Source organism: Stegostoma tigrinum, chromosome 14 (assembly GCF_030684315.1).
Source record: "Stegostoma tigrinum isolate sSteTig4 chromosome 14, sSteTig4.hap1, whole genome shotgun sequence".
Taxonomy (NCBI): domain Eukaryota; kingdom Metazoa; phylum Chordata; class Chondrichthyes; order Orectolobiformes; family Stegostomatidae; genus Stegostoma; species Stegostoma tigrinum.
Window position 1 is genome coordinate 21,179,846 of NC_081367.1, and position 144,179 is coordinate 21,324,024.

General features: G+C 40.3%; 1 protein-coding gene and 1 long non-coding RNA gene across 2 annotated transcripts; one reads left to right on the forward strand and one right to left on the reverse strand.

Moving 5' to 3' along the window:
- Positions 1–43,020: 43,020 nt before the first annotated feature.
- LOC125458031 (uncharacterized) lies at positions 43,021–107,115 on the reverse strand. Its single transcript, XR_007248726.2, has 3 exons — positions 106,771–107,115; positions 46,237–46,279; positions 43,021–43,416 (listed from the first exon to the last, which is right to left on the reverse strand). It is a non-coding gene; the product is annotated as an uncharacterized LOC125458031 (long non-coding RNA).
- Positions 107,116–107,870: 755 nt separating this feature from the next.
- Positions 107,871–109,650, forward strand: foxl2a (forkhead box L2a). The gene has a single exon (XM_048542306.1). The coding sequence runs from the start codon at positions 108,181–108,183 to the stop codon at positions 109,075–109,077; it is 897 nt and encodes a 298-aa protein (XP_048398263.1). The 5' UTR covers positions 107,871–108,180; the 3' UTR covers positions 109,078–109,650.
- Positions 109,651–144,179: the final 34,529 nt, after the last annotated feature.

Sequence of the window (144,179 nt, forward strand, 5' to 3'; positions counted from 1 at the left end):
TTTACTTCTGAGACGGGACAAAAAAACTGACATCTGCATAAACAATTGATTTTTAACAGTTTTATGTTTATTTATGGTATTTTATGTTTATTGATGAGAGTATAGATTAACAAACATACTCTCATTCCCAGAAAGCTATCTATTAGGTAGAACAGTGGACAACTAGACTTATGACTAAGGCCAGAACATGGGGAATTAAGGAGCAAGTAGCAAAATGGATAGCTATCAGAATATGAAACAGAAAATAGGGGGTAAAGGATAAAAATTATTTCCCAGATTGGCAAATGATGAGAAGTAGTGTCCCATAAGGATGGATGCAAGCACAATGCTGTTCAGCTTTTACATAAACGAATTGAACTCAGAAATTAAATGTACAACTTCAAAGTTTGCAGCTGGCAGTAATTTGGAGGGGTATATCATAGGCCAAATAAAGAAGAATATGACAAAGTATAGGAATACAGAACATTAATTAACTCACAAAATTGGCAATTAATTTGAAAATGAACTTCAATATAAACATGATAGAAAGAATACATAAGCCACATACTCCATGGAAAATAAATGTTTTCCATGACAGAGAGTGCCTTCACCTGTCATTTTCATGGGATTGGAATGGGGTAGAACGTGTGTCATGCATACGCATTTCAGAAGCAACCACCCATAGAACGCAGCACTGCCTCCACTTTTGTGAGATATTGGTGATATTGATGTTTGAACCATAAAATCTGCAGAGTAGACATGGCAGGAACAGGTCTGAATATTGTGGATCTACTTTGAAAACCAGGGTACACTTTTGGAAAGGTTAAGTATAGTCCCAGAACCCAGTGTCTAGATATCGTTGGGAAAGCACAGGGACTGTGCTGGGAAGCACTCATGTGCCCCTTGGGAGAGGCTAGGCATGCGTGAAAAGATATTAAATTCATAGAACTATGAAGGAAACTTGAATTGTTGAGGGCAACTGTCAAAAGTGTCAAGAGAAACTGTCAAAAAAACCTGTCAAATGAAGGAGTTAACCTGGCAAGACATTTAAAAGACCTGTTCCTTAAATCTTTTAAAAAAAGTTAGGGGTTCTCAAAAAAATATCATTTTGTGCTGCTTCACTCAGTTGACATAAACCTGTGGGTTTCCATTACTGGATTAGTGATTTATGACAGATTCTACATTTTTCCACTACAGTCAGAGTAGGGTGTCCAGCATTTCACAGTTTGACTTACAGCTAAAAGTGATAACGAAGAACGCAGCACGCCAGGCAGCATCTGGAAGAAAGGAGAAGTGAACATTTCGGGTATTACGCTTCTTTAGGACTGGATTTGGGGGTAGGGAGAGCTGCAGATAAAGGGGGTGGGGGGGAGGAGGGCAGCGGAATGTTGGTGATAGGGCCGGTAGCAGGTACGACCTGGTTAGTCGATAGGAAGGTTGAATCTGGTCGGTAGCAGGAAGGGAAGGTCAGTGGATGGAATGGAAGGGAGAAGGTGCAGCTGGAAAGGCAGCTGGGGGATGGATGGGAGGTTATCTTTATTAGAGAACTCAGTGTTGAGTCGTTCAAGCTGCAGGGTGCCCAGGCAGCAGGTAAGATGTTATTTCTCAAATCTTCATTCTGAATTACAGTGTCGCATTGAATCAGAACACAAGTTTGAGGAACAACACCTTATCTTGCACCTTGGCACCCACCTGCCAGGAGGACTTAACATTGAGTTCTCTAATAAAAATAACCTTCCCAACAACTCCCAGCTCCCTTTCCAGCTCCACCTCCTCCCTTCCATCTACCAACCGGATTCACCCCTCTTATCAATCAAACAGGTCTTACCCACGACTGACATTCACCTATCACCACCATTCCCTTATCCCCCTCCCCCTTTCTCTTTATCTGCAGCTCCCCCTACAGCACATCCAGTCCTGAAGAAGGGTAATACCTCAAATGTTCACTTCTGTTTCCCTCCAGATGCTCCCTGGCTTGCTGTATTCTTCCAGCCTCCTATTTGTTGATCTGGGATTCCAGCATCTGCAGTTTTTGTCTCTAAAAGTGATTGTACACTCTTTGATGTGGGACTGTGAATTCCCTAGTTTGTTGTTATCAGTGATCACTTGGTTGAAGAAATTTATGTCTGTAAAACGTTTATGTTCATCAGTTTTTATTTTTGTGTTGGGAAGTCTACAATAGGTACTTAAAACTAAGAGATGGCAATGAATTGGTTACTAAATAGTGGGAGCAAGGGATAAAGTGTGGCTAACATGTGATATATCAAGGACTCAGAGACCAGGTAAGAGATGAAAATAGTAATGTGCGAAATGAAGTTAGAGAATGGTAAGTGGCAGCAGAGAGTTAAATATTAGGAAAGCAATAATAAATAAGACAAGATGACTCAAAAAGGGCAAAACTAAATACCCTATATCTGACTGTGTCTAACATCATATCAAAGTTAACAAATTGATCGCACAAATGAAGTAAATAAGTATGGCTTGACAGCCATGACTTTAAAATGACAAGGATTATTTTGCAAATATTAAGGCGTATGTGACATTCAAGAAAAATGAAAAGCTAAGTAAATGAGGAGGGACAGCATTGTTAATTAAGGATGGCAAAATACAATAGTTAGAGATGAATTTGCTTCAAAAGATCAGAATGTGGAATTGGTTTGGGTGTAAATGAGGAATAGTAGGGGAAAGAAGTAACTGTGGGAGTGATCTACAGAACCCCTTACAATAATCACATTTGTGGGGCAAAGTATACAAGAAAAAATATTTGGTGATTTGGTAAGAGGATGGCAACTTTCATCAATAACTTAATTGAAGGCAGCAAAACATGGTGGATAATTCACAGCCGGCACCAAGATAAGTAGGAAAGTATATTAGGAAGAAGGTGTGAGAAAACTACAGGTGGGTACGATTAGGTTATGTAAGTGAGTTAAAATCCAGCAGATGGAGTATAATATGGGAAAATGTGAAATTGTTCACTTTGGCAGGAAAAATGAAAAGGCAGCGTGTTATTTATACAAAGACAATTGCAGAATTTCAAGATGCAGAGGGATAGAGGCGATCTGGTGCATGAGTCATAAAAACTTAGTATGCAATTGTAGCATGCGTTATTGCTAGGTTATTGAATATTTTTAAGATAGAGGTTGATAAATTCATACCAGACTCAAAACATTAAAACTCTCTCCACAGATGCTGCCAGACATGCTGAATTTCTCCAGCATTTTCTCTTTTAATTCAGATTGCCAGCCTCCACAGTATTTTACTTCATTACTAGTGGATATCAAGTGATGAAATCTTCAGGGATGGAAATTTGGTAATCCTAGTGCAAACTGACCTCAAACCACAATCATGAGGCCTGAGAATCCAGCCTTGTACTCGAGACAGTAATAGGAACTGGGGACTGAGTTTCTTTGAGCATGTTTTGTTATTTTAACAGATTACTTTGAACTTTGAAAGAACATGTAACGGCTAATGACTGGGAACACAAGTCCCAATGACAGAGATGGCATTGCCCAGCCCTGACCTGACAAAACATATAGCATTTAAAATTAACACATATTCTTTCTGTGCAGCTGGGTGGTTAGCTCATTTGGCTGACCAGGTGGGTCCAAAAAATGCCAACCGTAATAAAATTTCCTCCCTTTTCCAGCTGAGGCCATTTTGGGATTTAAGAGCAGAAGTCAATGGCAAACTTCCGCTCAGAAGAAAACTGCCAAGAAAATAGCTCAGGAGAAGTATCAACAGGAAGTGAGCTGACAGCCTGTCTTCAGGAAGAGCCCACATTCTATACATAATATAGGGAGAGAAAACATAAAGCATATGTGCAAATTTATTAAAATTAGATGTAGAATAAAGTTACTATAAGACTACTATAGGTGAGGATAATAGGATTCATTAATCTGGAGAATCTGGATAGTTAACAAATAAAAAAAAAACAACAAGAAAGCTTTAAATTGAATGAAATGAAATGATATGCTGCCTTTCTGGACTTTTCAAAGTAAAGCAACTTAATTTGGTTGGCATAGGGTATACACATAAAATAGGTTTGACCGTAAGTTAGTTTAAATGTTTGCACTGATCCAAGGTTGAAGACAGAAAAATAACGGACACTCCCTTATTCCAGATTAAATACACAACAAAATTATTTTTCTGTAGTCTGCCATTCCTCAAGGGCAAGTATGCTTTCTATTTAAACTAGATCTAGTTCTATGGTTTGATAATGTAATTATTTCTCTCAGAAGATGTGGCAGAGCAGGGTTACAGTAACATGAAAAATATAAAGGGGATCTTTGATGCTCAGCTAAACAATTGAAACATTCAAATTAGCAAGAAATTTAAACTTGTACAATCATACAGCATGCAGGGTTTGTAGAACAGAATCCAAATAGCATTGTTGGAAACTGAAGTCATTTGGATCGCTGTCTTTTGGAACTTGCACATTTGTTAACTGCCAAAAATAATTCTTCTGGCCAAGTCAGATCAAAATGAGAGATATAGGGTTGAATTTTGCATTTTTCCCTGGCAAAGTGTCCCTTCGCGTGAGATTCATGTCAGCCAGTCTACAATGGCCCATGTTGACCTTTGTCACACAATCCTCTGCTCCTCATCTCATTAATATTGCAACTAGCCTCATTGGCGCACATCCTATGTAATCATCAACAGGAAAGATAAAAATGCTCACTGCTACTGGAACTTTGCAATGTTCCTGCCACTCACACTATGTTTAAACCCTAAAAGTGTAATGAAAATCAGACACTGCAAGGCAGCCCCAGCATATGCCCTCACACTGTGATCCTGCACTGTAATTCCAAATCCCATTAAAGAAATAGGGCCCATCATTCACCTAAGAGGACCTAGAGGTGCTCATGGGCAGGGTTTTCAAAAAGGAGACAGTGCTTTCTCCTGCAGACCAGGAAAGAAGGTCATGCCACCTGACTCAGCTGGTCTGGAATTTGATAATGGCCCAGGTCAGCACAGCGTCCTGTCAATACAAGATGGTGGTTCTGTGTGCTGTTGAAAGATAAAAGCCACAATCCCTGTGCTAACTTACATTCATGGGGATACAACTCATTTTAACTCAGCTATTGCACACACATCTCATAGCTCATGGATTGCAATTCTCCATGTTGCATGCAGCAGTTCTATTCAATGGTTCTTACCCACATTGTCATCTCAAAATACTAATCCTTCCTACTATCTGTGCTTCCTCCTCATCACTGATGACGGGCCACCACATTGGACCTACCTGCAATCCCCAGACTGGTTGTCAGTACCTGCAGGACTGACTGTGGTCAACCCTCAAAAGGCCAAAAGACAAGCCCTTGACTGACAATGACAATGCCCTCTAGCTGACTGCAGGCCCCCTTGACCCCACTATGGTTTGGTCCCCTTTGATTTTTATGTACAGCATGTGCAATGTATTTGCTACGTAAGCCACTGACACATGTTGTAGGTCTGACATTATTGAGATAGCTTGGTATCGTACAATAACATGTCGAGCCTTCAGACGATCCAGCACTCCTCAACATGACAAACTGCCTACCCCTCTGTGCGTAAAAAGTAATCTGAGCCTTAGAGGCTTATAGCCTCCAAATAAGTGTAAAGTGAGTGAGCACTAAGAAATTAATCTAAGAGTCCTAAGATGTATCTTGTATAAACACATGAGATGTGTATGTGTTCATGCATGCAAAAGAATCTGGCAGAAACACCCAAGTCATCGGTGTCTCCAAATTCCAAAGTGAAGGACTGAAGTGGTGTAAATTTGAACCAAGGTCAGGAAAGATCATATGGTTGGCCGGTCATTTGCCGATGCCAAGCTGTGTGGATGCAAAGGATGGCGCCAATGGATCCTGCAGCATGTGATGAAGACTGAGTTGGATGAAAGCCCAGAGATGCAAAGGGCAAGCTTGGCTGTCAGGTATCACTCTGACATTCATTTTGGGAAATGGCAGCATTTAGGATCTCATGCACAGCAAGGAGAATTGGAAGTTACATATAAATAAGGTGGGCTAATGATGAAATGTAATTGCATGGCAGTAACAAATGTGACATAATGCATTTACTGCTTACAGTTCAAGGGGAGACTCCAATTTTTAATTCTTGTTTTTTTTTTCAAATTTCTTGCCATTGCACATGTCACTGCAATATTCTGCCCAATGTTAAGTAATTGGAATTTGGATCCAAGCAGGTCACCTTTACTTAAATTTACGCTTCATTCCTGAGAAATCGTACTGTGAAATAACTTTAATGTAACATTGGTTCCAGTGAGAGTCAATGATAAAGCATTGGGACATTTTCCTGCCTAGGGTGTCTTCCTTGCTGAAATAAGCTGCATAATAATATAAAGCACTCAATGCAGCAATTTTGTACTTGACAAAGTTTGCCTTGCTTTCTTAATAACAATAAGTTCAATACTACATAAAAACCAAAAGAACTGCGAATGCTGGAAATCAGAAACAAAAACAGAAATTGGTGGAAAAGGTTAGCAGACTTGGCAGAATTGGTGGAGAGAAATCAGAGCTAACATTTTGGTTCTAGTGACCCGTCCTCAGAAGCTCAGTACTATCTCTTGCTGGGCATTTTGTGGCTCATGTTTACTTTCTCTCTTTCTCCCTTTGAACTCAGTTTCTCTTTCTTTCTCCTTTTCATTTCTAGGTCTCTGTCTCCCTCTCTGCAATTCACTGTTGGGTTTCTCAGCAAATGGCAAATCAGCATCAGCATGATGATGTAGTAAATGTCATTCTATAATGGTATGATTATTTGATGATACATTACGTAACAATAGGACATAATCATGGAAATGGTGATGGATTGTGAGAAAGCAGGACATCAAAAAACACCGAAATAAAAGTTGTTCAGTTGAGAAAATGTTAAATAAGGTCTAATTGTAAGCAGAAAGTGGTAGAAAAGTATATCTACAAATATACCTTGATGGTGCACCAATGATGACAATGGGTTCAATGATGGTAATGCCATTAAATATCGATGGGTTAAGTTCTATCATGTTGGAGGTGGTCATTGCCTGGCTCTCGTGTGGTGCGACTGTTACTTGCCACTTATATCAAGCGTGAATGTTTCCAAGTCTGTGCATACAGCTTGCTTAGGCATCTGAGGAGTCAAGAATGGCACAGGGCACTGTGCAATCTTCAGTAAACATCCCCACTTCTGGCCATGTAGTGGAGGGCATGCAGGCCATTGGTGAAGCAGCTGAAAATATCAGTATATAGTAGCATAGTGATGTTGTTGGTGGACTAGTAATCCAGAGCCTCATAATAATGTTCCGGGGGCATGAGTTTAAATGTCACCATGCTAAATGGTGAAATTTGAATTCAATAAAATATGGAATTAAGAACTATAGTAACCTAACACCAACAGTAAAATCAATGTCATAAAAACCCATCTGATTAATGCCCTTTAGGGAAGGAAATCTGTTGCCCATATTTGATCTGACCAACATGTGATTCCAAACCCAGGGCATTGAGGTTGACTCTTAACTGCAAGCCACTCAGTAAGGGCTTCTAAGGATGATCAACTCAGCAGTGTTTAAATACTATACAAGAATGGAGAGACTGGAGAAGTTGAAACTGTTCTCCTTGTAGAAGAAAAGATGAAAAGATTTGATACAAGTATTCAAAGTCTTTTGGGGCCTGAACAAAATAGATGCAGAAAATCGTTTCCACCAGTGAATGGCTGAGAATTGGAGAGTACAGATTTTGAGTAATTGACAAAAGAAGTAGTAGAGGCACAATAAAAATTTTCACGCAAGTGTTTGAAGATCTAACATGTACAACCTGAGAGTGAAGGAGTTAGGATCAGTCAAGATGGAATTGGATTATTATCTGTAAAGGGAGACTGTGCAGTATAATAGGCATTAAGTGGGGAAATGGCATAAGGATGTTGCTCATTCAAAGAGCTGGTACAGACACGACAGGCCGAATGGTTTCATTTTGGGCTGCAACAATTCTGCAATTCCACCAGGAATACTGCATGAATGTCCGACAATTATGGTAACACAGTTTTGGCCACAGAGTTACTTCACTTTGGAGAATAGTGTTAAATGAATATCAGGAGACAAAATTAATTTATTTTGGGCCAATAACTCCAGACAGTCTCAAAGAGATTGAAAATATGCCAGACTTGATCACTTTTAGATCGAACAGCTTGATAGGTGGGATGCACTATTCCGAAATTAAAATACTTCTCTTGTTTTCCATTCTCAAATCTGATTTAGCTGAACCCAGGGTGCCAAGTTCATATCTTGTTCCAAGGAGCAATAAATCCATTAAATTCTTTGGCTGGCTTCTAAGTTGAATCACAACACAACTTTTTTTCTAGCTTGTCAGATTTTTCAGAAACCATCTTGACACAGTGCACCATAATTAGAAATAAATAGATAAAAATACCCAGGTCTTGTTGTGATAATTATTCATTACTTCCACTATATAATAAAATGTTCCTACTTACAGTTATCCATTATGGGTAGTTTATTATTTCAAAACACAGTTAACATGGGTACTAACTGAATCATTATGCATAGAGTGTTATTAGGCACAAAAGCTGCCTCTTTGGACTGTTGAATTTGGGCTACCTCTCTGCATAACAGTTCCCATTGCCCTGTAAATGTCCTTCATCTTCATCCAATCAAATTTCTTTTTGAAATAATTCACCTTCACTGTATCCCACAACACATAGACAGAGAGGTTTTGGTCAAAATCTCTCAAACATTTAAAAATGTTCTTCCTCACAGATACCACCTCCCCCACCCTGAACCCCTATCCTTTATCCAAAACCTTACATCTGTTCTCTTTGTACCATTTCTTTTGAACCTAATCCTGTCATAATCTTGTAAACATATCTTCATCCCTGGAATTATTTTGGTAATTTTCTTCTTTACTGTCTCAACTCACATTCTTCTTAAAGTGTAGTGACCATTTATGACCTAACTAGTATTTTATACAGGTATAACATTCTCTGCTTTTGTACTTAACACTTCTTTTTGTGAAGCCCAAGATCCCACATGCTTTGTTAACTGCTCTCTCAATATATCCTGCTACCTTCAAAGATGTCCAAATCTCGCTCTACCTGTATACTTTATAGAACCATATCTCTTAGACTATATTATTTCCCTCCTGTCAAAATGTGCCACCTCATACTTCCCTCTATTAAATTACACCCGTTCTTAGCTGCGCATTCTGCTAGCTTACCAGTGTCCTGCTGCAGTTAATTAGTATATCCTTATAGAACATTACAGCACAGTACAGGCCCTTCGGCCCTCAATGTTGTGCCGACCTGTCATACCGATCTCAAGCCCATTTAACCTACACTATCCCACGTATGCCCATATACTATTCCAATGACGCCTTAAATGTACCTAAAGTTGGCGAATCTACTACTGTTGCAGGCAGAGCGTTCCATTCCCTTACTACTCTCTGAGTAAAGATACTACCTCTAACATCTGTCCTATATCTTTCACCCCTCAATTTAAAGCTATGCCCCCTCATGCTCGCCGTCACCATCCTAGGAAAAAGGCTCTCCCTATCCACCCTATCTAACCCTCTGATTATTTTATATGTTTCAATTAAGTCACCTCTCAACCTTCTTCTCTCTAATGAAAACAGCCTCAAGTCCCTCAGCCTTTCCTCATAAGACCTTCCCTCCATACCAGGCAACATCCTACTAAATCTCCTCTACACCCTTTCCAAAGCTTCCACATCCTTCTTATAATGCAGTGACCAGAATTGTACACAATACTCCAAGTGCGGCCGCACCAGAGTTTTGTACAGCTTCACCACAACCTCTTGGTTCCGGAACTCGATCCCTCTATTATAAAAGCTAAAACACTGTATGCCTTCTTAACAGCCCTGTCAACCTGGGTGGCAACTTTCAAGGATCTGTGTACATGGACACCGAGATCTCTCTGCTCATCTACACTACTAAGAATCTTACCATTAGCCCTGTACTTTGCCTTCCGGTTACTCCTACCAAAGTGCATCACCTCACACTTGCCTGCATTAAACTCTATTTGCCACCTCTCAGCCCAGCTCCGCAGCTTATCTATGTCTCTCTGCAACCTGTAGCATCCTTCGTCACTATCCACAACTCCACTGACCTTAGCGTCGTCTGCAAATTTGCTAACCCATCCTTCTACGCCCTCATCCAGGTCATTTATAAAAATGACAAACAGCAGTGGACCCAACACCGACCCTTGCGTTGCACCACTAGTAACTGCTCTCCAGGATGAACATTTCCCATCAACTACCACCCTCTGTCTTCTTTCAGCAAGCCAATTTCCGATCCAAACTGCTATATCTCCCACAATTCCATTCCTCTGCATTTTGTACAATAGCCTACTGTGGGGAACCTTATCGAACGCCTTGCTGAAATCCATATACATCACATCAACTGGTTTACTCTCATCTACCTGTTTGGTCACCTTCTCAAAGAACTCATTAAGGTTTGTGAGGCACGACCTTCCCTTCACAAAACCGTGCTGACTATCCCTAATCAATTTATTCCTTTCTAGATGATTATAAATCCTATCCCTTTATAACCTTTTCCAACACTTTCCCAACAACTGAGGTAAGGCTCACAGGTCTATAATTACCAGGGTTGTCTCTACTCCCCTTCTTGAACAGGGGAACCACATTTGCTATCCTCCAGTCACCTGGCACTATTCCTGTAGACAATGACGAGTTAAAGATCAATGCCAAAGGCTCGGCAATCTCCTCCCTGGCTTCACAGAGGATCCGAGGATAAATCCCATCCGGCCCAGGGGACTTCTCTATCTTCACCCTCTGTAGGATTTCTAATACCTCTTCCTTGTGAACCTCAATCCCACCTAGTCTAGTAGCCTGTATCTCAGTATTCACCTCAACAACATTGTCGTTTTCTAGAGTGAATACTGTTGAAAAATATTCATTTAGCGCTTCCCCTATCTCATTTGACTCCACACACAACTTACCACTACAATCCTTGATTGGGCCTAATCTTACTTTCATCATTCTTTTATTCCTTATGATCTGGCACAGCTCCAAGTTTGATAGAATCAGCAAGTTTTGACATTTACTCTGTTTCATTATTGAAGTCATTTATATATTTGTCAAAAAGTTATGGTCTTAATGCAGAACCTTGAGCCTTGCGACCACTGTCTATTATCGACTGTGCAAAAAGCAACTATTTAACATGATGTGCTGCTTTCTGTCCTTAAGCCAATTTGTTATCCACCACTAGGCTCAGTTTTGTTAACCAGCCATTTGTGATACCAAGTTAAAAGCTTTCCGAAAATTCATATGGGCAACATCCATCCTTTTGCCTTCATCAATCTACTCTGTTACCCCATCAAAAATGTCCTCTAGGGAAGCTAGTCTGCTATCCTTACCTGGTCTGTGATTCCAGATCCATAGCAATGTGATTGACTTTTAACTGCCATACAGTCATAAATCTCAAATTCATTGGGTAATAGGGAAGGCAAATAAATGGTTAGCCTTTGTTTCAAAAGGAGTGAAGTATAAAAATAAAGACGCCTTGCTAAAATTATATAAGGCACTAATTAGGCTACACCTAGAATACTGTGAACAGTTTTGATCCCCTTATCTAAAGAAAGCTATCCTGGTGTATGATCCAGTCAAGAGAATGTTCACAACGTTGATCCCAGGTATGGAGGGATTTTCTTATCAGGAAAGTTTGAGTAGGTTGTGTTTGTACTCATTGCAGTTTTAGAAGAATGAAAGGAGATGTAATTGAAACATAGAAGAATTTTAGAAGACTTGCCAGGACAAGTGCTGAGAGGTTTTTTTCCCATTATGGGAGATTCAGGCCGTAGTCCTATCTCAGAATATGATTTGCCAAGCTAAATAGAGATGAGGAGAAATTTCTTCTCTCAGGGTAATGAATCTGTGGAATTCTTTACTGCAGAGAGCTGTGGCAGTTGGGTCATTAAACATATTCAATATTTAGATAGATTTTAATCAGTAACAGTGTTAATGGTTATGGGAAAAGGCCTGAAAGATGGAATCAAGGATAATCAGATTTGCCATGTGTTATTGAATGGGGGAACAGATTGAATGAGCCAAGTGGCCTACTTGTGCTGCTATGTCTTATAGCCTAAAAGTATTCAATGCATGTTCCAAAGCATTAATTCAGCCAACATTTGACATCTAGTCGTGATCTATTGAAGTCTGAAATGAAGTGACACAGGGTTCCAAGTGTATCAATTGCAAACTCAAAATTGAAAATTTCTTTGAAAACTCGAAGCAACATTCAGAAGAAGTCATTGAAAGCAAGTTACAAGAAAATAAACTGAAAGAGAAGATTGATCAACCTAGAACTGATCATGAGAAAGATAAATTTAGTCCAAGCTGGAACCTGTTATTATTCAACAAGAGATGAAAGATTGTAAACAAATCTTAGATATTTTTCTAAGTGTCAGTTGCAGATGTGTGATTATTTAACATCGTCAAAACATTACATTAATGATTTTAAGAGTATTAGAATGCTGTATTATTATAAATACTGTAGAACATAGAACATAGAACATAGAACAGTACAGCACAGAACAGGCCCTTCAGCCCACAATGTTGTGCCGACCATTGATCCTCATGGATGCACCCTCAAATTTCTGTGACCATATGCATGTCCAGCAGTCTCTTAAATGACCCCAATGACCTTGCTTCCACAACTGCTGCTGGCAACGCATTCCATGCTCTCACAACTCTCTGCGTAAAGAACCTGCCTCTGACATCCCCTCTATACTTTCCACCAACCAGCTTAAAACTATGACCCCTCGTGCTAGCCATTTCTGCCCTGGGAAATAGTCTCTGGCTATCGACTCTATCTATGCCTCTCATTATCTTGTATACCTCAATTAGGTCCCCTCTCCTCCTCCTTTTCTCCAATGAAAAGAGACCGAGCTCAGTCAACCTCTCTTCATAAGATAAGCCCTCCAGTCCAGGCAGCATCCTGGTAAACCTCCTCTGAACCCTCTCCAAAGCATCCACATCTTTCCTATAATAGGGCGCCCAGAACTGGACGCAGTATTCCAAGTGCGGTCTAACCAAAGTTTTATAGAGCTGCAACAAGATCTCACGACTCTTAAACTCAATCCCCCTGTTAATGAAAGCCAAAACACCATATGCTTTCTTAACAACCCTGTCCACTTGGGTGGCCATTTTAAGGGATCTATGTATCTGCACACTAAGATCCCTCTGTTCCTCCACGCTGCCAAGAATCCTATCCTTAATCCTGTACTCAGCTTTCAAATTCGACCTTCCAAAATGCATCACCTCGCATTTATCCAGGTTGAACTCCATCTGCCACCTCTCAGCCCATCTCTGCATCCTGTCAATGTCCCGCTGCAGCCTACAACAGCCCTCTACACTGTCAACGACACCTCCGACCTTTGTGTCGTCTGCAAACTTGCTGACCCATCCTTCAATTCCCTCGTCCAAGTCATTAATAAAAATTACAAACAGTAGAGGCCCAAGGACAGAGCCCTGTGGAACCCCACTCACCACTGACTTCCAGGCAGAATATTTTCCTTCTACTACCACTCGCTGTCTTCTGTTGGCCAGCCAATTCTGTATCCAAGCAGCTAAGTTCCCCTGTATCCCATTCCTCCTGACCTTCTGAATGAGCCTTCCATGGGGAACCTTATCAAATGCCTTACTGAAGTCCATATACACCACATCCACAGCTTGACCCTCATCAACCTTACTAGTCACATCCTCAAAAAACTCGATAAGGTTTGTAAGGCATGACCTACCCCTCACAAAGCCGTGTTGACTGTATTTGATCAAGCCATGCTCTTCCAGATGGTCATAAATCTTATCCCTCAGAATCCTTTCTAACACCTTGCAGACGACAGACGTGAGACTTACCAGTCTATAATTGCCGGGGATTTCCCTATTTCCTTTCTTGGAGAGGAATTACATTTGCCTCTCTCCAGTCCTCAGGTACGACTCCAGTGGAGAGCGAGGATGCAAAGATCTTCGCAAGTGGCGAAGCAATTGCATTTCTCGCTTCCCAAAGCAGCCGAGGACAAATCTGATCCGGGCCTGGCGACTTGTCAATCTTAATGTTTGACAAAATTCAGTACATCAGCTTCCTCTATCTCTATCCATTCCAGCATGCACACCTGCTCTTCAAAGGTTTCATTCACTACACAGGTCGTTTCTTTCGTAAAGACAGAAGCAAAAAACTCATTTAGGGCTTCCCCTACCTCCTCAGGCTCCACACACAAGTTCCCTATGCTATCCCTGATCGGCCCTACTCTTTCTTTGACCATTCTCTTATTCCTCACGTAAGTGTAAAATGCCTTTGTGTTTTCCCGGATTCCTTCTGCCAAGCCTTTCTCGTGCCCCCTCCTGGCTCTCCTCAGACCATTTTTGAGCTCCTTCCTTGCCTGCATGTAATCCTCTCTAGCTGAACTTGACCCTAGCTTCCTCCACCTTATGTAAGCTACCTTCTTCCTTTTCACTAGAAGCTCCACCGCTCTCGTCATCCAAGGTTCCTTATCTTACCCCGTCTTGCCTGTCTCAGAGGGACATATTTACTCATCACTCCCAACAACTGTTCCTTAAACCATCTCCACATGTCTATAGTTCCCTTACCATGGAACAACTGCTCCCAGTCCATGCTTCCTAACTCGTGTCTAATCGCATCATAGTTTCCTCTTCCCCAATTAAATATCCTCCCATTCTGCCTAATCCTCTCCTTCTCCATAGCTATGTAGAATGAGAGAGTGTTATGGTCACTATCACCAAAATGCTCTCCCACCACAAGATCTGATACCTGCCCCGGCTCGTTTCCGAGCACCAAGTCTAGAATGGCCTCTCCCCTCGTCGGCCTGTCAACGTACTGCGTTAGGAAACCCTCCTGAACACACCTTACAAAAACAGCTCCATTCAAATCTTCTGCTCGAAGGAGGTTCCAATCAATATTAGGAAAGTTAAAGTCACCCATTACAACAACCCTACTGCGTCCACACTTTTCCAAAATCTGTCGACCTATGCTTTCTACAATCTCCCTGCTGCTATTGGGGGGCCTGTAGTAAACCCCTAACGAGGTGACTACTCCCTTGCTGTTCCTAATTTCCACCCATACTGACTCAGGCAGATCTTCCTCGACAATGGAAGCTTCTGTAGCTGTGATACCCTCTCTGATTAGTAGTGCTACACCCCCTCCTCTTTTTCCCCCCTCCCTATTCTTTTTAAATGTTCTAAACCCTGGAATATCCAGCAACCATTCCAGCCCATGAGAAACCCATGTCTCTGTTATGGCCACAACATCATAGCACCAGGTACTGATCCATGCTCTAAGTTCATCACTTTTATTCCTGATACTCCTTGCATTAAAGCAAACACACTTTAACCGATCCCTTGGTTCCTTCCCAGGAAAATCCTTCCCACTAGCTGGTCTACCTCTTGCTACTGCCTCACCTGCATCAACGCTCACCTCTGGTATACAGCTCAGGTTCCCACCCCCCTGCCATACTAGTTTAAACCCTCTCGAACTACTCGAGCAAACCTTCCACCCAGGACATTGGTCCCCTTCCAGTTCAGATGCAACCCGTCCTTCTTGTACAGGTCCCACCTTCCCCAGAAGGCATCCCAATTATCAACATATCTGAAGCCCTCCCTCCTACACCAGCTGCGTAGTCACGTGTTCAGCTGCGCCCGCTCCTTGTTCCTCACCTCACTATCTCGTGGCACCGGTAGTAAACCAGAGAACACTACTCTGTTCGTCCTGCTCTGCAGCTTCCATCCTAACTCCCTGAAATCACTTTTTATATCCTCAAACCTATTTCTGGCTATATCATTTGTGCCAATATGTAACACGATTTCTGGCTGTTCACCCTCCCCTTTCAGAACTTTATACACCCGATCGGAGACGTCCCGGACCCTGGCACCAGGGAGGCAACATACCTTCCGGGAATCCCGATCTTGCCCACAAAATCTCCTGTCGATTCCCCTAACTATCGAGTCCCCTACCACGAGTACTTTTCTATTCTGCCCCCTTCCCTTCTTTGCCACAGTGTCAGGCTCAGTGCCAGAGAACTGACTACTATGGCTTTCCTCTGGTAGGTCAACCCCCCCAGCAGTATCCAAAACTGTATACTTATTGCTGAGGGGAATGCCCACAGGGGATCTCTGCACTGTCTGTCTGTCCCCTTTCCTCCCCCTAACTGTAACCCATCTATCCTCGTCCTGAGCCTTAGGAGTGACCAACTCCCGATAACTCCTCTCAATTACCCCCTCTGCCTCCCGAATGATCCGTAGTTCATCCAGCTCCAGCTCCATTTCCCTAACACGGTTTTCAAGGAACTGTATGATATTTTTATTATTACCTTATGTATTCTTCCTCATTCTACTCATCCCCCTCCCTCGTTATTCACCTTGCCCTGCTCCGCACTCCTTCCTGCCTCCCTCTTCTCCAGTCTTGCTTCTCTCTGTCTTGCTCCCTCTCTGATCTGCGTTCTCTCCCTTCCAATTTCCTCCACTTCCCCATCACCCCACTTCTATTTCAGATACTTCTCTTCCATCCTTTCCCTACCCTTGGGCATCCCACCATGCTCTTCACACACCACATGGGCTCTTTTCTACCCCCAACCCCACCTAACATTTTCTGCCTTTCTCCTGCCTACTGGCCTTCCCTACCACACCCCTCTGGCAAGTGGAATTCCAGCCAGAACTGGAATATTCTGGTTTAGACCAGCCTGAGACTTGGGTGCTGGTGTGGAATCACAGGCTCACTCTACTGATACACCTGGTCCTCCAACTCAGGGGGAGGGAAAGAGAGCGGTTGTAGCCCCAGGAAGAGACTGAGGAAAGTGCAGGAGAATGGTGTGGGCAGGTCAGACACACAGGCTTTTCTTTTAAGTCATTCAGAGGATGTGGATTTGATTGACTGGGCTAGAATTTTTCATTCCTTGATAACAGAGGGTTGCCTTTTTTGAACTATTGCAGTCCATTTGTAGTTAGTATACCTACAATGCCAGTAAGAAGGGAGTTCTAGGGTTTTGACCCAGTGACACTGAAGAAGTGCTGATACATTTCTCAGTCAGAATGGTGAGTGGCTTGGAAAGGATCTTGCAGATTCTAGTGTTCTCATGCATCTGTTGCACTCATCCATGGTTCTGGGTTTGGAAGGTGCTGTCTGAGGATCCATGGTGAATTTCTGCAATGCATCCTGTAGATAGTGCACACCATCACGACTGAGTGTCAGTAATGGAGGGAATGAATGTTTGTGGATGCAATACCAATCAAACAGGCTGCTTTGTCCTTGGTGGTATCAAGCTTGCTAAGTCCTTTTGGAGCGCTGTGAGTCCAGGCAAGTGGGGAGTATTCCATCACACTTCTGCCTTGTAGATGTGAACAGATTTTGGGAAGTCAAGAGGTGAATTACTCGCTGTGGGATCCCCAGCATCTGACTTGCTATTGTAGCCGCTCTATTTATGTGGCGAATCTAGTTGAGTTTCTGGTCAATGGTATGTCCAAGATCATATTAATGGTGGATTCAGCGATGGTAAGGTCATCAAAGGGCGAGGATTAGATTCTCCTTTACAAAGATGGTCATTCGCTGGTCCTTATATGTTGCCAATATTACTCATTATTGTCAGCTTGGATATTGTCCAGGTCTTGCTGCATTTGGACATAGTTTGCTTCTGTATCTGAGGAGTTATGAATGGTACTGAGCATTGTGCACTCATTGGCAAACATTCCCACTTCAGACCTTATAATGAATTGAAAGTCATTGATGAAGCAGCAAAACATTGGTAAGCCTATGACAGTCCCCTGAGAATTTGCAGGTCTTGTGGCACAGTGTTAGTGTCCTCAGCTCTGGACCAGAAGGCCTGCCTTCAAGTCCCATCAGCCCCAAGCATGTATTGTATGTGTCTGAATGGGTTGATTAAAAATATTGGCTTAATGAATTTCTACATCGATGTCCTGGAGCTGAAATGATTAACCTCCAAAAAACCTCCGAGTTTCTCTGGTTGGAGTCAAAACTCACACAACTGAAAGTTTTCCCTGGCAACTGTTGACTTTCGCATTGCTAGGGCTCCTTGAAGCCATACCAAATCAATGTAACCTTAAGGGCATTTGTTATCACCTCATTTCTGAAGTTGAACTGTTTTGCCTGTGTTTGAATGAAGGCAGTAAAAAACATTTCTGGATTGTAGTGACTAGTTTGAGAGCTGAGTGGTCTTAACCCACAACAGGGAAATGAAGATTGGTGAGAAATTGGAAAAGTGAAGCGAGCTACAAACTGAGCAGTAGAGATTTTGGAGATAGTAGGAACTGCAGATGCTGGAGAGTCTGAGATAACAAGATGTAAAGCTGGATGAACACAGCAGGCCAAGCAGCTTCAGAGGAGCGGGAAGGCTGACATTTTGGGCCTAGCCCTTCTTCAGAAATCAGTAGAGATTTTCTTCTTTTTGATTCACTGTAACTTTTTATCTTTTTTCTCAAATTGCTTCTTTATATACAAATCTTGATGGATTTCCACTTTCATTGTGCAGTCGCACAGCCTGGATGCTAGATCGGACCATGCCCTTGGCTGCAGTGATTCTTGCCAATAGCTTGAGTTTGTCGTTGCAAGTGACAGAGTGATGTATCTATCCGTTCATCCAGGATCATGTTGCTCCAACTTGTCAATCGTCTAGAGCAGTGGCCAATTTGATATTTGGAAGGGTAATCCAAGATTTGACAGTCATAGAGAATGAGCAACAATATAGTTCCAGAACAGGATGATGTGTCGCTTGGAGAGGAACTTGCAGTTCATGATGTTGCCATGCACCTGCTGCTGTATGCCATACTAGGCTGTAGAGTGGGTCATAATGTCAAGCATGCTTGGGTGCCTTTAAATTCCGTTTATTTGTTGGACAGTTGACTGTAGAAATTAAATGGAGGTTTCAATGCCAGATTAAATCGAGTGTCATCTTAAGTCAATCTTTTTAATTGCATTTGGTTTCTGTCAGTGAAGTTTTTCTTCAGATCAATGCCCTTGAACATATGTATTTTTAGATGTAATTAAGGTTGATTACCAATGTCAATTCTATTCTTTTAATTTCAATAATTGACTCTGATCATGAAGATTCAGTCATAATATAATGATTTCTCCAGCTGAATATATTGGGTTGAGTTAGTTTCTGGTTTTGTTCAACTGAAAACATTTGGATCATTATCTTGTAAGTACCAGCAATATTGTACATCTTTATCTCTGCTCCTAACATATGTATTATCCAACAACCTGCGTTATCATCTATATAAAAATGCATCCTCTATTCATTCCCTTTCGTAAAGCCCAATTCATACTTTCCTTGACTGAATGATTAATTTGGACCAGTTCAAAAATGTGTAATTAGCTGTAAAGTTATGAGTACAATTTTCTCCAGTCCCCGTATTTTCTTTTTGGTAATGATAAATGTTGTGCTATCAGCTTTGTAATTCAGTCTTCAGCTTGAAATGCATCCCATTCTTCTTTTGTACAGTGAGTGCAAAGTCACATCAAGATTCACCTGTCATCTATCAAAAATTACAATAATTCACAAAACCTTGCAATCCAAAACCTGACCTTATTTTAGTTTAGTGCCACATTTAAAGAGCAAAGGTGAACTAAAACATCCTGTTCAACACGGGTCTCCATTGCAAACTAGTCTGTCATTGAGATGTCTTTTTTGACTTCATACTCACAACCTGCATGGAAAACTTTCAGCACCCTCACAATGTTTTCTGGAATGTCATATATTGTAAAAATGCCTACCTTCACTGTCAAAGACTTCTGAAAATTAAAGAAGTTGATAAGATCTTTTGAAATTCCACTTGTTTTCAATGAGTGATATTAACGTAAATACCCTAGTTCAGCGTGAAAACCTTTTTTCTTCTCTCTGTTGCCAGCATTTTACTGAGCTTTGCACAAGTTTGGGAAAACAAATGCTTAAAATCTACAGGTGAAAAAGAATGGAATGCAGCAGAAAAAATTGGAAAATAAAATTCAGAAGTGAGGGACCAAAATTAGTCTCAGGCAGTGACACAAAATTGATTGCATACACAACATCAAATATTCAGTTCCATTGCGGTCAATGGAAAGAAGTGCCAGGTGCAATGGACAATGGGTTGCTTTTTTGCAAGATAAGTTTCTACCCTAGGTGCAAATGGAAAGAAAAGGATGAAATTCAATGAGAAGAAACATTTGAAAAAATACTCAAGAAAAAGATGATAAGAAAAGTGTAGTCAAAAAGTAAGTTTTGTTACTGCAGTAAGTTTTCCTTTAACATGGAAAACTTAAAACAAAATTAAAGGCGAGAAACAGTTTTAAACAAACTAGGGGACCACATTACACACTACCAAGTCACTCAAACGAACATGAGTATGAAGAGCGCCTTGGGACTTGGCACCAAGAGCCAGGTCTGCTATTCAGTGAGTTCATAATTGATCTGAGATAATGGGAACTGCGGATGCTGGAGGATCCAAGATAACAAAGTGTGGAGCTGGATGAACACGGCAGGCCAAGCAGCATCTTAAGGAGCACAAAAGCTGATGTTTCGGGCCTAGACCCTTCATCAGAAAAGGGGAATGGGGAGACGGTTCTGAAATAAATAGGGAGAGAGGGGGAGGCGGACCGAAGATGGATAGAGGAGAAGATAGGTGGAAAGGAGAGTATGGGTGGGGAGGTAGGGAGGGGATAGGTCAATCCAGGGAGGACGGACAGGTCAAGGGGGTGGGATGAGGTTAGTAGTTAGGAAATTGAGGTGCGGCTTGAGGTGGGAGGAGGGGATAGGTGAGATGAAGAACAGGTTAGGGAGGCGGGGACGAGCTAGGCTGGTTTTGGGATGCAGTGTGGGAAGAGGAAATTTTGAAGCTGATGAAATTCACATTGATGCCATTGGGCTGCAGGGTTCCCAAGCGGAATATGAGTTGCTGTTCCTGCAACCTACGGGTGGCATCATTATGGCACTGCAGGAGCCCAGGATGGACATGCCGTCTAAGAAATGGGAGCGGGAGTTGAAATGGTTTGCAACTGGAAGATGTAGTTGTTTATTGCGAACCGAGCCGAGGTGTTCTGCAAAGCGGTCCCCAAGCATCTGCTTGGTTTCCCCAATGTAGCGGAGGCCACACTGGGTACAGCAGATGCAGTATACCACATTGGCAGATGTACAGGTGAATGTCTGCTTGATGTGGAAAGTCGTCTCAGGGCCTGAGATGAAGGTGAAGGAGGAGGTGTGGGGGCAAGTGTTGCACTTCCTGCGGTTGCAGGAGAATGTGCTGGGTGTGGTGGGGTTGGAGGGGAGTGTGGAGCAGACAAGGGAGTCGCGGAGAGGTGGTCTCTCCGGAAGGCAGACAAGGGTGGGGTTAGAAAAATGTCTTTGGTGGTGGGGTCGAATTGTAGATGGCGAAAGTGTCGGAGGATGATGAGTTGTATCCAGAGGTTGATGGGGTGGTATGTGAGGACTACTGGGATTCTCTTTTGGCAGTTATTGTGGGGGCAGGGTGTGAGGGATGTGTTGCGGGAAATGTGGGACACATGGTCGAGGGCGTTCTCGACCACTGCGGTGTTGGGGGAGGCTGCGGTCCTTGAAGGACGAGGACATCTGCGCTTTATGGGAGTAGAATGGCTCATCCTGGGAGCAAATGGGGTGGAGGTGAAGGAATTGGGAATAGGGGATGGAATTTTTGCAGTAAGGTGGGTGGGAGGATTTCACCATCTGCAAACTCTCCCGTCCTCCCACTGCATCCAAAAACCAGCCCAGCTCGTCCCTGCCTCCCTAACCTGTTCTTCCTCTCACCTATCCTCTCCTCCAACCTCAAGCCGTACCTCCATTTCCCACCTACTAACCTCATCCCGCCTCCTTGACCTGTCCGTCCTCCCCGGACTGACCTATCCCCTCCCTACCTCCCCACCTATACTCTCCTCTGCACCTATCTTCTCCTCTATCCATCTTCAGTCCGCCTCCCCTTCTCTCCCTATTTTTTTCAGAACCGTCTCCCCATCCCCCTCTCTGATGAAGGGTCTGGACTCGAAACGTCAGCTTTTGTGCTCCTCAGATGCTGCTTGGCCTGCAGTGTTCATCCAGCCCCACACTTTGTTATCTCATAATTGATCTGATTGTGGCCTTGATTTCACTTTTCTGTCTGCTCACCATAATTCTAGCCTCCTTTTCTGATTAAAAGTCTCATTCAAAACTTGAATACATTCAATGGCCCAACTTTGACTGATTTGTGAGGAGGAAAATTCCACAGACTGATAACCCTGTGACTGAAAAGAACTCTGCACTAAAATGACACACTGGTTTTGTTCTTTTCCTGTTGAAGTTTACATCTTCCCACATCATACTGCATCTGCCCACTTTTTGAATCACTGACTTAACCTCTCAATATCCCTTTGCAGACTCCTTATGTCTTTTTCACAACTTATGTTCCAAACTATGACTGTATCATCAGCAAATTTAGCAACCATGAAGTCAATTCTTTTATCCAAGTATAAATTGCAAATATTTGAGGCCCCAGCACTGATGCCTATGGCACACCACTTCCCACATCCTGCCAACATGAAATGGCACCTTCTATTTCATACCAATCCTCCGTCAATGTTAACATTTTACCCCCTGCACCATGACTTCTAATTATATGTAATAACTTTTGATATGGCTCTTTGTCAAATGTCAATGAAAATGTAAATATACTGAATCTGCTAGCGCTCCTTTAATTACATCACTTGTTCCCTCCTCCTCATCCCACTTTTCTTTTATTTACAAGCTATATTCATAGCAAGAAATCCTTATGCTATATTCTAAACTCATTGCTATAAAGGCCAATAGTTAATATGCCATGTTAATTGCTTACTGTATCTTCAAGCTTAACATTCTGCAATCGTTGCATATACAAGTTTCTTTATGCATAGAAATTTCCAAGTTCCATACCTTCCCAAAAATATTCTGCTTTTCGAGTCTCATAACGAAGTGAATAATTTTCCACTTACTGAAATTATATTCCAACTGCCATCATCCTACCATTCCAACAAAAGGCTCTCCACAGCCACAACCACAACTTTAAATTCCTGGCAGAAGCCTCTCAGTTCTGATCATTCTGTGTTCCCATTCACCAGCCAGCTGGCATTTCTCACAGGTTTTGTGTGTGACAAAAGTCTGTTTCTCCTATAAAAAGGGGAAAAAACAACAATAATCTTGTTATTTACTCGAATATATTCATAGCCCACTTTTTTTATCATTTTAAAATAGTATCCTTCTCAATCTTCTACAGAATATTTGGCAATTGATGTTGTTAATTGTGTTTCCACAACATTCCACAAAATATCGCCAAGATGAGACTTCAGTAAAATTTTCACCCTCGCGTTTTTTCCAGCAGTTATCAGAGAATGGGGGTGTCAGCATTCATTATGAGCTCAACAAGTACAAGTACAGACATGAAAGTAGGGCCTCACAATCCTCTGTGTGGGTTCATCATTGCAGCTATTGTAGCACTTCAAAGTGTATCTCTTCTTGGGTTTGATTGGATTAATATAAATAGTAGGATTTTCTCTACTTGTTACATGCAAAGTTATGTTTGCAGATTTTAAAAATTGTCTTTCAATTTAGCGGAATGCGTATAACCTTTGAATGGATTGATGCAATCTTCCTATTGCCTCCTGCAAATACTATCTGGGGAGTTTTATAAACCTTGATCATATCACTCCCGACATAAGGGCTTTGCTAAAACATACAGACCTTCTTTTTGATGCTTATCTGGCTGAAGCTGAATTTGCACCCACTTTCCATGTCTTTTAGAAGCCTGCAATATCCCTCCTTACCATAGGCAACAAAAGCTCAAAATAAGACCCAGCCAACATATTTTACAAGGAAAGAGTAAATTTGTTTCTTTCTTAGTGAATTATTCCACCAACACAACCTCATGCCTTGTGTCCTGAGGACCAAGTGTGTGCATTCAGTGGGTGACAAAGACAACATTTTAATTCTGTACTGTGGTTATGCTGTCACTTTAAGAGGTTATTTTGTCCCTTTTTGTCTAAAAGAGAGGCTGCATGGCAGAGGTGACTGAAGGCCACTTGAGCAAACAGCCTGGAAGGCCCTGGGTCCCCCCAGTGTAGTCTGAATAGATGTGGCCAGTCCCCACAGACTGGACACCACGAGGGTCTCAACAAAGCTGCAAGCCACATGAATGTCTTCCCACTGTCATTCTCTCTGTACTTTCTCTTGGGAGGCACAGTGGCTCAGTAGTTAGCACTTCTGCTTCACAGCGTCAGGACCCCAGGTTCAATTCTAGCCTTGAGTGACTGTCTGTGTGGAGTTTGCACATTCTCGCTGTGTCCGCATGGATTTCCTTTCAGTGGTCTGGTCTCTTCACACAGTCTAAAGATGTGCAGATTAAGTGGATTGTCTATGGGAAATTACCCATAGTGTCCAGCAATGTGGATTAGCCGTGGAAAATGCAAGATTATAGGGATAGGTTGGATAGGGGAGTGAGCCTGGGCAGGATGCTCTTCAGAGTCGGTGTGGACTTGTTGGCTGAATAGCCTGTTTCCACACTGTAGGGATTCTATGGAGTTTTCATCCTTAATTTCAGCCAGACTATTATGTGATGAGGTTGGGAAAGGAGAGATGGTGACAAGATTAAAATGGTGAGAGGATTCGTGCTGTATTTCCAAAGCAATCTAGCTCTGTCCTATTCTACGCCGTCCATCAATTATCTCCTCTATGTTTATATTTCAAGGAAAGATCCCTGTAAATCAAGGTCCAGCTGGTCTATGTGGGCCTCAGCAGAAGTTGGCAGAGGGAAAAATAATTTTTATTTTTTTTTAATAGCGTAGTAGGGAGATGAAATCCGGCCCTAATGTGATGACGATGATGATGCTAAAAATCTGGGATAAAAATGACAAACAATATTTTGTTATAATCCCAATGAGATTGATAGCTTCTGAATCAAAATAAGAATTTATTAGGGATGGGCAGGTACTGAACAAATTAATATCAACATAGAGTGGTCATGATACAATATGCATGTAATGTGTTGAACTACAGAAGGAAAATGTACTTTGCATCGGTATTCACCAAGGAGAGGGACATGATGGATGTTGAGGTTAGGGATAGATGTTTGCTTACTCTAGGTCAAGTTGACATAAGGAAGGAGGAAGTCTTAGGTATCCTAAAAGACATTAAGATGGACAAGTCCCCAGGTCTGGATGGGATCTATCCCAGGTTACTGAGGGAAGCGAGAGAGGAAATAGCCGGGGCCTTAACAGATATCTTTGCAGTGTCCGTAGACACGGGTGAGGTCCCAGAGGACTGGAGACTTGCTAATGTTGTCCCCTTGTTTAAGAAGGGCAGCAAGGATAATCCAGGTAATTATCGACCGGTGAGCCTAACGTCAGTGTTAGGGAAGCTACTGGAGAAGATACTGAAGGATAGGATCTATTCCCATTTGGAAGAAAATGGGCTTATCAGTGATAGGCAACATGGTTTGTGCAGGGAAGGTCATGTCTTACCAACTTAATAGAATTCTTTGAGGACGTGTCAAAGTTGATTGATGAGGGAAAGTCTGTAGATGTCATATTCATGGACTTCAGTAAGGTGTTTGATAAGGTTCCCTGTGGCAGAGTGATGGAGAAAGTGAAGCCACATGGGGTCCAGGGTGTGCTAACTAGATGGATAAAAAACTGGCTAGGCAACTGGAGACAGAAAGTAGTAGTAAAAGGGAGTTTCTCAAATTGGAGACCTGTGACCAATGGTGTTCCGCAGGGATCTATGCTGGGACCACTGTTGTTTGTGATATATGTAAATGATCTGGAGGAAGGTGTAGGTGGGCTGATCAGCAAGTTTGCTGATGACACTAAGATTGGTGGAGTAGCAGATAGTGAAGGGGACTGTCAGAGATTACAGCAGAATATAGGTAGACTGGAGAGTTGGGCAGATAAATGGCAGATGGAGTTCAATCCGGGCAAATGCGAGGTGATGCATTTTGGAAGATCAAATTCAAGGGCGAACTATACAGTAAAGGGAAAAGTCCTAGGGAAAATTGATGAACAGAGAGGCCTGGGTGTTCAGGCCCATTGTTCCCTGAAGGTGACAACGCAGGTCAATAGGGTGGTCAAGAGGGCATATGGCATGCTTTCCTTCATCGGGCGGGGTAATGAGTACAAGAGTTGGCAGGTCATGTTGCAGTTGTATAGGACTTTGGTTCAGCCACATTTGGAGTACTGTGTGCAGCTCTGGTCACCACATTACCAAAGGATGTAGATGCTTTGGAGAGGGTGCAGAGGAGGTTCACGAGGATGTTGCCTGGTATGGAGGGTGCTAGCTATGAAGAGAGGTTGAGTAGATTAGGATTATTTTCATTAGAAAGACGGAGATTGAGGGGGGGACCTGATTGAGGTCTACAAAATCATGAGGGGTATAGGCAGGGTGGATAGCAAGAAGCTTTTTCCCAGAGTTGGGGACTCAGTTACTAGGGGTCATGAGTTCAAAGTGAGAGGAGGAAAGTTTCAGGGAGATATGCATGGTAAGTTCTTTACACAGAGGGTGGTGGGTGCCTGGAACGCGTTGCCAGCGGAGGTGGTAGACGCAGACACGTTAGCGTCTTTTAAAATATATTTGGACAGGTACATGGATGGGCAGGAAACAAATGGACACAGACCATTAGAAAATAGATGACAGGTTAGACAGAGGATCTTGATTGGCGCAGGCTTGGAGGGCCGAAGGGCTTTGTTCTTTGTTCTTTGTTCCTTGTTCTTTGAGAACCTTCTCCAATTGATAATTAACTCAAGTGAAAATCCTTCTTAACCTGTTTGTATGTCACACCGTACTCTTAGCAATTCTGTAGCCTTTTTGATGAAGTCCCAGCATTTCAGCAGACTCCTTTCTCCCTCCCTAGTATCCTTTGAAAGTCACTTCACTCTGCCTGCTGAGTATTCACAAACTGACTTCTTACAGCAAGGACCACACGTGCATCACATTAGTCCTTAGATTTCTTCAGAGAGAAGATCAGATTTACTTGCCATCATATCAAGTGACTAATAGCAAGTCAGCCTCAGTTTGGTCAGCCTCTCAAAGTCTCCTGTTCACTGAGTCCAATATGACCGGTTGACCCTCTTTTGTGTCAATGTATGACAATATGATTTTCACTCTGAAAGCCAAAACACATTGGCCTATCCCTGAGTAGAATCATGGAACGATATCATCAGCCCACATTCCAGCACCTTCTGTCTTACTTTAAGTGTGAAGAAACAGTGCAAACATAACCAGCCTAACAGGTCTCACATTGATTAAAAAAAAAGCCTGGAATATTTGAGATGATAGGAACTGCAGATGCTGGGCAATCTGAGATAACAAGATGTAGAGCTGGCTGATCAGGGATCTAGGCCCGAAACGTCAGCTTTTGTGCTCCTAAGATGCTGCTTGGCCTGCTGTGTTCATCCAGCTTCACACTTTGTTGTCTTAGATTCTCCAGCATCTGCAGTTCCCATTATCTCTGCGACATTTCCTAAACGCATGTGAGGATTTCTTAAAGTACAGACAGAATGACCACCTTATAACCTCTATTATTTGGGTTTAATGTGTGTCATCGTACCTGGAAATGGTAATATAGTCAGAGAAAATGGTGGCATCCATGGTTGTAATTATGTCATACGACCCGGAATTGCAGTTTCTTCATGAAACTATATCTAGCAGATCTCCCACTGTTAGGATGAAGAAGATTCACCTAAAAACTGGTGAGAAACAAGTGGAAGGTGAGAACTTTAAATTTCAACATTGTTCTGGCCCATTACCACCATGTCTTTTGAAAGAATTAAAGTGGTAGAAACATGAAAACCACATTGCTATATTATGAAAGCTTATTACTGCCCACTGCAAATACTTCTTCAGAGAAAACAAGGAGGGCTCTCCTTCTAAAAAGTATATAGTCGGCATCCACAGTAACATAGAAACTTTAAAGATAGGAGCAGGAGAAGGATATTCAATCCCTTGAATCTGCTCCACCATTCAATATGATCATGGCTGATCACTGAGCTCATTATTCTTATCCCACTCTCCTCCCAATATCCCTTGATCTCTTTACCCACAAAAGATATATCTACCTCCTTTTTGAAAACACATAATGTTTTGCCCTCAAACACTTTCTGTGGTGTTGAATTCCACAGGCTCTCCGCTCTCTGGATGCAGAAATTTCTCTTCATTTCAGCCCTAACAGGTTTACCCCTTATCTTTAAACTATCTCTCCTGGTTCTGGACTTCCCTCACCATCGGGAACATCTTGCCTGCATCTAACCTGTCTCACCCTGTTAGAACCTCATAAATTTCTTTGATACTCCCCCCACCTCATTCTTCTAAATGCCAGTGAATATAATCCTAATCAGCTCAATCTCTCCTTATATATAAGTTCCATCATCCCTGGAAGCAATTTGGTAAACTTTTGCTGATTCTCTCCACATCAAGAATGTCTTTCCTCAAACAAGGAGACTAAAACTGCACTCAATATTCCAGGTGTGGCCTTGCCAATGACCTTTACATTTGCAGTAAGACATTATTGTCCTTCTACTCAAATCCTATCACTGTGAAGACCAACATACAGTTTGCCTTCTTTGCTGATTGTTGGTCCTATGCACCCACTTTCATAGACTGTTACACAAGTACAGTTTCTTGCTGAATATTACCGCCTCTTAATTTGCAAGCATTCATAAATAATCTGCCTTCCTATTTTTGTTACCAAAGTGGATAACCTCCCATTTGTTCACATTATATTGCGTTTACCATGCATTTGCCCTCTCACTCAACCTGTCCAAATCACACTGAAGCATTTTTTGTGCCCTCCTCCCAGCTCACCTTTTCACCGAGCTCTGGGTCATCCACAAATTTTGAGATATTACATATAATTCCCTCATCTAAATCATTATCATATACTGTCAATACCTGGGGTCCTAGAGCAGAATCCTGTGTTACCCCACTCGTCACTGCCTGCCATTTAGAGAAAGATCTTTTGTTTCCTGTCTGCTGAACAATTTTCTATCCAATGCATGACTTCATGTTTATTATTTGATGCACATTTTAAAAATGAGAACTTGACATTATCAATATTATTGACCGACATTTAGTTTCAATTCATTTAATCCTTACACAGAATATAGAATTGTACAGCATAGGAACAGGCCCTTCTATCCCTAACATGAGCCTATTTTCCTGCATATGGTCCATTTTACTCTATTCTCTGCCTCTTCATGAGCCTGTCTAGATGTCTCTTAAACTTTGCCATCGTATTGGCTTTATTGTAATACCAGCTCCCCTAGCATCTTGTTCCAACCACCTACTTCTGTGTACATTACTTTCCACGCACATCTCCTTTAAACTTTCAGGTCGCCCACTTAGCCTCCAACACTCTAGTGAAAACAGTCCAAATTTGTCCTACCTTTCCTTATAGCTAATATACTCCAATCTCGGCAACATCCTGTTGAACCTCTTTTGAACCCTCTCCAAAGTTTCCTCATCCTCCCTAAAGTGTGGGGACCAGAACAGCACACAGTGCTCCAAATGTGGTTTAACTAAATGTTTTACACATCTGCAACATGACTTGCTGACCTTGATACTCAATGGCCTAACTGACAAAGGCAAGCATTCTGTACACGTTCCTTACCACTGTATCCACTTGTCTTGCCACTCTCAGGAAGCTATGGACTTGCACCCCTGGTCTCAATACTTCTCAGGGTCCTGCCATAAACTGTATACTTTCAGCTTACATTTGACCTCCGATAATGCATCATCTCGCACTTGCCCAGATTGAACTCCATCTGCTATTTCGCCACCCACCTTTCTAACTGATCCGAATCCTACTGTATCCTTTGATAAGTTTCCTCACTATCCACAACTCTGCCAATGTTTGTTAACAAAGTGTGAAGCTGGATCCACACAGCAGGCCAAGCAGCATCTCAGGAGCACAAAAGCTGATGTTTTGGGCCTAGACCCTTCATCAGTGCTCTCTGAAGAAGAGTCTAGGCCCGAAACATCAGCTTTTGTGCTCCTGAGATGCTGCTTGGCCTGCTGTGTTCATCCAGCTTCACACTTTGTTATCTTGGATTCTCCAGCGTCTGCAGTTCCCATTTTCTCTGCCAATGTTTGCGTTGTCTGCAAACTTACTAATCAGACCATCTGTATTTTCCACTTATAAGTCATTTATATTTATTAAAATCAACAGAGTTTCTGATCACAATACCAATCCTTGCAGAGCACCGTTATTCACAGACCTCCAATCAGAAAAACACCCTTCCACAAGTACCCATGTTTTCTACGGCCAAGCAAACTTTGTACCAAATTTACTAACTCACCATGGATCCCGTGCGAATTCATCTTCTGGACCAGTCTACTATGAGGGACCTCATGAGATGCTTAAATAAAATCCACGTTGACAACATGCACTGCTCTATGTTTATCAATCATCTTTGTCACTTCCTCAAAAAATTCAATCAAATTTGTATGACATGATCACCCCTGAATAAAGCCATCCTAATTATACCTAATAAGTCCATTCTTTTTCAAAAGTTAGTAATGTTTTCCTAAAGAGTATATGGAAAACACATAAGAAAGACACAAAAAACATGTTTGTAAATAATCTTTGCTACTGAAGGTGTGCATATCAGAGAGGCCTAAATATTGTTATGATAAAGCAGTTGCCAGCTTTGTGATCACTGTTTACCATGAAGATAAAAAAATTGCCTAAAGGAATTTTGGCATTTATAGAATACAAAGACTGTTGAAAGTTCAAGAAAAGAACGTTACAGTCACTGAGCAGCACCATTCTGTAGAAAGAGTTACTTTAAATATGCAAAGTCATTTAGCATGTGAAAACATAATGACATACTACGTCAGCAGGCAACTAATTTTAAGTTCTTAACCTGTAGTTCTGAATCAGATTCTCCTTGTTTCATACCTATAGCTTTTCAGTAATTAAGACTTTTTACAAGAATCTTTGCAACAGAAAAGGTGAGCCACTGATTTAATTCTCAAACTAACAAAATTATAATTTTGACTGGTCAGTGCAATCTTTCCAAAAGCTTTGAATAGTTAAAAGCAAGGTCTAACGAATGAATTTCATCTATGAAAAGGGAAGGCAATACTATTGCAATATGATTATCATTCAAATATCTTGAACATAAATGCACCGGTAATTTATTTTCTGTTGTGAATAGCATATGAACAATTGTACTGTTTGTAATAGTCTAATATTGCATTAATGAAGTTAAAATAATAACATAGAGACTATGAAAGTAACATCATCATTTTAACATATTTTAAACTTGTAGCAAAATAGGTGAAATGCTAATGTTTAATTTCTTTGAGTGAGAGTTGTATGCCAATACATTGTTATTACAATGGTAAACAAACATGCAAAAGCAAAACATTTCTTATATCATATGATGCCAGTGACTATGAAACTTTTCTTGAGGTGGTGAATTCCTAGGAATTGCTTCTACTTATTTGATTAGAAATTGGTTCATTCAGATAGTAACACCACAGAGGCCGACTTCCATGTTAGGAAAGTTAAAGGGGAGAAGAGGCACTTCTCACTATAAAGTTGCCTCACCGTCCCAGTATAGCATATGATAAGCATATTGGCTGGCAGTGCCCAGATTATGTTTGAGCCTTGAAGAATTGTATGGTTACACTGTGAACTGCTTTCATTCTCTCTCTCCTTTGAAGTTCCTGAGAAGGTTTTAGCAGTTCAATCTGACAATGGCACTTGAGGGTAAAGCAAAGAACTGAGGATGCCAGAGATTTGAAACAAACAAAAATAGAAAATGCTGGAGAAACTCAGCAGGTCTGGTAGAATCCATGGAGAGAAATACAGAGTTGAAGTTTTGACTTAAGATCTCATTTATAGTTTAGACCGTGATTTCCACATTAAAGAAAGGTGTTTCTCTTGAAATAGGCAAACACTTTGGAATCTCAATACACAATCTCTTTTGAAATGGCACCCATATCGATGATAGTGTAAGCCAAGTGGCAAGGTGACTGGCCCCCATTTTGAAAATATTAAGGAGGCAAGTTAATCAAGTGTGAATTGCATAAAATTGCCTTGAGTAATTTACATAGCTAAGAAAAAGGCCATTCAGCCCTGCCTGTCAATATTAATATTCCTACTTGTCGCAAGCTGCATCTCCTGTTTCATTTATCTCTTTCCCCAGGTCTTTCCACTCCTAGTCAATATTCATTCTTTAATCAACATCACTAGGACAAATTATTTGGTTATGTTCTCATTGCTGTTGGTGGGAGCTTCTATGTAACATGTGAAGCAGCTGTTAATTTTGTCTACATTACAATATTGATTGCGCTTCCAAGTACTCCATTATCTACTAAGTGTCTTGGAATGCCCAGATGATGTCAAAGGTGCAATAGGAATGCAAGGGGTTCTTTCTCATAATCAATCAAATTAACATCTGGGGAAAATGCTGTAGTTTGTTTATGATAGTTGTAATGAGCATAGATTACAAAAAGGTAATTATAAATTAAAATAAAGCAAAAAAAGTTATTTTTTTCTTCAAGCTGTTTTTTGAGTCTTTATCAATTTCCAGTAAAGAGCACAATGCACAGATAAATGTAAATATTTAAACTCAATGCATCCAAAAGTGTGTATATACATTTATAATTTCTCTTGATCAATAGAACTCTGTTACCATTCAGCATATCTCTCATCTTGACCACTCAAAATTGTTAGAGAAATGACCGATTGGAGAAATAAGACTCATCAAGAGCTATTGGTAATAAATAGATTCAATAGTCCACCATAAATGAGTTACATGTAGTCTGTAAGTGAGGAGATTTCCATTTCAATAGACAATAGACAATAGGTGCTGGAGTAGGCCATTCGGCCCTTCGAGCCAGCACCACCATTCATTATGAACATGGCTGATCATCCACAATCAGTATCCTGTTCCTGCCTTATCCCCATAACCCTTGATTCCACTATCTTTAAGATCTCTATCTATCTCATTCTTGAAAGTATCCAGAGAGTTGGCCTCCACTGCCTTCTGGGGCAGAGTATTCCATATATCCACCACTTTCTGGGTGAAGAAGTTTTTTCTCAACTCTGTTCTATATGACCTACCCCTTATTTTTAAACTGTGTCCTCTGGTTCTGGACTCACCCATCAGAGGAAACATGCTTCCTGCCTCCAGAGTGTCCAATCCCTTAATAATCTTATACGCCTCAATCAGATCCCCTCTCATCCTTCTAAGCTCAAGTGTATACAAGCCCAGTCGCTCCAATATTTCAACATATGATAGTCCTACCATTCTGGGAATTGACCTCCTATTTGAAATTGCAGGCATCCAGATAAATGGAAGCCATAGTCACTGTCCCAGGCACCAGCCTGATATTCACTAAACTCAGGGGAGTTAAGTCAAATGCTGATGAACTTTGTCTCACTTCTCTAGTCTGTGGAACAGTATTATTAGTGTTTCAAAGTTGCCAGTTTTCAAGCATCTTTGATTTAATTAGTTTCCAGGTCAAATCAGTGACACTAGCATCTAACTAAAATAATTTGCTAATTCTGAATGTGCCTAATCAGAAACATTTTGAACTTTTCATATAATCCATTGGCGCTAATATAAAGAAAATCAGAGAAAAGTTCATTGATCTGCAGGGTTTTTTTATTTAAAGTACTTGGCAGTACAACCATAAATAAAGAACCTCCTTTTGTATAGCATATATCTTACCTTAAAAATAACCAAATATTTTGCAGTCAGTTATGGATTTTGAAATGTAGTCACTCTTGTAAGTGAGGAAACAATTGTTAATATTCACACAACAAACTCCCACAGACAGCAATGATGTGATCTCCAGATAATGTGTCTTAACAATTTTGGTTGAGAGATAAACATCATGCAGAGTACAGAAAAGAATTCTCCAACTCTCCTCTAAAGTAATTTTTTTTTGTCCACCTGAGAACATTCAGGGTCTCAGGTTAACCACTTATCTTAGTGCTGCACTAGATTTTCTCTTCGAGTCTCTGGGTATCCCACAAAAAAGCAAGAGACAGACATGAAGCAAAGAGTTTCTACTGGTTATTCAGTCACAGTGAAGTTTTGCCTCGAAAATGTATTTGTTTAATATAGTTATGGATCCTTCCCACCCTCAGCGAAGTGGGGAGTTTTCCCAGTGACAGATGTAATGGTGAGAACTCTCCTTGTAGCAGTTTGCTGCATTGCTAATGGCCCACTCTGGTAAGTAAAAGAAAATGCAGAACCTCTCATTTAGCTGCTTTATTTGTGAATATGTAGCTGAAAACAACTTTTCTAGTTTTGAAATACCTTCTGAAAAGAGGAGGAATCCTGTCCCTAGCAAGGAATGCTGAAAATTCCAAGCCCTCCAATGCCAGCCTGCCAAGAAACCACCCACTTACCTATCTTCAGAAATTTTAGGACCATTATCACTCATTTTTTAAAGTAGATTAATGTGTTAGCAATTTGGTTTTTTTGACAAGTCTTATAGCAGTGGTATAACAATACGCAAATGGTATTTTTTTTAAGAAAATCAGGAACCTCGATATTTTGCATGTAAACCTAAACTTTCACTTCAAGTCAATTCTCCATAGACAATACAGAGTTCATATGCTTATGAATCATACCTTCATAATCTACATTCCAAACCACAACTGATTAAGTTTGTCTGAGGATAAGTGAAGGCCAAGAGCAAGAGGAGGAGCGAGGTATAACTGGTACCTTGGAATACCATCGCCAGTGTTCATAAGGCAAAATGCACCATCTTACTAAAGGTCACATGTAGTGCATCCCATAAAATGAAAAATCTTTTCATTTTAACAGAAGAAAAAAGAAGATCAGCTCCAGTGTTCAAGGATCCCATCTTGATACATAGGCTGTATCTTCAAAAAGCACAAGGCATGAACTGGAGAAACAGATGCACAGTGATATTGAATCTTCTGTAATACAATGTGAAGTTTTTAGTCTCAGTTGTTCAAGTAATTGACCCTCATCATTTTGAAGAATCTATCGTCTTGCCTCTTTACATTGGAATTTATAGACGTTATTTTGATTCCTCTGAAATGGAAACCGAACATTTTGAATCATAAGAAAGTCTCAAGTAGCTATGGCTGATTGTCTCTTTTCCTAAACTATCCCTTGTAGTGATGAATCTTCCACAAATATCATTCAGGTCATGTTTAAAAGTTTTCTGGCCACAACGATAAGAATAGAAGTTGTGAACCAATAGAAGATAAACCGATCATTGTTTTATATGCTCAAAGTCTTTTAAATGAAGAAGACAATTTTCTTCACTTCAAGTTCCTTTTGTATGATTGTGGTAAAGGATAAGCAAATTAACATTGTTTAAAAGTCCATGTTGACAGAATAATGGAATCATTGCTGTGAGGCAGACTATGTTGTGTGTTTCCTCTTTCAAGTGTATTCTGCAAGGTAGTTATACTTTATTTCTGCAATTCCTAGTTAATAAAATTAATTTTAGAAAAACAGTTAATTGATATTATACTCTATACAAACTTCTTTAATATTTTAAAAGTGCATTAAATACAAATGTATGAATAATTATACTTGTAGATATTGCATAAGTCAAATATTAAATTAGTTGGATAGATTTCAGTTTCCATTGATAATACATATACTTGCAGTTAACTACATAATAATTTGAATTAATTTATAGACATTGAGTATTAGTCAAATATTTTGATCAACTTTATGATTTCACCACAGTAAATGTAGGATTCATTCTTCCGGGTGTACCTTTGATACAAACAGAACACTTCACTCTGCTCACACAATTATTGACTCCCAACTTCACAGCTTTAATCAAAGTTTCTTCAGAGGTATCATACAAACTCAAAATGCTAACTCTTACTTTTGAATTACAGATGCTACCAGACCTGCTGAGATGCTTCTGGATTTTCTTATACTATTTCAAATTTCCCGTATTCACAGAATTTTGCTTTCGTCTTGCCGCCTTTAGGGCCAAGAAAATCTCAAAGATTTCTTAACCAGTTGGTCAAAATCATTGAAGGCCTCTATCATTCCCCTCATTCATTTACGTAGATTTAGAATAACAGTTTTCCTTTTCTGCATATATAGAATCCCCTACCCCATCTCACTTCCACACTCCATCCCCAATAGTGTTGAATACAAAACTCACTGCTGCTTTCTCCTAATGGCATATCCACATCTCACAGATAATTGTGCTCCCTCCCAATACAACTTGTCAATCAATCAAAAGCACCAAAACCCTTTTCGCACCAATTACATTCGAACTATGTCTTCAATGCAAGATGCTGACAGCAATAGGAGTGGCCCTTTAGACACCTACCACACATATCGACCTACTATGCACACCTCGCAATTATTTTAGCATAACTTTTTTGATTAATTTATTTATTGTCCTGTTTTTTGTTGCAAATATGGTTTAAAAGTGTCGTATAACATCACCACTCTCTGACGCCATCTTAAAACAGAAATAAGCCAAATATGGAGAAGAGAGTAAAAAAAAAGTTAAAGGTTCAACATTACAGTCTTTCTTAAGTCCTTAGCCCTGAGCCTGGATGTGGGTTCTTCAAACCAACACTGAGATCATTTACCACGATTAGTACTATTTTATGAAGATGTATGATCTAAAATGTACATTTATAATGTGATTGGCTAGATACTTGATCTACTAATTTATAATATCATTTGCTGATCATGTGTCTGCCTTGAGCTATTTGTACAGAACACTTTGGAAAGCAGAACACACTGACTATAGCAGAAAAATGCTGCAGACTGCTTAGATGAAGACACTGAGCATTCAAAGCTTTCAGAAAAAGCATATGTCATTCAATGTGAGTGTAATAAAAGTACAGATTTTGAACTAAATGGATGTACTAATAGTGACAATAGCCTTGTGTTGCTCTCTTCCTATGAAATCTAGTTTTTTCTTAAAACATCTCTCATCAATGCTGAGTACTATATGATCAGAGGGACCAACAGAAGTCTTGATTGTTACAAAGAAGAAAGAACAGGCATAGCACAGGAACAGGTCCTTTGGTCCTTTCAAGCACACAATGCTTCCAAAACTATAAAACCCTTACCTCTGCTTTTCTGATGAAGGGTCTAGTCTCGAAACATCGGCTTTTGTGCTCCTAAGTTGCTGCTTGGCCTGCTGTGTTCATCCAGCTCCACACTTTGTTATCTTGGATTCTCCAGCATCTGCAGTTCCCATTATCCCTTGCCTCTGTGCAGTCCATTTGCCTCAATTCCCTGCCTGGTCATGTATCTGCCAAGATGCCTCTGTAATATTCCTTGGTTCACTTTGAGGAAGTGATGGCCCAGTTCATCCATCAACTTGTTGGTCCATTTAATGAATTTTTTTTAGTTATGGAGTAAAAATGTGGTTGCACAGAACTAGGGTGCGCTATTTTTCGTATAACAGTTCAAAATTAACTGAGATCCCATGTCACAATCTTTCCCCTAACCCCCTAATCAATGAGTATGCCAGTGGGCACAGGAAAGGAAGCAACATTTGGAAAAAGTGAGCACAGCTTTTATTTTGTGTGTTACAGCCCTGCTGCTCCCTACATTTCTCCAATTGCCCATTGGTTATTGTTCAATCCTATTTTGCTTGGCATTCAGTTCAAATATTGGCACAGTCCATCTGGACTCAGGCCTCGCATGTTTATCTTTTAATTTGCAGTCAGGTACCTTTCATAACATCAGCCTTTTTTCTCTACTTGTCATTAAGATTTTCAATTATGTTTCTGTGCCAGCTATGAAAAAGTATCACCAATTTAATAAATAAATATTTCACCTGATATGGTGAATATAGGGTTGTCTGATCAAGAAAATTGCATGTAACATAAAGGTGTGTTGTGGACAATGAGGAACATTTCCAGAGGATGCCGCAGGACATAGGCTTGGGTAGAGAAATGGCAGATGGAATTTAATCTGGACACATGTGAAGTGATGCATTTTGGAAGGTCTAAAGTAGGAGGGAAGAATATAGTAAATAGCACAATCCTTAGAAGCATTAACATACGGATAGTCCCAGGTATACACGTCTACAGTTTCCTGAAAGTAGCAACATAAGTTGATAAGGTGGTCAATAAGGCACATAATTTTCTTGCCTTCATCATTTGGGACATACAGTATAGAAATTGGCAAGTAATACTGCAGTTGTATCGGGCTTTGATAAGGCCACATTTGGAAATTTCCATGCAGATCTAGTCACCACATGACTACATGTGGAGGCTTTCAAAATAGTGCAGAAAAGGTTTTTCTTATTCACTCATGGGACATGGGCATCATTATCTGACCAGCATTTATTGCCCTTCCTCATAGGTTGAGTTGGTACTCATCTATCTCCAGGTTATGCCATGCACTCTTCCTCCTCTTGAAGCCCAGAAAATTGAAATGTGTACAATGTTGATAGATTACATAGGCCTGCCTATTTCCTACAGGAAAAAAAAAGTCAATCTGATTTGCTTTAACTGACCTAGGTATCTCTTTTTTGCTAACTGTTTCTGTTTTATTTCTCTTGGAGTTTTTTTTTGCTGTTTCCAGTAATTTCTCAATCTGAGATGATTACATTTGACTTGGTTCTGCCTGATGCACTCCTTCAATGTCTTTCTTCAGTAGAATTGCTATCTCATGCAGATGTGAACTGATAATCCATAAAGATGAGCTGGATAATTAAAAAGTATGTCATAAGAAGTATCTCTCACATGTTTGGGGCAGCTCATGTATATCCAAGAATAGAAGTTCAGTCATGGGAGCAGGTAAGTCACGCACAGCCTGGCAAAAACATATTGCAAAATTTCCTGGCAAGCTAAGGGCACTCAGGAATTCAACAAAAGAATAGTTTAGCACCACTGCAGGCTTTTAAACTAAAATTCTACATGAAGAATGTCATTTATTAAAATATTTCTGCCACTGGTATTTGTGAGATTTTCTCAACACTAATTAATATCTATTTGCCGACCGTTTTTGTTTTTTTTTGTTAATAAAAGTAAATTAATCATTAATTGCATTTGTGCAAAGACAGACCAATGATCAGTACATTAACAGTGCCTCCTCCACCATCTGAGATAGCATAGAATCATAGTCACACAATATAGAAGATTCCCTTTGATCTATCAAGTTTGTACCAATAAAAAATCTATACTAGTCCCACTTTCTAGCACTTGGCTCAGAAGCTTGAATGAAGTGACACTGCAAGTTATCCAAGTACTTTTTAAAAGTTGTAAAGTTTCCCATATTATTTGTATCTTTGTAAATATGATGATGGATGTCATAAAAGGGCAAATTGTAGTTTATTTTTTAAAGGTCATAGTTCCAACCACTTAACATGCATTAAATTTTGACGTGGTGACCATGTTTTCACTCAGCTTGATTTCTCAGTTGGTCACAGAGCAATAGAACTTGCCACTGACTTCTGAAGAATGCTGCTGACAAATGCCTGACCTTTGTGATGGGTTCCCTTGATAATCCTGTGAGTTCTGTGCCTGCAGGTGCCATTGGTCATGTTGGTGTTGATAGCCCTCAATAGGGGCTCTTGTGATGCTGTGGTAGTGTCCGTACCTTTGTGCCAAGAGACCTGGCTTCAAGCCCCACCTGCTCCAGAGATGTGTAACAAAATCTCTGTACAGGTTGATTGGAAAATATCATGCTCTTAGTGGCCATTGGCCTCTGATTGTTCAACAACTCTTAGGGGTCATTATTTCTGCCCAGAGAAGGCCACCTAAGGAGTATTCAATTATGCCAGGCCTCACTACCCCCCTCATAGAATGATGGTGCCGCCACAAAAATTCACAAATAATGGATGTAACTCCTTACACTTGTATTTTTACAGCTCCTTTGCTGTAGGAAAATTTCACAGGAATGTAATCAGACAGAAATCAAAGTAGGCCAAAGGTGGAGATATTGGGATGGGTGGCCAAATCAATGGAAAATCTAGATCTATGAAAGCTGATGGTTTAAAGGAATGACAGGAAAGCAAATGGAGCAGTGTGGCTGTGAGGCAAGTTGGTGCAGCAGAACAAATCAAAGATACATGCAGTGGTAACTGATAGGACTGTGCTCATAAGGAAGGAATCTCAGGTATTTCATAGTCTTGTGACATTCCATAGCGAATTAATGAGAACTACTTGTACACAGAATATCCTACTGGACATAATGGTGAAAGCAGAATCAAAGTCACTTTTCAAAGATAAGCTGAAAAAAATTTGAAGTAGGACTTATCCTTTAAAAGTTTATTTGATTAATGATATTGTTATTGTTAGCATACGTAGTATAGGCCTATCATGAACGACGATGTTAATGCAGCAGTGCAATTGAAGGCAAATGCAATCAGCAGTGATTCCTTACCTCAGTCCACACGGTAAAATAGCCTTTTTATGCAATGATTCTTTTTATTTATATTTTCCTCTTTAACCCCTCAACTGTAATAAACTGGAGGTGAATCATAATGTTATATGTATCATTGATAGCATACGGACAGCATTTAGAAAATTAAACTATACCGCATTGATTTACTGTCATGCATTTTAATTCTTTGATAGTTTGAGGGATGCAGGTTAATAAGATGTCCATCAATTCACGTCTAAAGTATAAGTTTGGTGTTCTGGTGTGATTTTCTATTCACAGTGTAAATTTGAATATGTTACTGCATGCATGAAGATTAGTGACACCTTGTGTTTACAGGACCCTGTAAGAACAGCCATGCAGATTTTGTTTTTGTGGCTGTAGTCAACAACCCAACAAAGTAGAAAGGCTCACGGACAATGAAGATGATGCCACAACATTAATTACTATGGAATATGTAGTAAGGACACTTGAGCAATGACTGCATTGCTCGGTAAGGTAAGCAAAGTGTTGCTTTGTTGTTCTTCAAAAGTGTCCAAAGCTGTCTGTATCCATGACATACTGTACAATTTTGAAGAAATTGACAATGCAGCAGGATAAGAAGGAAGCCTATTGCTCCATACGTGAAAGATGAAGGAGAAGAGGACAGTAACAAGAATGGGAAAGATACCCCACCAGAGAACTGGAGTGAAACTTTTATGTGGACATTTACTTCTGGCAAGGGACAATTTCTGTCACTGATCAACTCTGAGTTTCCATGTGAACAGACTCAGGTTACAGGCCCAAAAGCATGATTTCCATTCCCTGAATGCAATCATTCCTGCCATCTCTCATTCCTTTATATGCGACTGATTCCATTTCCTTCGTGCTACCCAAAATTCTACCCATACAGAAGGGGAATAAAAAAGCCTCTGTTTATTGAGAGCTGTTTTTACCACTTCCCTTTATAACCCCTATCAGGCATCATCGTCTTATTGCTCAATCTAAGAACTCCATCAAAATGCTGCTCCATGTGGAAAGAGTAATTGGCTGGTTATGGCTTTAGACTTCTGAATGCAAGGTTGTGTAGTGTCTAGTGACAGATTGGCTGTTACCAGCTGCCAATCTCTAATGTATTCAATCCTTTGAGGATACCTTTAGAAAATTCTGCCTAATCAGACTCATCCGTTGCTATTTTCCTGGTATTGAATATCCTGGCAAATGGTCTGTGACTGTCATGAGAGCAACCTGTAGGATAATCCTCCTGTATACTAAATTGAGGGCAAATGATCTCCAGTAAATAGGTATTCTCAAAGACATCAATCGGAAAAGAAATACTGTATCCTTTATTAACTTGAAGCTTTTGGATTTCACCATAGATGTCCGTGAGTGTGCTTCCATCTCCAGGGTACATTGCAAACGTGTTAAACCTTTCCACTGCACTGTCATGCTGCCAGAGGTGTACTGTTACACTTGTGGTTCTTGTTCTTCATAATAGTTACGTATGATTCATCACAGGCTAAATTGTCATGACAACTCTGTAGCTCTGCTAGATTAAAGGAAAGTGCTTAGCTGCTGTAGGTAATTCAAGATCTATAAAACTATCTATTCTCATCTCTTCTACAAAAAAAATCTATTTACCTTTTTTTATTCATGTGATGAGGATGTTTCTGGCTAGGCAGCATTTATTGCCCAGAGGGCAGTTAAGAATCAACCAGATTGCTGTCGGTTTGGAGTCACATGTAGGCCAGACCAGGTAAGGATGGCATTAGTGAACTAGATGGGTTTTTACCAGCAATCAACAATGGATTCATGGTCATCATTAGATTGTTAATTCTAGATATTTACTGAATTCAAATTCCACCACCTGCCATTGCAGGCTTCAAACCTGGGTCCCCAGAACATTATCAGGGTCCCCTGATTAACGGTCCAACGATAATACCACTAGGCCATCTCCACCTCATGAAATGTGTGTGCTGGCAAGATGATGCTTTCAAAAAGATCATATGTCAAATTATGCATTCTGCACCTGCTAACCAACAGTGAAGAAGATCTAGAAAGTGATGGGAAGGGAAGAAGGGAAAAACATTTACTGGATGATCACACTATCAAATTAAACCTTACCAATATCTTTAAGAGCTTCTCAGCCCAAAATGAGAAAAGCTACCTCTTTATGTTGCTAAATAGGTAACATTCATCCTCTGTGTATCCTAGTTCTTTGAGGTTGTGTGGTACCCAGTCCTAAAATCAAAACTAGTTTAGGAAAATGAGAAGACTACTTGAAAACCCAAGCAGGATGTTGTGCCCGTATTCCTCTCCAGTGGCAGATAGACATCCAATAAGTAGGCAAAATAGTTTGCCTGTAGCATATTATGACTGTCTGGCAGGCTTCTTTATGGTACATTGACCTGCCATGATTTTCCATGCAGTAGGAAGGAGGCATGTAGTCCAGCTGCTGTAATTTTCAGTCCTGTGTGCTACAGTCAGGTGAGGAGGGTCAAATAGCTTCCTTTTTCAGTTTTCTTCACTTGACCTGAATATATTTCTTAGTTTAGGAAAGGACATACTTGCCAATTTAGTGATTTCTTAATTGTTTGTATGCTGTGAACATCAAAAAACCAGTTAAAAAGGCATTATTTTGCACTTAGCAATAAAAAGTCATTGGCTTTATTAAACTTAAAGTGATTTTCGTTAGTTCGTAAAATACACATGGACTTTTGTACGCACGTGCAAACACACTCACAAATCTTAGAACAACAACACAGATTACAGAGTTGAACAATATGTTGCTCAAACTGGAGTTCATAAAAATTAAAAGGAATATGCTGTCAGTATTTTAGTGATTTGGCTGGCTTCATCCTGAATTTGATGATCTAATGACTTGTCGATGATAACCCCGTTGTGTTCAATTTAAAGATGCAGGTGACTGCTTTGATTGTTCATCTGGAGACATTAAAGCTTGGTTGAATTTTTTGAAGAAAACAGGGGTGTCCCTGGATGGACACAATCAGCAGACAGTGTTTGAAACTTCAAAGGTGGTTTTGCAGAGAGAAGGATAAAGGAGGGATGTTGCTCAGTTTTCTCTCTCTTTGTCTCAGTTGCTTATGTACATCTCTGCAGGGAAAACAGAAAAAAAGAGTTGGTTCAACATGTATTTTTTTTCTTCCAACTGCCCAGGGCATCCAATAAGGCAATTTTCAGTGTATTGCAAGATAAATTTGATAAGATCGTATCTGAGAGGCTCACTTAATTAGGGTCTAAGTGAATACGTCAGATGATTGCCTTCATGCCTTGCTAATGGCTATTGGAGACGTGAGTCCTTCATATGTCTCTGAGGCCATTGTTTTTGATGGGTGTTGCAGGCATGCTGTTACTATTCCCATGGAGTGTATCATGATGTAAATGGGGTAGCCATCTTAGGCTATGAGCTTAAGTCATCTTTAGTTTCTGTGTTTTAAAAAGTCTCAGCTTTTAAATGTTAAATTCAGCTTCCCAACTGATGACTTAAAAATCATTACTTTGCATAAAACATATTTTCATGAAGCATGCTACAGCTACACAAAATTAGAACACAAGCTATTGCACTGTCAGTAGTTTTGGACACCACACCTTAGAAATTCGCTTAGGAATAAGTACAATAGTGTTATGGCTCACTGGAGTAGCAAGTTAGAAATTAAACACTGCTGTTACTGGAGCCATCACAATTGTTAAACGTTTTAAAAGGTACACAGATTTCCCCAATTTACCTGTTTTTTAGACCCAGGTTGAAAGAAAGCACAGACCAAGTTTCTGTACTGAACAAGAATGACTATTTGTCACTAACAAATAGACTCAAGATACAGGTAAACAGTTATGAATTATTGACAGGTATAAGCTTTACTAGTTCCAACTCCAACTGCCTTATAAACTCACCCCTACACACATACAAACAGGGAACATATGGATGTTACGTATGCGGGAAATGACTGGGAAGGTAATTCAATGGTTCATGTTCACGGTGTTCGCTGAGATGATCCTTTTGTTTAATCAGATTCTGTTAGATTAGATTCCCTACAGTGTGGAAACAGGCCCTTCGGCCCAACAAGTCCACACCGCCCCTTGAAGCATCCCACCCAGACCCAACCCCCTTTAACCCACACACCCCTGAACACTAGGGGCAATTTAGCATGGCCAATCCACCTAACCTGCACATCTTTGGACTGTGGGAGGAAACCGGAGCACCCAGACGAAACCCACCAGACACGGGGAGAATATGCAAACTCCACACAGTCACCCGAGGCGGGAATCAAACCCCAGCCCCTGGCGCTGTGAGGCTGCAGTGCTAACCACTGAGCCACTGTGCTGCCCACAAAGCCCTGTTCCTTCTTTATTGTCTCTCCCTAGTTATTTTCACTAGCTTGCGGAAGATACAGTGTTGCCAGTTCATACTTGGTTCACTGAAGTCTATGGCTTACAGCTTACAGCAACTGCTAAGGGAAAAATAGCCTGGCTTTCTTCAAGCTGCAGAAAAAAAAATGCAATTCCTGCCCTTGCAAAGATTTGATGGCTTCTCCTTCAAACATTCACCCACCCACTTTTAAAAAGTATAGCAACCCTTCAACAAGAGATAGCAAGAACTGCCGATGCTGGAGTCAGAGATAACCCAGCGTGGACCTGGAGGAGCACAGCAAGCCAGGCAGCATCAGAGGAGCAGGAAAGTTGACATTTCGGTCGGGACACTTCTTCAGTTTTTCCTAAACTTCTGATGCTGCCTGGCCTGCTGTGTTCACCCAGCTCTACACCTTGTTATATCAGGTATTTTGTTCAACCCCCCCTCTGAATCTGAGATCTGTAACTCCCTGTGAGGAGGGATTCTATTGAACATATTAAAAGGTAGGAATATAAGACAGCACCATATGTGCACCTGAGAGTTTATCATGTTATTCTGCTTCACTTTATTTTGCACCCTTTATTGACTGTTAGTATTCATATCATCTTCACACATGCACTATATGGGTTGACAACAAAATCACTGTAGTTATTAAATTCTGCTTGAAGTATTAATTTTGCAAGTTGTGGAAATTGCTTGGTAACAATTGGTGCTTAATTGGTCATTGAACACAAGGAAGGATCTGTTAAACTGACATTTTCCTAGCTGCCATCTGTTCTGAGGATGAAATATTAACTCTGATTTCACAGACACTGTCACACTTGCTGAGATTTTCCAGCAACTTCTGTTTTTGTTTCTGTTAACGATTACTTATTTGTCAAAGGACTGATAAATATCACACCTGGAGTTTTCGAAAAATCGCTCCTAAGCTAGTACCAAGCATTTTTTTTTGCAGATAGAACTCTCTATATTCTCCATATTCTAAGTCCACTACAATTTACTTGGCTGCTGCCACCACTTCTTTGGTTGATCTGCCTGATCCTCCTCCTCCTCCATTAGGACCTTTTCCCATCATGGTGTAGGAGACAGGACACATCAAATACCTATTGCGGGGTTCCCTATTTTTGAAGTCAGAAAACCAATCAGTTTTCTCATATAGGGATTGGAAGAGGTGGGATCAGATTTGTCCAATATTACTATCACCTGGAATCATAACACCATCGAGTTACACCTACCCAGAAAGTGCTGTACTGAAATGCTATTTGATTTCCATTCATGCTATGTTAAGGTACTTAAACTGTTTACTGTATATGCCCAGGAGGCAGCATGGATCCCTTTTCATTCCAACCTTCACCTGGAAGTGTTCTTTTAGTTACAGATTAGTTTGAAGCCATTCCATTGAAAACTTCACATGGAACATAATTGTTTGGTGTTTTCATCTATCATCACACTCATTAAGGAATGCACAGTGGGTTTTACTGTATGTCATGAGAACCAAAAGTACTTCTCGACAAGAATTCAGGCCTTAACAGCAGAGAGAGAGAGAATAGCAACAAATTACTGACCTGCAACCCTTTGCCTTCTGACTTCTGATGGAAAAGGGGAGATCTGCAAAACCAGGAAGGAGTTAGAACCAGAACAGTAGGAAGACAGGTTCAGTTGGCAAGTTCATTTGGCTTCTCTTCATTTTTATTTTAAAGTATCCACATTTACTGTTAGTAAACTCTGTACCATGTAGCCCCTTTGTCACTCATTGAGCTGAAAGCATATAAATGCTGTAACGTATTCTACCCTCATTACCCTTTTATTCGTTTGCTACTCAAGTATGGAGATGAAAAAGGAGATACTATGTATGCCTCTGCTATCAATTTATAGCAGTTACCATCACTCATTCTATTATTTTTAAGCACCAATACGGAAACATCCATCCTTGTACTATTGCAGCAAGATCTGAAGAACAGTGAATTGTGCATCAGGCCAATCATGAGCAAACTGTAGCATTTGATAGAATGTGCAGAGGAAGTGTTGACCATGAGGCTAAAGAATATCTTCTTTCGGCTAAAGGGTATGGGATTCAGTTTATATGATTCTACTTTAAAATGCTTTCTTCAAATTGCCATACATGTGGGCTTGTGCACTCATCATGTGTAGATCAAATCAAATCACACATCATTCAGCTAATTACTATAATCCTAAAGACTCTGCATGGATTTCTGAAGGATCACCAGATCAATCCACATTCATTGAGTTGTGAATTCACATGTCTCCAGAGTACTTCATGACACTGAGTGAATCAGATGGGTAATTGATAGAAGCATCCATCCATTTTTGACCTATTGAGTGAATCACATTAAGCCAGGAGCACGGTGTAGCTTCAGTTTTAGAATGATTTACAGATGTTATCTGCCGTGGCTTTAGAGAATAACTTTGATCTCCAAGGGGCCGTATAGAAACTTGACCTTCCGTCATAAACAGTGGTGACATGATGCGCTGTCCTGAGATGAAGGCATTGCCAAGAAATAGGCAAGTCTTTGAATGGTAGTGTGCCTTTGGTTGTGAAAATACAGCACATTCTTTTCTCCATTCCTGTTGACAAATGTAGGGCCATTGATGCAGGAACATTTTTGACCATATGTATTCAATTTGTGACTCCATAGAATTTGGGAAATCCTGTCCTATGAACAGCTGTTTGGTTTATACTAAAGAAGTCATCTGGAATGCACTGAACGAAAAAAAGGAATAGTTTTGATGTGAATTGGGCAGAAAGTCCATCGTTGCATGTGACACCTTTATATAACCACATTATTTTATAAACTGAAGATGCTCCAGATACTGCAGTTGTAAGGAGGCACACCTTCACCTGCTTTTCTAGACCCTCGATTGTCTTGGCAAAGATCTGTAGCTCGGGTTGTGGGTAAGGTTGCTGACTTGCTCGCCAAGCTGGCTCATTTTCATTCAGACATTTTATCACCATGCAAGGCGACATCATCAGCGGAGGCTCCACCTTTCTAGACCCTCACCCATCCTGCATCCATTTTCTTTTATTCTGTTTTGTTTGGTAGCTGGCCAAAGCTTTTGCCTACATTTGGATGCCACATATCTTTAGCGTGTCATCACCAGTTCTCCCTCAATTTGTTTTCCTTCCCTTCTTCCAATAAGTATAGAATAGGAAATGCCCAGTGACAATGGGATTGTGTCCAACCTGCAGAGGAGGAGCAAGGGTGAATGGCTGCCTCAGAGCTAACATGGCATAAGATAGTGACAATGATTCAAAATCCTGGAATGCCCTCTTCAACGGCTTTGTGGATGTATTTACATAAAAACGGACTGCAACAGTTCAATACCACTTTCTCAAGGACAACTCTGAATAGGCAATAAATGCAGCTGGTAATGCCCACATTCCATGAGTGAATATAAGAATTGTGGAAAAGCTTTAACAAAGTATTCTCTAACTTCCATTTTAAATTCTTGTATTATTAAAACCTCTATAAGTGTCGATCAATGAATTTTAAAATATCAATAGCAAGAAATACAAGCAGTTGGCACTGCTCTTTCTATTTTTTTCAACTCAACATTGAGCTGTTAACAAAAGAAATCCAAGAACAAAATCATCAGTTAGGTGAGCAGTGGTTTTAATAGACTGATGGATGCCTGTGTTCTCCAACCAAATACTACCCTAAATCTTTACCTTAGGTCAATCTTTAACAATGAAGAAAATTCTGCAAAAGTTGTAGTGAGATAGGAAATAGTTTAACTCTGTATAAGCTAAAAGCTGATAAAGAAGGAAGTATCAGAAAGGCTGACTGTACTTGATGCCTAAGGAATAAGGTTATATTTAATTGTGCAGGCACTGGCAATAATCTTGCAATCTTCTTTAAATATAGGAGTATTATAAGAAGTCTGATGAATTGCAAATATTATACCTTGGGGAAAAAAAGGTTCAATCCAGCATCTTAAGACCAATCAGTTTAAATTTCATGCTAGGAAAGCTTTTAGAAACAAAAATCAAGTTGTGTTTAATTAATTTGATGTTTTTCAATAGACTAACAGAGAGGGTGCCAAGGAATTGATGTATTGCCATACAACAGGCTTGTCAGAAAAAGGTGGAGCCAATGAAATAAAAGGAACAGTTATGGCATGGAATTTAACTTAACTAGGTGACAGGAAAAAGAATGTGGTGGTAAATGGTTGTTTTTTTTTCAGACTGAAGCAGGATATACGGTTGAGTTCATCTGGGATCAGTGCTAGGACTTTTCAAAATGTATATTTTAGTAACCGGATTTGGGTGCACAAGGCACAATTTCAGAACTTGCAAATGACACAAAACACGGGAGTATTGTGAATCATGAGGAACTTAGTAAAATCTTCAAGAGAACACAGACAGACTTGTAGAAATGGCAGGTATGAGATAGGTGAAATTTAATTCAGAGTTATGATAAATGTCAGCAAATGAAAATGAGAAGAAGCAATCTAAAGGATGTCCAAGAGAAGCAGACTAGGGGGTGTTTCTGCTTAAATTGTTGAAGATGACAAATCAGTTTAAGAAAATAGTCAAAAAGGCATACCACACCTGAGGTTTTATAACTAAGGTATAGATTTTAGCACAAATTTTAATAAAACTGATTCAGATTCACTTGGAGAATCATGTCATTTCTGTGCCCCATGCATTGAGAAGGATTCAAAAGCTTTAGGGAGAGTGCAAGAAAGATCTGCAAGAATGGTTTCAGGGATGAGAGACTCCAGTTATGCAGATAGATTGGCAGAGCTGGGAGTGTTCTCTCAAAAATGGAAACGTTGAGAGCAGATTTGTCAAAATGATCAAAATCATGTGTGATCTGGACAGAGTAGGCAGAGAAAACTGTTCCCATTTGTGGAAGAGTTGAGAACAAGAGGCTACCAATTTAAAGTTATTGGCAAAAGAACTCAAGATATGAAGATTTTTTATGTAGCTAGTAGTGAGCATCTGCAGTACATGATTAAGGAGTGTGATGGAGTAAGATTCAATTGTGGATTGCAAAAGGGAACTGGATAATTAGCCATAGACAAAAAGATTTGTGGAAAAGGTATGGAGGTTGGGCAAACTGACCAGTTCTTATCGAGAGCAATATGTACATGACAGGCTGAATTTCATCCTTCTGAGTTGCAACCATTCTAAAAGTCTCTGATGATTTAGAGTGAACGTAAATGTAAAAACAAAATGATCTGAAATGATAACCTCAGCTTTGCCACCTCACACAAAGATGGGCAGGGACTTTCACCAGTCAGTAAATATAACAGCAGAACACATGATGGAGACACATTGGGTGGGAATCATTGCTCCATGTTTCAATATGCCTACCTGACTCGTGCTGCAAAGTCAGGTGGAATGACTTTTAATTTTACTGGAAGTGCACAGCTTCTAATTCAGTTCCAAGAAATCAACTCTTGATGGTCTGCCTCTTGCTGGTATAAGTGCCCTTTTACTGGCAGCGCATAAGAATACCTTTGTCAAAGGACATGTAGCACTGAATTCTTGATCATTTGGCTACTGTGAACGTGTAGGTAGATTGAAAGTGGGCTATGTAAGCAATGTTTGAAGTGTGGATCAAAACAGCTAAACAAAATAACACCTTTGAACAAAAGTTACAATGGTTAAAAATCTGGAAAGAATTGGCAACTAAAGTTCTGAGATTGGTCTGGAGCAGTGAGTGACGATGTAAGAAGACAGTTCAAAGTTAAAGACAACTAACAAGAGGGATGGCAATAATTTAGGCCCACCTGGAAGTCTGACTGCAAGCTTGTGAAAAAAAAAGCGCCATCACATTCAGAAATCAAAACCAGGAAGACTCAGCCATACCAAAATAAATAGGAAATAGTAAAATTCTGAAGGGCAGACAGGAAAGGGTATGACAGAAACAGAATGGTGAGATAACGGAAGGAAATAGTTTGATAGAAAACTTGTGTTATCAATAAAATTCTCATTTGTTTAAAGAGATGCAGAAAATGCTAGCTGTACATGTGAGGCTCAAATAACCAGATCAATACTTATTTAATATTTGGTTCCTGGCATGTCGGAACTTGTAGGTGTATGATAATTTTATTGTGGGAAGTTATGCTGTGGAATGTACTGCTTCAACATCTGATGAAAATAGGTTCAATAATATCTTTCAAAAGGAATTGGGTTGAGACTTGAAAAGAAAAAGAATTGGGGGTACAGTGAAAGGGAGGGGAGAGGACTCAATAGCATAGCTCATTCAAAGAACTGGCATGGTTAACAAAAGTTGTATTGGCCATGAGAATTTGGGGCAATTCAAATCTGAGTCAAGTAGATTGATCAATAAGTATTTCAGTCCTTACATTGATAAAAGCAGTGATAATAATATCTAAAACTAGTTGTAACAAATTAGCTTTGCAAAGTGTTCCAGATTCAAGTTTTGAAATGTCCATAAAATTTCCTTTTGATTAACATTACTTGACTATATTGATTTGATAATGGGATAACATTTGCGGAATACACTCTTAGTATTAGTCTGTTATGGTATTGTGATTAAACCTGAGAATTTGTGCATCTCTAGACAGTATGACTGTTTTGTACTTTAGTTTTGTTTCTGGTCTAAATATTGTTTTGCCAATGTAACTGCACCCCAAAGACATCTGCCAAAATTGTATTACTAATAAAATATCTCAGTGGTTGCATAAAGGATATTGTTAAGTTGTTCTAATGTTGCTGCCACATTCCTTTTTCATCCCAAACAACTTTTACATCCCAAAAAAATTAAGCAGTTAAACCCCAATTTTAACCCAACACCCCTGCTGAAAGTGGGCACATGTAAATCAGTGCTTGATTCATATTCTCCTTGTTTTTAAATGTGGCTTTTGATTATTATTGAACTCATTTATAGAGGTAAAATTGGTTGTGCAAAATGGATAATAGTGAATTGGCAGCCAGTTTTGTACGTGTTCAATATTTTATTAATAGCAAGGCAAGTTGAGAAAAGTGTATCACAAGTTGTAAATTCAAAAGTACCTATTTTCGTTTGACCGGTTTCATCTGTAATATCCATACAGAAAGTTGCTGGCATTTCATGTGATTATAATTCCTGCTCTGTTGTATTGATTAAAAACTTATGTTCAATTTGAAGTTATTTTGAAGTGCACTAGAACACTATTTCTTTCTCTTGATCAATCCGTTAAAATAATATGCCAGGTTCTTGAAATCCACCTTCAAGCCCATCACCACAAGATGGCACTCTTAAGAGAAAAAGAATACAGGCAATGTTTGCAATATGACCTTGAACACATGATAATTTTGTATTATGTAAAATTCCCATAGAACCTTCACAGTAGATTAACAGACTTTAATCCCTGTATTCTATCTTTCACCTTGCGAAAATATCAATGGTAACACACAACCTGCTTATTCATACCTGCATTCTACGTCACTGCACATTTCAAATTGCTAAACTGTGATAGAATTTGCTGAATATGATCAAAAAAGTCATCATGCATCCACATATCTTACCAATGAAATCTGTAATTGACACATGCATTAACTCAAGTCCTCTCTCCTTCACTTGTCTTTTCTTCACTGCCTCAACACAGACTTGAGTTCCTTCTCTCTCATCTGCCAATTTAGATTTACACTGTTTAAAAAAAGAGACAAAGCTGCTGTAGAGTCCCTTGCAGACTTGATCACATTTCCAAACAAGTACACAGTACCATAGGTTTTAGTAACATAGAATCAGACATGGATGATGGATTGTGTTGCAATAAATGTTTCCAGTCTACTTTCCAATCTCAAATCGTTTCAGTTTCAATTTCAATGTTTAGCCATCAGACTCACTTTCAGCGATTAAAAAATAGTTAAACATCAATTTCTTAAGTATAGGGTTCTCTCCTATTAAGGAGGTCTTTCTTTTTTTGACTTTATGCATACAGTGTCCAGGGCTTCAAATAAACAATAAAACAATATGCAAATATCTTGAGACAATGCATTTCTGAAGATTTAAATCTCACATGCAAACCTCATGAAACACATCTGCATCATTCTTAGGCTAATGACTGCATAGCCAAAATTATTGACCTCTCCTAAATGTCTGGGGAAAACAAATCTTAGATTTATCATTAATAAAACAAACTAACTAATTTCCTCCACCAAATGAAAGGAAACTTTTAGGGTATAAAGACATGTGGTTTAACAACTCCAGCAAATAACAGAGAGAAGAAATGTTGGCTATATCCCATAATTAAATAACTTAGTTCAACTTTAGTGATAGTTTCTCATTTTGCTTATAGCTACAAAAACATACATAATTAAAGAGGTTTGAAATATTTATCTAATTCTCAACTGTCTGATTTTTAAAGTAAATATTAAGAATTCTAATAACTGTGAAGAATAAATATTTTTCATTTGAATGACTAGCTTTTTAATAATTTATTTTTCTGTGCTCACATAACAGGATGCAGTAATCTACAGTATTTTCTGTAATCAACATGACATTGTCTATTCATGTGTCTCTCATTACCAACTGCTGTTGATCTTCTTAATCTCTCCATTTATTTTTCTTTGTTCTTACTGGAATTCTATTAAAATGAAGTCTTGCTGTAAACAGTGAATGTGACCATGGTCTGATGCATGGTTTATAATAGGGCATTAGATTATACAATATTTGGCTTTCTACATTCTACAACGTGTGCATCCATGTAGCACTTTGGTTGTTTGTTTTCTCTTGCCAGAGATTCAGTAACTGGCAGCGTCAAGCTTTCTGTGTAGTTTATCACAGAATTCAGTCTTGTGTCTGTTGCCACATAATCTACCTTTGTATTAGATTTGAAAAGGGCTATTACTTGGCTTTTTAATAAACTTTGTTTTTATTTTTGCTAATTGATAGCACATTTGCTTTCTTGTTTGCTAGGACTATTCATTCAGTCTTTTTCCTTTCTCATCTTCAGAACTTCTTGGTGGCAGCAGCCTACGGGGAAGCCTTTTGGGATTATCCTATGGCGATCTGACCCAGATCTGGCTTTGCTAGAGTAACATTTCATACCAACACTTCTGACCCCTGGTGTCAGTGATAATCTCCAGTGTGCAAACTGCTCTATTGAAAAATGAAATCAAGTTCTTTATTTTTAAATCACACATTAACAATGGTGATCTAACGTTGGCACGCAGAATTCAATCAGAAGTAGAATTAGAGTCTTTATTATTCATGTTCATCATTTCAAAGGGTAAAAAGTTAAATGAAAGTTCAGTTATTCTGCAAAGGAACCAAATGTGCTATAGCTTCAATATTTAAAGAATTAAATGTGACTTGCCTAATAATTCAAGGCAAATCTGTAACTACAAGATGCATAATGGATTTAAACAAATTGTAAGTGCCATAATCTCCATATCCTACAATTGAAATTTCAGCATCAAATAAAATTGTAAAATACACAATTCTTGGAAACTTTACTGCAGACTTTAGCACCTTGCTTTTTATCTGAAGACAGATAGAATTTGTGCATGCTTTAACATGTATTTTTTCAGGAAGATAATCTGTGTGAGACAAAGGAAAACAGGACATCAGTTGAATCTAGGTACCAGATCTTAATCCCTTCCCAGGAGGAGCAGTGGACCACAGGAAGTGATCTACACAGTACTCGGCCCAAGACCCCCAGGGATGTCACATTTTGATGTCTGCTGAAAGGATGCCTTTTAACAACATGCATGAACAAAAAATGGTCAGAGAAAAAGAGAGCACCTTGTTGCTACAATGATTAAAATTAGAAGCAAATTCCATAATATTTTTGCTGAAGTATGACAAAATAGTTTTGTAAATGTGGAAAGGATAAATAAATCAATGTTTTTAAGATTCCTTAACCTCCTATGCATATCTTTATATTACATTAGGTTTAACTTAATTTTGACCAAAATTGTTCTTTCTTCTAGTTTTCACCTTAATTTTAAAATCATCACAGCTGCTTTGTTTGCAGATAGCAAGGTCAAAACTATTATTTTTGAACAAACTAAGATACTAACTCCTCCTATTGTCATTGGCTGCTTGAGCTTGAGAAAGATTTTTATTTGCACTATAACTGCAGACTCAGTGCAAGTAATCTAATCCTTCAAGGCCGACTACAATTAAATACTGATGTCATGGCAGGAAAAGTGAAAAAGGAATCTATAAAACTGTATGCTTTGAATCCTATTGTAAGTACTGCACAAAGTGCGAACAAAAATCATTACAAAATTGTGCCAGTCAACATGTAATGACAATCATGTTTAAATATTCTTATAGAGAATATTTAATTTTAAATTAAATTGGAAGTATTTTTAATCATAAAATTATTAAATTATTGTTCTGTAGAAATACATCCTACACATCCAAAGCTATTTCTGTAAAATTTAATATGTATTCAAACTGAGACCGAGGCATGAAACCTGAAAGTGTTACTTATATATTTTTCACAGTCTGGTAATTTTTATACAACTGCATTAAGGAAATGCAAAACATTTTAACAGCGGCTTTTATCCTTAAACTAAATAAATGCTTTTATTTCAATACATAGCACTTTCACACCTTTGGAAGTACAAAAGAAGACTGGTAAATATTCCTCAAATGTTATTTCATATGTTCATATAAAAGAAATGAGTAATTTAACAAGAAAAAATTAACAGAGAAAATGAGTGTAAAATATGCAAAACACTTATGAAAATTCTTCTATCTTTGCATAATAAATTACCCAGAGTCTTCTATTCAACAGGGAAATCCTTTCCCTTGTACAACACTAATTAGGTGATGATAATTGGGTCTCTGCAGAAAACAGTAAAGCAATACAAAGCAGCTGTGCTGACTAGTGCAAGAAATCTAAAACCGTCAACAGCTTTAGTGTTTCATAAAACCGAGAAATTTTTTCTTCACACCTTAATAGCTGCTAAGGAATGCTCACTCTGCTTCTTTCTAATTTGATGCCTTTTGAAGAGTGGTATTTTGCTTTTGCTGATGATGGCAAATATCTTGCTTCACAAAAGAAGATTTTGAAAGAAAACTATGTATTGTGGAAAATATCCAATTCAGTGACTTGGTAATTATTTTCTTTAAATTGGTGGAACAGGTTGCAAAGCAAAGTGACCATTTTGGTGTCCGAAGTCTCAAGAGGGTAGACTTATTTGGGATTTTAACATTGAGTTTCAGGCAGTAGTGGAACACAGCAGTGAACAAAAGGTCAGAAAGATATATTACACACAAACACAGGTGCAGAAGTACTGTTAAGAGTTAAAACCTGACAACATTTACACAACTGGAACATGACAAATTGTAGTAACACAATAAGTTACAAAAATTACTAAAGTTTACTTAGAAAATGGTTAGACTGCTAACTCCATCAATGATGTATTGTGAATTTTATAAATTGCAAGAAAGTCAGAGAACGTTTTCAACATCGTGGTATTACCTACCAATACATTAATTAGTTCAGTAAGTGTAACCTATTACGAAAACATATTGTTTTCAAAAAAACATTAATTATTGTATTTCTCGTTAATTGTAGGATTGAGAAAATGCAGCCTGGGTACTGTTTAAGAATTCTTTACAATTATAATGTTTCTCATTAATTGTAGGATTCAGAAAATGCAGCCTGTGCACTGTATAAGAATTTTTTACCCACAAAGAAAACATAACTGGAGTCAATAGTGCATCCTTAAGTATTGTCTTTTTCTCTGCAGTTTCAAACTGGGAGACTTTAAACATAAAACATTTTTCTGGAAGAAGCCAAGTGCACATTTAAAGAACCAAGCTGCTCAGGTTTCCAGGCAAAATAACTGCTAATTATTGAGTTGTGGATAGTCAGATTAAGTCAATTTATCTAAAATGATATGTATCTTAAACATATTGGCAATCCACTCAGTTATAAGTTAGAAGATTCTGAGTTTAAGTCTCATTCTAGGCCAATAGCCCAGTTTAAAACTAAGGCAGTGCTGCCTTGTTTGAGGTGCCGTAAATGAAATATTAACTGAGACATACTCGACCAGTTCATTCTGTAACTCAAGATACCATAGTGGAATTCAAAGAAGAACAGGCAGCTCATCAGACCAGCACTTTTCTCTCAATCAACACCCACCTGAAACAGATTATTAGCCTTACTGTGTGAATATGGCCACCATATTTCCCAAAATGAGATCAAGACTAGATTTCAAAACATTGCATTGAAGTACTAGGAGATTTGATAAAATAGTATATAAACTTTATTTCATTTGCTTGTCTAGGGAGCATTCTGAATGAATTCCTGTATTCATAGCAAGATTAAACCAGTTATGCTAGTCTCTAAATGGATTCTGTTCAATAATCGCCAATGATAAAAAATTGAAAATTATCTTTGTAGTTAACTTTAAATCATATAACACTCATGTCACTGTAGCACTTTTCAAGTAGAGACGTGCATTATTTTATATGGCTTTCGTACTAGAGATACTGTTTTCGAGAACAATAATTTGAAAGCTGTTTACATTAGCAGCACTGGCTTTTAAGCTAGTAAATGAAGCCTGTGCACACTTTTGCTGGCTGTAGTCTGACTGCTAGGAAAAGTTTAAATATAGGCAAGGTATTGACATCTCAGCAGCTTTCTACTTATTTAAATATGTAAAAGCAGTTCCTGCAGTTTAGCAGTGCACATTTTAAAATGTTAAGCATTAACTTTTTTTGTCCTATTCACAGTTCTCATTCAGTGAATTTGAAGTCCTTTCACCTCGCTCTAAATTTTAAGCTACTGTACAGCCATCCAAACATTGTAATGAAAAAGTTCCATAAACGTGACAAAGAAAATGCAGAATCAATATTTGTGTAAAATACTCTTTTCAACAACTGTGAATAAAAAAAAATAGGAACTTAGTATACTCTTCAATAAATTGAGCTACTTAAAATATGATACAAGGTAGTAAAAGGCACATTTAATAATGATGTCATTCAGTACTCACACAGGCCCTCAGCAAGATGCACCAGTTACTCTGCAATGATCTACAATTTGCAAGTTTATTCTATGCTATCAACAATGTCATTTGTCTTAGTAAGCGTTGGATAACACCGCAATAATAATGCATTAATACTCAGTGAAGTGTACATTTAAAATGTCCATAAATTTCATTTTTCATCTGCTAACAGGATATTTACATACTGTGATCTCTCTATTGCACAGTAATACTAAACAAAAATATTTGGGTTTTGAAATTGCAATGTTTACAGAGGTTTCTCCTACCCCTAGAATGACATTGGTTGTTATTATTTTAATTATATTTTCGCTGGGAACTCAACTACAAAGCAGACAAACACAAGAAAACATACAAAATGACCTATATTTCATTCATTGTTGAATTTTAGTTACATCAATAATCTCTAGTAACTGCATACGGTTTAGGATAATTGTGATGTTTTGGTGCTTACAATATTTTAAAAATCGTGATATTTACCAGCCCACCAGTACTAAACTGAACACCATATGGATATTAGCAATATGAAAAGTCCAATTTATTCTGTAACAATTTGCTCAGCAAAATAGTTAACAGTATCTGTCCATCATTAATAGTTCAGAGCAAATAGCTGGACTACTTATCAAAAAATAACATGCCATCAGTTTTTAGCAGGCAATTTATGCCCTTATGCTATTAGCATCACAAAAATTGAAAGAAATTGCAAATGCTGAGCTTTTCTTTTGAAATCCACAACATGCCATTAAAGTGGTGGATTTACACCTCTAACATAAAGTAATTTCATCGCAACCACTTAGAGCTTGAAATTCATAGCATAAGGTGTTTGATAATAACTTGATTTATGATCCTGACGTGCCACTTCATGTTAGTCCATAAAAGGAGCAATGAAATGGGAATCTCACTTCCGCCAAACGTAAACTGTTCTTGGAAGTTATTTTGAAACATTTTGTTTTCTACGTTGGCAGTATTACTGTGCCAATCACCAACAGCGTGTCAGCCGTTTGTATGATTCAGCTCCCTGGATGGTGAAAGACAAATTAGATTGATTTTGTTCTTTACTCATCCAGCAATTCCTGTGTTTCAGTGAAAACATTAACAATGTACCTGATCATGGAGACTATCATTCATGTCATAGCTCAAGAATATTGTTACATTTCACACACTTCCCTCTTAATAAAATGTTAAATGGTCATGCAGTCATTCCAAAAACTGAATTATATCTGCTTCCACTTTGTTTTTTTTTTATTTTTTTTTCCTATACGCACTGACATTTTCTTCCCTTAATCTGTATTATCTCTTCCTTTACCTCTCCTCCTTTGTCTTTTATCTAATTTGACTTAAATTTATTTTTTCATATTTGCTCTGTTCTTTTCTATATTTTTTGCTTTAAGCATTTAAGAAGGTAGATCTTTGGTCGTGTCTTCCATGAAATCCAATTGACAACACTGTCATAATCGATTCAAACTCCCAGTAAGTTGTGACACAAATACTGGGAGCATAGAAACGTAGAAAATAGGTGCAGGAATAGGCCATCCAGCCCTTTGAGCCTACATCACCATTCAATATGGCTGATCATGCAATCTCAGTACCCCATTCCCATCCCCTCCCCATTCCTTTAGCCCCAAGAGCCATATCTAGCTCCCTCTTGAATGTATCTCATGAATTGGCCCCAACATTTTCCTATGGGAGAGAATGCCACAGATTCACAATTCTCTGAGTGAAGAAATTCTTCTTCATCTCAACCCTGGATGGCTTACCCCTTATTCTTAGATTATGACCCCTATTCTGGATTTCCCCAACACTGGGGACATTCTTCCCACACCTAGCCTGTCCAGTTCCGCCAGGGCTTTATATATTTCTGTGAAATCCTTCTCATTCATCCAAATTCCAAAGAATACAAGCACAATCATTCCAGTCTTGCATCATATGTCACTACTGCCAGCCCGGAATCAGTCTGATGAATCTTTGCTGGACTCCGTCAGTAGCAAGAATGTCCTGCCTCAGATAAGAAGAACAAAACTGCACACCATACTCCAGGTGTGGCCTCCCCAAGGTCCTATATACCTTCAGCAAGATGTCCTTACTCCAATTCTCAAATCATCTCACTATGAAGGTCAGTATGCCATTACCTTTCCTCACTGCCTGCTGCACCTGCATGCTGACCTTCAGCAACTGTTCCACCATAACATCTGCATCTCATTGCACCTCACTTTTTCCTAAATTGTACTGAAGGGTGAGGAAAAGCTCCAGTTACATTGTTTGTTGCAAAATGAGCTTTGTTTCCTTGTCACAATGTTTGTCTTATATAATTTTGCCTAATCTATTATTGTTATTTATTATGCTGTGCACCATTTAATTATTCTCATTAGGCCCCTAAGCTCTCCAATGTGATATGATTCCTGCCTGCCCTTTTATTTCAATACATGTTTTGTTTGTATGTGAGGTTGTGAGCAGGCCTTCCCTTACTTCAAGTATCACCCCATTGGCCTGGCCAATTCACACTTTATTCAGTAATGCTGACCTGAAATGCTAAACTATAAGATTGGAGAGAAGAAGAGGATATGCAAGATAGCGAGGAACTGCAAACATAAGAGGCTGCATGTTTTAGAAAAATAAACTGAGGTGAGCCTGAGAGACAAATGTTGTGATATTCAAAACAGAAGGCCTTCGAACTCCATTCCCTTGTCTATCCTTTGCTTTCTCCAGGAGGACTTTTCTGACATTACCGTGGTGATGCTTGCCTACTACAACATCTGCACAAATTGCAAATTTCTCCCACCTGTAATCCCGAGGAGGTCAAAACCTTGTGGCATGGGGTGCTTGCCTGCCAGCTGTAAAGCTAGTGAAAGACTTCTGCAACCTCTTCTCAGGAAGACCAGCTGAACTACAAACCAATCAGGCAGTGACAAGGCCAATGGTGGACCATCCCATAGAATAACATCCTGGGGTAGAGCCTTCACTTAGCTAGAGCTGCTTACCAAACAGAGACTTGCGACTCTTGAGCTCTGCAGTGCCACTGAGGAGACCACAGCCTGAGGAGGAAGAGCACTCCACCAGGGTCCCAGGAGCCATGGGGGACCAAGGCCACTGATACTTAATTTCATGGACGATATCTTCCAGGGTTGGATTCACAGAAAGACCTGGGGACAGGCACATTGGAAGAATGGGGCTGGAGCATAGATCTGAGCAGTCATATTTTCACTCTTCCCACTATCCAGTTCCTTGACTAAGCACTGATTTCCTTTGACTCCACCTCCAGAGTGACAAACAGCCTCCCAACACCGTCCTGCATGCTGCATGGAGACACACCCGCTCACAGCTGGGTTAATCCCAGCAGCACCACCATGAGGTCATTATATGGAACAATTGCAAGGTCATTGTGTAAGTGGTAATTAATTGGTCACTTAAGGTTTTCAAATGATGGCAGGGTGGGATATCCAATCTAGGGCCCCTTCCTTCCTAATCTTAATCTTGGAAAGGGTGGAAGATACTGGGGTTTGGAAAGTCCTCCACCCCGGCTAAGCACATGCCCTGCTCACCTCCAAGCTTGGGCATCTACAAGAGCAGAAGATTCTACCAGATTCTCTGAAAAAATCTAGTTTTGAGCACCAAGAAACACTCTTACCCATTAAGAAATCAACATAAGTAGACTCACCATGCTCAGTTTTTTTTTGGAACCTGTATGCAGTCAAATTACTTGGCATGTGATTATAATTCCAACTTGAGGCTTTGTGAGTCTTTGTTTTTGTTCTCAAATTTCCTGATGAGAACTCAGATACCCCCAAAGATATGATCTGTGATCAAAGCAACACGATTTTTCTAACGCATATCTGTCTCAATTAAAAGCCCCATTTGTCAACAGGGCATTGGAAATGCAGGGATCTTGTTGCCTAACAGTAGAACTGAAATTCATTCTGTATAGAATAGTGACCCCGGTCTAATATAAGACAAAAGTATTATGAGCACTGTTGGAAGTCCAGGGTTGGAAGATACACTGGTTTCAAATTTCCTGATGACATTATTACCACTGCCAGGTTTCAATACACAGCTCTTCAAGTTCAACATACTTTCTGATCAACCTCTTCTGGAGTAAGTGGGACTTGAAGCCAGGCCTTTTGTCCTCAAGGAAGGGAAACAACCATCACACCAGAAAAGTCCTCTCCAAGCACCTTTTAACCTTTACTCAGAGCTCAGACTTCACCCAGGAGGTGAAGAGGTTTTTAAAATCATGAGGGGCAAGGATAGGGTGAACAGTCAAGGTCTTTTTCCTAGGGTGGGGGAGTCCAAAACTGGATGGCATAGGTGTTAGGTGAGGGGGCAAGATTTAAGTAGGACCTGAGGAGTAGCTTTTTCATGCAGAGGGTGGTTCATGTATCGAATGAGCTGTCAAAGGAAAGAGTAGAGGCTGGTACAATTTCAACATTTAAAAAGCATGTTGGTGGGTATCTAAATAGAAAGGATTTAGAGAGATATGGGCCGTATGTTGGCAAAAAGACGACGTCAGGTTGCGATGCCTGGCCATTCTAGAAGAGTCAGATCAAAGGTCTTGTTTCCATGCTTAATAACTCTAAGACTCTAAGTAATGAAAAGGGAGTGGAGTTTGTGTCTGTTAGTGGACATCCCACTTCTCAATGTCCAGCCCTTGACCAGATGCTGAGTGCCTTTACTCAAGGGACCATTCCCTCCACTTCACCTTCAGAGTGACAAGCTGACTGCATGTTGATGGTCCTATCTGTATTTGGATTAATATGAGTGGTGGTCTGATAAGGCTCTTAAGTGGTCATTTATTGGCCAATTAAGGGCCTCCATTGGCAGTCAGTTAATTCTGGTGGAGCTGGAAAGGTAGTGAGGTTTGAGTATGTTCCCATTCCCCAAATTAAATATCCTTCTCCAAGCTCAACATCAGTGAGAGGAGACAATTCCGCCCTGGGATTGGAGTGGATGGTCGTGGTATTGCAAGGGTCTTTTGCTAGACTAAGGCTGTGGGAGAGGAGAGGACTAATGTAGGTACTGAAGTGGTGCAAGAGGCTGCTGAGCAAAATCTTTTTTATATGCTTTCCACTGCTTTCCCAACAACTTCACCAAGTTACACTGCTTCAGTGTCAGCCTCCCATCTTTCTTCCTCCCCTGCTGAAGACTAAATTTCCATCATGGTCTCATTTGTGTCATGAGATTGTAATTTGCATTTATTAATAACATTTTGCTGGAGGCTAACAGAAATTATATCAACTGCCAATAACCAGCAACATTAAGATTGTAGATGTATGTAAACAGGGTGGGAATAAATCTGTTCCATTTTAACTGTTCTCCTGCTTCTATCCCACTGATCAAGGAGAGTTAAAATCATCTCAGGGTATCAAGAAACATTTTATCATACATCATACAGTTATATAACTGTATAAAATACCACTTAAGATGACATAATCGAGCATGTTTCATATTCGAACTGAATTTTTCTCTGTCTGGTTGCAGTATAAAATGATCACTGCATCACCCTCCAACATGACTCACTGTTAGAAAGTATCAATCTCTTTGCCAAGTTGATTTAGTTCATTGCAATTAGTTTGAATATTCATCCAGATGTTCTGTTGACTTGTACTCACTGATTTTGAAGAATGAAGTATTTTGTAAAAACAAAAGCATCAGTGACCTTTGGATCCTTGCTTACTTCGTTATCTCTGAAAATGACTTTTAATGAATCAGGGTCAAGGGCATACACAAAATTTGAAGCACTTTTAACTAATTTGTGGAAGTAGTCAATACACTGATAATCTGGTTCCCAGCAATGAGTTGAAAGACTAAAGACATAATCTCAGTAATGAAAGAGTGATAACATTTCAAGGACACTTTACAGCTGAAATCTGTAATTATCAATTTGATATATGTATATAGTGGTGCCATCTATTCAATAACTATTGACATCAGAAAAATCATTGTGATTGCATCGGTTTTTAACAGTTACTGCTAACTATCCAAATACCTCAAAGGCCCTAGCATTATTGTAGAAAATATACATTTAGTTGAGGCTTAAAAAGCTTCACAGTACTGTTTCCCAATAAGAAAATGTCTCTGGTACTCACATTGACATCATGCTTTAAAACAGTCCACTTCACAAAACAAGATGATAAAACCAAAGCAAGTTTAAATTTTAGACATTCCTCATTGTCTGCAAGCACTGTCAGAATTAATGTATTTTTTCTCACTTTGACAGTCAAATTTTAAAAAGATCTCACTAATAATTAGGAACACCAATTTTGAAATTAGCTCCACTCCATAAGATGATGTGCAGTAAGAATAATTCTGACTGAAAATTGATTTTAGATAAACTTATTTCTGAAAACAGAATTATTCATCACAGACATGTAATGTGTTAACAATGATTGAAGAAAATCATTCACAAATAAAACAGGGCACAGATTAGTTTTTAAATGAGTGCTCACTTTGAGAGCAACTTATCTGTTTAGTGGAGCAGAAAATAATATTATCGAAATTAGAATGTTATTGTTATTTGCATTTTAAATTGCAGGCTGCTCAAAATTACAGGGCTCAAACACCAGTTGATTCTGAGTTTTGGTTGAAAATTATTTGACTAATATGCTATAATAAAATGATTATGTTTAATAAGGCCCTGAATGAAGCCATGATTGTTCAACTGAAGTTTTTAAAATCCAATTTGCCTTTTTAGTTCATTTTTTAAAATGTGGCATTTAGTGTTTACATTTGTATTATACAACTACTCTTAGAAACATCTCAAAGTGCTTTGCATATATGAATAGCTTGTGAAATTAGCACCTTGGGATGTACAGAAACTCTCATGAGTAAACACATGACTAATAGCCAAGCAATCAATCGTTTAATGGTATTGTTTGGGTAGGGGGTGCATATTGTGGCAACAGATTGTAGAGATGTTGGCAGTTTATAAAGCACTTCTGGTACCACTGTTTACTTTGAAAAGATGAAACACTTGGTTAATGTGTTGCCAGAGACTTAACAGCTTTGAACATAACCATAATATTTACAAAATATAATTGCTACTTATCAAGGTAGTATGGATTCTGAGAAACAAGAGTATTATCATCTTGTGGCAGGGCAGGACCTATAGCTGCCATAGCTCATTGACATCTTTGGGCATATGGACATGCATGAGCTCTTGGTGGTCATCTTTATGCATTCAGAACATATAGTCTGATTAAAGTAACGGGATTTGCAGTTCAAAAGGGATCATTTAATGAATACATGTAAAAGTAAAATGAATACTTGTAAATTTTTTGAAGGCTAAAGGGATAACTGCCACATAAATACAGAAAAATTAACCATTAAATAAGTATTACAGAATTATAGAGGAGTCCTTTTTGGAGGATGGTATGAGAATGATTGTGTCCTGAAATGCAGTCTGACCCCATTCCGTATCCTGCTCACTTATTTCGGGCAAGTGCTTCCACTGGGACATATACCTCATACCACTGTGTTGTAGGGCCACAGTGATAATGGGCCTTCACTCCCGATGGCCATTTGCCTGCTCTGCATACGTTTATGAGGCTACCCTTTTAAGTTACAAATATCAAGACCTTTAATATCGCTGCACAGCAGGGATTGTATCAACGTGTGGAGCTGGATGAGCACAGCAGGCCAAGCAGCATCTCAGGAGCACAAAAGCTGACGTTTCGGGCCTAGACAAAGTGTAAAGCGGGCCGGGCGGCGTCTCGGAAGCGCAGGGGCTGACGTTTCGGGCCTAGACCCTTCTCTGATGAGCGTTGGGGCATCGGCTTTTGTGCTCCTGAGATGTTGCTTGGCCTGCTGTGTTCATCTAGCTCCACACTTTGTTGCCTCGGATTCGCCAGCATCTGCAGTTCCCATTATCTCTGTTCAGGGATTGTATCGATACTGGCCAAAATTGCTGGAGAGTAAACAATAGGAAATGCATTGGTGGTAATTTTCATGTGCTTAGTGTCATAATATATTAGCCTAGATGTTCACAAATGTGATGGTGTGTAATGCCTGCACTGCCACTTGATAATACTACCCATGTTGAATCCATACTACCTTGATAAGTAACAATTCTGTTTTGTAAATGTTAAGGTTTTGCTCAAACATGTTAAGTCTTCTGGCCACACAATAACCAAATGTTTCAACTTTTCAAAGCAGAAAATAAACAGTGGTTAAAGAAGTGGTTTATAAACAATGAAATTTGCCAACTTCTCTACAATTACCACAATGCATGTGGCACACAAAGATGAAACATTTAAAAACTTAATATCGGAAGTGATGATTATTTTCTTTGCTGATAAATTACAAGCTCAAAAAATTTAGAAGTGTTCATTGTATTTTGAAATATATTCATGATATGATCCCTTTTATACTTCAAATCCTGTTTAATGAGACAATGTGTTCCGAATGCTTAAAGATGACTGTAGAGAGTTTGTGCATGTAGATATGCCACCATGATGTCAGTAAGCTATTGGCAAGACCTATGTTGCTAGTCAACAGACTTCTCCTCACATCCCTGCCCATTCTCCCTCCTCGGCATGTGCACAACAATCGACATCTCTCTCCACACAGCTACCCTTTGTGAATAACATCAGCCAAAATCTGAAATGCCTAATTATATACACAAACGTTCCACTCATGTTCCACCCGTTCTGTGATGTACTAGTATGTGGATTTCTCTTGTGTCCTATGTGCTTGGACTATGGGACCACATGAAATAATAAATTATGTATTCCACAGACCAGTCACTTTAGCTGATGTGCAAGCTCTGCTGAGAGATGTGAAATTATCAAGCAGCTTGGTTCTTTCTACAGACGTTACTTCTACATGGAAAACTAACCCAAACACATCCTGGAAAAAGCTGAACAGTGCCTGCGAATACATTGGCAGGGCCATCTTTGTGACAGGCAGCTGTCTTGCTTGGCAGTGACCCAACACTGCAATACTCTGTTTCTGTGTCTGTAAACTAGTTAAGGCACTCTTCGGTGGCTTCAATGCCAATCAGCCAACTTTAACATGGCAAAGAATTTGCTAAAATTCATTATATTTTTATTGAAAGAAATAATCAGAATGGCAAATTTCCTTACAATAATTTTACTTAATATTTATTCTGACTTGTAAAGATGCCATGATGCAACTCTGTGGATATGATTATTCATAGAAATGTTAGTACAATTCAGACAGCTGAGCCTGAAAAGTTTATAATATGTATAATAAATGTAACATTTCAGTGCATTTTTTGGATTCCCCTTTCATGGCCTGTACTTTTTAACACGGTGCAAATAATGTTAAATTTTGTCAATATGAAAAGTTTATTACAAAGCTTAATTAAAGATTGTAGTCAGTCAAAAGTTAATTTGATCTGTCCAGGATAGAAATGACAATTACTAGGGGGCTTAGGTTTAAAGTGAAAGGGAGATAGTATAAAATAGCCCAGAATGCCCTGCTAGAGGAGGTGGTAGAAAGCAGATACAACAGCAATAATTAAGACACATCTTTACAGATACATGAATGGACAGGGAATAGAGAGATAGAGCCAAGCAGAGGCAAAAGCTTTTTACTTTAGAAAAGGCATCTTGTATTGGCCTAAGCTTAGTGACTGTTCTTTGTGAAAGTCTGTTGGCACTGTGTGGAGAAGTATTTCCTAGGAAGATTGAAACTGATGTAAAATCAGTCAAAGTAGATTTACTTAACTCACAGCAGTGACCACATACCTCCAGAGAATGAACACATCGTATGAATCTCTTAAAGCCATTTTTATACAATAAGCATTATATCAATTAAATATTTATTTTACTTCTGACCAAAATCCACTTTTTTATTCATAAAACTTAGATTAAAATTTGTTAACCGTCTTTTTTCTTTACGCTAATTATTTATACTTTCCCATTGTATAAACTGTATTTTAAATGAGTTACACATGAGTAGGCTATCTCAAGAATAGCAGGATGTGAAGTTAATTTTCACAATTTATATGCCAACAGTTGATATTTATTTCAAGTTGTGTATACTTAAATGTCAAATTTAGAACATAAGCACCATTGCTGGTAATTTTTTCTTTGGTAATGAATGCCTTTTCCATCATGCAGATAAAAGCAGAGAAACAATGTAAACTGATCAATACAAGAGTTTGAAGGTTGCAATTTCTGAATGATTTGTTTTGAAAGTGAAGTTGAACATGATTGTAGAATGATTGCCCTTAGAAAAACAAAAACAAGCACGACCATATAATGTAAGGAGAAGAAACCAAAAGCATTGGAAAATTAATTGGAACTGGACCTTCAATTATTGGGGCTTGAAGCTTTCGGACTAAATGTTATGGCAATGTATGCCCAGTTGGCAGCTAGGTGCTGCGGGATGTAATGGAAGAGCAGATTTTTAGGGAAATTACTAATGCAGAATATAGAATAGTGATAACGGAGAACTCTAATTATTGCAACAGTAGTACTGTAAAGGGCTGGGAAGGACAAGAGTTTTTGAAATGTGTTCAGGAGAATTTACTGGTCAGTATGTTTCTGACCCAATGATGAAACACATGTTGGTATATCTGCTTCTGAGGAATGAGATGGATCCAATGAATCAAATGTCAAAATGGGAACTTCCAGGGAACAATGGTCATTGTATCATTGGGTTTAGAGTAGCTGTAGAAAAGGACATGTAACAATCTGGAATAAAAAAACACTTACTTGGAGAACAGCCAAATTCAGTGGGCTAAGATCAGGTTTGGCCCTGGTAAATTAAGAATCAAATATGGCAACAAAATGATAAAGGGAAAATGGCATGCCTTTAAGTGGAGATGTTCAGGTCCAATTCAAGGTATATTCAGATGAGGCAGAATAGACTGGCAAACAAAGCCAGAGCTCACTAAGTGATAACAGAGATAAACGGTAAGATGAAACAAAAGAGTTGGGTATTACAGATACTCAATTGCTAAAAGGATTGAGAATATGGTCAAAAATAAGATAGAAGCGAATTACTTCTGATGCTGGAATCTGTACTGAAAACAAAAAATGCAGGAAACAGTGTGCCAGGCAGAATCCACAGAGAGAGAGCAAATTAACTTTTCCAGTCTAGATAATTCTTCATCAAAACTGACATGAAGTGTGAGGGGGAAGCATTTATGCTATAGTGGGGATAGGGTGGAGTGCTGGGGTAAAGGGTGCTGATGGTGCAAATTATGTGATCAAAATGTGAGAATGGTAGAACAAGAGTGTGTCCAACTGCCAAACTGGAAAGAATATAATACGTTCAGAGCAGAATTGTGAAAAGAAATAAGTGGCTTGAAGAGACAAGAGTCAGACGGTTAACTTAGAGGGAATCAATAGTCTTCTAGACATGCTTACAGACTAAAAGGATAAAAAGCAGAAGGATGGACAATTAGGGGCCAAAAGTAATCTATGCATTGAAGAAGAAGCCATGATTACAGAATCAAATTAAAACTTTCCATCTGTCTTTACCATGGAGAAAGATGCCACCAAAGTAATTATAAAAGAGGAGATCATTGTAATACTAGATGGAATGATAATCGATAAAGAGGAGGTGTGAGAAAGGTTGACTGTATTTTAAGACCGATAAGTTACAGAACTAAATGTGATACATCCAAAAGTAGTGAGTGTTAGGTTTATAGCTAAGAAAATTGCAGAGTTACTGGCCATAATCTTCCAATCTGATAAGAAAAATGGCACAGTGCAGGGGAATGAAAATCACAAATCTGACACTTAAATTCAGAAAAGTGTGTAAGGATAAACCCAAAGTTACTGTCCAGTCAGTAAGAAATGATAATAGGGAGAAAAATTCAAACCGTAAGAAAAGTATAGATTAATTAAGTAAACCAAACACAGACTTATTGAATCAGAGATAATGGGAACTGCAGATGCTGTAGAATCCAAGATAATAAAGTGTGAAGCTGGATGAACACAGCAGGCCAAGCAGCATCTCAGGAGCACAAAAGCTGACGTTTCGGGCCTAGACCCTCTGATGAAGGGTCTAGGCCCAAAACGTCAGCTTTTGTGCTCCTGAGATGCTGCTTGGCCTGCTTTGTTCATCCAACTTCACACTTCATTATCACAGATTTATTGAAGGCAAGTATTGAATTAAACTTGAAAGAGCTTATAATAAAGTAACAGAGTGGCAGGTGCCACGTGATAAGCTTGCCAGCAAACTTTAATCTCATATTTTAAAGGGGAAAATTGTATAAAATATATATTGGTGTTCTCTAGGGATTGGTGTATTGGCCGAATGTTTTCTGGGGCATATATCAATGATTTAGTCTTCGGTGTTTGGGACTGTGATATTACTGTAGCTTTAAGAGGTGTATTTTGTCCAAGTTTATTTTTAATGAAGAAAGGTTGAGGTAAAAGTGTTGAGCAGTCTGTTCCAAAACCAATAAAGTAAACAGGTTGTGAAATCTTGGTTTTATTTTAATAAGTTGGAACAATAGGAGCAGCTTGAATGGGTGGGGTCAAGCTCCTACAGAGCTGAGTTTTGTTTTAGATTTAGCTTTCAGTAGCAGTAGCTGCTGCGGTCATGAAACTGAATTTGGAAGCTCTTAATCCCCTCTCTGTTACAGCTTAAAGCTGAGATTCCATCCCTGCTGCTAGAATTGTATTTGAGACAATTTATTTTACCAAATTTGCCTTTGCCAAAGCTGTCTTTATAGGATGTTACTATATTAGAGTAATTACCGTTTGCCAGTTACATACTCTATTATTCTGTTCAGTTTTCCAATAAGAGTTGAGTTATTCTGATTTCTTCTTTCTTTTGTTGTCTTTTACATACTGTGTATGAATAAAGTGTATTAGAGATAATGGGATTTGCAGATGCTGGAGAATCCGAAATAACAAAGTGTGGAGCTGGGTGAACACAGCAGGTCAAGCAGCATCTTAAGGAGCACAAAAGCTGACGTTTCGGGCCTAGACCGTTCATCGGAAAAGGGGGATGGGGAGAGGGTTCTGAAATAAATAGGGAGGGAGGGGAAGGTGGATCAAAGATGGATAGAGGAAAAGATAGGTGGAGAGGAGACAGTCAAGTTAAAGGGGCGGGGATGGAGCCAGTAGAGGGGGCATAGGGAAGGGATAGGTCAGTCCGGGGAGGACGGACAGGTCGAGAGGGTGGGATGAGGTTAGTAATTAGGAAATAGAGGTGTGGCTTGAGGTGGGAGGAGGGGGTAGGTGAGAGGAAGAACAGGTTAGGGAAGTGGGAACGAGCTGGGCTGGTTTTGGGATGCAGTGGGGGAAGGCAAGATTTTGAAGCTTGTGAAATCCACATTTATACCATTGGTTTGCAGGGTTCCCAAGTGGAATATAAGTTGCTGTTCCTGCAACCTTCAGGTGGCATCTTTGTGGCACTGCAGGAGGCCCAGGATGGACAAGTCATCTAAGGAATGGGAGGGAGCGTTGAAACAGTTCGCGACTGGGAGGTGCAGTTGTTTATTGCAAACTGAGTGGACGTGTTCTGCAAAGCAGTCCGCAAGCCTCCGCTTGGTTTCCCCAATGTAGAGGAAGCCACAATGGGTACGGCGGATGCAGTATACCAGATTGGCAGATGTCGTGGTGTTGGAGGGGATTGTGGAGCGGACAAGGGAGTCACGGAGAGAGTGGTCTCTCCGGAAGGCAGGCAAGGGTGGGGATGTAAAATTGTCTTTGCTGGTGGGGTCGGATTGTAGATGGCGGAAGTGTCGGAGGATGATGCATTGTACCCGGAGGTTGGTGGGGTGGTATGTGGGGACGAGGGGGCCATCTCAAGCAACCACCTAGAAACTGATATCCATTTCATGCCCACCGACCTCCACAGCGACCTAGAATACACCTCCTCCCACCGACCTTCTGCAAAAATTACATCCCCTTTTCCAATTCCTTCGCCTCTGCTGCATCAGCTCCCAGGATGAAACATTCTACCACTGTACATCCCAGATGCCCTCGTTCTTCAAGGACCACAATCTCCCCCCTGCAGTGGTCGAGAACGCCCTTGACTGTGTCTCCCGCATTTCCCACAACTTATCTCTTACACCGCGACCCACAATAGCTGCCAAAAGAGAATACCCCTCGTTCTCACATACCACCCCACCAACCTCCGGATCCAACGCATCATCGTCCGACACTTCTGTCATCTACAATCCGACCCCACCACCAAAGACATTTTTCCATCCCCACCCTTGTCTGCTTTCCGGAGGGACCACTCTCTCCACGACTCCCTTGTCTGGTCCACACTCCCTTCCAGCCCCACCACACCTGGCACCTTCCCCTGCAACTGCAGGAAGTGCTACACCTGCCCCCACACCTCCTCCCTCACCCCCATCCCAGGCCCCAAGATGACTTTCCACATCAAGCAGATCTTCACCTGCACATCTGCCAATGTAGTATACTGCATCCACTGTACTCGTTGCGGCTTCCTCTACATCGGGGAAACCAAGCAGAGGTTTAGGGACTGCTTTGCAGAACACCTTCACTCAGTTCGCAATAAACAACTGCACCTCCCAGTCATGAACCATTTCAACTCCCTCTCCCACTCCTCAGACAATATGTCCATCCTGGGCTGCATTGCCACAACGATGCCACCCAAAGGTTGCAGGAACAGCAACTCGTATTCTGCTTGGGAACCTTGCAGCCCAATGGTGTCAATGTGGATTTCACAAGTTTCAAAATCTCCCCTCTCCCTACTGCATCCCAAAACCAGCCCAGCTTGTCCCCGTCTCCCTAACCTGTTCTTCCTCTCATCTATCCCCTCCTCCCACCTCAAGCCCAACCCCCATTTCCTACCTACTAACCTCATCTCACCCCCTTGGCCTGTCTGCCCTCCCCGGACTGACCTATCCCCACCCTATCTCCCCACCCATACTCACCTCCACAGGCTCCATCCCCGTCCCTTTAACTTGTCTGTCTCCTCTTCACCTATCTTCTCTATCCATCTTCGATCCGCCTCCCCCTCTCTCCCTATTTTTTTAAGAACCATCTCCCGCTCCCCCTTTTCTGATGAAGGGCCTAGGCCCGAAACGTCAGCTTTTGTGCTCCTAAGATGCTGCTTGGCCTGCTGTGTTCACCCAGCCCCTCACTTTGGTATCTATGAATAAAGTGTATTTTGTTTCAAGACTGGTAGCTTCACCAATTGATTTTTTTCCAGAATGCAATAACTGGCACTTGCCTTTAAAATAAGGAAATATTTTGGTCTGAGCTATCTTCTTGATATAGTTTGACTAAGTTTGGTCTGGTTTATAACAGGGACATAATTTCAAAATTGGCAGGTCATATAAATTTTCAAGAATTGTGAATTAGGAAGAAGATAATTTTATACTTTTAAGTGGACATCGATGCATTTGTCAAATGGCCTAACGTGTTACATGATATTTAATACAGAGAGGTGTAAAGTGATACATTTTAACAAGAAAAATGAGGAGTAACAATATAAAATGAATGGCGTGCAGGAATTTCAAGAATTGAGAGTACATGTGCACTTACTGTTGACACACAGTAGGCTCAGAAATATAACAAGGCAGATAGGATCTTGAGTTTTATAATAAAAGATGGAGAGTAATAGAATGTGACCAAGCAAGACATGAAGAACATTTACACAAATACTAATCAGCCGCAACTGGAATATTGTGTCCAATCTATGCTCTCTATAATTATGAAAAGATGTGAACGAAATAGAAAGGGCGCAAAAGAGAATGACATGAATGAGAAATTCAATTACATACTACAGAATTTGAGGCCATTTGACTTGATGAAGGGAAGGTTGACAGGCAATTTGATGGAGGTGTTCAAAATTATGGGATTCCTGGGAACATTAAATAGAAGAAAACTGTACCCATTGGCAGTAAGATTGAGAACCAGGGGACACGATATTAAGGCAAATGTCAAAGATTCAAAGGTGACAAGACAGAAAACATTATTTTGCAGCAAGTGGTTAGATTTTGTAATGCCCTAGCAGACAATCTGGTGAAGGCAGATTCAATTCTGGTTTCCAGAAAGGAATTGGATAAGCACCTAAAGAGTGAAATCAATACATTTCAGGAAAAGACAGGGAAGAGGAGTAGTTAATTAGTTCTTCTGGAAACTTGGCATAGACTCAAATGTGAAAATATCTTTTTGTATGCTGGAACCATCCTATGATTCTTTAAATGACCTTCAATAGAAAGCTGAACCTGCCTCCCTTCAGCTGTTTGCTTTACTAAGATCTAGAAAACCCAGCTGGCCACTATTTAATTTGGAAGGCAGTTTAATTAAGAGACTACCAGACTGATTACTATATTTAAATTGTCAACTCACATCCTGGGAGCAGGTTAATTGCCTCCCCTTTGTTCTGCTCTGTTAAATCCCGAAATGGTTGGTGAAAGGTCCAGGATGAGTTTCAAATGTTTTAAAATTTTAACAGCTATCCCAACACCACCCATCCATTTGTGATGCCTAATTTAAGATAATACAAGATCCATTTTCTGTGTGTAAAGTGCAAAAAGTAATGTACATTGATGAAAAAGAGACATTTTACTGAAACTTTTCATTGCATCTGATCAAAGGGAAGATGCTAAGTTTTAAATGATCTTCTGCCACAGCACATTGATTAGTCAAAAAGTCTTTGACACTGTGCTACATAAGGAGAGATTGAAGGTCTACAAAAAGATATTTTAAAGACATGGATTTCAAGGAGTATCCTGAATAAGAAGGGAGAGCTAGAGAAGCATAAGAGTAACATATACACCAAAGAAAATCCCCAATTAGCCTAATTAAAAGTATTTGTGATTGTAGCATATATTTCACAGAAATTAAGTGTGTAATGAAGAGCATGCTTTCACAATCAGTGAATAATTGTGTGAGACAGACTAAATTGGAAGCTCCTCTGCAATTTTGACTCTTAAAAATCTCATTAACTACTTTTTTTTCCAAATTCCTTAACGTTAGTACATGACTAATGTAAGTAAAGAACTCAGTTGTCTATATTGTTTCTCAATAAAGATTGTCCGCAAAATGTATTAGATCAGAGCATAAATTTTACGTAACCATATTATTACAAGCACAAGAGACTCAATGATATCTGTTTGTGCTTTACATTGAACTCCAAAAACCACATCTTATGAGCTGTAGCATCATTAACATATAGAAACCTACATTTTTCTGAAGCCACTTCACAAAACTAATTTGATATCAGTTTATCGGCTTATTGAGGAATTTTTCAGAAAATGTTGGAAAATTGGAATTCATTGAGATATAATGGTATCAAAGAAATTTTAAAAACCTGAAGCTGGCAAGTCACGTAATTTCATAAAATTGCAGTCAAATATAATCAAAAATTAAATAATGAAATATTTGAAGGAATGCCAAACAATGTGAGAATAGATTTTTTTCATACTTGGATGACTTACTTCCCCATTCCATCAGCAAAAAGGCAAGAGTTTGCCTATGTTACTGTGCTTTACTTGTGACTGTCAAAGAATTCTGTTGTCTTGGAGGCCATCATAATCAATTTTGATCTTCCCTTTGTTTCAACCTGCATAGCTTCCTGTTAGAATTACTGGATATGATGAGAAACAGAATCTTGTCTGATTGGTTTATTTTACTAATCCAGTGGTGATAGCTCCTTTACAGTGCCCAGATGAAATCTGATAAATTGACATGGGCTGACAATCAAACTTGTGACTACCTCATTGATATAGTCTGGTTTGGGACAAATTGATACTTTTCACATTAAAACATCAAGGAAGCTGTATTCAATTGTGAATTACATTCCAAACTTTCAGTCAATTTTATCATTGCCTTATCTTTCAAATGTTGCTTGTCATTTTATAAGAACAATGTATGTGTTTTAAAGAAACAATTTATGATGAGAACAGATATTTCACAGAATCACTTGATCATTTGTGTGAAATTAAATTTGTTCCGAGACGGTAGCAGTACCTGGCTTGCAACTCACTCAACTAATCAGTCAAGTTATTTATTGTGTTCAAATGCAATGTGCAAATTGTTTAGTTGAGTTCCTAGCTAGATGACCTCTCAGATCTACAATAAATCCTAGAAAAAAATGCTTGGGTGATTCAATAAAATGTCACCCACAATCTTTTTTTTACAAATACTACCTATTAATAAAGTGAACAGAAACAGCGTTGCAAGGTCAGATCAGGAATTTTTCATTATACTGAGGTACATAGATGACAGGAAGTTGAGTTCGATGCATACCTTTCAATCTAGGGCAAGATGCCTAGCACAATACTGAAACACTGTGCTGCCAACAAGGGGACCCACAACTGAAATCCAGCTCCTAAACTAATTCAGGCCTCAGTGTTGGTGGTTTCTTCAACTACAACCTCAAAGCTAACTGTTTGGGATGACAACGTCCAACAGCACATTAAAGGAACATGCCTATTGTAGGTCTTCAGTACTTATAGTATTCTTGAAAATAACTTACAGCTATTGGTATATTGTCAACTTGCTGCATATTGAAAGATCTTGGCTTGTATTAGTCAAAACGTTAGGCCTTTAAACTAGTTGAGAATCTTCTCAAAACTCGCTACTAGTTGAGAATGTTTTAATAGGATATAAAAAATGGTTATGGAGGAGAAACCATGAAACCAGTGTTACAGTAGTGATAAAGGTGGATTTTGAATTTTAATTCCCTTATATAATTGCAATGTCTGAGTCTTTCTATGGAGACAAATTTTTTTTTTGTGCAAGAAAGGAAGAAACATGGGCCTAAAAATCACCTGATCACAGATTGAGGCAAACTTCAGGAGATCATGTGGAATAAATGAAGCCATCTGCCCTAAAATTAACATTTTTTTTCTAAATTCATCAGCAGCCCCTGTTTTAATTCACATGTATATGACAATGTCACATATTGGAAACTGAAAGGCTCAGCTGCTATTTAACCAGTTCAGAAAGACAAGGGATCTATACTTCAGAATACACACTGAACTAAACTTCAATAGCTGCTTTTGAGCAGCTGAGGCAAAAGAAGGAAAAATGGATTTGTAAGAAAAAATGGAAAGACTCTGTCTCCCTTCCTGCCTTCTCCCAACATCTCTGAAAACAGTCCACAACAAAAGCGTAAATTGAAAAAGCAACCATTGATCAAGAACTCAAAGGTATCTACAATGTTTGACACACTAAACAACTGTGGTCTAAAGTTATGAATCTAAAATCTCAATGATTCTAAGAACTTTTTAACTGTGTAACCATTGTTCTTCCTGATGGTACCAGAAACTGTCCCGTTAAAACTTATTACCTTTGTCTGTGCGTGCATTTGCTGTAATTCTTTATCCTTGAGGTTAGCAGGTAATAAAATTCCTCCTTGTTTTACTCAATGAAACATTAGTAATTGGCTCCTTCTGTTCCTAGTGAAATACATTTCAAATGAGCTCTGATAACAGCATGCTATGTAAAAAGAAAATATTTCCTTAACTGGCAAAGAGGCAGTTAAAAAGATTGGAACAAACTCCTTCTCCTCACCTAGGTGTAACAAATTTAAGGCTTAGCCATGATTTTCCCACAGGAAAGTTATAAACTCAATGTGGGTGAAACAACTTGTCCCTTCAGAATTTATTAAAGAAAAGTAATTTTAAGAGCATTAGATGTCCACATTTAGTGTTAGTGTGTTAATACAGCAGGGCAGAAGAACTTATATATATTTTTAAATATCTTTAGGACAATTAAAAATGGTTGCTAGGCATTTTGAATTCTGAAGAAAAGCATGACAGCAGAGAAAAGGAAGCAGGAACAAAAAGAAGACAGACAGGGAGATGCAGGAAAAAAAAGGGTAAAATGATAGTGAGACAGGACTAAGAATGGAGAGAAGGAAGTGAAAACAAAAGAAACAGAGAAGTTAAAATAAAATGGCTCAAGCTAAGAAGGGAGGTTGAAGATTCCTCTTGTGGGGAAATTATACCCGACTCAAACTGAAGAGCTAAAGTATTCAGATTGCCGTTTAAACCTCCAATTTGATGATGATAAGGTATACACTTTCTTTGTCACTTTTCAAACATTAGCACAGATAATTTAAGTGATTAGTCAAACAATATCCATTGCTATCGCAGAGCAAGCTGACAGGGAAAGCTCTGGAGCTTCACTCCTTTTACCTGAGAAGAGTTCCACTGACTAGGAGGTAGGAAAGGGGCTATTTTACATGCACATTATTTAGTAACAGTGACATACAGGCACAAACCTCATGAAATGACCTGACCAGACATACGTAGAATTTGAACAGCTTAGGCAACACACTTTTGACCAGGGCTGCAGGATTTAAATGTAGAAACATTCATAAGGTACTCCTTCTCAAGAAATTTAAAAGATCCACACTTTTTCAAACAGTATACATTGTAATGGAGGAGAGGAGAGCAGGGGTCAAGCAGGCAACAATTCTGACTGATGATAGAAACAATACACAGATCCATAAACTCAGGAAAGCTGGGGTGTTTGAAATTGTCACGGACCTAAGAGGGATAAGAGTGAAGTAGAAATCCTTGAGACAAACTAGAGAGAAAAGAGAAGCTAGACAGAGAAAACAGAGTGGTCTCTGAATATTAAAAGAAGAGATCCAGGTGAGAAATAGGTGAAGAAGGTGATCTTTTACGGTGGGTAACCAGGGCACATAAAGGAAATTTAGAAGTTTTGGCATTTCCTGCACAAATTCAAGCTGCAATGTCAATGTCTATAACCCTAAGGTGATCAGTGTTTGCTCACACAAATTGCTGCTGGCCTTGTTATCTGTCAAAGGCTTGTGATAGAATTTACAGTGGTCACTGGCTGTTTAAAGTAACCAGAGCGATAAATTAGCATTTTCCCATAAGCTGTATGTTATTGGGAATTGCAGTTGGGAATTTTTTTTTTAACTTGGAAACAACTTAAATGCCAGTGCCCTAACAAAAGGTCATGGGAAAGATTGTAGAGGTGCTCAAATTAAAGCAAGATACTGTGGATGCTATAATTCAGAAACAACACTGAGAATGCTAAATAAACTTAATGGCTCTCACAGGATCTGTGGAAAGAGAGAGTTAACATTTTGAGTCCAGTACGACTCTTCTTCAGAACTATCACTTCATGAAATTTTTCAATGAGTGAAAAGTTATTTTCTAAAGTACAAAGAAACATGGATCTAAAATGCCTGCAATCACAGAAAGAGGAAAAAGGTTCAGGTGATTCATGTGGAATAAATGGAAATATGCATACTGAAATTGCTATTTTCTAAACTAAAAATATTGAAACTGGACAACTGAGTGTCAAGAAATACAAATCTCCTGAATTAATTTACAGTGGTATGACATTTTCACGTAAAAAAATGAATGGCTAACCTGCCAATTAGCCATCTTAGAAAGGCAATGGGTCCATACTCAGGAATACATACTGAACTATATTTCAAGAGCTGTTTTTTTTTGAGCTGCCCAACCGAGGGAAAAATGTTGGCTTGTTAGAATTGGAAGAACCTCTCGCTCTCTCTTACTCTCTGTGATTCTGTCTCCCGCTTTATCTCCCTCCCTAATCATTTTTATCATCATGCCTGAATATAGCACCCAGTGAAAAAAGTAAACTGGTAAAATAACCATTGATTGAGAACTCAAAAATATCTACAGCTTTTGCCACAGCTAATGATACAAATTGATAATTGAACTACTGTGGTCTCAGGTTAAGAATCTAACATCTCAAGGACACTAAGGATCGTTAACAATGAAACTTTGTTTCTCCCTGTCTGTATCAGGTACACATATGTTAAACTTACTGCCTGTGCGTGTGTGTTTGAGTGCATTTGATTTCACATATTTAGAACTTTTCTTTCTCAGCATAAGCAGATAATAAAATTCCCAATTCTTTCCTCAGGAAATCTTTAGTAATATGCTCCATCATTTTCATGTGAGCTACATTTTAAGGGAGCCTGATATCTGCATTCTAAAAGAAAAGTATTTGTTGCATTTTACTGAAAGGGGTTTATTTAATAAAAAAGGAGTCAATTCTTCCTCCTCACTTGGTCAAAACAGTAGCTTTTGAAAATCTAAAGGAAGTAAGTATTAACTAAGCGTTGTTGCCAATGATCAGTATTCAAAATATATCACTGGATGGTTGTTGCCTGAAACCACAAGTCTATTGGAAGAATAAGCTTCACAGATGTAATAGTCTTCATTATTCCTCTTTAACTTGTACTCTGAATAAAGGATAGACTTTAATTATGACATCTACAATTCAGCAGCATTTGCCTCCATTCGACAGGAAGTCAATCCTACTACATTTCATTTCTTTTTCCATGTGATAAAGGGTTAAAAAATAAAGACTGTCATATTATTAAGTTGATGTTGTTCAGTTTTCGGTCTTATTAAGTGTGTGTAATTCATACAGACAGCCCCAACTATTCAAACTTGAGACAATACAATGAGAAGAGCAATGAAAGACCATCAAGGGAATCTCAGTTCCACTCAGTTGGCATTTACTGAAAGATTGGAAATTGTTTCAGCCGTTCAAAACAGGTATGTCTGAACTTAATGTAAAGGAAACAAACCTAATTTGAAATATCAGAATAAGATGTGTAACCTTGTAGAATGTAAGAATCATATGTTTTATTTTCTGAGCATCATTGCCAGATGAATAACTGTTTCCATTTGCTTCCTTTTACTAGCACAAATGAACCATGCTTGAATATTCAGAAAGACTTTATTTAAGGAAGCACCAGACTATTTCCTTAGGTTCTGATCATCTATACATTGTGGGTCAAGGACAAGATTGTTGAGTGATGCTCTTCCAAGTGTCTGGAAGCATTTATTAAAATGTTTTTAAATTTTCTTCAGTAACTGAGGAATAGGGGTGGTGGTTGGCGGGGGGAGGTGCAAAATTCAGGAGAAAAATGGGACATTAATTATTTCCAATGTTTGCTGCATCAGAAACAAAAACGTACTGCTGACTTGGTGATTAAGAAGCATTTCTTGATGTTTAGGTATGCTTTGAAAAGCTGACAAATTAAGCAATGTGGTTTCCAGAATTATGAATCATTTTCTTTACAATATGTATTTTTCAGAAAATTCGGATTCAGCAACCAATTATAAATTGTGTTTTCTTTTATATAATATGTGGCTTCAAAAGTACCCACCTGAGTAAATAAGTTAATGATCTTCCCGTAAACAACATGCTACAACAAATATAGTGATTTTAATTTGTATTTTTGAGAACAATAATCTCTCGCTGCCGGGATATAATTGTTGATTGTCAATGTCAATATATTGCATGGTTTACAAATGATACTTTAAGGATTGCACATTTTAAAATAATTTAAGCATGCACAAACACCACAGCTAAATGATTAGAAAAAAAGTCTGTACTGAACGAGATGAATATTATTGTAATCCATGCTGCAGGTCGTTCTGTAAATACTTTGAAAAATTATCTTATGCTTAGAAACTTCAAACAGTTCGGCATTTGGCACACAGCGTCAATCATTCACCTTACCACAGGACATTTAAAGGCGTATTATATTTTCTCTTTCAAGAACAATTAACCCTTTTAATTGTTTTACTCCATTGTCCCGAAGACGTTCTCGAAAGGAAGCCCCAACGATTTCAAGCTTAGGTATTGTCAACTAATTAACTTAAGATTCAGATCCAAAAACATTGCATTACATGTAATGTATTACAATTATGTGACAGGGGACAAGTTGAGAGAACAGTATACAGCTTCCCATAAGTTTCCGCCGGCGATAAGAAAGATAAACACACTGCTTGCTCCACACAAAAGTTTTGCAGTTTCCTGACAGCCATTTTGATGGAAGGGGATTTTGCCTGAGTCTTCAGTTTTTAGACAATGATCTGTATGATGTGGGAAGCTGCGTGTACAAAGTGAGGAAGCCCCCTGCACTGAGGTGTATATCCCCTCTGTTTCCTGAAACTGCGGGTTATTTAGAAGGCAACACATTCCAATTGCGTGTTCTGCTCCAAATATTGGAATAGACAGTATTTGTCTTTTTTTGTCCTCATTTCAGAATTGTAGTAATAAAATACCTTTTAAAAGAGTGGAAATAGTTCTATCTTAGTTTTCTTCAGTAACCATGTCATATGTAAAATGCTTATTCTTCACTCTTCTGAGGACAAAAAATTAACTGTATTGAAGGCTTTACAAACTCAGAACAATTCTAATGCTGATTACTTACAAACAGTAATCTGAATACTTAGGGTATTTCATGTACAATTTGAATGCAGGTGTTAATCCATTTAAAATATGTAAATAATATTTGCATTGAAATAGCTGACAGGGAAATATTGCCAAATAATTTTTGAGTTATCCTGCCAATACCACCAACATTTTTTTTTGGCTTCCATGATTATTTGGTCACAGAGAACTAGACCTGTACTTGTTTCTTAGAAAGGGAAACCATACTCAGTCCTGGAACTAAATCAGCTCAGGATCATCCATAAGTAGAACCATATACTGAAGTTCATCTGGCTAAGGAGCAATCAAAAACAGAACCAAACATAAGTAAGGAATTAGACAGAACCAGGAGAAATCTTTCTTTTTGTTTGTCTTCCCTTTCCTTCATGCAATAACAAATATTTTATTAAAATCATCTGTGTGATTCTTCTTGAACTGCTGCATTTTTCCTATTGGATGAAAACCCATTGGACTACAATTTACTCTAGCAATTAATTCAATGTCTGCAGTTAGACTTGACCATTCCAGTTTCATGTTGATAATATATGCATCACAAGTTGCTGGACATGTAAGTGAAAAAGTTTGCAGCATGAAAATCTAGCCATCCAAGACATGGAAGGGAACAAGGTGAGCAATGATCTATCAACTGAACCAACAGCATAAGCAGTCATTTCTAGCCTTGTATGTTTATCCTGTCACAGAGATCTAGATCTGCACTTATTTTTTACGGAGGGGAGCTACATTCAGGTCTGGAACTAAAGTAGCTCTTAACCTGAGGATCATCCATAGGTAGAATAACATAGAATAGTTCATTTGGCTAAGGAGTAATCACAAACATCAGGAACCCAAGGTGATTTAGTGCCTTGAGAAGAGATAGTAGGAACTGCAGATGCTGGAGAATCAGAGAAAACAAGGAAGTATAATAATGTCCTGATATGTTGGAAATATGGCAGCCAATTTGCACACAGTAAACAAACAGCAATCTGATAATTCCTAAATAATCTGTTTTGATTGAGGAATACATATTAGCAAGGTCACTAGGCACAATCTTGCTGCTTTTCTCAGAAATAGTAAAATGGGATCCTGTATAATCACTTGAGGCCAGCCATGGCTTAACATGCCTCTCAAAGACTCTGAAATGCAGCAATCCCTTAGTACTGGACTGGAGTGTCAGATTTGGTGTTTGTGGGCAAGTCCTCAAATGAGACTTGAACAAAGAACTTGTAAGTCAAAGACAAAAGTGTTACAGCTGAGCCATGGCTGTCAATTGGTGTAGATCTCTCCAGCCTTTATTCCTTCAGCCATCCAACCTTTTAATTGTGTTATTTTTAGGAGGCCTGTCACTTACAGCTCCATTATAAAAAATGTGCCATAATATTATTTCTTCTACATTTAATGAGATGGTATATTTCATGGGTCTGTGGTGCGCAAGCTGTACATTCATCCAGAAGTTGAATCAAAAGCACCAACTTATATTTTTACCCTATTTAAATGCAACAATTGCAAAGTAATCAAAGGACACTCATCTTGAGGACTATTACTTTTCTGGGAAAATATTGAAATACAATCAAATTAGCTGATTTGTTCTAACAGCAAATGTTTTTACTGCTGTTTCTATCTCTCAGAATGTAGCTATTTTGCAGTAACAATACAATGATATGGTTGAAGTATGTGAACTTAAAATTACTGGGAAATTCAGCAATGCATGTCTATGACATTTGAGACTAATTGGCTTTCATTAGTTTTGCTTGACATATTTAATCTTTTAATGCACTTGTGATACAGTATTTAATCTAGTTTTGAATATAATCATAAATAATAGTTTTACGGCTGGCACTCTCCTGTTCATATTCCTAGTCAATATTCCATGTATGGCTTTACGAATTGAAAAGTAGCACATCTAATTGTGGCTTGCATTTATCATGAAATAAATCATTTTTTACATAAAATAGTAACTGTAATCGTAGATAAACTCTAGTTGAATGATATTTTGAAAATTATGAACCAATTACTAAAACCCTCTGGTAGTAAATAAAAACAGGTACTGGAAAGGAAATATTTTCAGTGAAAATTTGAGAGTTCGTGTTTGATACTAAAGATTACGGAATACATTGATGACAAGCAAAACTACCAGAAGACACAGATGCCCAAAAATAGATTGTTATAATTATGAAACTGAAGCATGCATCATCAGAGCCCAATTCAGATGGAGTGCATATGTGGTATGTATATCCGAAATTAATTCTGCAGAGAGACATATTTTCACAACTTAAACTTGGACACCACCTGCAAGATAGTTAAGCTAATTTAAGGACTGTTTGAAGGTGAAACTTGAGAAATTCCAGAGGCGAAATGAATGTGGCTGCTCATAACATCAAGGCTGCATTTGACTGAGTACAGCATCAAGAAGTCACAGCAATACCGGAGTCAATGAGAATCAAAGAGAAAACTCTCCACTGGTTGGACACACAAAGGTTGTGGTTGTTGGAGATCAGCCATCTCAACTCCAGGAGACCTGTGCAAGTGCTCCTCAAACTAGTGCCCAAGGCCTAACCATCTTCAGCTGCATCATCAATGACCTTTACCTCCATCATAAGGTCAAAAATGGAGATGTTTTCCAATGATTGTCAAATATTCAGCATCATTCTCAACTCTTCAGATGCAAAAGTAGTCCATGACCAAATGCAGCAAATCTGGGCAATATGCAGATTTGAGATGACAAGAAGTAAGTCACATTTGCTCCACTTAAGAACTGAATAATGACTGTCATTTGCAAGGGAGAATCTAATGGTCACCCTTTAATATTCACTGGCATTACCATTGCTGAATCCCCCACCACCAACATCTTGGGTGTTGATTTTGACTGGAAACTGAACTGGATTAACCATGTAAATTCTTGTAGCTTGAAAAGTGGGTCCAGGGCAAGGAATCCTGCAGTGATTAACTCAATTCCTAACTTGCCAAAACCTGTTCAGAAGGCACAATTCAGGTGTGTGATGGAATACTCCCCAGTTGCAACTTGCATGAATGCAGCTCCAACAAAAAGCTTGACACTATCCAGGGAATGCTGCCCACTTGATTGACACCATTACCGCGAACATTCACTCCCTCCACCACCGATATTCAGTCGCGGCAGTGTATACTGAAAAAAAAGAGATGCACTACAGAATTTCACTAAGGCTCCTTATACAGCATCCTCCAAACACACAACTACTACTATCTAGAAAATTGAGGACAGAAAATGCACCACCAACTCTAAGCTCCTGTCTGAGCAACTCAACATCCCCCGACTTGGAAATGTATCACCATTTCTTCGTTGTCAGTGGGTCAAAGTCCTAGGACTCCATCTCTGGTGGATCTACCTAACCACAATGGACTGCAGTGGAAGGGAATCTAGAGATGGGTAATAAATACTGGACCAGTCAGCAATGCCAACATCCCATGAATTATTTTTTTGAAAATGGGTTACATTCAACATAATCTGGGAGAAAGGTGTACAAAAAAAAACACCTGAAAAGGATTATCATGTAGTGGTGGTGTTGTTTCCTTCAGGCAGTAAAAAAAACTATCAATTTAGGCCAAAACGTAAGCTAGAAAGATGCAATAGTTCCAATGGAATCAAACACTGTATCTTTGCAAACATTGAGGAAAGCCTTGCAGATCTTAATTGGGCTCAACAGCCACATCAGGACACAGCATTGATGGTTCTAACTTTGTAAGAAACAGCCTTCCTCAATAAAGAAGGCAAACCATGAAGGGAAGGGAACCAAAGAAGGGAAACGATTATCAAGTCAGCAAGAATGCTAAGTATTTGTTAATAAATAGATGGAAATAAAGGACATTTCTTAACTAATAGGTGTTTGTACTAAATCATACAGGAACACGTTGAATGAGGGAACAGAAAGTTTTTCAATAGTGAAACACCAAGAACAGTTGAGACAGGCACATTAGATTTCAAATAGTTTGAATGAAATTATTTTGAAAATTGGGCACAGACTAAATAACAGCCCAAAATGATTAAGTCAGGGAAGCAGACAATAGTGGAAGGAGAACTGGGAATCTGTAACATCTGGAGAAGACCAAGAGACTGGGGAATGGAGTAAGAGCTAGTTTATCAAAAAGGACAGCCTGCTGAACTGAAATTAGATTAATTTCTGATAAATATACAGCTTATAGGGAAATATTTATACATTTGAGTCATAAAAAAGGAATAAAATAATTTGCTGACAATTTATTCGGCAACTCAATTTAACATAATAAAAATTATGCATTTTTCCACATATATTAAAATTTTGACATCTACTGCTGCCTGTAAATGATATTTGGCACTGGACTGAACATGTCTGATGTACTGATATTTAGAAATTGGAGAAACGGGAATGTTTTATTGTCAACTGGGGTTTCATATTTAATGTTATTCTTGTGTCTGGAATGCAAAATAATAAAATGACTGGAAATAGTTTCTGAATTGGGATTAAGTGTTTGGATCACACTAGAAATATATCAGTCACCTTCAACTGGAGCAGTTGGTTGTCAGTAGCTCTGAGGCAATCAAGTAGTCACCTGAGCAAAAGCGTCTGTGCCAATATCAACATCCTGTCATATTAACATGTGCAAATAAAAAGAAAAGGTCCAAAAAATGAGATAAGATGCATAAGGACAGCAAGGCAATTAAATAGATAAAGAAAACAATTGAGCTTCAATACGTTCAAATTAGTTGGATTAGAATGATATTAAAATACAATATATTCACCTAATTTCCTATGTTCCAAGGTGTCAGTTTTGGTTTAGCGGTAACAGTCTCATGTAGGCCAAAACTAGGAACAGGAGTAGGCCATTTGGCCCCTCATGTATTTATTGTTATTCAATCAGACTATTCAGTGAGATCTGTACCCCAAAGACATGGTTCCACATCCTTCAAGAGCATTAGCTAACATAAACCTATTTATTCCAGATTTTAAGTTATGATTAGGCACAGCATCAATATTTTGTGGGGAGAGATTTCTGCACTTTTACCAGTTACTGTTTCTTAATTTTGCTCCTGAAAGGCTTGAATCTGATTTCAACATTCATATTCCCTTGGTCTAGATTTCCTACCCAGTAGAAAATATTTCTCTCTCTTTTCAATGCTAATTTCTTTCAAAATTCCAAATCCTCAATCAAATCATCTTTTAACTTAGTATCAGAGATAATGGAAACTGCAGATGCTGGAGAATCCAAGACAACAAAATGTGAGGCTGGATGAACACAGCAGGCCAAGCAGCATCTCAGGAGCACAAAAGCTGACGTTTCAGGCCTAGACCCTTCATCAGAGAGGGGGATGGGGTGAGGGTTCTGGAATAAATAGGGAGAGAGGGGGAGGCGGACCAAAGATGGGGAGAAAAGAAGATAAGTGGAGAAGAGAGTATAGGTGGGGAGGTAGGGAGGGGATAGGTCAGTCCAGGGAAGACGGACAGGTCAAGGAGGTGGGATGAGGTTAGTAGGTAGATGGGGGTGCGGCTTGGGGTGGGAGGAAGGGATGGGTGAGAGGAAGAACAGGTTAGGGAGGCAGAGACAGGTTGGACTGGTTTTGGGATGCAATGGGTGGAGGGGAAGGGCTGGGCTGGTTGTGTGGTGCAGTGGGGGGAGGGGATGAACTGGGCTGGTTCAGGGATGCAGTTGGGGAAGGGGAGATATTGAAACTGGTGAAGTCCACATTGATATTATTAGGCTGCAGGGTTCCCAGGCGGAATATGAGTTGCTGTTCCTGCAACCTTCGGGTGGCATCATTGTGGCACTGCAGGAGGCCCATGATGGACATGTCATCTAAAGAATGGGAGGGGGAGTGGAAATAGTTTGCGACTGGGAGGTGCAGTAGTTTGTTGCGAACTGAGCGGAGGTGTTCTGCAAAGCGGTCTCCAAGCCTCCGCTTGGTTTCCCCAATGTAGAGGAAGCCACACCGGGTACAGTGGATGCAGTATATCACATTGGCAGATGTGCAGGTGAACCTCTGCTTAATGTGGAATGTCATCTTGGGGCCTGGGATAGGGGTGAGGGGGGAGGTGTGGGGGCAAGTGTAGCATTTCCTGCGGTTGCAGGGGAAGGTGCCGGGTGTGGTGGGGTTGGAGGACAGTGTGGAGCGAACAAGGGAGTCACGGAGAGAGTGGTCTCTCCGGAAAGCAGACAGGGGTGGGGATGGAAAAATGTCTTGGGTGGTGGGTTCGGATTGTAGATGGCGGAAGTGTCGGAGGATGATGCGTTGTATCCGGAGGTTGGTGGGGTGGTGTGTGAGAACGAGGGGGATGCTCTTTGGGCGGTTGTGGCGGGGGCGGGGTGTGAGGGACGTGTTGCGGGAAATGCGGGAGACGCGGTCGAGGGCGTTCTCGATCACTGTGGGGGGAAAGTTGCGGTCCTTGAAGAACTTGGACATCTGGGATGTGCGGGAGTGGAATGTCTTGTCGTGGGAGCAGATGCGGCGGAGGCGGAGGAATTGGGAATAGGGGATGGAATTTTTGCAGGAGGTTGGGTGGGAGGAGGTGTATTCTAGGTAGCTGTGGGAGTCGATGGGCTTGAAATGGACATCAGATACAAGCTGGTTGCCTGAGATGGAGACTGAGAGGTCCAGGAAGATGAGGGATGTGCTGGAGATGGCCCAGGTGAACTGAAGGTTGGGGTGGAAGGTGTTGGTGAAGTGGATGAACTGTTCGAGCTCCTCTGGGGAGCAAGAGGCGGCGCCGATACAGTCATCAATGTAACGGAGGAAGAGGTGGGGTTTGGGGCCTGTGTAGGTGCGGAAGAGGGACTGTTCCACGTAACCTACAAAGAGGCAGGCATAGCTGGGGCCCATGCGGGTGCCCCATGGCCACCCCCTTGGTCTGTAGGAAGTGGGAGGAGTCAAAAGAGAAGTTGTTGAGGCTGAGGACGAGTTCGGCTAGGCGGATGAGGGTGTCGGTGGAGGGGGACTGGTCGGGCCTGCGGGACAGGAAGAAGCGGAGGGCCTTGAGGCCATCTGCATGCGGAATGGAGGTGTATAGGGACTGGACGTCCATGGTCCTAGAATACACCTCCTCCCACCCTACCTAGAATACACCTCCTCCCACCCACCCTCCTGCAAAAATTCCATCCCCTATTCCCAATTCCTCCGCCTCCGCCGCATCTGCTCCCACGACAAGACATTCCACTTCTGCACACCCCAGATGTCCAAGTTCTTCAAGGACCGCAACTTTCCCCCCACAGTGATCGAGAACGCCCTCGACCGCGTCTCCCGCATTTCCCGCAACACGTCCCTCACACCCCGCCCCTGCCACAACCGCCCAAAGAGCATCCCCCTCGTTCTCACACACCACCCCACCAACCTCCGGATACAACGCATCATCCTCCGACACTTCCGCCATCTACAATCCGACCCCACCAACCTAGACATTTTTCCATCCCCACCCCTGTCTGCTTTCCGGAGAGACCACTCTCTCCGTGACTCCCTTGTTCGCTCCACACTGCCCTCCAATTCTAGGTAGGGTGGGAGGAGGTGTATTCTAGGACGATGGACGTCCAGTCCCTATACACCTGCATTCCGCATGCAGATGGCCTCAAGGCCCTCCGCTTCTTCCTGTCCCACAGGCCTGACCAGTCCCCCTCCACCGACACCCTCATCCGCCTAGCCGAACTCGTCCTCATCCTCAACAACTTCTCTTTTGACTCCTCCCACTTCCTGCAGACTAAGGGGGTGGCCATGGGCACCCGCATGGGCCCCAGCTATGCCTGCCTCTTTTTAGGTTACGTGGAACAGTCCCTCTTCCACACCTACACAGGCCCCAAACCCCACCTCTTCCTCCGGTACATTGATGACTGTATCGGCGCCGCCTCTTGCTCCCCAGAGGGGCTCGAGCAGTTCATCCACTTCACCAACACCTTCCACCCCAACCTTCAGTTCACCTGGGCCATCTCCAGCACATCCCTCATCTTCCTGGACCTCTCAGTCTCCATCTCAGGCAACCAGCTTGTAACTGATGTCCATTTCAAGCCCACCGACTCCCACAGCTACCTAGAATACACCTCCTCCCACCCACCCTCCTGCAAAAATTCCATCCCCTATTCCCAATTCCTCCGCCTCCGCCGCATCTGCTCCCACGACAAGACATTCCACTCCCGCACATCCCAGATGTCCAAGTTCTTCAAGGACCGCAACTTTCCCCCCACAGTGATCGAGAACGCCCTCGATCGCGTCTCCCGCATTTCCCGCAACACGTCCCTCACACCCCGCCCCCGCCACAACCGCCCAAAGAGGATCCACCTCGTTCTCACACACCACCCCACCAACCTCCGGATACAACGCACCATCCTCCGACACTTCCGCCATCTACAATCCGACCCCACCACCCAAGATATTTTTCCATCCCCACCCCTGTCTGCTTTCCGGAGAGACCACTCTCTCCGTGACTCCCTTGTTCGCTCCACACTGCCCTCCAACCCCACCACACCCGGCACCTTCCCCTGCAACTGCAGGAAATGCTACACTTGCCCCCACACCTCCCCCCTCACCCCTATCCCAGGCCCCAAGATGACATTCCACATTAAGCAGAGGTTCACCTGCACATCTGCCAATGTGATATACTGCATCCACTGTACCCGGTGTGGCTTCCTCTACATTGGGGAAACCAAGCGGAGGCTTGGAGACCGCTTTGCAGAACACCTCCGCTCAGATCGCAACAAACTACTGCACCTCCCAGTCGCAAACCATTTCCACTCCCCCTCCCATTCTTTAGATGACATGTCCATCATGGGCCTCCTGCAGTGCCACAATGATGCTACCCGAAGGTTGCAGGAACAGCAACTCATATTCCGCCTGGGAACCCTGCAGCCTAATAGTTTCAATGTGGACTTCACCAGTTTCAAAATCTCCCCTTCCTCAACTGCATCCCTAAACCAGCCCAGTTCGTCCCCTCCCCCCACTGCACCACACAACCAGCCCAGCCCTTCCCCTCCACCCACTGCATCCCAAAACCAGTCCAACCTGTCTCCGCCTCCCTAGCCTGTTCTTCCTCTCACCCATCCCTTCCTCCCACCCCAAGCCGCACCCCCATCTACCTACTAACCTCATCCCACCTCCTTGACCTGTCCGTCTTCCCCGGACTGACCTATCCCCTCCCTCCCTCCCCACCTATCCTCTCCTCTCCACCTATCTTCTTTTCTCCCCATCTTCGGTCCGCCTCCCCCTCTCTCCCTATTTATTCCAGAACCCTCACCCCATCCCCCTCTCTGATGAAGGGTCTAGGCCCGAAACGTCAGCTTTTGTGCTCCTGAGATGCTGCTTGGCCTGCTGTGTTCATCCAGCCTCACATTTTGTCATCTTTTAACTTGTATATTGCAGGGAAAAGAAGCCTAGTTTATGTGATTTTCCTGATCGTTTTAACCTCTGAGTTTTTGTGTCACTCTGGTGACTCTGCGCTATGTTCTTGCCAAGGCCAATAGATAACTTCTAAGGCTTGGTGACCAAATCTGCAACAGCACTTAAATACGGTTCAATTAGACCTCGGTGCAGATGTTCAAAGTCTTCCTTCCTTCACGTTATATTTCAAGCCTCTAGATATCAACACCAACAGTCCAATAGTATTTTTGGTTAACTTTCTATTTGACCATTGCTTTTCAATCATTTGTGCACATGGACTCTAAATCTCTGCCATTGTAACTAAGTCCCACTCCAGAGGTCTTAGCATATAATCATACTGACCCTTCAATGTGGTAATGAGTCATTGCTGCACTGTCATAGTCATCTTTTGGATGACATATTAAACACAGATGGACATAAAAGATCCTATGACACAATTTGAATGAAAGAAAAGTGAGTCCTGACCAGTCTGTATCCCTCAAAAAATGTAATTAAAACAGATTACCTTGTCAGTACTCAATGCTATTTGTGCTATCTTGCTGTGAGAAAAATGATTACCATTTTTATTTAAAGTATAACATTCAAATCACGATTATTTAAAGTGTATCATTGACTTTCAAGAGTCTTTTTTTGATGGGGGTATTCTTAAGTTATGAGGAATGTTATGTAAATTAAATGTTTAAGTCTCTCTACCGATGTGCAGTGTTTTGTTGGCATTTTAGTTCTATTGATTTGCATTACTTCTTTGCAAGTTTGAAGTTCATTGCAAGCAAAATTTATTCTACAGAAATTGCACCATGCCTGAGTATTTTGAAACTGTTACTTTTTAAAAATGATTTTCTAGCAAAGAAGGCATTATTACTGTAGCTTTAAGAAATTTTAGATACATGGATAAGAGAAGCAAGCCATTTCATAACAGGACAACTTGCCCAGACTGATTGTGTGGATGAATAATAGCCAAGATCTACACTTTGCTTATGAATACAATTCATTGACTTAAAGAGGCATTTGCTAATGCAGACAGGACATCACTTTACTTGATAATCATTATTACTGCCATGTAATGTGTGTTTGTGGTAAGGAATGCTACACATTTAGACAAAACTAGCTCTTAAAGTAGTAGACACCACAACAATATACTGTACATTTTTTAATTAGGCACAAACTGGGTGTTAAATGTACCCTGAGATGTGAGTTATGTTGGATTTCTGATTTGTTGGGCAATGTTAGCGGCTACTTAGTTAAACCAACAATATCTTGCATGAGTAGAGTATCTTTCATTCATTACAAAGATACTTCATATGACCATCATCAGACCACATTAGGGATAACAGAACAGATGGCCAGTAGTTTGGTTACAGGAGTATGTTGTAAGGATTGTCTTTCAATGGTCAAGAAAGAGGTGCCAAAAGAACTGCAGATGTTGTAAACCAAGACCAAAGACAGAAATTGCTGAAAACTCAGCAGGACCAGCAGCATCTGTGAAGAAAAAAATCACAGTTAACACTTTGGATCTGGTCACCAGACCCAAAACATTAACTCTGATTTATTTTCTTCACAGATGCTGCCAGACCTGCTGATCTTCGAGAAACGGCGTAAAGATTTTGGATGGAACGAAGGGAGTTCTGGAACTCTGGAACTTGTAACAGAGACATTTGCAGAAGCAACAGCTAATGGTGGATGATTAAAATAGTGGACAAACAAGAAGTTAGAATTGGAGGAATACAAAGCCCTCAGAGACTAATAAAAGTATTAATTGGAAATATAAAGACATTGATTAATGAAAATGCCTGGCTGAATATAGCTCCAACAATGCTTAAGACATTTGACACCATCTAAAACTAAACAACCACTTGATGGGTATGACATCCACAAATATCCATTCCATACTTCACTGACACTCAGTAGCAGCAATGTGTACCATCCAGAAGATGAAATGCAGAAAATTACCAATACTTCTTAAACCAATGTAACTCTTTTTTTAATTGATTCATGGATGTGAGTGTTGCTGGCTGGCCAGCATTTATAACCCGTCCATATTTGCCCTTGAGAAGGTGATGGTGAATTGCCTTCTTGAACCTCTGCAGTTCACCTGCTATGGGTTGACACCTCACCCCAATGCCATTTGGGAGGGAATTCTAGGATTTTGACCCAGAAACAGTGAAGGAGCAGCAAAACGGTTACCAACTAGAAGGACAAGTGCAGAAAATACATGGGAATACCACCAACCGCAAGTTCCCTTCCAGGCTACTCCTGTTCTGACTTGAAAATATGTCACTGTTTCTTCACTATCACTGGGTCAAAATCCTAGGATTCATTCCCTAATGAATTATGGATGTACCTACAGCACATGGACTGCAACAGTTCAAGAAGGCAGCCGACCTTCACCTTCTCAAGGGCAAGAAAGGAAGGTCAATAAATGCTAGCCCGACCAGTAATGCCCACACTTGATTAATTAATTTTTGGAAATGTAACTTATATTTCAGAACATTGCATTAGAAAACAGAACTATAGAAATGAAAAAGATTGACCACAACTGTATAAAAGCAGCAAAGTATCTGCAGCGCTTCACACATTACAAAAGCTTGATAACTACAATTAAAACAACCCAACATTAAATAGGTCAAAGAAAAGCCAAAACAAAATATTTAGAAAATTGTCAGAAATATCATCAGATACCTAGCTTAGCAACTGAACATTGTTAACACAAATTTACATTTCTGAAGCTCCTTTAATATAGAAAATAATATTTTAAATAGGAACAAATTACTGTAGGAGATCAAGGGAATACAGAAGGAATGAAGAAATAAAAAATATATAACGAGTCAAAAGTTCTTCAAAATTATGGATTCTAAGAAATATTTTTAGTTGAATTAAGAAGTGGATGTGGAGACTTTACAGAGGGTGACCCCAAGAATAGGTATGAGGTGCTGAAAGCCTTCATCAAAGTTGAATAAAACAAAACAGTGGTGGGGGTGGAGGATAGATGTGCAAAATGATGGAGCAGAAATTTTGAAGAATATGGGAGAGATATAAAGATAGAAGACATTATAGATTTAGGGTAGAGTAAAGCCGTAGAGAAAGTTGCAGATGAGGCCAGAATTTTAAAATGTAGTGCGCTGGGGATATGAAACCAATTTAGATCATTAAGGATGGGAGTGCTGGTCAGTTGGGAGTTAGTACATTACAGGAAATAGTCAGCTGAGTTTGGAACACATTTTGGAGATGGAGCGTAAAAGACCAAGTTGGATAAACTTAAATATGTGAAGTCAGAAGATGAAAAGCATGGATGTATTCTTCGATAACAGTGAGGAAGAGGATGAAGAGGTTGTATGCATTATTGTGGAGGTGGATGTAATCTTTATTTGTTTCACTTCTCAGGTTTTGTCAATCTAGTTCAGCCTGATGAGGTGTCTAGTGAAGGGGATGGTGTCAATGGCAGTGGGTGGGAGCTGAAGAGGATGGTTACAGTTGGACTAAAACAGTGGCTCCACCACAATTTGATGTCAGTGTGCAATCTAATAACAAATCTGATGTATTAAAACAGTAGATCCACACTGTTACTGCTGCTGAGAATTCAAACAAACAAACTTTGGTCAGCTGAAGAAAGGAAGATAAGAGATCTGGAGAACAAAGTACTGCTTTGCAAGAAAAGCTGAATAAAGGAAAAGTGATGTGGCTTGGATCTGTACTGGAAATTGGAAAAGGCCAACAGGCTATGCACTGTATGGAATCATATAACAGAGGCTGTTCTGGGAGAAGCAGGAACCACCTGGAAGGAGGCTCATGGTGAAAGGCAAAAATATATTAAGTCGTATGCTTTCTACCTTAGATGTCTCCAAATACCAACAACCTTAGAGTGAGTGCATTTTAAAATGAAACAATTTATTGAGTCTTTCTTTAGTAAATGCATGGTTGAATTTGTTGAATTAAATAACCAAACCTTGACAGCCTTTTGGTTTCGGAAGTGGCTTTCTTTTGTACATTACTTTTATTTCTGTCTTGGCTAATTACCATAGTTCCCAGATTTTGGAAAACGCTCAACACGTTTCATAAGAAACCTGTGAAATGCAAATTCCCCAACTAGAAATAACTGGAAATCTGCCGCGTTTTCAGAGTCTTCGACATCATAAATGGGAAGCAGCTGTAAGTAATATTTTTGAATATATTTAAATGCGTTGAAAACTATGGCTGACGTCGCTAATTGTACAGAATTTAAAGTGAAACTGTGTGTTTAACAGAAAAGGTGGAGGCCTGGATCAATTTGACGTTACCTAGGGGTTTATGTTCAATATTTAGTTATTGTTAGCAGGCATCCTTGTTTCCATGGCTCATGCCTAGGGGTAAGCTGCTGTGTTTCATACTTATGTAACGCGTCAATACATAAATGACATATTGTTTGCATAATGGCATACTGTTTGTGGTTTGTATTCAAAGTGCAAGATGGTGTCCTATAGATGAACTTGTACACTTTACAGACTCCTTTCTATCTTTCGACAGCCAGATGTCTTTTGTGTCTTTTTTTTATTTCAAAAACGGTTTGTGCTAATTTAAAACTGATGTGGGATCATTTTAACCATTTGACACCTCGTGCACTCATTTTCCGGATTTGGGGTTCACTGCTGTTCGACTTTTAAAACCAGCACATTGTGTTTGTACCTGGAGTTTAGAGGTTCCACGTTTTGTTTTGCATTTCCTGAATTTCTAAGGAGCCGCATGAAATTTATACATTTTTCTTTTGAAAAAAGCATGACTTTCAACCCGGGGTTATATTTGATTGAATTTTAAAGTCCTTACGGAAGAGGATAAAAGGGAGATCGGTCGTGTTGGAGGGTGTACATTTACACCTTTCTCACAGAAACATGTGGCTGGGATTTGTAATCTGTCTCTATTAAAAATGTTGTTAGAGATCGTATTTTGAACAAAGTCGTTTAAAGTATGACGGAAGTATTGAACTTGTGGTCAGATAGAAAAGCGGTATGTGGAAATCAAACACCGGAGTTGGGGGGGTAGAGGGTGGGGGAAGGAGGGTTTGTCACTTCTAACCTAGAAGGAATGTAGGTACATGATGATATGTTTCAAATAAAACCGCGGAATCTCATTTGATTATGATTTTTCTTTGTTCTTGTTCATCTGGCGAGTTGATTAAATCTCAAATCTGGATTGGTAACAATGCCTCCCTGAACGCGCTGAAGACATGTGAGAGCCGCGTGGGTTGTGAACAAAATTTCAGGAGGGAAACTTGTTCCTTCTCTCTCTATCCCTCTCTCTCTCTACATGCTGACCGATTTACCCAGTGTGACTGGCTTCTCTGTGAATCAAACAGAGATTGAGAAGCATAAAGTCCACAAACATTCTGATCTGTCTCTTCGTTCACACCGAACATCAGAGTCCGCACTGATCATACAATTACAATGTACGCTAATAATATCTTCATAGAACAAACTCACTCAAATTAATTTGCTAATTCCGAGGAACTTAATATACCGACACGAGCGCTGATGAGTTTCTGAGCGTTAATGGTAGCAATGTGTGCATAAATAACTGAGCTACAGTTCTACTTAATCAGTTTGTGCTGATTCGTTTTTCTATGGCCGTTATCATTTTTACACAATCAGTTACATTTCCTAAAATGCGCAATTAAAGCCTAATATTGGCAACAGGATGAATAGAGTTTCTGGTTTGTGCACTAGCCGAACTCAAATAGAAGACGTATATTCTGGCATTGGAACTTATGTCTCTTTGTAGCCAGCATTCTCTAGGAATGTATTCTATCTCCTGACAATCAGGCTAAATGAAGGCAGTAGCACGAATGATGCAGACTACTCGGATGCATTGTTTTGTAAAGGGGTTCTTGGATAAGGTACTTTATAAATCATCATTAATGTGGAAGAAAATCCCAAAGTGTTCATAAAAACAGTGAACATGGATGACATAAATGCAGTACGCTCAACAGAATGTCCCTAATATGCAACATTTTGGTGGAGCCGATCTCCACATGGATGCCAGATCTTTAATATTTAATGTTGCAAGAGTAGATGATCTGGTGAATAACTTCCGCTCATGTGCAATTATATTTTTCATTTTTCCTTTTGTTAGCAAAGAACCATCAGTACCTTACCTAGGCTGTTCCTTATATCCTAGCTAACCAATATATGTTTTAATCAAAATAATTCCCTGCAGCTCACTTTAACATAAAATATAATCATTTCTATTATCAGGTTCTTGAGTGAATGGTTGAACAAAACTCGTCAGGAAAGCTAATCTGTTTTTTGCATTAGCATCATGTTGTGAATGATTTCCCTCCTGGATTTTGGCCTTTACACTGTTTACTCTTAAGAATAGAGCAGAGTAATTTGCAAATGAAATTATTAGGACGATACCGTGATTCTGTTTAGCTCAATTGTTCTAGGAAGAATACAGAGCTAACAGAAATCCCAATGAATAATTTTGTAGCATTTCTGACGGTGGTCTTGCCACGTTGTTCAAGTAAGTTTGTGTTGTGAGGTTTTAACGGGGACTGCCATTGAAGTTGTAATCCTAAATGGAAGCTTTAGAGTGTTGGCAAGGAATGATTTGCACGTATTTTAGGTAAGATATAAACTCACTGCAGATTTTCCGTTTGTATTTAATTCACAAAAATGTTGGATTTTTAAAGAAAAAGTATATTCCAATATTAGAAGTAGCAATGGGAGAGGGTGACCACCTGTAGAATGCTCGCATTCAAAGCTTTGTCGAACATCTAAAATTGTCTCATGACAGTCTCATTAATTTTAAGATGGAATCTTTCCACGAAAAACGCTGTTTCTTTTTCTTGGTTTGATCCTGGGCTGAAATCATCCCTTGTCCCCTATTCCAACTCATGTCCAGATAATGTTCTTTTTAAAAAGGCGAAGAAAGGTCAATAACCTACAAGCTTTAGGACTAATCGTTGTTTAATGTCATTTGGGACCGTGCCTCGTTGTTTAAAGTGATGCCGACCTCATTGAAAAGTCTCACTTTTGTTTACTGTTTGTTGAGTGAGACAAAAGCCTAGTCCATGTTACTTGCCTTGCCTAGGCGTGAACGTTAGATTAAAGTTATTTTGTCCTTGCAGATAACGTTATTATTCAGCCCGAGATTACTTCATTGCCGGTACAACAAAATACAGTTTCCAATAGATGTTCTGATGGGTACCGTTTGGAAACTGCCCTTTAAGGAACTTCGCACAACTGCTTGATTGGTAAGTGAATAGTCGACCTTGTGAGTTAATGTCGTTTTGATTTTGCTCCGTTACTTTATCGAATGTTCCAGACCAATTAATGCACTTTGGTTTCATTTCTACTGGCGCGTAGGGTTCTAGTTGGGGGAAAAAAATGGGAGGAGCGCATGGTGTAAAACGCGCCAATGAATTACACGAGAAGCTGTGTGTATGAAATTACATTTACGAAACGTCGTTTTAAGTTAACAGGCAAAATAAACTGCAGGGAGTGAAAATGATAATTAGCCAGTCGAGGTGAAGTGTCTTATTTGGTGACCAGCCTCTTCACCTTTTGGATCTACTTCTGCACAAATGTTGTCTGGAAAAACTTTTCAGTTCATTTGTGGCTTTCAATTCCGTACATCTGTTTATAGAATCCAAGTTACAGGGGAAATAAGTTCCACGTGTAAGGAATAAAAGCTCGAATTTGAAATATTACTGCCTCCTTGGCGTGACATAGGCTCTAATGTAGCCACATCATTTCCACAAATGAAAGCAGTTACATTGTGCATAAAGTCACTCCTTTGTTCGCAAGTCCTGCTCCATTAGTTTGGTAATTATGCTGCAGTTCAATACCTGAGCGGTAGGTTATTGATAAACCAAGCAGCAGCTTTCGTTTGTCAGTAAGTGTCTAGTTTCGACTCTATCCCGAAACAGAAATGTCCAACTTTTGAATATTTTTAAAACTTCGGGTGGTATGGTTTCCAAAAGCGGGTTAATAATTTATCAAAGTGCTGGTTTACACGGGGAAGAATTGATAGATTCCAACTTTAGCACGAGTATTATTTAAACGCCCACGTGTCGGTCTGATTCCTAATTGCTTAAAAATGTAACTACATTTCACACTGTTAAGCTCAGTCAGTTTCGCCACTGACTAGCAGAATGCATTAAAATTATCATTATTTGAATGGGAATTCCGCCGAATTATTCCAGTTTCTTAAAAGCAGAACAGTGCTACGGATGATTGGTAATTCTGGGATGTCTGTCAGTGAATCATTTAACGTTAGTTTTGAGGTATTTGTTGATAAATTTAATCAATGCAAACATTAAACCATTTTAGACACCGTGTAATCGATGTCACATTCGTTTTGTTAATTATTGTGTCTATTGCAGTAATAGTGAAACTGGCTAATGTTCTTTCACGAAGCAAAATTTGTGTTGCGTGTTAACTTGTACAAACAGCTAAAATGTGGACTTTGGGAGTGGAAAATCTATTTTTTGCTTGAATATTTGTAGAAACTCTTAAATCGTGCATTGGTGAAATTCTATTTTGCACTGGAACGTATTGCGTTGTACTTGGGTAAAACTATTCCATTGCTCGAACAGATCAATATATATAACAAGAAGTAACCGATAAGAGCCAGTACTATCAATACAGTAGCCATTCTATATATACCATTGAACTGCAGAAGAGTTCTTGTGTTTTTCAGGATATTGCCTGGTTTGCATGGATGACTCTGTGGTATGTGTTCTGTTTTACTTTTTCCGTGCTGCCTGGGTTAAAGTTCACGGCAATGTAGTCCTTCTTTGATCGGTGCAAATCGAATTTTAACTACTTTCAAGCTCTTGTTTTTTTTCATAAATATAACTGCATTTAGAACAAGTATTATTATGTATATTATCCTTATTGACAAATGATAGCTCAACCAATCAACATCATGAGATAAAGCTAGAGTTATAGTACAGGTGATTTCTTGCACTTGACAAAGTTTTTTTTACCTGTCATATCTTATGTATAATGTATATCATAAATCTGTGTTTAGATAGTTTATGGCTTCATCGTTTTTCATTAGATTAAAGGTATGTTGAAAGAGTGATGAAGCCTGAAGCTCCAATTAGAAGCAGAAACTTTCTCACCTTCAGGGGACTGCAGAAAATATATTGAAAGGAAACTTTGAACATCTGTTGGAATAGCCAAATAAGTAATTGCCCAACAGTGAGTTATGTAAATCCGTCATCGGTAAAAATGCTGAGGCCAACATAAAGAGATGCCTCGGGTCGGTTATCTGTTGGTGTACGTATGTTACTTGTCCCCTTGCCTTTCGTAAAGGAAACTGAACTTTCGTTTAAAGATGTTATCCAACACAATTCTGCCAATTACAAAGGTATTTCGAGGAGCCTGAATCCGAGCACCGGACGAAAAGTAATTAAAAGGTTTCGTGAATTTTTTTTTAAGGGACAGTCATTGCTACAATCCTGGATTTCTCCTACACAGTGGATGATGGTCCAATATCAATCAGTTACTGTTCAGGCCAGCACTAAATATTTCAGAAACCCTAATGAACTTGAGATCCAGGAGAGCAACGTACAGAAACATTTCGTGGGCCTGTTTCATGTACTACAGCTGCTTCTCATTAGCAAATACCTCCATTGATTGGATGTTATGAGTTAATAAATCTATCATTCCCGTCCACAGGCGGCTATGATAACACTTCATTCGCCATGAAAAGGACCAATATCAGTTCAAAGTGTCAGTTATTCACACTGTAGTATCACATCAATTCCCTCTCCTTGTGTCACACACAGATCAATTTCAGGGGCTCCAAAGAAGCTAGGTACCGCCAGATAACTCACCGTTGGACAAATTATAATAGACTCCAAATACCTCCCAATTTTTTCTTTAAAATGCCTCTTTCTAACACCAGTTAACCAAGATCCAGATGAATCGTTCTAAAATGCTGAGATCCCAGTTTGTTAAGCTTAATTTGTAGACATTAGTAAATGAAGGCAGCGTAACTTCACTGCTAACTTGCACGGCTAACTTCCCACTACCAGGCTTATTTGTTGAATCCGAATCATAATACTTCTGGGGTAATACTTTTGAACTGGATTCGTTTTAAATCTATTTAACTAAAATGTTTATTTTAAAAGTAATGGGATGCATCTGACCATTTGTAGTTACTAACATCATCCTTTCATGCCAATATTGTCTGACAATTGATTTGTGGTCGGTTTATTTACATATAACATAATAAAGGTATTTTAAATTACCAGCATTAACTTGAAACGTTATGCACATTCACGCCATGAGCTCCCTCGCTCAATATTCCTTCCTCCTGTGATTTGTTGAGGTGCCACCTCCTTTTGGAATAATATGGCCCCGGCACCATGGATGCGAAGCTACTGCGTGACGGGAAACAGGGTGCAGGGGCAATTATTTTTCGTTCAATAAATTCACAGGGGAAGGTAATACTATAATTTCTTTTCTTGATCTGTGTTAATGGCCTAGGCCTGAGTCTGCAGACCACAAATTCAAAATTCACTTATGATTAAAAAGACTTTGAAAGGAGAGTGATGGGCTTTATCAGCGGACAGACTAGCGGAGTAGGCAGACACGCGGCAGATGCAATTTCATACCTTTTGGTCGGAGCAAAAAGACTTAAAATAAAGGATATAATTCTAAATGGGGAGCAGCAGCAGCAGAGGGGTCTTGGCGTAAATATACACGCTGTTGAATTTTGAAGAAGGGGCTAATAAATTATACGGGTTAGGGAGGAAGTGCACCGTTTGACTGAAGGATCGAACGCCAAATCAAGGTAAAACAATAGTACACAACCAAAATTTAGGGTCCGGATTTTTTAAATCATTCTCGGGATGAGGATGTCGCTGACCATACCAAATTGTTCAGAATCAACCATATTTCTGTTGTTCTGGAGTCACATGTAGGCCAGACTAGGTAAGGATGGCAGATTCCTTCCGTACTAGCGAACCAGACAGGTTTTTCATGGTCATCATTAGATTCTTAGATTTTTTAAAAATTGAATTCAAATCCCACCACGGCGGGATTCGAACCCACGTCACCAGAACGTTATCTGGGTCATTTCAATAGGCCATTGACTCTTCTTACACCCCCTGAAAGTGTAATGGAGGCAGATTCGATTGTAGCTTGCAAGATACGAGACTGGGGGGGTGGGGGGGGATAATTGTTTAGCCAGAAAAGTGCTGGGCTGCGGGAAAAAGGCGGGCTCTTGGAATTAGCTAAATTGTCTGAGAAGGGCTCGGCATGAAGAAGACGGGCCGCATGGCCTCCTTCTGTGCTTTAAACCTCCCCTCATTCAAACTTAGAATGCAGAGAGATGTGTTTAACCTGCGGTACCGAGTTAGTTCTCGAAGGTGAGAAGATATGCAGGCGTTATGTTGTTTCCAGAAATGCTGAGGGGAACGGGCCAGATCCGGATTTCAAAGCCCGTTGCAAGTTGACTCACTGCCTTCCGATGCTGGGTTATAGATAGTGCGACAAATACAGCGTGATAAGGAACCGAGCCCCCTTTAAGTACTAAATCCTTCAAGCTTTAGCCTACTGGATCATTCCTGCAGATAATTAACATCTGAGATCAAGACTTGTTTGACGCTTATTTTCCTCTCGACACTGCTACCTTTTTTTATTAATATTTATATCGCTTCTAATGTTTTTGAACTCCCTATCTGCGTATAAAATTGACTGTAAAATTGTAATTCCCTGATAACGTTGGGCCAAAAAAAGATGCAAAACATCATCATTAAGGGCACTGAAGTGTTCACTTGTCCTTCAGATGGAATTGATTAATTCTTTCTGCTTTTTTATGGAAGTGTTAGAATTGCGATTCCCAACTATGCCTGCCGTGCACCACCCCCGAAGTTGCATCGAAACGCCACAGTTCAGGATATTAAAGGAAACAGCAATACGTTTAAATGTGAACAATAAGGTAGAGCCTCTGGCTCATGAGAATGACAGAGCAGTTATTGTGTCAATATATCGCAGATGTCATCATATCTTGACACTCATTAGCATGTAGAGTCTCCTGTGAAGCCAGGAATCTGATGAGATGCTCTCCCGGCCATAAAATGGAGCAAAAGAAATCACCCTGATACATAACCTGATTGAGACTATTTCTGTCATTACCTACTGGTTAAGTAAAATGTGATTTGGAGTAGATTTGAAAGTATCCATTTGAAATTGATGAAACATCCTTCGAAGAGACATCAGTGATAATGGGAACTGCAGATGCTGGAGAATCCAAGATAATAAAGTGTGAAGCTGGATGAACACAGCACCTCCTGAGATGCTGCTTGGCCTACTGTGTTCATCCAGGTTCACACTTTATTATTTTCGAAGAGTCATCATTGTTTAACTCAGGAAAACGAGGTGTGTTTAGTGGGCGGGGACGCCCTTTCGACGTTTTAGCAGCAGGTTTGTGACAATATAGAGGCTGTCATCATTTAAGATTAATTCCACCGTGCGGATGTAATTTCCTCAACCAGTTGGAAAAGACTAGCTCGATATATTCTTCTACTTTTCCAATCCCATTGTCTTTCTTCCCCCTAAATTACGAATGTAACATTTCGTTCAATACATTAAGTCAAGTTTGAAAACACAGAACTCTTTGACAATGCTGATCAGCTTTCACGCCCGGCGATACAGTTCTTCAATTGCTACCCCTTCTCACGCAGTCTCTAGTTTTATCAGCCAAGTATGGACGAGTTCGGAGGTGGAGTGGTGGTAGGAAAAAGACAAACGCTTTATACGTGGATAAGCGCTGAACAGTAGGATGTGTCTGTGTTTAACGCGTGAAGGACATTAATTCTTACATTGCTGAGTGGTCCCGTTTCACAGTTTTCCCCCTATGCCTGTAATTCAGCCGGGAGGATTTAATGTGAGCAATCCTCCCGTTATTGAAATCGCAGATTAAAGAAAAAAGGCAAGTCAGTTATTCGGGCTAAAGAAGGACGTGCTGGCCGTGCAAGGGGTTTAGATGAGGTTTACAAGAATGATCTCGGGGATGAAGAGTTCATCACACTAGGAGCGGATGAGGATTCTGGGTCTGTACTCGATGGAGTTTCGAAGGATCGGGGAGATTACATTGAAACTTACAGAATACTGTGAGACATGGATAGATGGATGTGGACAAGTTGTTTCCACTACTAGGAAAGACCAGGACCCGAGGGTACAGCTTCAGAGTGAAGAGTCAACTCTTTAGAACAGGGATGAGGAGGCATTCATTCAACCAATTGGTGGTTAATCTGTAGAACTCATTGCCACAGAGGGCTGTGGAGATCAAGTCATTGAGTGTATTTAAGGCAGAGATAAATAGGTTATTGATTAGTAGTTGGAACAAAGGTTAGGGGAAGAAGCTGGGGGAATAGGGTTGAGAAACATCAACCATGACGGCATGGTTGCGGCACGGTGGCTCAGTGGTTAGCACTGCAGCCTCACAGCGCCAGGGACCGACCGTTCGATTCCCGTCTCGGGCGACTGTCCGTACGGAGTTTGCACATTCTCCCCGTGTCTGCGTGGGTTTCCTCCGGGTGCTCCGGTTTCCTCCCACAGTCCAAAGATGTGCAGGTTAGGTGGATCGGCCATGCTAAATTGCCTGTAGTGTTCAGAGGTGTGTGGGGTAGAGGGGGATGGGTCTGGGTGGGATGCTTCAAGGGGCGGTGTGGTCTTGATGGGCCGGAGGGCCTGTTTCCACTCTGTGGGGAATCTAATTTTAAAAAAGGCCGGGAACAGACCTGATGGGCCGAATGGCCCAATTCTGCTCCTATATCCAGTGTCTAATCGACCAGTAGGGCGTGAAAGTAAGCAGCTATCTCATAACTTTGAGGCAGAATCCAACATCCACCAGATTACTTTTAACAGTGACGCTGAAGAACTTTGAGAACCTATCTGATTCCCAGTGAAGCTATTGAGCGAGTCCAGAGTGCCTACACATGTAAACATGTGAATTGGGAACAGAAAGAGCCCATTCGGTCATCTGATTGTGGCCTCAGCTTCATATTTCCACCTCCCCTGATAAATATTAACTCCCACGTTAGTCAAGAATTGGTCTACCTCGACCTTAAAAGTATTCAATATCTCTCTCCCTCCGCGTCATCACATCTCCACCGCTATCTGGGGAAGGGAGTTCCAAATAACTCACAAACTTCTGGGGGGAACAAAAATAAATTCGTCTTTAAAAGAAGAGCCCTTATTTTTCGGAGACAAAAAAAATGCTGGAAAAGCCTAGCAGGTCTGACAACATCCTTGGAGAGAAATCAGATTTAAAGTTTCGGGACGAGTGACCCTTCCTCAGAGCTGATGGTAGCTAGGAAAAATGTCCGTTTATTTATGGCCTTATTTTTCAACTGCATTGGTACGGCATATTTGATTCCCGCCATTCCCTGTCTCGTCAAGCTTGATTCCGAAGCGTCGTCTGGCTGGTGTATATCTTTCCTCTCATCGTGTGTATTTCAAACAAAAGCAAAGGTACATACAGGATCGAACAAATTTCTGTTAGATTGGGGACTGGGTGTCCGTCTGAAACATTTCGAAATAATTTTGATTACTTTATGGCAGAAGCTGTATGGCAGCTTTGGTGGGGGTTTGTTGTTTAAATACATCTCTAAAGATTATTAATAGAAAGATTTTTATTTTGCGATGACATGGGCAGCAGCAAAGTGACTCTAAAGCTTTTGCTAACGCACCGAACTGGCTTATTTTCTTTGAGTGTTGGCGGGCACGGTTGTGTCTGGCCGTAGTGGTGCCCGGAACCGGGAGGGTTGGAAGAGTGTTCCCCTAACAATAGGATAGTGCCCTTTCACCCACAGAGGCATCTTCAAAGACACATCCTGCTACTGCCTTGAACGAGTTGTTCGGTTCCTCCTTCCCGTTATATATTTTCTCAGCTGCAGTTAACATAAGGTTTGCAGTTCAACTATTTTTGTTTGAAAATCCACATAAAAAGCGCTAACAAGGCATCCACTCCTCCTTAAAAAGATACAGCCCTTCGCTACCCTAGCAAGCGTGAAGACGTAATTATCCTTGGACTAGGGAAGACTGTTCAACTTACACTGAAGAAAACGTTAACGGCGGCTTCTGTTCAGGTGTGCTGACAGTACCATTAGTGAACAACAGAGAGGCACGACACATTTCAAACCACCAGGTCCTGGTACTGTCTATAATTCTCCTTTCAGCCTGCAGTCAGCGTAAATATGTCAAAGAGGGCCTTCCCCCTTCAACGCCAACCAGCTCTCCCCCTACCCCCACTCTTTTACCCACACACCAATCCCCCAGGTTACATCCTTTGAGCGTCTTTCAGTCTCTTGGCGAGGTGTGGTAGAACATGTGATTGCAATGGTTTTGACAATTCGCCCCACGATCAGTCAGTTCTCAAAGACGTTACGGACGTGTGTACTGGTCAAGTTTACTGTGATGTTAAACGACTAACCGTTGAATTTTGATCAGAGCAACTGTCGCGGAAATTGCACTGAAAGTCATACCAAAATCAAAACTGTTGCCACATGATTCCCCACACCCTCCACCCCCACCCTGCTATCATTGCTGCTGAAGCAGTGTGGAACAGCGCCGAGCCTGTACTGAGAGGGTTCATTCACTCGTCAAACCGCCGCGATATGCCTCAGGCTTCCCTCGAGCCGCGCTCGCAGCAAGTTGCTGTCCCCACCCACACCCACCACCATCAAAGTATTAACAAAAGAGAGAAATACCTCGATTAACAGACGTTCCTCTGCCAGTACTGCTTCCTTTTTTTAAAAAAATACACTGGGAGGGGGGTTTAGAGAGAGAGGGAGAGGAAAAAAATATCGATGCTTCGGAGCTGGAGCTGCGGAATCTCCTCTGGGGAATCTGAACGAGGTGATGACACACAGAACAATGCTGGTCCACCTGCCCTGGGCCAAGGCGTGGAAATGCCTCATAGACACTGCCGCTCTGGGTGGTCGGCCACCCCCTCACCCACTTACTCCCCACCAGAAAAAAAAGTCTTACTCCAATGATTAGTTGTGTAGGGAGGGGGAGGGGGCTGTTTGCAAAATCGACAACTATAGACCCACTTCACAGTTGCTGGTTATTACCCTCCTCAAGCTGCTATTTGCGCAGAGTGTGAATAAATCAAGTTATTCGTGCCCCGTATGGTTCACTTAGTTTCATACTGCCATGTGATCTGATTTCGCTCAATGCAAACTGGATTTGCTGGTTTTCCTTGCGGATTCTAAATGCCATTCATTATCCATATTGTCAGTGACACATGTAACACTCAGCTGAACCACCGATTCCTTAACCCTTCATTTCAAAAATAAGGTCACTATCGCTCCGGAACAGGACGTATTGCAGAACAATGCAAACAGCGTTTCGAGAACTGTGCACTTCTTGCACACAGGCATGTGATGGGGCCGTTGGAAATATGTGATTATTGTCGCATTATTGTAATTCTCGGTGACCCAAGAGGACCTGACGGATTTCCCCGGGGATCCGGGAGTCGATATCGTTTCCTTGCAGTGGTGTGTGCTGAGTTCCCTTCCTCGGTGATAATAATCTTAATCTACAGTTGCGTGGGTTGCAAAAAGAGAATGGTCCTGATATATATGAGTGCATGTGAATATATTTTAAAACAGCTGTTGTATTTTCCATGAATTTAACTTCAAAAAGAATAGCCGCCCTAAAAGTCCGTCCCACTTAGATGTAATGGATATTTACATGGAAGTGAGGTCCTGATATTTCATCAGGAGGGGGAGGTTGAGGGAGGGAATGACGCAAGCGGAAGTATGATCAGTTACACTTAACGGGAGCAGTGTATAGGCTAAGCGATTCACGAATAGGAGGACGCATTTTTCTCTGGGCAAAGGGACGAAAACGGCACGGCTTAAAGCGATAGAGACCCGCAGTTTGGGCTGTACAATCACAGTAACATACTCGTAACCAAGCATTCATTATATTTGCACTGCGGTTAAAACAAAACTGACCACGAACTTGAACCAGACTTTGGACCGAGTGCAGACCGGGGACTTCAATCAACAAGCAACTTGTACTGCAACTTTTATAGGGGCGGGAGTGCAATTATTTCGGAAAGTGACATTGTATTTGCGGGAAGAGTGGGAAGCGAGGACTTCGTTTTCACGATGGCCACCTACCAGCACCCCGAGGATGACACTATGGTCCTGATGACTGACAACATCTCCACTTCTAGCTCCAAAGAGCGAGTCAAGAGCGAGTCATCTCCGGACAAGACTGCGGAGAAACCCGATCCAACGCAGAAACCACCTTATTCTTATGTGGCCCTCATTGCTATGGCTATCCGAGAGAGCCCCGAGAAACGGCTGACTCTATCAGGCATCTATCAGTACATCATCACCAAGTTCCCTTTCTACGAGAAGAATAAGAAAGGCTGGCAAAATAGCATCCGACACAACCTGAGCCTGAACGAGTGCTTCATCAAAGTGCCCAGGGAAGGTGGCGGGGAGAGGAAGGGCAATTACTGGACTCTAGACCCGGCTTGTGAAGATATGTTTGAAAAAGGGAACTACAGAAGGAGGAGAAGGATGAAGCGTCCTTTCCGACCACCCCCCACCCATTTCCAACACAGCAAGACGGCTTTATTCGCCAGTGACAGCTACGGCTACATCGGGCCCCCCAAGTACTTGCAGTCGAGTTTCATGAACAATTCCTGGCCTCTCGGGCAGCCGCCTGCGCCGATGTCTTACGCCTCTTGCCAAATGGCCACTGGCAACGTGGGCTCTGTAAATGTGAAGGGACTCTCGGGTCACGCGTCCTACAACCCTTATTCGCGAGTGCAGAGCATGGCCCTGCCCAGCATGGTGAACTCCTATAACGGCATGAGCCACCATCACCATCCCCATCCCCAGCAACTCAGCCCTGCTCCCCCGCCTTCCTCCAGCAGTGGAGCTGGCCTGCAGTTCCCCTGCGCCAGGCAGCCTGCAGACCTCTCCATGATGCACTGTTCCTACTGGGACCACGACAGTAAACACAGCGCATTGCACACAAGGATAGACATTTAAAGCAAACACCAGCAAGATATCATTAAGTCATTGTTTTGTCCCTAAATCCTTCTCTGTAAACTGTGCCAAAATTACAGTGGTGAATCCCAAGAGGTAGTGTAAGTGTTTTGAACTTTTATCTTTACAACACTAGAAAAAAAAGAGATACCCAGCTGGGGAATGAACTATCGTTTTGAGTATGTTAACTATTTGTAATCTATAAGAACATTTGTAGATTTATGGTTAATTTTTTTAAAAAAGTCCGACCAAGCTCTGTCCAAATAATATTACGTCTCCTGATGATGAACTTAATTTTTCTCCCTCGTCTTAATTACTTTTGAAAATGTGATACCATCAGAAATCAGGTGAATTTGCGTCTTGACGAAATTATTCCACTTAGACCTATTGCCACAAATTTTAAGCAAGCTTTTAGTCCGTGTTTTGTTGTTAAAGAATGATAAAGCTCTTGTAACAGATCTGCATGTTGGTAGCTACGCTCGTTCTGCAGTTTGGGACCAATTCAAATGTATAGCACTTTCCTACTTGTACTTTTCTAGATTTGTATTCTTTAATAAAAGCCCCTATTTTCCACAATCGCTGTTTAAATGTGATGATTTGTCAACTTTTTTTTCAGTCTTCCACCATGAATTCGCTATTTCTATAATGATCGCCCATTAATCGTGTCTTCCTCTCCATGCATCTGTTATACAAAGGTTAATTATACATACGAGCCCGAAACTAGCATTAAGTGTTAAGACCAATTAGCAATTTTTTTTTACAAAGCAGTGTAGTTGTCTGATGGTACATCAATTGCAAATTCGCTTATTCTGCTATGTTACGCACTTGAAATAAAAAAACTGCTGTTAGCTACATTTGTTTATCTTAAACCCTGTTTAAATCGTTATTAAGAAATAACATTACATTGATATAGCGCCTTCCATGATTGCAGGGTATCTTCTGGTGCTATACAGCTAGTAAAGTATGGTTTCGTCGTATTAATATGGTTTGGTATTATTTCGGTTCCGGTCGGGGCCTTGTGCATTTAGTCACATACTGTAAAATATCATCATATTGCAGAGTGAAAGTAGGGAAATTGTCAACCAGTGAAAGAGACTGTGTCGTTATAGTGAAACGATCGGATGGCGATTCAGTGCAAAACTAGTTTCCATGGACCTGACTTTCATTTCTCTGTGCTTTGATCCTGTGTCAGCCATGGTAAAGAGCAGTAATAATAGGCCTAATTAATTACATTAAAATAAGGCTCAACATTCATGTTTCGTTTTAGAATGTAGGCGACGAGTGCAATGGAGCATAAATGTTCAACGGAATATATAATTTTCATGTATCCCGAAGAGCGCGTAATGAATTATGATTTCAATTTAGTATTGAATCGTATTATCCAACGTTATCTAACTTTTGATTCCACTGTGTTAAAAAATGTCAAGCCTATTATTACAGGTCCAGAGTCCACAAGATTTACTTGGAGCAAATTTCCGTCTTAAAATCTTTCCTTTGTTGTTAGTCTGCGGCTTCCAATAACTTTTCTGATTCTTTTGAATTTGATATATTGTGTTTGGTTTGAATGTTGGGGATCCCGCACATATAAGCTTGTAGGATTTGCCAGAGGATCTTGGCAGTTTCATAGGAGTCTACAGTTACAAGTAAATGCCATCGAACAGCTTTCGTGCTCCCTTTGTGCTTTATCTGTCTCTGGTGCGGACAGACACCTTCCTCAAATGCACAGGATGTTCCCGAGTTTAAAATTAATTACTCCTCGGGGTTTAATCCTTCAATACACCAGGCAGTCTTCCTGGCTGATTCTTACTGTATAAGCCATTCTGACAAATAGGATGACATGTATTGTTGCCTAAAATCGGTGAGATTTCAGTCGAACTGAAAAGTAAGTTTGTACGTCGATGGTGGAATCTTCTAAGCAAAGTATTTAGGATGACTTTTTTTCGAGGCCTTGCCATGGTCTTCCCAGAAAGTGTTTTACTTTTGGATGTAAGATGTCTAATTTACAGGTAATTGTCTAGTTTAAACTCGTTTGCAATACCTCGGGTTGTCTCTAAGTAATGGTTAAGCAAATACAGGGATGCAAATTTACGATTGTAGGCATTATTGTATAAAGTTGTGAATTAAATGCACTCTAAATCCTCAGAGTCAACTGATAGCAATAACTTGTCTATTGGTCCTTGCCTTTGGTTTTACAATTCTAATTCGTTATGAAGTCTTTTTTTTTCACAGAGCTTCGTATGAAGTATGTGCTCATGTAGATAGAAGTGTAGCTTAACCACCTCTACAACACTAAGAATACTTACTGATAGAAACAGATTTCTTTAAAGAGTCTAGTCAAATTCCCAGGTAGTTCCACAGTAGGATTCCAAAAACTGTATGTATGTGGATGGTAGAGAAAGTACACTGTTTTGTGGGGTTTAGTATTTTATGGAATTTATCGTGGATTTTATAGAATAGACGATTCAATTTTCCAAATAGTGCTCCACTCTGCATTATGCTGTTTCACGGGCCGTGTGGTTTTGAACAGTTGATCGGTCTGTAGCAGGATTTATTTGCGGGGTTTCGCCCTCTTTCACTCCAATGATCGGATTGAAGGCTATGCCAGCCAAGATATTGAAAAAAAAACTGCTGAAGGTCCTGTGGTGCTTTAGGTGTAGTAAAAGTACAACACGCGGAGGGAAATGGGCATGAAAGGTTTCAATGGATGTAGGAAGAGTATGCAATTGTTCCGGTTGTGAAATAGACAAAATAGGGTCCCAAGACGTTTGAAAACAATACATGCTGATTTTATTGGATGTTTGGCGTGGCCCATTGAATGTTCTCTTCCAACCCGCCCGGAAACTTATATTAAAGTAGAAAGATTTTATTTTTTTTCCACATGTTGACAACGGGCTTTTAGTTGGGTTTCAAATTCAGCCTTGTGAGAGAACTGACAGGTTTATATAATGAAAATTCACGTTAAATCTCGAAGTCGGAGACGAGTTATTATTAACTTCCGGAGTTTTATTTCTAATCAGCTGATAAGAAGAAAACAGCAACAACAAAAAAAAACAAACCTTCACTGCATTCTGTTCCCTGTAACCAACTTGAAGGTCGGGGGTTATTATTCTGCTGAAGTAGATTGGCCTGACTACTAAATTTGTAAAGTATTCAGAGCGCTACGCTGATTCTTTTTGGGTAGCTAGCGGAGTTGTGCCATAAAGATAATTGTTCTTTAACCGAGAGGTAGCGTTTGATTCACTGTTGTGGTAATGCAATTGTACGATTAATGTTGCATTCCAGGTTTTGTCTGTGTTGTGCTTCCGAGTATCAGACGTTCTGGGCTGAATCGTCTCTTTATCGCTTTGATAGTCAACATCCTGCTATTTACAAGGTCAATAAAGCGGATCGTATTCCTTAGCCAGCAATCTTCTCCAAATATGTAGCGCTACCGTTAATATAATTGTACCTTTATGTAATGTATTTCCCACGGACTGGCATTATCTTGGTTGCAAGAATATTGGTTGCCTGCAATTAAAACTTTGGTCAAGTTTGCTCGCGTTCAATAGGCATGCGACAAAAGGCCCATGCCATGCGTTCTTGAGAAATGGTCGATTTTTTTGCGTGTTAGAGCACTGAAACCTTTCAAATCTGAGAGAGGAAGCAATCAGAGCTGCTAACGTAGATTAATACGTGCTATGGAGTTTATCAGCAATGCATATATTTTAGATCATCGCGTTGAATGTGCTGTCTTGAAGGGATGATGTTAATCGCTTTCATATAGATGTTTTCTTTTAAATTTGTCAAACTATCCTGCCCGGCTAATAACATGGGATTAGAAGTATTAGTTGGGTTTTGCAAAAACACATTGCACGCACTAAAATCCATAATATCTATTTCTGGTCCCAGAACTAAAATGTTCTTAAAATTTGAATTAAAATGTAGAAATTTGTTTAGAGGCAATGGCCTTGTGCTATTAAGCCTGGACTGTTATATTCCGGACACCCGGGTTCGAATCCCGCCACGGTAGATTGTGAAATTTGAATTCAATAAATATCTGGAATTAAGAGTCATGTGATGACCGTGAATCTACGGCCGAATGGCAGAAAAACTCATCTGGTTCTCTAATATCCTTATCTGGTCTGGCCTGCATGTGACTCCAGACCCACAGCAGTGTGGTTGATTCTTAACTGCCCTCTGGGCAATTAGAGACGGGTAATAAGTGCTAACCTAGCCAACGATGCCCCCATCCTGTGAATGATTTTTTTTAAAAAACAGATCGTAGTATCCAAACTGAATTAATAATCTCACACGAGAATACGCAACTCATCATTAAGCACTACTGCAGATCAAATAGCAGCGACTGATTGATTCTTCAACCTTGGGCTGAATAGAAAGCGTATTATAGATCATAGAAATGTTCGAATCGTTTAATTAATGATCTAATTAAACCACGCATTTAATTTCGAGGAAACAAAAAATCAAACGTGAATACTGGTGACCGAATCCTTCATATAAACGAACTGTCAAAGAATTTTGCTCAGAATGCAAGGGACTAAGCCTCTGATCTGGTGCAGTTAAGGACCCGTCAACTGTAATCGTTTCCGATGGCAGCTCAGGATGCACAGTTCACTGCCGGCCTCAGACACCCGGAGACAGTGATGGAAAACATACTCTCTGACGGACACACCAGTCTGTCAGTCCAGCTATTGTTCAGATCCGGGTTCAAAAACAAATCTACATGGGGAGTCAGACCAATATTTTAGACGGGCGTGAAAGTGAAACCAACAATTTTGGCACCTGCGCAAAGAAGAATCATTTAAAATAACACACCCCATCCCTCACCAGCCTCGTCAAAAAGTTGTAAATCTTTTTGACTCCTGTTTAACTAAATCCCGCTACCATATCAGTGTTTTATTGCGGGAGTTTATGTGCTGTTGTCTCCGTGTGTGTGCCTGTGTTAGTGTCGGTCCGTGTCTCTGTGTTTGTGTGCGACTGTCTATGTAAGTGTGCTTAGATGTCAGAGTTTGCGTGTCCGTGTGTGCCTGAGTAGTTTTTGTGGTCAAATCGCTTGTCTGTTTAGTGTGCCTGTGTTTTGTATCTGTTTATGTGTGTGTGTGTGTGTTGTCAGCTGGCTTCTATTTGTCCCAGTGACAGCATGACATTTTCTTTGAGGTGGCAAGGTTTTAGACATACACCTAAAACAAACGCAGCACAAATTATAGCCGCTAATTGGTCCAACCTTTCAAATCCCCTTAAATCAGAGAGTTTGTTTTTGTTCGTTAATAAGGGCCCTAGCCTGAATTGGAACCGAGGATTAGCATTGTGCAATCTGGACTTTGGGAAGAAAACGTAATTTGTGTCGCTGTCTTTAAACACCTGAGGCTAGTGCTGCGCCGGTGTCAATCATTTTATTTCATTTCACGAGTTTTCTTTTTCTCTCCCGCCCTGTACGTTCCTTCTTTCATCTTTCTTTCCTTCCTTTATTTCATCCTTCCTCATCCCCCGCCCAACTCTTCCGTTTGTCGGAACAGAAACAAGTTAATGCAGGAGATTGTTTACTGGCGGGCGGTGGCATGAAGTTTTGGTTAAAACCTTCTAAAGCTCGAATTTAGCTCTTTCCGTTAATCCAGAGGTTGAAACATTTATCAAGGAGAACGGAGAGGTTAGCAGACAATAAGCACGCATACACACATACACGCATACAATTTGTTAAACAGGAATAAGCGGCGTTTGTCGCAAAAGTTACTGATTAGGAAAGGCGACAATCCTATCGCAGCTATTTCGTTTTCAACCGACAGCAATGAAAGACGCCGGTACGGTACTGACAAGTTATGTGCTTTGCCCGGTTCACTTTAAGTTAGCGAGATCCCGCGCCTATTCCTCTTCCACTCGTCCGATGTGGTCAACTCCAATGTGAATAGAAACTGAGCTGGTGAATAGGTGTACCTGTCTCAATTTATAAAAGAGCAAATTAGCCCGCTGGTGTTTAGGTTACAGACAAAGAGAGCAGACAGAACTAACTCAATTTGTTTTCATTTGTCACTCGCTTTATTATATAAACAACAACCAACCATTAAGTGTAAACCTTTTTTTTGAGACTTGCCCCCCCCAAAAACAAAATTCAGGCACGCCACGTTCAGCTTGACTGATATTCGTAGGGAGTTGTAGGTTGTAGGCCAGCCCCTCAGCCTCACATTTTATTTCAAACAATCGTTTCAGGTTCGGTTTAAGCGTGGAACTGCAGGCTCGGAATGAGTGAGACTCCAACCAGAGTTCTTTCCTTTACCCCAAAGCAGGAGGAAAACACCGTCCATCCACCAACAGTATGTCGGCCATTGTCGATTATTTCCGAAAACCAAGTCAAAATCTGAAGCAGTGACCCTAAATAAGATAAATCCAATGTTATGGTTGCGTTTCTCACATTGGAATGTCAAATCAACTGCTGTTAAAAAGCCTCAATTGAAATTTCAGCCCTTACAATACGGCCGATGTAAATGCATTTTTTTTCTTTTCACGATGAAATGTCAACAAGACAAATTATGTTTCATTTTCTGACTACACTCCTATATCAAAAATTTGCACCGCTCAGGGAACGACCAAAAGTCTGGTCGAATCTGCAAACGTCCGGAATAATAAATAATCCGCGCAGATTGTATTCCCGAAAGTTTGCTGTTGAATGGAACAATGTTGGTAAAAGACGGTTCACTTTAGTTATTGCTTTGGTTTATCTGAAGTTGACAATTCGCACTGCAATGGTTGTCGTATGCTCACTGCGCGCAGTGAACGTGTGTGTCTTACATGTAGGTACACAAATTTAATATCTTTACTCCAGATTGTGGCGAGTCTCGAAAAATCAAACGTGATGAATAGTGCTTGACAGTTAAGGGATTCCGCTCACGAAATGGTTCATATCAACACTAATAAAAAAAATCTTAATTAAGTGAAAAGTCTTTTACTGAATTGTTACACCGTTTGCTTTGTTTGTGCATTTCGGAAATGTTTGACTTCGATTTCTAATGTTACAGTTTACACGAATGTGACATGGCTACGATTTTAACCCAGTCCTTCTTTGATCCAATAAAAAGCCCGGAAAACTCGCAACTCGAGCGTTAGTTTCAGTTTTTGGTCAGATTAAATCCAACCGCTTGTCATATGTTCTGGACACTAACGACAAGGGATGAGGATTTTTGTTTTAACTCTTAGTTTTACTTCTCTCGGTGTCTTACTCTCTCTTTGCTTGTTTTACAAATAAACTTGATGAAAGATAAGTGCTGCCCAATCCCAATCACACCAAAAAGTCTTGTTTACTTTTGTCTTAAGGCCTTTGTGCCTCGTGTCCGCTTCCAAAATATGATGAGCCAATAAAATAATTTTGTTAGACTGTTGTCATAAATAATCATTTTACATCGATCAGTTTAGAATAAAATAATTGAGATTTTCGCAGTGTTTACACATAACGGTCTTGTTTATCTGGCCAACGTCTTCTCAATAAAGTCCACTGCCTTTTCAACTAAATAGATTCTGTAAAGTAGAAATGTTTACGATTATTTATAAAGTTGATGCATGTTTGTCTATTCATTCAAATGAGCAGAAGCACTATTTTTGATTAACCGTGTTAACTATTTCCTAAAGAAAATGCTGACAAGTCTGAAAATCTGAAATAGGAAAAGCCGCAGATGCTGCCGGGTTTGCTGAATATTGCTAGCATTTTTTCTGTATTTTTATTATGAAATATTTAAATGTTTTAAACAGGACTTCAAAACATTGCTTAGCGATGTAAAGAACGAGTTGGCGTTCAGTTCTTTGCAGTTGAGGACCATGCCACATGGGATTTAAGGAGCGCGAAGAAGATGCCGGTTATTTTTGCGGGATGGTTTCCAGGTCGCAGTCGCGTGATCATGTCTTTATGCTCACTGCCATCCGAATACATTTAAAACAACATCTAGTGGTGACCTAAAATTAGCCTTTCACAATAACGCGTGTTGGAAGGACAATTGCCGTATGTAGGCAGGCTGTGTGTATATAAGTAATGGACCTTTTAAAACAAGCATTTATTCTTTCACATACTAATTTTAGAGCATTTCCTTTGACTGTTGGGCTCTGTTTAACTTAAAAGGCCATTGCGACTGATTTTTTTAAAGCAGGAAGCCAATCTTTTGCGCGTTGTTTATTTATTAAGGGCACAAGTCGAATTTCAGCACTATCTTCGGGACCTCATTTAAGACCCTTATTTTAAACCAGTGGCCACATTATTTTTAAAGAAAAAATGCTGAAGACAGGTAACAAATCAGCACCTTGACTCTAACAAGTCAAGCGGCACCTGACGAGTCTCTGATTATTATGATACTCCCTAGATACTGATTTATCAGTTATTAACATTTAATGTAACCCGAATTATTTATATTAATAATGAGATCGGTACAGTCTGCCCCACCATGCCTGCATTGCATTTGAAGGGCCGTGAGAATATGGCCTTGCTTTAATAAAAGTATGAATTCAACATTGTCTCTGAACTACCCCCATCGTTGTAGCTGCCTTCAAGCATCAATTCCTGGTTTCAAAACAGTACATTTTTGGAATATTTGACTCGGTCATGTAGGTGTATAAATGAGTCAGGTGCGTTATGCTGCATGGGGATTGTAGCTGGTGTGTGGTTTACAATAATCTTGCATGTCCTTTGAACAAAGAGCCCTTCCACACTGTAGCACAGCGAAGAAACCGGACAAATCAGCAGAGGTGGTTACAAGAGGAAAGGAAAGACACACATGAGCCACTTCTTCAGATGCTCAACAAGTCTTTCTTCCAGATGTGAGAGAGGCAATTGTATTTGAAGTGTTAACTAGCCAGCGTCATCGAACAGCCGAAAAGTTTAAGGCGCCGTTTTAAACTAGATTTAGGCTGGAGTCCCAAATTACCATTATACCTGTGGAGTATTGAGACGATTGGGAAGTTTACATGCTCCAAACAGTGTTATTGTCAATTGAGCTCCTACCATACATTGTCAGTTCTGAATCAATACCAATGGGGCATCCAAACTGCGGAACACTTTAACACCATTTCGCATAGATTCTGCATGGAACTTTAGTTTGGTGGCCTCTTACAACTGTGCTGCATTTTTAAAAGGACACTGCGCGTGCATTTTGCAACAAGCAATGATCACTATTGCAAACTCTGGATGAATGGGGTATGCTCTAATCTTTAACAACTCTTCCAACTGACCAAATTTTGAAAGGAACAAGCAACCCTGTTATTATTTTCGAAAAGTATATACATTTTACTTTACTCTATCGCAAGGTCCTAAAGACAATTTTCACCACACTTGATTTGAAACATTAGTTGGGCATAGTGTCTGCATTACTAAAGCAAATAGCAGCATGAACTCGGGACGAAGTTACCTTATATTCGATTTAAAACTTACTTTCCCAATCAGTTTCGATTTGATTAATCGTTAAATCAACGTGTACTTTTATTACATAAACATCGGAATCATTTGTGAGAAGCAGATTTCTAGCGAAATAACAATTATTTGATGTCTGTGCATTCCATACAATCTTACATCGACACACAAACGGTACAAAAGCAAAGGTTGCTTGAAGGGCGAGACGTGAAAATTAAACCAATCGTCTGCATTTTTGGAAAGGTTGGTAAAACACCGCCGCCTGTCGGAAGCGGGTGATATTGTTCATGGTCGCAGTATTGCCTCACAGCAACCACTGCCCGTCCTGTTTGCAAACTATTTGGAGCATTAATAACCTTCAACTGAGGAAATAGCTTATCATAGCCCTTTTCTTCTTTGACTGAATTCCTCCCAAAGCGTTACAAAAGCTAAAAAATATGAATACTAATAATCGACACTATATCTTAAAGCTGTGAGCCAGCGCTTAACAGAAGCATTAGTCGTTCCCAGCAATGGTTAAATTTTCTGTTCTTTTGCAGCTATTACTATTACAGTAAAAGCCCAGTCAATTACTCATAGAAAGAAAGTTATGTTGGAAATCTGGCGGCTCTTAAATATGTGCCATCTTAGTTGAGCCTAGTCTTTTAAGTATCAATGAAAATGCAAGATTTCAGACTCCGTTCAAACACGTTGAAATTTAACAATGTGACGCTACGGTATTGCACAGCGCACCGTAATTAAATTAACATTAAGCTACCTCGTCATCGAGTAAAGTTTCGAAGCTGACTTTCGATAAATGGGAAACTGGTTAAAAAACGAAGCACCTATACAAATTATCGGCATGTCTGGTAATGATATAAACGGAACCGCATTTATCTCGAAGCTTTTTAGCCAACTGCGCCAGATTATTTTCTTCTGTTTCCTGAAATGCATGGTAACATCCTTGATTATTTCTGTTAATGATGTCAGTTTCTGCATTGAAGACGGGAAAAAATGGCTTGACATATTACTTAACCGATAGTCAAGGGGAGCCCACGTACCTTTGGAATGATTTCCCAATTGTGTATTTTTCCTTTCTCGTATTGTATGTGACACACTACGCTATATAGTTTTCGAAATCCTGTGACATCTTCTACTCAGTCTCGTTATGGCTCCAGACGGTTATATTTACCGGCTTCAGTAGGAATGATAGACTCGTACCTATTCACTGCCGGGGAGCATTTCATGTTGAATTTGAAACCCAGTCATTCTGTTAAAATGGTAAAAGCTGCAAGTGTACAACGCCTGAAATTACGATATCTTGAACTTTGACCTTTAGATAGAATTATTCTCAGTCGTGCGGGTTATTTTGAGACCTTTAACTGCTCTCCTTTCTGTATTTCCATCCACTGGAAAGCATATTCATTCCCATCCCGGTCTTTGGCACTCCGCTAAGTTTAGCACTGCTATTTTTTTTCCTCTTTTATCAAAATAACCCACTTCCAATCTCGAAGTTTCCACATCAGGAGCAGCTCCTGTAGCCTCACAACTAGGTACGTCGAGGTCAGTCGTGTTTATTTTCAAATCTACTTCAACAGGAAAATATGCTCTGGCTTTATTCGCAGAAATCCGGCGATTGTGTTAAACCAAAAATCGATCTGTTTTGCTCTTAAACTAAAAGGCATTCGTGTGCCCAATCTTTGGTCGATTTTTCTGTTTAATATTCAGGAGCCCACAAGGACGAGATCGGAAGACGAGCGTGAGACATTTCCAACGTTAATAGTTTTATTTTAGAGAGGGGAGTATTTGAAACGACTTATCTTTGTAGGAATTGATGCAATCTCACGATTGAACTAAAATGAATGAGCAGTTGCTATATCTGCAGCTCGCCTTCAAATGTTACCACATGGGAGCAGACTTTTAATTTCATCTTTTTTGTATCCTCGCTTTGACTTTGTGCACAGTTATCCTGTAAACGATGTAGTTCAATATTACATTACTAATCCGTCAACCGTTTACTGCAGAATCAAAGCATTTGATCACTTTTCCCCATATTTAATAAACGACAAATACGGGCCGAAAAAATATGATCTAATTGGGCCCAATTGGCTCCTTTCGTGCTCTAATCATTCAGTGCTTTCACACGACTCTCCCGTGTGCTATTTCAATCTATTCACCTGTAATTGTTTCTATGCGCACTGCTCCCGAACGCAGTGAGGACAACTTACATGAATTCAAATATAATGTGGCCTCAATACGATTGAATGTGCTTTTGGTTAAAGATACACTTTAATTGTCCTGAGTTTCTTTGTTATTGTGAACTTTTAAGATTAAGGTCATATTAGCTTGGTCGATTGATAAAGGTTGGGGACAAAACGCACGGGTTTCAAAAATACTGAATATAGAACCAATATGTTTCCGCTGGCAGGACAGTCAGTAACCGGAAGATCTAGATTTAAAGCGAATTTGGCGAAAGGAGATGACAATGTTGCTTCGGTATAGGAAGGACATACGCATGTGGGAATATCAGGAGGCCATTCAGCCCGTCATGGCTGGACGTTCAATGCCTTTTACCCACTTTACCTCTATACCCCTTTACATCATTGGTAATCAGATATCTTTCAATTTCTACTTTAACTATATTCCAAAACTGAGCTTCCACACCCTCTGAAGTAGATCATTTGAAAGAATCATCACTCGCTGAGTAAAACAAACAAATTTGCCTCACCTTGGTCCTAAATTATTGGCCCTTCTTAAATTGCTCCTGCGCAACCCCCCCCCCCCCCCGCCCCCACCCCCGCCACACAAACACACATTCCACTCCCCATTCTGGTCTCCCCATTGAGGGGAAATCTGACCTGCACTTACCATGTCTATCCGTTCAAGCATTTTGCAGGTTTCAAAGAGATCACCTCTCATCCTTCAAAACTCTGGGGAATAGACCCAGTTTGCCCAATGCCTCTTCATAGGATAATCCCACCATCCCGGGAACAAGGCAGGTCAACCTTTGTTGCATCCTCTCAATGGCAATATTATCTTTCTGGTGATAAGGAGAATAAAGCTGCAGGCAGTAGTACTGATGCAATCTGAGCAAAACTTCACTGTCTCTGCACTCAAATCTTCTTGCAATAAAAGCTAAAACTCCATTAGACTTCATTAAATTGTGCTGTACTTGTCTTCAGTGGCAAGGACATTCAAGTCCCTTTGTATATCCATACTTTTGAATCTTTCATCATTTAAGAAATATTTTGCACATTTGTTCCTTCTATCAACCTGGATAACCTTGCATTTTTCTACATTGTGTTCCCTGTGCTATGTTTTTGCCCAATCATGAAATCTCCCAGAAAATGTTTTACAGCAACCTCACAGCACACATTCCAGCTTAGTTTAGTATCGAGAGTACATGCAACAAGTAAGCTAAGCTTAGGGATAAATGGCTGCTTTTCTAGTCAGTAATCAGTGGCTAGTGATGTGCCACAACTGTTTACAATGTATACAGGTGATTTAGAGTTGGGGACCAAGTGTGTCAAAGTTTACAGATGACACTAAGATGAGTGGTACATCGAAGTGTGCAGAGGACACTGAAAGTCTGCGCAGGGATATAGATACATTTAATGAGTGGGCAAGGGTCCAGCAAACGGAGCACAATTTTGGTAAATGTGAGGTCTTCCATTTTGTTAGGAATAACAGCAAAATGGTGAATATTTAAATGGTGAAGTATTGTAGCATGTTGCTTTGCAGAGGGACCTGGGTCTCCTTGTGCATGAATTACAGAAGGTTGGCTTATAGGTACAGCAGGTAATTAATGTGCTTTATTGCTAGATGGATGGAGTTTAATTACAGGGAGGTTATGCTGCAGCTGTGAGGCCACAGTGAAGTACTGTGTACTGTTTTGATCTCCTTGTTGGACAAATGATGTACTGGCATTAGAGGGAGTGCAGAGGAGGTTCACTAGGTTGATTCCAGAGTTGAGAAGGTTGGCTTATGAGGAGAGATTGAGTAATCTGAGACTTTGCTCATTGGAATTTAGATGAATGAAGAAGGCATCTTATAGAAGCATTTTAAATTATGAAGGGAATAGATAAGATAGAAGGAGAGAGGTTGCTTCCACTGGCGGGTAATATTAGAAGTAAAGGGGATAACCTCAAAATAAGAGGAAGCAGATCCAGGACTAAGTAGAGGAGGAACTTCTTCACCCAAAGAGTTGTGCATCTGTGGAATTCCCTACCCAGTGCAGCAGTTGAGGCTTCCTCAATGAATATTTTTAAGGCAAAGATAGATAGATTTTTAAACAGTAAAGGAATTATGGGTTATGGTGAGAGGGTGGGTAAGTGGAGCTGAGTACATGAAAAGTTCAATGATTATCTTACTGAATAGCAGAGCAAACTCAATGGCCCAAATGACCTTCTCCTGCTTCTATATTTTGTTTTCTTATTTAAGACTTTGTGAGAGACAGTGTGGATACTCAATAAAACATTGGGAGAGAAAGCAAAAGAGTGAACACCAGATAAGACATTTGAAGTGTGAGAGAGCAGACACCACATGAAACATTGGAAGGCAGGGAGAGTGTGGATGCTAGATAAAACACTGGAAGAGAGAGAGACGTGGACACCCGATAAAACACTTAGGGAGAAAGTACAGAAAGCACCTATGACAAAAGTGATGTCAGCACAAAGTAGAGAATTGACAGATAGGATCAGAGATAATGGGAACTGCAGATGCTGGAGATTCCAAGATAATAAAATGTGAGGCTGGATGAACACAGCAGGCCAAGCAGCATCTCAGGAGCACAAAAGCTGACGTTTCGGGCCTAGACCCTTCATCAGAGAGGGGGATGGGGGGAGGGAACTGGAATAAATAGGGAGAGAGGGGGAGGCGGACCGAAGATGGAGAGTAAAGAAGATAGGTGGAGAGGGTGTAGGTGGGGAGGTAGGGAGGGGATAGGTCAGTCCAGGGAAGACGGACAGGTCAAGGAGGTGGGATGAGGTTAGTAGGTAGCTGGGGGTGCGGCTTGGGGTGGGAGGAAGGGATGGGTGAGAGGAAGAACCGGTTAGGGAGGCAGAGACAGGTTGGACTGGTTTTGGGATGCAGTGGGTGGGGGGGAAGAGCTGGGCTGGTTGTGTGGTGCAGTGGGGGGAGGGGATGAACTGGGCTGGTTTAGGGATGCAGTGGGGGAAGGGGAGATTTTGAAACTGGTGAAGTCCACATTGATACCATATGGCTGCAGGGTTCCCACTCTCTCCGTGACTCCCTTGTTCGCTCCACACTGCCCTCCAACCCCACCACACCCGGCACCTTCCCCTGCAACCGCAGGAAATGCTACACTTGTCCCCACACCTCCTCCCTCACCCCCATCCCAGGCCCCAAGATGACATTCCACATTAAGCAGAAGTTCACCTGCACATCTGCCAATGTGGTATACTGCATCCACTGTACCCGGTGCGGCTTCCTCTACATTGGGGAAACCAAGCGGAGGCTTGGGGACCGCTTTGCAGAACACCTCCGCTCAGTTCGCAACAAACAACTGCACCTCCCAGTCGCAAACCATTTCCACTTCCCCTCCCATTCTCTTGATGACATGTCCATCATGGGCCTCCTGCACTGCCACAATGATGCCACCCGAAGGTTGCAGGAACAGCAACTCATATTCCGCCTGGGAACCCTGCAGCCATATGGTATCAATGTGGACTTCACCAGTTTCAAAATCTCCCCTTCCCCCACTGCATCCCTAAACCAGCCCAGTTCATCCCCTCCCCCCACTGCACCACACAACCAGCCCAGCTCTTCCCCCCCACCCACTGCATCCCAAAACCAGTCCAACCTGTCTCTGCCTCCCTAACCGGTTCTTCCTCTCACCCATCCCTTCCTCCCACCCCAAGCCGCACCCCCAGCTACCTACTAACCTCATCCCACCTCCTTGACCTGTCCGTCTTCCCTGGACTGACCTATCCCCTCCCTACCTCCCCACCTACACCCTCTCCACCTATCTTCTTTACTCTCCATCTTCGGTCCGCCTCCCCCTCTCTCCCTATTTATTCCAGTTCCCTCCCCCCATCCCCCTCTCTGATGAAGGGTCTAGGCCCGAAACGTCAGCTTTTGTGCTCCTGAGATGCTGCTTGGCCTGCTGTGTTCATCCAGCCTCACATTTTATTAAATTGACAGATAGGAATTGGTTCTTGCTGCACAATAGGAAAAGGAGCTTGATTTGATTTGATTTGATTTATTATTGTTACATATACCTAAGTACCGTGAAAAGTTTTGTTTTGCATGCAACGCAGAAAGATGATACTGCACAAAGTGCATTAAGTTAATGGAACAGAACAAAGAGTACAATATTATGGCTGCAGACAAGGTGCACAAAGAGCAAGATCAGCATATAAATTTAAAATTTGAGAGCTCTAGTCAGAAGTCTGATAACACCAGGAACAAGCTGTTCTTGAATGTGTTGGTATGTGCCTTTAAGATTTTATGCCTCCTGTCTGGTGAAAGAGGTTGGAAGAGATTACAGTTGATGTGGGACAGGCCTTTGATTATGCTTCCTGTTTGATGAGTATCCATTGATTTGTTAAAGCCTAATCTGTTCCTGAGGTTTAACATAGAATACACATTGGTAGTAATGTCAGCAAAATATGAAAAATAATTTTGAAAATTGACATAAGTAAATGAATTATGCAACTAAATAATTAATTAGAAACCTGTTAAGAATGGCAGTACAGGTGCTGTGTCAAAGCTGCAGTATGTAAAAGATCAGTTTCTAGGTATTTATTGTGATTCAGGACAAACATATCTGTAGTAAGTGAAATTTGACCAGATTCTACTCAGAGTTAATGAGCTGAAGGCTGAACTACAGACAATGTGTCAGGGAAGTGGGAGGTTAGCTGGATTCTTTGTACCAGAAGACAGTCATACCTCTTAGAACAAATGCTCTGATATGGTCAGTGGTCAGTGATGGGAGAGTGTGACTGTAAGTGAGGCTGGTAAGTGAAACCTGAGAACAGAAATGCAGCCTCTGTAATCATCCTACAGGTTTGAGGTTCTCTCAGCATAAATAGGACAAGAGCAGGGTCCATGGGATGAATGAACTAAATAGCCATAGTATTGTGTTACAACAAGCCATTAAAGACAGGGGAGCCAAAAAGAATATAATGGTCATAGGGAACAGCATAGTGAGGGGAATTGATACTATTATCAGCAAAAAAGAGGGCAAATCCAGATGGCTTTGTTACTTGCCTGGCATCAGGATTCAGGATACCTGCTGTGGACTGGCGAAGAACTTGTAGTGGGAGAGGGAGGTCTAGTTAACAAGGTCCGTGTAGGAACTAATAATATAGGCAGAAGTAGGAAAGTAGTTCTGCTTATCTAGTATGAGGAGATAGACATTACATCAAGAAGCCGAACCTTGAAGCAATGGTAACCAAGTTTAGAGAAAAAATTACATGACTGACAAGATGAATTGATTTCAGGTTTGTGGCCACTGGCAACAATATTGGGAATTTGGGACCTGTACCATTGGGACTGGAGTTCTTGTGAACTGCATAACTAGAGAAGCAGAGTGGGTTTTAAATTTTTAAAAAGGGTGTAAGGGCCCAAACCTGGGAAGATGGGGTAAATCGAAAAGTCGGGTAAAGGCAACAGAGGTAGAAATTAATTTTGGAAATGATAAAAAGGCAATGACAAGGAGGAGCCAAGAATAGAGATTGAACAGCAAGTCAGTCTTAGAAAAGACTAAAGGTTATAAAATGAGTAAAATGGCAAACTTAAGCCAGTGTATTTCATTGCATGCATTTGATGCATTAGGATGACCTCGATTGTGACTTGAATATTGAAAGGTATGTGACATTTAGGAAGGAGAAGAAGTTAGGAAAGGGTGGAGAAATGCCTCTGTTAATTAGAGATGATTTTAGCACAATAGAGAGGGATAACCTAAATTCAGGAAACTAGACGCGGTCTGGGTAGCGATGAGGAATGATAAAAGCATGATGTCATTTCTTGGAGTTGCATACACAGCCTTGAACATTAAAATCATAATAGGACAGTGTATCAAGGAAGAAATAATGGGAGCTTGTTAAAAAAGTACAGCAATTATCATGACGGATTTTAACTTACATACAGATAAAAAAAATCAAATGTGAAGAAATTGTCTAGACAAGCAATACCTTCAGTGCTCTTGAAACAATTTCACAGATTAGCATGTTATGGCACCAACCAGAGAGCAAGCTATACCAGATCTGGTTTGACCAAGGAGAAAGGATTAACTATAGACCTCATAGTGGTTTATTATTATCATATATACTGAGTTACAGTGAAAAGTATTGTGTTATGTGCTATCTGGACAAATCATATGTGACATAAATATATCAGAATAATGGAACAGAATGCAAAATATAATGTTACAGCTACAAAGGACGTGCAGAGAAAGACCAACTCTCATTTATGAGAGGTCCATTCATAAGTCTGAAAACACTGGGGAAGAAACTTTATTCATTGATGAATGGGACTGACTAGGCCAGCATGTAATGGTCATCTCTAATTGCTCAGAGGGCAGTTAAGAATCACTGGGGAGGTGATGGCCTCTTGGTATTATCATTGGACTGTTGACCCAGAGACCCAGATAATGTTCTGGGGACCTGGATTTGAATCCCGCCTTGGCAGATATTGGAATTTGAATTCAATTTTAAAAAATCTGGAATTAAGAGTCTAATAATGACCATGAATCCATTGTTGATTGTTGGAAAAACTCAACTAGTTCACTTAAGTCCTTTAGGGAAGGAAACTGCCATCCTTACCCGATCTGGTCTACATGTGACTCCAGACCCACAGCAGTGTGTTTTTTTTTCATTCACAGGATGAGGGTGTCACTGACCAGGCAGTATTTATTGTTCATTCCTAATTGACCAGAGGGCCGTTGAGAGTCAACCACATTGCTGTGGGTCTGGAGTCACATGGGGACCAGGCTAGGTAATTATGACAGTTTCCATATATAAAGGAAAGGTGAACCAGATGGGTTTTCCAGGCATCAGCAATGGATGCATCATCATTTTAATTCCAGATTTTTTATTTTTATTGAATTTAAATTCCATCATTTGCCATGATGGGATTCGTTCCTGGATCCGCAGAACATTACCTGGGTCTCTAGATAATGAGCCCAGTGCTAATAGCCATCACTTTCCACTGTTGGGGCTTGTTTTCAAACTTTTGTATCTTCTGTCCGATGGAAGAAGGTGGGAAAGCATATAACTGGGTGAAAGGATCCTTGATTATGGCTTCTTCCCCAAGGTAGTGGCAAGTATAGATGGAGTCAATGAATAGAAGACTGGTTTGCACAGTTGACTGGTCTGCATTCACAACTCTCTCTCATTTTTTGTGGTCTTTCATAGAGCAATTGCCATACCAAGCTGTGATGCATCCATATAGGAAGCTTTCTATGGTGCATTTGTAAAAATTAATAAGAATCATTGTGGACATGCTGATTTTCTTTGGCCTTCTGTGGAAGTAAAGGCAATGGTGTGATTTCTTGACTGTAGCATTGATGTGGATAGACCAAGACAGATTTTTGTTAGTCCTAGGAACTTGAAGCTCTCTATCATCTCCACTCAGCATGATTAATACACTAAGGATGTCTGAAAACGTTGCTCTGAGTGGCGATGACCATCATAAATTTTATATAAAGTTTAAGGGAGAGAAGCATGGGACTAAGACTACCACTTTGAATTTAAACAAGGGAAACTACAAAGGCATGAAAGTAGAGCTAGTGGCACGAAAGTGGAGCTAATGAAAATTAACTGGCAAATTAGATTAAGGGATAGGTCAACGGAGATGCAGTAACAAATTTAAAGGTGTATTCCAGAAAGTGCAGAATTGATACATTCCAACAAATGACAAAAATTCTAAGGGATGGACTTGCCATCAATGGTTAACTAAAAAAAAACTCAAATATAGTACCAAATTGAAAGAAAAGGCATATAATTGAACAAATATAGATGACAGGTCAGAAGATTGGATAGAATATCTCTTTTGTAAATAAAGTAAAGAATTACTAGAAGATTAATAAGGAGGGAAACATTAACGTATACAAGAAGTTGAGCCAAAAATATTAAAACTGATAAGAAACAATTCTTCAGATATTTAACAAAGAAAGGTGTTAAAAATTCAAGTGTTGGCCCTGTAGAATATGAATCAAAGGAATTAGTATTGGAGGATAAAGAGATGGCAGATGAATTGAAGAGATATTTTGTGTCGGCCTTCACTAGAGTAGATATAAGTAATATCTCGGAAATAGCTGTAAAAAAATGGAGAGAAATTCAAAAAGAAATTGCAATTACGATGGAAGTATTCCTAAATTGTTGCAACTGTGAGTTGACAAGTCCCTAGGTCTTGATAGATTGCATCTTAGGGTCTTCAAAGAAGTAGCTAGTGAGATAGGTGATGTGTTGGTTTTAATTTACCAAAACTCATTAGATTCAGAAAAGTTTTCTTCAGATTAGATAATTGCTAATTCACCTCCTCTATTCAAAAACAGAGGGAAGCAGAAAACGGAAATCTATAGGCTATTTAGCTGAGCATCTGTCATTGGAAATATTTTAGAAGCTATGATTGAAGACATTGTAATTGGACACTTGGGTAAGTTTATGGTAATCAGGCAGAACCAATATGGTTTTGTCAAGGGGAAATCATTGTTTAATTAATGTATTGCAGTTCTTTGAAAAAATAACTTGTGATGTAATTATAGAGAAACCAATGGATGTATTGTACATAGATTTCCAGAAAACATTTGAAGGATTGCCACATCAAAGGTTATTGCAGTAAATAAAAGCCAATGATGTACGGGTAATATATTGCCATGGACAGAAAAGTGGCCGGCTAACAGGAAGCAGAGAATAGAAATAAATGGGTCTTTTTCAGGCTGGCAGGGTATTGTGAGTGATGTACTACTAGGGTTGGTGCTGGGTCCTGAACTCTTCATAATTTATGTAAATGAAAGAAGGAGGGACCAAAGATATGGTAGCTAAACTTGCTGATGAAACAACATCAGGTCGGAGAGTGATTTATAAAGGAGACATAAGGAGTCTACAAACAGTTATAGATAGTTTAAGTGAGTAAGCAAAGATCTAACAAATCATGAATAATGTGGGAAAGTGGGAACTTGTCCATTTTGGCAGAACAAACAAAAAAGCACATAGTGTCTGAATGGTCAAACGTTACTGAGTTCTGAGATGCAGAGAGATTTGGGTATCCTGCCACATGCATCCGAAAAAGTTAGTGTGCAGGTGTAGGAAGTAATCAGGAATGTTATGTTTTATTGCAAGAGGAATGCAAGAATAAGCAGTTTACATTTTATTTACAAACATCTTTTGTGGGACTGTATCTGGATTACTGAATACAGTGCTGATCATCATACTTATAGCAGGATATTAATGCTTGGAAGCATTTCAGAGATGTTTCTCTAGGTTCTCTGGACTGAGCAGATTGCCTTATGAGGAAATGTTAAATCTTGTAGGTCTGTATCTTCTGAATGTAGAATTAAAAGTTTAGAAGAAGCAGAAGTGACTTAATTAAAATGTAAAATTCCAAGGGGACTTGACCAGGTAGATGTGGAACAATTGTCTTCTCTTGTGCAAAAATCTAAAAGTAGGGGATCATAGTTTTAAAATAAGTGATCATCAATTTTAGACAAAAATGAGGGAAAAATTCTCAGAGGGTTGTGAGTCTTTGGAATTCCCTTCCTCAAAAGGCAGTGGATGCAGAATCTTTAAATATTTTTAAGGCAGAGGCAAACAGATTCTTGCTTATCAAGGGATAAAGATTATCAGGGATATGCAGAAATGTACAGTTTAGATTAAGTCAGATCAGCCATGATCTTATCGAAAGGCAGTTGAGTCTTAAAGTGCTGAATTGTTAACTCTTATTCCCTGTTCATATATTTGTATCATCTGCAAAAATATTACATTCGTCCTCATATCCAAATCATTGATATAAATTTTGAACACCAAGTACTGATCTTTGGACTATCTTATTAGTCATAAACAGAAACAGTAATTGCTGGAAAAACTCAGCAGTTTTGGCAGCTTCTGTGGAGTTTATGTTTTGGGTTCATGGATGCATCTTCAGAACAGAGTCACAGTCATAGTCACCCACTAGTCAGTCTGTCAGTGCAAGAATGACCAATGACCTTACTCTCTGTTTTCCGTCTGTTAGCTCATCCTTAATCCATGCCATTGCATTACCTCCTTTGCCAAAAAATGTCTGGAGCAACATGTAATGGCTTATGTTGAGCTTCATCCCAAGCAGCTCCATGACATGGGACTCTGTGCTCCATGGTCTGTTCCCCAGGATGCACACCAAGAAAAATGTCAACTGTGCCTGGAGGACCATCAACTCAGTGAAAGATGCTCTTTGAACTGCCAGAAATTTCTGGTCTTCCAAAACAGGGAGGTGACCCCGACTGAGTGTTGCAAACTGGCACATTGAGGGCTACATTTTGAGGGATGCAGCTTGGGGCAGCTGCCACCAAGGCACTGTGGGGAAGGACCACTGTCTGAGGTCTTCCAGCTGAAGGTAAATAGGAGTTCATTTAGTTGTCAGACCCTTCTAGTTCTCAAATATATGTAAATATTAGTATTGTACATGTAAGAGAGATCTTTGTTTTTTTTTGGATAGAGTCAAAGCCTAATGCTTTGTATATTTACTTCATATGCAACCAAATTGAAGTGTTTTCATGACTATATATATATATAAAATGCAAAGAGATTTTTTATGTATAAAGTATTTTTTTAAAATAAAGTATATTACCTTCTTTGCCAAATTTTTCTATCCAACTGCCTGTAGGGAGACTTTACCAAAAGTCTTCTGAAAATCCAAATTTACTCCATCAGCTCTGCTTTTATCAATTTTGTTAGTGACCTCCTTAAAATCCTTCAGCAAGTTTGTCAAACATGACTTTTTGTTTGCAAATCAATGTCTAATCAAATCATTTTTGTCATATCCTCTATGATATATTTTGGAATTTTCCCTACTACTGATATATTGCTGATGGGGTAGTAGTTTGTTTTCAAAAGTTTTCCTTTGTTCCTCTATTAACTAGTAGGATAACATTTTCAAGCTTCCAATCTGCAGGAATCATTCCTGAAAGTATGGAATTGTGGGAGACGATTGCCAATGCACTGGCAGTATCTACAGCCACCACGTGCAATACTTTGGGATGTAGACTATCGGGTCTCTGGCACCTGGCAACCTTCAGTCCCATTAATTTCTCTAGTACAATCCACTACAATATCCTTTAGCATCACATTCACCTTTGTCACTTGGATTTCTAAGTCTGGGTGATCTACTGTATCTTCCTCCGTGAAAGCAGATAGAAAACGCCCTTGACCGCGTCTCCCGTATTTCCCGCAACACATCCCTCACACCCCGCCCCCACCACAACCGCCCAAAGAGGATCCCTCTCGTTCTCACACACCACCCCACCAACCTCCGGATACAACGCACCATCCTCCGACACTTCCGCCATCTACAATCCGACCCCACCACCCAAGACATTTTTCCGTCACCACCCCTGTCTGCTTTCCGGAGAGACCACTCTCTCCGTGACTCCCTTGTTCGCTCCACACTGCCCTCCAACCCCACCACACCCGGCACCTTCCCCTGCAACTGCAGGAAATGCTACACTTGCCCCCACACCTCTGCCCTCACCCCTATCCCAGGCCCCAAGATGACATTCCACATTAAGCAGAGGTTCACCTGCACATCTGCCAATGTGGTATACTGCATCCACTGTACCCGGTGTGGCTTCCTCTACATTGGGGAAACCAAGTGGAGGCTTGGGGACCGCTTTGCAGAACACCTCTGCTCAGTTCGCAACAAGCAACTGCACCTCCCAGTCTCAAACCATTTCCACTCCCCCTCCCATTCTTTAGATGACATGTCCATCATGGGCCTCCTGCAGTGCCACAATGATGCCACTCGAAGGTTGCAGGAACAGCAACTTATATTCCGCCTGGGAACCCTGCAGCCTAATGGTATCAATGTGGACTTCACCAGTTTCAAAATCTCCCCTTCCCCCACCGCATCCCTAAACCAGCCCAGTTCGTCCCCTCCCCGCCACTGCACCACACAACCAGCCCAACTCTTCCCCTCCACCCACTGCATCCCAAAACCAGTCCAACCTGTCTCTGCCTCCCTAACCTGTTCTTCCTCTCACCCATCCCTTCCTCCCACCCCAAGCTGCACCCCCATCTACCTACTAACCTCATCCCACCTCCTTGACCTGTCCGTCTTCCCTGGACTGACCTATCCCCTCCCTACCTCCTCACCTATACTCTCTCCGCCTATCTTCTTTTCTCTCCATCTTCGGTCCGCCTCCCCCTCTCTCCCTATTTATTCCAGAACCCTCACCCCATCCCCCTCTCTGATGAAGGGTCTAGGCCTGAAACGTCAACTTTTGTGCTCCTGAGATGCCGCTTGGCCTGCTGTGTTCATCCAGCCTCACATTTTATTATCTTGAATTCTCCAGCATCTGCAGTTCCCATTATCTCTCACAAATTAATTGTTTAGCTCCTCCGCCATGTCTCTCTTCCCTATCATAAATTCTTCTCATTTGGCTTTTAATGGGCTCATGTTGATCTTAGCCAAACGTTTCGTTGTGATCTGGACACACTGCAGCGGGTTGAATTAAAACTTCAAAAAGGAATCCGATAAGCATTTGTCAATGAAAAGCAAAATGCAAGGCTGTAAGTAAAGATCAGGACTAATGGGAGGGCGGTCTTGAGGAGTTTGCACAGAGTATGATGGGCCGATTGGTCACTTTCAGGACAACGTGATTCTACTTGAGGCAGTTTCTCTGGTAGAACTGCTTGGCATTCCCGTTGCACCTTAATTTGGCGACAAGCTAATGGCTAAATATGTTAGACCAAATAAGTAGTAATGTAGTAGTTTAAAACGCAGTTTGAAGCACATTTAGAATGAAATCCTGTGTGCTTTTTTAAAAAAATGATCAAATTGTTAATTGAAACATTCAAATTGAATCAGCAAATTTAAGGCTTATTTTAATAAAAAAAGATACAAAATGTTGGCGTTCCGACTGTGAACGTGAAGGAGAAAATGGAGAGTTTTGCTTCTTGCTCACTAGGGGGCACCAAATAAATGAGTTTCTATCTCCTCCAAAGTTCAGCTCCATTGTTGACTAGCCTTCCACAACTGAAGTGGATTTCCAGCCTCAATCCACTAGCTCAAGTGGGCTCGAAACGTCAGCTTTTGTGCTCCTAAGATGCTGCTTGGCCTGCTGTGTTCATCCAGCTCCACACTTTGTCATCAAGTGAGTTGAATACTGATGAATGGATATCATAAAATGACACACTCTGCCGGTAGGTGTTTTATGTTGAAAGTGAACTATTGCCACAGGTTTAAGTGACGTCAGATCGAAGATGCAGATTACTCAATGCAAAACCCCAACCATTTCTTTAAATCAACTATTGAAAACTCTCACCTGAATATGTGGAATATGAAATGTAATTTTTTGTTTAAGGCAGTATCTTATCTAAACATGAACTGAGTCTGAAGAATTAGGGAAGTATGGTAAAATGAGAATGTAAAATCAATTTGAGTTCCCAGCATTAAGTCAATGTTATGTTAGGAGTCCAAGGTGCATGTACCTCCCAGTCGCGACACCTAACGCTCGGTTCGTAATAAACAAGGGCACCTCGAACCATTTTAACTCCCCCCTCCCATTCCTTAGACGACATGTCCATCCTGGGCCTCCTGCAGTGCCATAATGATGCCACCCGAAGGTTGCAGGAACAGCAACTCATATTCTGCTTGGGAACTCTGCAGCCCAATGGTATCAATGTGGACTTCACAAGATTCAAAATCTCCCCTTCCCCCACTGCATCCCAAAACCAGCCCAGCTCTTCATCATCTCCCTAACCTGTCCTTCCTCCCACCTCAACCCTCACCTCCATTTCCTACCCACCAACCTCATCCCGCCCCCTTGACCTGTCCGTCCTCCCCAGACTGACCTACCCCACCCCTACCTCCCTCACCTCCCCACCTATCTTTTCCTCTATCCATCTTTGATCCGCCTCCCCCTCTCTCCCTATTTATTTCAGAGCCCTCTCCTCATCCCCCTTTTCTGATGAAGGGTCTAGGCCTGAAACGTCAGCTTTCTGCTCCTCAGATGCTGCTTGGCCTGTTGTGTTCATCCAGCCCCACAATTTGTTATCAAAGTGCATGTATGTATTGTTCTTGTAATAGGTCTGCCTGTTAAATTACTCAGAAGCCAATCGGACTGTATTCTGTTACACTGGAACATTTGCTTATTCAATTTGAAATTTCCAGTTTTCAATTTCCAACTTTGAAACTATTAAACTGAATACCTTTTTGGACCTACTACTGTGCTCCACCCACACCGTGACTCCTCCCCAAGTACCTTGGAGCCAAACGCTCAGAAATGGTGCTCACCTGCTCCCACTCGACTTTTGCTTACCCTGTAGGATCTGGCCACAGCACCCCCAAGCACTGAACAAAAACCGAAAGAACTGCGGATATTGTAAATCAGGAACAATAGCAAAGTTGCTGGAAAAGATCAGCAGGTCTGGCAGCATCTGTGAAGAAAAAAACAGAGTTAACATTTCAGGTCCGGTGACCGGTTCTGAGGAAGTGTCACCGACCCAAAATGTTAACTCTAGTTTATTTCCTTCACAGATGCTGCCAGACCTGCTGAGCTTTTCCAGCAACTTTGTTTTTGTTACCCCCAAGTACTGCCCCAACTTACCTAATCTGAGCCAACCTCCCACCTGACCAGAACAGTCCCAAAGGCCTCCCAACACCCTTCCTCCAATCTTAAAATATGCTAAGTCCTCACCCAATTACCTGCCACCCAACCTCCTCACCCACCTGGCACCTGTGCTCCTTACACAGCTGGCACTTTGCTCTTCTCACCCACCTGAAGCCTAGCCCTTCTTAGACTTTATACAGCCACCTATACCCCACCCCTCAATCAACTGGCGCTCACCATTTCTTTCATGACCTAAGCTGCTCACCTAACTGTCAATCTAACCCATCAGACACCTGCCACCTGTATAGCTCACCCATCTGGCACCCTTTCAACTTCACTCACCACACACACTTTCCCCTTCACACCTACCACCCTACGTGTTCTCTTACCTTATATACTTATCTTCTCTCAGTACATGGCTTACACATATTGCTGAAAATTCGTTACAGTTTCAGCACTGATCCACACTGCTGCTGGCTGTGAGGATTCCTGGATTCCTCTAATTTGTTCCTGCTGCAAAGCTTCATGGTCCAGAAGTTTACAGTGGAAACTGACACCAAAGATAAATGGGTAATTTTTAATCTGCTCTGAGCCAGAAATAGGAGTTCTTTCCCAAATCAGAAGATTTTGGCCATTATTAATGTCTGATGATGGATACAGGTTTCACAATTTATGTTTCTTAAGAAGAACAGTGAAATCAAATTAGTATAACAATAATACTGGAGGGGAGCTTGCTGTTATTGAAATACTTAATTGAAAGTTTGAGAAATCTAAATAAATGTGCACGGCAATCTATGATACTTAAAGAAACAAATAAATGTGTATGATTTTTCTGGAAACTTTTGTCACTCAAACAATCATTTGCATTTTTTGAATCAATTCCACCCATTCACCCTCCTCCATGGACCTACATCATTTTTTCATCAGAGAACCATTAAATTGTCTCTTGAATCTGTGATTTTTTTTTCTTTCATGAAATGAGGTGATGAGATAAGATAAACATAGTTTCAAGTCAGGATGCCATTTGGAGGATTGCTTGCAGATGGTGGTTTCTTGCATCTTGCCCATGTCCTTCTAGGTGGTAGAGGTCATGGATTTGAAAGGCAGTTTGGAAGGAGTCTTTGGTAAATCACTGCAGTGATCTTCTACATCATATAGAATACTGCTACTGTGCGTTGGTGGTGGAGGTGGTGAATCTTTAAAGTGATGGATGGTGTGCTAATCAAATGGGTTGCTTTCCGAGATGGTGCTGGGCTTCTTGGGTGTTGTTGGATTTGCACTCATCCATGGCAATGGAGGATATTCCAACACATTTGTAACTTGTGTCTTGTACAGGTTTGCAGCACACATTTGACTGTTTTAAATGTAGCTCATTCAATAACATGGTTCCAGTTTGGAGGAACAATTCTGACTTTTTTTGGTCACTAGTTATACTCACACCATCAAGTTGAGACAAAATGATTTCAGCATGCATCAAAGTGAATGCAGCAAGGGTCAAGTAAACATTCTAAATTCTGAGTGATTAAAATAAAAGATGTCATAGCACATTAATCAATCACCATTTGGATATAACTCAGGGTTAATATTGATGCAACTAACACAAAACCCGATTTCCTTTCAGGTCCCACTGTGCATCAATTTGTTTTTCTCAGTGAATTTAATATAAGCAGGGCTGAAGAAAGTAGACATCATCTCATCTATGTTCTCTCTCATCATCAAAAATGTCCCAGGATCCAAACTCCCGAATTTAGCACAGAGCTCCTTCATCACTACGCTCAGTGTGAAGTGCAGAGATCAATTTTACTTGCAACTTGCTGCCAAAGTACCAATGCAGATATTAATTTCAGATTGACATTTGACAAAATCTTGATCTTCAAATTTTAATGGTTTTTCTCATATTTGAATCTTTTAAACGAGTGAATTATAACCAGGTGATTATTTGTTAATTTTGTTCATTATCTTCGAAACCTCCATTGTGTCACATGAGAAAATTCTCTTTTAAAAGGGGAAATATGCACAATTTCCTTAACATCCCTCCTAACTTAGATTGCTAATACCTGGGATCATTTCTCTTGCTTCCTCCAGACAGTAGTATTCTTCTTGAAATTAGATAGTCAAGTTATATGATATTGATTCCACTTACTTTAGTTCATTAAAAATCCATATTTAACATAGGTATGATGAAAGCTGGTATAGTGCACAATAAGTGAGTTGTTCCTAACATATAACCAAAAAGGACCTTTTTGTAATCACGTCTCTATGCAAAGGAAAGAATAATAAGATGCAACATTCAACAAAATTTGGGGAAAAATAATTAGTCAATTGAAATTAAAATGGTACAAGTTGGGTACTTCCCTAAAGGGAGATTCTTAACAGCTGATGATAAAATGCTTGTGACATGTTGAATGATGAGAATAGAGATCATACAAATAGAGATTTACTGGAGTGATATAACTGATGAGAAGCTTCAATTATGTGGAGAGATGAGAAAACTGGGATTGTTCTCCTTAGAGTAAAGAAAGTAAAAGTCACTCTAAAAATAATCGGGAAGAAAAAGAATGAATTAAATGAATACAGTCTGCCGCAATGCAGATTTATGGCTAATTTGAAAGCACAAGGGACCAAGGAGGAAATTCTAAATCGGTAATTTAATTGACCCCATAGTAAGAAATAGCAGCAGTTATCAGTGTTAATAGTTCCACTTGAACATTTATGAATCATAAAGTCATAGTGTGCATGCCAAGTCATCTAATAGCAATGATATTTATCAGAGATAATGGGAACTGCAGATGCTGGAGAATCCAAGATAATAAAATGTGAGGCTGGATGAACACAGCAGGCCAAGCAGCATCTCAGGAGCACAAAAGCTGACGTTTCGGGCCTAGACCCTTCATCAGAGAGGGGGATGGGGTGAGGGAACTGGAATAAATAGGGAGAGAGGGGGAGGCGGACCGAAGATGGAGAGAAAAGAAGATAGGTGGAGAGAGTATAGGTGGAGAGGTAGGGAGGGGATAGGTCAGTCTAGGGAAGACGGACAGGTCAAGGAGGTGGGATGAGGTAGTAGGTAGATGGGGGTGCGGCTTGAGGTGGGAGGAAGGGATGGGTGAGAGGAAGAACAGGTTAGGGAGACAGAGACAGGTTGGACTGATTTTGGGATGCAGTGGGTGGAGGGGAAGAACTGGGCTGGTTGTGTGGTGCAGTGGGGGGAGGGGACGAACTGGGCTGGTTTAGGGATGCGGTGGGGGAAGGGGAGATTTTGAAGCTGGTGAAGTCCACATTGATACCATTAGGCTGCAGGGTTCCCAGGCGGAATATGAGTTGCTGTTCCTGCAACCTTCGGGTGGCATCATTGTGGCACTGCAGGAGGCCCATGATGGACATGTCATCCAAAGAATGGGAGAGGGAGTGGAAATGGTTTGCGACTGGGAGGTGCAGTTGTTTGTTGCGAACTGAGTGGAGGTGTTCTGCAAAGCGGTCCCCAAGCCTCCGCTTGGTTTCCCCAATGTAGAGGAAGCCACACCGGGTACAGTGGATGCAGTATACCACATTGGCAGATGTGCAGGTGAACCTCTGCTTAATGTGGAATGTCATCTTGGGGCCTGGGATAGGGGTGAGGGAGGAGGTGTGGGGTAATGGTATCAATGTGGACTTCACCAGTTTCAAAATCTCCCCTTCCCCCAACGCATCCCTAAACCAGCCCAGTTCGTCCCCTCACCCCGCTGCACCACACAACCAGCCCAGCTCTTCCCCTCCGCCCACTGCATCCCAAAACCAGTCCAACCTGTCTCTGCCTCCCTAACCTGTTCTTCCTCTCACCCATCCCTTCCTCCCACCCCAAGCCGCACCCCCATCTACCTACTAACCTCATCCCACCTCCTTGACCTGTCCGTCTTCCCTGGACTGACCTATCCCCTCCCTACCTCCCCAACTATACTCTCTCCACCTATCTTCTTTTCTCTCCATCTTCGGTCCGCCTCCCCCTCTCTCCCTATTTATTCCAGAACCCTCACCCCATCCCCCTCTCTGATGAAGGGTCTAGGCCCGAAACGTCAGCTTTTGTGCTCCTGAGATGCTGCTTGGCCTGCTGTGTTCATCCAGCCTCACATTTTATTAGCAATGATATTTATGTCTTGTTTTGTGTTGGTTATTGTCATTGCCTTTTGTTTTGCAGAGGTGACAAAGTTGTTGGAGATAATCGGATTTACTGCAGATGGAAGAGTAGTTTTCAAAGAAATACATGGAAATTGAATTCAACATTGGTGGAGATTTAAAGTCAACAATAATGAATTATCTGGGCTTTATAAACCCAGTTGATTCTCTTTTCCACTGGGATATAATTCAACTTCGATATAGCATCAAACAATTGATAGTAGAGCAATCTCTAGTTACAGAATCTTTCACATTCCTTCCCATCGTTGCTAATGGAAAAAGCGTAGCAGATGTTTAATTTAAGGATAATCTGCTAAAGGTTGTTTTTGCCCCTGGATTGGAACCTGGTCTATCGGGATGGTAAACAAGCAAGGATTTTACTGGTAAATCATTCAGACTCTTTGACTCGCATGCTTAGAATGTAGGGTTCATGAAAAAGATTGTAATTTATTATCTATTTCTGGAATCAAATGCCTTGTTAGGCCACATCAAAGGGAAGCTTAGAGTCAACAAGGTGTAGAGCTGGATGAACACAGCAGGCCAAGCAGCATCAGAGGAGCAGGAAAGCTGATGTTTTGGGCCTGGGCCTTCTTCAGAAATCAAAATTCAGAATTTCTGAAGAAGGGTCCAGATCCGAAACATCAGCTTTCCTGCACATCTGATGCTACTTGGCCTGCTGTGTTCATCCAGCTCGACACGTTATTATCTCGGATTCTCCAGCATCTGCAGTTCCTACTATCTCTGCAGCTTAGAGTCAACCATTTTGATGTCACACACTCGCTTGGATAGTATGCCAAATCAAACAGATCTCCAGTAATTTAGTGGTTGGGGTATCTGAATAAAATCTCTGACAGATCTCCAGTAATTTAGTGGTTGGGGTATCTGAATAAAATCTCTGACAGATCTCCAGTAATTTAGTGGTTGGGGTATCTGAATAAAATCTCTGAGAGTATGAAAATGTTGGGAAATACACATGATAAAAGACAAAATATGATAAACAAACATGCAATACTTTTATATTGAGGTACTTTTTACTATGATGAAAACATCTGACATTTCATATATATGTATATATAAAATTAGTTTTTCAGGGCCCTTGTGATGAGAATTATGCATATTATCATCCCATTAAGAACCCAGTTTCAACTTGTTGAACAAATCATAACTTTTTCAAGGATTCATCAGTGAGACTCGTATAAAAGTATAAATTTCCATTGTTCAATAATTTCAACTTGATTGAATTATCATAGAATAAATCATAGAATCCCTACAGTGTGGAAACAGACCCTTCATCTCAAAAAGTCCACACCAACCCTCAGAGTATCCCACCCAGACTCGTCCCCCTATAATGCACCTAATCTACACATTCCTAAACACTATGGGCAATATGGCTTGGCCAGTCCACCTAGCCTGCACATCTTTGGACTCTGGGGAAACTTTAACAATGTATCGTAAAGGAATATGTGAAATATCCAACAGCAGCTTCTGAAGGGAGAATCTAATCATTGAGAAACTGTGATGAACTATTAGTTCAAAGTATACAGATGCTATTTAGACAATGAAGAGAAATCATAGTATAGTCATTTCATTAAAATATCATTGCTCAGCCATCTTCAAAGTAAAAACAACTGTAAGGAAGTGCTAGAAATATAAATGTTGATAATGAAAATAAATATTGAAACACGATGTGTAGTAGAATACTGGTGTGGCTGCTCTATCAGATTTAGGTGTTGAAATCACTTTATACTGTACTAATAATGAAAACATTAACAGATTTGTATGAAATTACTTTGTCATTACTCTGTTATTCCAGCAGTAGTATTCAGCCATTGAAGTTGATTTTGATCTAAGTTCATTAAAATAACAGGACATGATTTTTGATAAAAATGTGTTTAATGAAAAAAGTGAGTGAATTTGTATATGTCACAATGTCACAACATCATAAACTATCTTATAGTCAATGCTTTTTCTTTGAAGTATAATGATTTTTGTAATGGGGAGCCTTTGCTATAAATATCAGATTATTTAATTTTAAGGTGATAATTTTCAACATTTATTAGCAATGACCTGTAAATTAGAGGTAGCTGAATATCTGAGCTTCAGCAACATTTAGTCACACAGTTGACTTTGATATTGTTGTGTTTAAATTAGTATACACAAGTGTAAAATAGAAAGAGATGTACTTGAAAGGATTACATGTTAGCTGATATTCAATTACATTTTTAAAAAAACTTCAATTGAAAAGTCATGAAGAAAGGAGGTATTGTTCTTTTGAGGCAAATACCAAGATAAAGGCACTTTGTAGCCTCTAAGTGATCTCAAACTTAATATAAAGTCTAAAAAAAATCATTAAATGATATTAGCCTGAAGGTCAATGGGGTGGAGGGTCACAAAAATGTCAAATGAGACTAATATAAAATATGTGAAATGTGTTTAAAAGAAAAAAAGCATATGTTTCATAACAGCAATAGGATTCAATTATCTTTAAGAGTTGTATGAAATAGCTAGTGTTAAAGATCACAAAACCCTTTAAGGATTACATTCAGTGGAAATATGAAAGATCAGGAAATAACAGATGTGTTAAATAAATTCTTCACATCAAACTGATCTGTAATCTGTATCATATGTCGAGGTTAGCAAACCATGTGTTATCAAAAAACTCTGAAGTATTAAATGTCCACAAGGCACCTGAGCCAGATGGAATACAACACAAATGTTTAAGGAAGTGAGGAAATAGGTGAGACGCTGGTTAATACTTTCAAGAGGCGTTTAAATACAAGGGTTGTATCTGAACACACAGAAGTGTCTCATCAAATGTCTGCACTGAAAAATGTGGTGAGATGTAGGGTGGCAAATTACTGTGACATTTACAGTCGAAATCTGGTTGGAATGAACATGCTCAAGAATATTTTAAAGACACCAAAAAAAGAAATTGCTGGAGAAACTGAACATCTCTGGAGAGAAAAAAGAATTAACATTCTGAGTCCAGTGACCCCCCCCCCAGCCCCCACTCCGCAACCTTCAGAAGTTATGTAAAAGTGTTGCTGGACCTGAAACTTTATCTGTTGCCAGACCTGCTGTTTTTTCTCCAGTAATTTCTGTTTTTGTGTGTTTCATGTCTCCATATTTTAACATTTTAGCACTCTTGCTGATGTTAAGGTTCTTCTTGTACCGCGAACCGGTATGACCGACAAAGAGTCGCGAAAATGGCCTTTCGTTGTCTTTTACTCGGAGAGCTTGCCGTTACATGGTTCTGAGCTTTAAGTTTCAATTGGAACTCTCTCTCTCTTTCTCTTTTCTTTTTCTTTTTTTACAGACCGTTAGATGTGGCTTCTTTTTATACCACAGTGTACTCGATACAAAGTTCTACAGTTATCAGTTTCTCGATCTAATCAATAGAAGTTTCTTTTTTACAAGGTGCTCTTATTGTAATTCCTAAACAACTAGTATCTGTTTCCCTTAAGGGCTTTGTTTGTCCGATCGGGGCAGATACTTGAAAATGACCTGTAAGTAACTGCTAGAAACTTTAACCCTGATACAATTACGTTTTTCTAATACGATTAAGTTTCCCTCATACATTTAAGTTTCTTTTAACTCTTTCCTGCCCGTGCGTTTCTCCTAAACCCCACAACTCCCGCCTTTGATTCTGACACAACACAAAGTAAATGAGTAAGTGCGTGAGGCCAACAGCCTGGGAGATGATTTCAAAGACCGTTCGTTAACAGGCATTTGTGCCGATCACTGGGTATGTCAGGGTAGCATTGCAAGCAGGTATACGGAGGAAACATAATTACTGGAAAAATAGTGATGTCTTGAACAATGCCAGTGACCAGGGAACCCAGCCATCCCATTGCCCAATCCAGAGGATATTTTCAAGGGGGATATTTGAGTTTGTCGACCTCCTTGTGAATGTGACCCGCAAGGTTAGTAATCTCTTCCGAATTGCCAGGAATGGAGGTTGGGCGCTCTTTCCCAGTTAGAGCACAAGTCCCCCTTTTCTCTGCGCGGAACCAATCTGGTGCTACACGGTTTGTAGGGCAATGATGCAGATAGCCACTATTTCAGCGATAGCTTTATCTAGGGCCCAGGCCGTATCTTTGGTGACTCGTTTCAGTATAGAGATTTCTGAAAAGGGTTTATACGTGCCATAAGGCCAGGACCAGAGATTTGCAAATTTGTCGAGTAAGGGTTGTGCCACATGACTGGTGCTACGTAGGCTCAGGAACATGACCCGGTCCATGTTTGGGGTAACCATGCATATGGTTGTGGCTGCTAACAAAGTAGTTACCATTACATAGAATGGCCTCACGGTACCATTGCTGTTTCCAGCGGCCATTGTTGGTGGGGTTAGCAAAGGTCAGCTGGCTGTTGGAGCCCTGCCTGAGGATGTTGGCAGTGGAGGACCCCTTAGTCAAGTAAAACTGGGAGATTTTTCCCAGGAACAGAAATTATGGTGAGCATCTGCTCTCACCTACTGGGCTGCCCTCACCCTGCGTCTCATTGCAAGTGAGACAGATGGTACCATCCGGTTGCCCCACCCCTGTGGCCATGGCTGCAAAAGGGGCAGTATGAGATGTGTTAGAGTTGAGCTGATACCATCTTGTAAAAGCAGTCCGATTGTACCCTGCAGATTTCCAATGGGCCCTATCTTTGTTTGTATTTGCCCACCATGCGATGTTGCTGGTCTGAGCCCCCTTCCTGTCACCCCGCCCTGAGCTGTTTTGACTCAGCACCCATTCAGCTACCTCCAGGATGCTAAATGGAATGGGGCACAAAGGGATGAACCCATGAATGGGACGGGATGTGGGAACAGACCCAGCACCTGGACAC

Excerpts from the sequence above, each read along its gene's own strand:
- foxl2a (XM_048542306.1), top strand. The coding sequence starts at position 108,181 with ATGGCCACCTACCAGCACCCCGAGGATGACACTATGGTCCTGATGACT.